Source organism: Oryx dammah, unplaced genomic scaffold, assembly GCF_014754425.2.
Source record: "Oryx dammah isolate SB20612 unplaced genomic scaffold, SCBI_Odam_1.1 HiC_scaffold_17, whole genome shotgun sequence".
Lineage (NCBI taxonomy): Eukaryota > Metazoa > Chordata > Mammalia > Artiodactyla > Bovidae > Oryx > Oryx dammah.
In genome coordinates this window covers 76,796,758-76,902,126 of record NW_024070201.1, presented here as the reverse complement: position 1 = coordinate 76,902,126, position 105,369 = coordinate 76,796,758, and the positions used below count along the sequence as shown (strand labels likewise).

At 37.8% G+C, this 105,369-nt stretch overlaps 6 protein-coding genes and 2 pseudogenes across 6 annotated transcripts; 7 read left to right on the top strand and 1 right to left on the bottom strand.

The window, feature by feature from the left end:
• The first annotated feature begins 7,133 nt into the window (after positions 1 to 7,133).
• Positions 7,134 to 8,072, top strand: LOC120877048 (olfactory receptor 1052-like). The gene has a single exon (XM_040259349.1). The coding sequence runs from the start codon at positions 7,134 to 7,136 to the stop codon at positions 8,070 to 8,072; it is 939 nt and encodes a 312-aa protein (XP_040115283.1).
• Positions 8,073 to 20,263: 12,191 nt separating this feature from the next.
• LOC120877047 (olfactory receptor 8I2) lies at positions 20,264 to 21,193 on the top strand. Its single transcript, XM_040259348.1, has one exon. The coding sequence runs from the start codon at positions 20,264 to 20,266 to the stop codon at positions 21,191 to 21,193; it is 930 nt and encodes a 309-aa protein (XP_040115282.1).
• Positions 21,194 to 26,885: 5,692 nt separating this feature from the next.
• Positions 26,886 to 27,833, top strand: LOC120876000 (olfactory receptor 8H3-like). Its single transcript, XM_040257727.1, has one exon. The coding sequence runs from the start codon at positions 26,886 to 26,888 to the stop codon at positions 27,831 to 27,833; it is 948 nt and encodes a 315-aa protein (XP_040113661.1).
• Positions 27,834 to 35,342: 7,509 nt separating this feature from the next.
• On the top strand, positions 35,343 to 36,288 carry LOC120877046 (olfactory receptor 8H1-like). Its single transcript, XM_040259347.1, is given in 2 exon segments — positions 35,343 to 35,737; positions 35,739 to 36,288. Coding segments are annotated over 2 exon segments (945 nt in total).
• A 17,092-nt stretch (positions 36,289 to 53,380) lies between these two features.
• On the top strand, positions 53,381 to 54,309 carry LOC120875999 (olfactory receptor 8H1-like). Its single transcript, XM_040257725.1, is given in 2 exon segments — positions 53,381 to 53,702; positions 53,705 to 54,309. Coding segments are annotated over 2 exon segments (927 nt in total).
• An 8,801-nt stretch (positions 54,310 to 63,110) lies between these two features.
• On the bottom strand, positions 63,111 to 65,260 carry LOC120875998 (annotated as a pseudogene).
• Positions 65,261 to 68,279: 3,019 nt separating this feature from the next.
• LOC120875997 lies at positions 68,280 to 81,739 on the top strand (annotated as a pseudogene).
• Positions 81,740 to 97,076: 15,337 nt separating this feature from the next.
• Positions 97,077 to 98,042, top strand: LOC120877045 (olfactory receptor 5T2-like). Its single transcript, XM_040259346.1, has one exon. The coding sequence runs from the start codon at positions 97,122 to 97,124 to the stop codon at positions 98,040 to 98,042; it is 921 nt and encodes a 306-aa protein (XP_040115280.1). The 5' UTR covers positions 97,077 to 97,121.
• The last annotated feature ends 7,327 nt before the right edge of the window (positions 98,043 to 105,369 follow it).

The window sequence follows — 105,369 nt, the reverse complement described above, 5'->3', positions numbered from 1 at the left end:
TTTGGAGAAATGCCTGTTTAGGTCTGCCACCCATATTTTGATTGCATTTTTTTTTTCATGCTGAGCTATATGAATTATTTTTACATTTTGGAGATGAATTCTTTGTCAGTTGCTTGATTTGCAAATATTTTCTCCCATTTTGAGGGAGGCTTCTGGATTGCTGGTAATGCTGTGTTTCTTGATCTGAGTGGTAGTTACATGGCTATATTCATTCTATTAAAATCTGTTCACTTACAATTTATTGGCTTCTCTCTGTGTATGTGTATGTTAATTCTTGGAGAAGGAAATGGCAACCCACTCCAGTGTTCTTGCCTGGAGCATCCCCATGGACAGAGGAGCCTGGCAGGCTATAGTCCATGAAGTCGCAGAATCAGACACGACTGAGCAAGTGAGCACAGCACATGTAAAATCTCAGTTAAAAACTTTACAAAATAAGAAAAAAAAAAACCCCAAATTTTGTGTACAGATGCATAATGATAAAATCAGGCCTGTAAATACTGATTGTCCCACTGTGATCTTCTTTCCCTAAATTGCTATAAATTGGAGTATCTGCAAAACAGAAACAGTTTTCTAAAGAATACTTTCATTTATAAATAAAATCACATTTAATTTTGTAAATACTGAAATAACTAGTGGCAAGTAGGCTAACAGTTAAGTGAGAAAGCTGAAGGCTCAATAAATATTGTCATGTTTTTAATTTTTTTTTCTCAGTTTCAATTAAAATAATATGTAAATGTTTCCACTACCTGAGAATTGAAATACTTATTATATTAGCCATTCATGCAAAGAAATTCATTTGAAAGTTTACTTTTTAGAATGAGATAACACCACGACTACTATCAAAGAGAGCATATAACATTTGTATGAAGGTGAAGTCGTTCAGTTGTGTCCGACTCTTTGTGACCCCATGGACTGTACCTACCAGGCTCTTCCATTCATGGGATTTTCCAGGTTGCCATTTCCTGCTCCAGGAGATCTTGCTGACACAGGGATTGAACCCAGGTCTCCCAAATTGTAGGCAGACACTTTACCATCTGAACCACCAGGGAAGTCCATTTGTACAGACCTTGACAATTTTCCAAAACCATTTAATATATTATTTGATATTGATTCCTATATAGCTACATTAAAAAAAAATTTTTTTTGGTATGAAATATCATGTAAATGCATTTGTAAGAAAGTAATTTTCAGAATAAAATAACATAATGATAATATTTAAGCCTAATTTTATATTATTCTTCACAATTTCTCAAGAACATTCAAAATCTTGTATCCTAGAGTATGGAACACAGGAATGATTAGATTATTAAACTCAAAAACAATTTTTTTTATTTTTTAAATCCTGTTATAGTATGTTCTGTGTGCTGTGCTAATTTGCTTCAGTTGTGCCTGACTCTTTGCGACGCTATGGACTACAGCCCACCAGGCTCCTCTGCCCATGGATTCTCCAGGCAAGAATCCTGGAGCGGATTGCAATTACCTCCTCCAGATGATCTTCCTGACTTACACTGAATCTGCCTTCTTGCATCTCCTGCATTGGCAGGTGATTCTTTACCACCTGGGTAGTCCAAGAGCTCCTATCAGTTCAGTTCAGTCGCTCAGTCATGTCCGACTCTTTACAACCCCACGGACTGAAGCATGCCAGGCCTCCCTGTCCATCACCAACACCCGGAGTCTCATCAAACTCATGTCCATTGAGTCAGTGATGCCATCTAGCCATCTCATCCTCTGTCGTCCCCTTCTCCTTCCACCTTCACCCTTTCTTTCTGAAAAGCATCAGGGTCTTTTCAAATGAGTCAGCCCTTCGCATCTGGTGGCTAAATATTGGAATTTCAGCTTCAGCATCAGTCCTTCCAGTGAATATTTAGGACTGATTTCCTTTAGGATGGACTGGTTGGATCTCCTTGCAGTCCAAGGGACTCTCAAGAGTCTTCTCCAACAACACAGTTCAAAAGCATCAATTCTTCAGCACTCAGCTTTCTTCACAGTCCAACTCTCACATCCATACATGACGACTGAAAAAACCATAACCTTTACTAGACAGACCTTTGTTGGCAAAGTAAAGCCTCTGCTTTTTAATATGCTGTCTAGGTTGGTCATAGCTTTTCTTCCAAGGAATAAGCGTCTTTTAATTTCATGGCTGCAGTCACCGTCTGCAGTAGTTCACTCTTGCCATCTCCTGTTTGACCACTTCCATTTTGCCTTGATTCATGGACCTGACATTCCAGGTTCCTATGCCATATTGCTCTTTACAGCATCTGACCTTGCTTCTATCACCAGTCACATCCACACCTGGGTGTTGTTTTTGCTTTGGCTCCATCCCTTCATTTTTTCTGTAGTTATTTCCCCACTGATCTCCAGTAGCATATTGGACACCTGCCAACCTGGGGAGCTCCTCTTTTTGCCTTTTCATACTGTTCATGGGATTTTCAAAGCAAGAATATTGAAGTGGTTTGCCATTCCCTTCTCCAATGAAGAGCTACCATATTATACTATAAAAAGAAACTGGCTGCTTCAGTGAGGAAAATAAATCTCTGTCTTGAAATTCTCAGACAAATGGAGAGTCTTTTGCAGATTTGTAGTTCATATTATTAGATTGAAAAATTAGGAATATAACAAAAATTAGTAACAAACTAAATATATATGTTAGTATATATCCTGAAAGTAAATAAACGGAGTTAAGCACATTCTAAATGTCTTTAAATGACAAATACAATTAGTCAATGGGAAATCAATGAGGACTTCACCAATGAAATATCTGTTAGTACTCTATCAACTGTCATGTAAAATATCAGGAAAAAAATTGAGAATGAGTACTTGTAGCTCTAAGCCCTGCACTTCATACATAAAACTGGTTACTGTTTAATATCCATATTGAGAGAAATCATGGCTCAACTGATGTTTATATCACATAATTTTCTTTCAGTGCTCAGAGAACCTCTACCAAATATGTGCTAATTTTATTTCATATGTGTAAACCTAGAGTCTACAATTTGGAAATGGTCCAAATCTTTACAAAAATAAGTTACTGGCAGCATCTGGACTAGCCATGGCAAACTGGCATTGTGGTCATCTTTGATACTTATTAGGAGACTCTCAAGTCAATGCAGTCAATTCATGTTTCTAAGATCTGAGGTTTCTTTGGGCTCCCCAGGTGGTGCTAGTGCAAAGAACTCATCTGCCGATGCAGGAGACGTAAGAGACACGGATTCAATTCCTAGGTCATGAGGATCCCCTGGGAGAGGATCATGGCCACCCACTCTCATATGCCTGGAGAATCCCACGAACAGAGGAGGCTGCAAGGCTACAGTCCATAGGGCTTCGAAGAGCTGGACACGGCGGAAGCGGCTTGGCCAGCACACAAGCCAGGGCCATTGTGGCTCCTGTCCTGGTGGCTCAGAGGCCAAGAATCCACCTGCAATGCAGGAGACATGTGTTCACTGGCTCAGCAAGATCCCTCAGAAAAGGCAATGGCAATCTGCTGCAGCACTCTTGCCTAGGAAATCCCATGGAGGGCTACAGTCCATGGGGCCACAAAGAGTTGAACATGGCTAGCGGCTGAACATCAACTACCACAACAGAGACACGTGGTCATCAAAAAATGGAACTTAGCATCTTTAATACACACATGCACACACAAATAGATATGATCAGGCCACGTAAATCATCATTATAAACACCATGAGGTTCATTTTTGATAATGTGGTTTTCCCTCCTTGTTGCTGTTTAGTTATTAAGTCCTGTCCAACTCTTTTGTGACCCCAAGGACTGTAGCCCACCAGGCTCCTCTGTCTGTGGGATTTCCCAGGCAAGAATACTGGAGTGGGCTGCCATTTCCTTCCCTAGAAGATCTTCCTGACTCAAGGATCAGACCCACGTCTCCTTTATTGCAGGCAGATTTTTCCCCACTGAACCACCAGGGAAGCACTTTCCCATGTAGAGCCTCCTATTAGTTAGACAAGAACATAGACAACAATTTTCCCTAAGACTGAGAAAAAGCTGAATCCATGAACTGTGGTAATTTGGAAAGATAGTGCTGGGATCTTACTTTCCCCATGCCTCTTGTTAGCCGTTTTGATGAAACTCAGTGTTCACAGAATCCCCGGTGATCACATCTTCCAAAGGCCCAGAGCCAAATATAAACACAGGTCAGGAAACTAAGAGAAAGGAACAGACTTCCTTTTGGCACCAGGTAGGTGTTGCATTTATGGGTTCTAACAAAGGAATTATAAATGCCTTCTCCACTTCTCAAAAACAGCAACTCTCGGTACACGCTGTGAATGGAAGAGGAAGAAAAATCACCTGCCTCAAATCTATTCTGATCACTGGAAATAGAACTGTCTCACAGTACAAGTCAACTAACTCTCTTGAAAGAATCAGTGGGCTTAGTCCATATTTCCTCAAGTAGCTGTGCTTAAAATTTCATATAACTACATAAATTAAAAGAAATAATATATTCAAAGAAATTTTTTAAGAACTAAAACTAATTATTGCAAACTGTTGAATTTTGTTAATGCTGAGGGAAAGAACAGTCATTTATTTGGTCCTATTACCAAAGCTAATCTTGAGACTTGAAGATTAATTTATTTTATATACCTGAATTTATAGCAAAAGAAAAGTGCTGTTATAAGCCAGCATAGAGGAAAATTACCATTTATTAAGTGATCCTTGGTGACTCGGATAGTAAAGAATTTGCCTGTAATGTGGGAGACTTGTGTTTGATCCATGGGTCAGAAAGATTACCTGCAGAAGGGGATTCTACTCCAGTATTGTTGTCTGGAGAATTTCATGGACAGAAGAACCTGGCGGGCTATAGTCCATGGGGTTGCAAAGAGTCAGACATGACTGAGAAATTGACACTCAAGTGAAAAATAAATATGAAATCAATGAAATAAGAAACTCATCATTAAAGAAACACATTGATTTTTTAAGAAACAAAGTTAGTCAAGGCAAAGCTAACAAAATGAAACCCCAAACAGCAAAGATCCAAAAAGTGACTTTAGCCAAAAGCTGTTTGTCCTGTATGTCAACAGATAGTCTTATCTCTATTTTCCCTATTAGTTTTACTTTGAATATAAAGCAACCTTTCAGAGAGTACCTATGGTATAGTCTTATCTCTATTTTCCCTATTAGTTTTACTTTGAATATAAAGCAACCTTTCAGAGAGTATCTATGGTATACAACATGGCTTTCACATGTTTTCTCATTTAATTCTTATAACTACATCTGAGGAAGGGCTATAAATGAAGCTAAGAGATATGGAACCACAGCTTAATGTAATAAAAAGTGTCTAGTCATTCTTTTTTACATCTTGTGCTTTGGTAACATGGACATAATCAAAGGTATTTTGTAGCATGGTTTGCAGTATTTGAATTGTTATTAATAACTTACATCACACTAATGTTATTAAATAGCTTACTTTACACCACATTGATAATAAGGCATAGAGATCCAAACTCATTCATTCTTCATTCAATACCAGGAAGTATTATTTCCAAAGCATGGATTTTTGGAACATCATATTCATTAATTTTTAGTGAAAATATATTCAACTGTTAATTGGATGTGAAACATGTTCTATATTTATTTCTTTGTTGATTTATTTGTTGGATCTCACAAAGCATAGTTATATGCTATGCACTATTAAAAGTTCTGCAGTAAAGAAAACCTTCCTTAAAAATTGTTTAATCAAGTATTTCCCCAGTATATTAAATACAAAACCTTGCTTTTTAAAATTTATTTATTTTTAATTGAAGGATAATTGCTTTATAAGAACCTTGACTTTTATGTACTTTGAGTTATATGATAAAACCTAAAAGAAAATAATGATATAACTATTCCTGGATAATTATACCTGAGTAAAAATTCACTCCAGTGTTCTTGCCTGGAGAATCCCAGGGACGGCGGAGCCTGGTGGACTGCCGTCTATGGGGTCACACAGAGTCGGACATGACTGAAGTGACTTAGCAGCAGCAGCAAAAATTCAGATATGGGATGAAATATGCCAAAAGCATATGCATTATACTTGAAATTAGATTTGAGGCTTTTTGACTGCCAGGGTTAAAAAATATTGAAAGTTTTCTATCTTAATTTTAAAAATCTGATATGGACTAATTCAAGCCATTTTGGATAATAAAATGGGAAATCAGGATGAAATAATATATATCTATTGGAGGAGCAAAGAATGACTTCCTGCAGTGAGTGAGTTTTAACAAGTAAGGTATGTTAGGATAGACAACTTTTAAATTTGTTTCTTTCTATATTCTAGATGCCCATGATTGCCATTTTTCATTTTTATGGATAATCATTAATTTTATTAGGTGATATTATATACTTGCATATGTATACACATATATATATATTCTATTCATTTGTTGTTTTTATTGCTTAACATATGCTTTTGTCTAGGTGAAAAAGTTGTTATAGAGAATAATTTTGCTAGATGTCTCAAAAATTTACCTGTTAAATACTGAATTTTCTTTTTTTTTTTTTGCTCTTTGTTAACAGATGTACTTTCTTAAAATATGAGATTCTTGTCTATGTCTGGAATTTGGACTATACTGTTATCCAGGATCTATCTCCTGAATTTCCTTTGTTAAAGACTCCTCTTGGGGCTCTTCACGAGGACTTTAATTTCTCTAGAGCTTCTTTTATGGTGCTTATTGCCAGGTTACATGCACTGGTGACACTTTGTACCAAATAAAGTTTTATATCCGGTAAACTTTTCATACTTAAAAGAATTGGATTATTATGGATTACTATTATTATTATTGTTGAGGCTTCCCTGGTTGCTCAGACAGTAAATAATCTGCCTACAATACAGGAGACCCGGGTTCCATCCCTGGGTCAGGAGGATCCTCTGGAGAAAGCAGTGTCAACACAGTCCAGTATTCCTGCTTGCAGAACTCCATGAACAGAGGAGCCTGGTAGGTTTGAAGTTCATAGGTCCACAAAGAGCTGAACAAGACTGAGTGCCTAACACTTCACTTTCACTTTCAGGTTGTTATTATTAACTAAAACCATGCAGTTTTCTAAAGCTACTAGCAAATGGAATTCATATATTCAAGTTGCTCCTTGGTTTATTTTCTTTCTTCTCTTACTCTCTGCAGATAAGTCTTAGAGCAGTCACATAAATGGCTGACAGCAATGTCAGTGGGATAACTGAATTCATCCTCCTGGGGCTGACCGATAACCCTGAACTGAATACAATCCTATTTGTGCTGTTTCTCTTGATCTATCTCATCACTGTCCTGGGTAATGTCTGGATTATCACCATCATCCTGGCTAGTGATCAGCTCCACTCTCCCAAGTACTTTTTCCTTAGCCAGTTGGCTTTCCTGGATTTCTGCTATTCCTCAGTCTTCATTCCTAAGCTGTTGGTGAACTACGTCGCAGGATGGAAAGTTATTTCCTACCGTGGTTGCCTTCTTCAGTGCTGCTTTCTCAGCTTGTTCCTGACCACGGAATGCTTCCTCTTGGCCTCCATGGCCTGTGATCAGTACCTTGCCATCCGCCGTCCTCTCCACTATAAAGGTCTCATGACGCCCACCTTCTGCATCCACCTCGTCACTGCCTCCTATCTCCTGGGTTGTGCCAACTCATTCACCCACCTGTCTGGTTTGCTCAATCTGTCCTTCTGTGGGCACAAGGTCATTAACCACTATTTCTGTGATATCCCTCTGCTTTTCCAACTTGCCTGTTCTGACACTCATTACAGTGAAGCTTTATTTACTGTCTTCTCCGGAACCACATCCGTGGCTACCTTTCTGATGGTGGTTAGTTCCTATCTGGGAATCCTTCTCACAGTGCTGAAGACACGGTCTTTAAGAGGCAGATACAAAGCCTTCTCCACATGTGCCTCCCACCTAACCGTAGTGAGTCTCTTCTATGGAACAGTGATTTTTACTTATTTGGGGACCAGCTCTAGCTACCCAGACAAGAGAGCCAAAATCTTGTCTGTGTTCTATACTCTTTTGCTGCCAGTACTAAATCTTCTCATATACAGCGTAAGGAACACAGAAGCCAAAGAAGCAATGAAAAGAATTATCATGAGAAAAATACTTGCTCAGTGACTATGATTTTCAAGCAGAAACTTTTAAGAATACTAGTTGATGCTACATATGGGTACATTATTAAATATGTGTGAGAATTTTGGAGAAAAGAAGGATGATATTTTAAATTAACATATGAACAAAGATACTTTTCATTGGCATTTGGAAACAGATGCTCATACATTATATTACATTTTATGTGTATGGGTATACATACATACATATGCAATGCTTTCTGTCGCGAAGGAGGAAACTTTTTCTTTTACTTTCTTAGGTTTATTAATTAAAGGACTGTGGATTAAATTGACAAAAGGTAGATTAATGGGAGAGTAGATAAAGTTTATTCATATGTACATAAAAGCATACAAAAGATTCACTTTTCAATAATTTGACATAGAGGAAAGGGAGAGAGAGAAATGGCTTCTGTGAGAAAAGCAAATGGGCTTCTAAGGGAAGATGGGAGATAAGAAATCCTGGGGCATCATTTATTTATGATAGAGGCAGGGGGCCTTCTCTGTCTTTTCCTGGCAGACAAAGCAGCCCCAAGGAGAGGGGGTTTATGGCAGCCTCACTCTCAGAACTTCTGCCTTCAGTCAGATAAAGGAAGCTCTGAGAAGTATCTCTACATTGAATCCAAAGTATCTCCAGTTCAGTTCAGTTCAGTCGATCAGTCCTGTCCAACTCTTTGCAACCCCATGAATCACAGCACGCTAGGCCTCCCTGTCCATCACCAACTCCCGGAGTTCACTCAGACTCATGTCCATCAAGTCCGTAATGCCATCCAGCCATCTCATCCTCTGTCATCCCCTTCTCCTCCTGCCCCCAATCCCTCCCAGCATCAAAGTCTTTTCCAATGAGTCAACTCTTCACATGAGGTGGCCAAAGTACTGGAGTTTCAGCTTTAGCATCATTCCTTCCAAAGAAATCCCAGGGCTGATCTCCTTCAGAATGGCCTGGTTGGATCTCCTTGCAGTCCAAGGGACTCTCAAGAGTCTTCTCCAACACCACAGTTCAAAAGCATCAATTCTTCGGTGCTCAGCTTTCTTCACAGTCCAACTCTCACATCCATACATGACCACAGGAAAAACCATAGCCTTGACTAGACGGACCTTAGTTGGCAAAGTAATGTCTCTGCTTTTGAATATGCTATCTAGATTGGTCATAACTTTTCTTCCAAGGAGTAAGCGTCTTTAGTTTCATAGCTGCAATCACCATCTGCAGTGATTTTGGAGCCCAAAAAATAAAGTCTGACACTGTTTCCACTGTTTCCCCGTCTATTTCCCATGAAGTGATGGGACCGGATGCCATGATCTTCATTTTCTGAATGTTGAGCTTTCAGCCAACTTTTTCACTCTCCTCTTTCACTTTCATCAAGAGGCTTTTTAGCTCCTCTTCACTTTCTACCATAAGGGTGGTGTCATCTGTATATCTGAGGTTATTGATATTTCTCCCAGCAATCTTGATTCCAGCTTGTGTTTCTTCCAGTCCAGTGTTTCTCATGATGCACTCTGCATAGAAGTTAAATAAGCAGAGTGACAATATACAGCCTTGATGTACTCCTTTTCCTATTTGGAACCATTCTGTTGTTCCATGTCCAGTTCTAACTGTTCCTTCCTGACCTGCATACAGGTTTCTCAAGAGGCAGGTCAGGTGGTCTGATATTCCCAACTCTCTCAGAATTTTCCACAGTTTATTGTGATCCACACAGTCAAGGCTTCGGCATAGTCAATAAAACAGAAATAGATGTGTTTCTGGAACTCTCTTGCTTTTTCCATGATCCAGCAGATGTTTGCAATTTGATCTCTCATTCCTCTGACTTTTCTAAAACCAGCTTGAACATCAGGGAGTTCACGGTTCACATATTGTTGAAGCCTGGCTTGGAGAATTTTGAGCATTACTTTACTAGCATGTGAGATGAGTGCAATTGTGCAGTAGTTTGAGCATTCTTTGGCATTGCCTTTCTTTGAGATTGGAATGAAAACTGACCTTTTCCAGTCCTGTGGCCACTGCTGAGTTTTCCAAATTTGCTGGCATATTGAGTGCAGCACGTTCACAGCATCATCTTTCAGGATTTGAAATAGCTCCACTGGAATTTCATCACCTCCACTAGCTTTGTTCATAGTGATGCTTTCTAAGGCCCACTTGACTTCGCATTCCAGGATATCTGGCTCTAGATTAGTGATCACATCATCATGATTATCTGGGTCGTGAAGATCTTTTTTGTACAGTTCTTCTGTTGATTCTTGCCACCTCTTCTTAATATCTTCTGCTTCTGTCAGGTCCATACATTTTCTGTCCTTTATCGAGCCCATCTTTGCATGAAATGTTCCCTTGGTATCTCTAATTTTCTTGAAGAGATCTCTAGTCTTTCCCATTCTGTTGTTTTCCTGTATTTCTTTGCATTGATCACTGAAGAAGGCTTTCTTATCTCTTTCTTGCTATTCTTTGGAACTCTGCATTCAGATGTTTATATCTTTCCTTTTCTCCTTTGCTTTTCACTTCTCTTCTTTTCATAGCTATTTGTAAGACCTCCTCATACAGCCATTTTGCTTTTTTGCATTTCTTTTCCACGGGGATGGTCTTGATCCCTGTCTCCTGTACAATGTCACGAACCTCATTTCATAGTTCATCAGGCACTCTATCTATCAGATTTAGGCCCTTAAATCTATTTCTCACTTCCACTGTATAATCATAAGGGATTTGATTTAGGTCATACCTAAATGGTCTAGCAGTTTTCCCTACTTTCTTCAATTTCAGTCTGAATTTGGCAATAAGGAGTTCATGATCTGAGCCACAGTCAGCTCCTGGTCTTGTTTTTGTTGACTGTATAGAGCTTCTCCATCTTTGGCTGCAAAGAATATAATCAATCTGATTTCGTTGTTGACCATCTGGTGATGTCCATGTGTAGAGTCTTCTCTTGTGTTATTGGAAGAGGGTGTTTGCTATGACCAGTGCATTTTCTTGGCAAAACTCTATTAGTCTTTGTCCTGCTTCATTCCTCATTCCAAGGCCAAATTTGCCTGTTACTCCAGGTGTTTCTTGACTTCCTATTTTTGCATTCCAGTCCCCTAAAATGAAAAGGATATCTTTTTGGGTGTTATTTCTAAAACATCTTGTAGGTCTTCATAGAACCATTCAACTTCAGCTTCTTCAGCATTACTGGTTGGGGCATAGACTTGGATTACAGTGATATTGAATGGTTTGCCTTGGAAACGAACAGAGATCATTCTGTCCTTTTGGAGACTGCATCCAAGTACTGCATTTCGGACTCTTTTGTTGACCATGATGGCTACTCCATTTCTTCTGAGGGATTCCTGCCCATAGTAGTAGATATAATGGTCATCTCAGTTAAATTCACCCATTCCAGTCCATTTTAGTTCACTGATTGCTAGAATGTGGACGTTCACTCTTGCCATCTCCTGTTTGACCACTTCCAATTTGCCTTGATTCATGGACCTGACATTCCAGGTTCCTATGCAATATTGCTCTTACAGCATCGGACCTTGCTTCTATCACCAGTCACATCCACAGCTGGGTATTGTTTTTGCTTTGGCTCCATCCCTTCATTCTTTCTGGAGTTATTTCTCCACTGATCTCCAGTAGCATATTGGGCACCTAATGACCTGGGGAGTTTCTCATTCAGTATCCTATTATTTCCCTTTTCATACTGATCATGGGGTTCTCAAGGCAAGAATACTGAAGTGGTTTGCCATTCCCTTCTCCAGTGGACCACATTCTGTCAGACCTCTCCACCGTGACCTGCCCAGTATACAATAATTTTATACCACTATACACTTTGGATTCCTTCAATTCCCAAATTATTATTTTGAATCTCTTCTAACTTCTTATATAAGAAACTGACACCATCTTCTACAGGTTGTTTAGTTATAAAATATGATTTGCAGTTTTGGTTGAATAATAATGACCCAGTAGATGATAATCACACAAACACCCACACATACATGCTTCTATACAAAGCACCCCCTAAAAAATCAGTTGCAGAGAGTGGTCTCAATTTTCCTTCTTTTTTAAACTCTAGAAGAACTAATGCCTTTTATAGTTGAGGAAACAAAGGATCAATGGAGTTAAAAACTTGATCAAGATAAAAAAACATCAAGATTTCAGAAGTAGAATTCAAGCACACATATGTTCATATATTAGTATATAGTCCTCCTACCATTTTACATAAACAAATAGAATTTCCTATATGTATTTTGTAATTCCATATCGACCGACAGATGAAACTAACACAACATTGTACACCAATTATACTCCAATAAAATTTTTAAAAAATGAATAAAAATAAACAACAAAAGATCATGATTAGTGTAAGTTAAACGGTAGAGGAAACAGTTCAATAAATGTGGATGTATGGTTGTAATAGATTATTATAAGCATTTATACTAAGGACACAAGACAGATACTGATTGAATGTGTGCTTAGTCATTCAGTCATATCTGATTCTTCACGACCCAATGGACTGTAGACTGCCATACTCCTCTGTCCTTGGGGATTCTCCAGGCAAGAATACTGGAGTAGGCTGCCATGTCTTCCTCCAGGGGATCTTCGCAATGCAGGGATGAAACTCAAGTCATCCACATTGCAAGCAGATTCTTTACCATCTGAGCCACCAGGGAACTGATTGAATATATCAATAGCCACTCAGGTATTGATTGACTACCTGGTAAAATGTCAATATCATGCAGAATATTTTATAATTTAATTTAAATTCACAAACATGTAAGGTGGGTACTACTATTGTCACTTTGCAGACAAGGACACTGTGAATCAAAGTGATAAGAAATGCTTACATGGCCATAAAGCTAGCAAATGGTTTTTCTGAACACAAACTCAGAATTATGTTTCCCAGTTCTAAACATCTTCAACTAAAGCATAGAGTCTTCATTTATAAAATTATGATTAGAAAGACTTGAAACTTAAAAACATTAAAAATGTTAAAAAAAAACTTGTTATATATTCTTAAGGGAACAATACAAATGTGCACATGAAAATGAAATGCAAGTGAAAATAAAATATCCTGGATTCCAAACACCCTACTCTCGTAAAAGAGAACAGGCGTCCCTTGGAAAAGTGGTCGTTTCCTCAGGAAAATAGAAAATAAACCTGCAGTCCCTTGCGCCTCCAGGGTGTAAGAAGTAGAAATGAAGCAAATAAAAATGACGAGCATGCACTAACAACAATGTGCAGAGGAGCAATGAGGTTCCCACTAACAAAGCTAGAACAATTTGAACAACAAAATAAGTGATGACAGTGTTGGATAACAACCTCAAAGGACAAAACACTTATAAACAAGTGCATACTGGTATAAATAAATACATAAGAGCAACTCTCCCTTAGAGGATATTTTCAATTAAAATACGTTGAAAGAATCTGGGAAATGGAAATGTACTATGAAAGCAGCACCGGGATAATCATCAGATGTAGCTTATTGATGGATTCCAAAAAGTATGAATGAAATAACTAACATAGTCTGTTTTCTTACATATATGTGAATTTATATAAAAGACATAGTAAATGATATTAATTTAAGTAAGAATGTTAATATTGCATATATATAATTACATATAAATATTAATTTATGTAAATTACAGAGTAAGGAATCGTATTTTTACAGTAGAGAATTTGGGCAGACACTACCTAAACTAAGTGACCAAGTTTAATATTACTAGAAATAGTTATCCATGTAATGTATCCTCTGATAATGTGAACAAGGCATATATATGAGCCTTTGGTACTTTTTCCCATAATGAATAATCTCAAGTTAGTCATGAGAAGAAACCAGGCTAACTTAAATTGAGAAATATTCTTCAAATTATTTGACCAATTTCTTTAAAATGCATCAAGGTCATGAAGGAAAAAGAAAGAAAAGGAGGCAATTACTGATAACAGAAAACTAAAGAGATAAGACATTAACTGTGTTGCCAAAAAAACGGCCTCTCTTTGCTAATATCGAAAAGAAATATGGAGACAGAGCTTTGGAGGAGTAGAAAGGAGTAACTATATTACTTTGCCAGTCAAAGGGGAACCACAGCAAACTAATACTTCCAAGACTGTGCCCCCTTCCTCAGAAGTTGGAAGAGGTCTTATAGTTTCAGAATGCGAAGTGGGGCTGAAAATAAAGATCAGGGTTGATGTGGTCTTGTATTCTTCTCCTTCTCCTGGAGGCATTGAGATCTTTAGGGTGATTCCAGGACCTCAGGTGATTCTAGGACAGGTTCTGATGTTTCTTGAGGTCATCATCCTGTGATACTCTTTCCGGAATTAAGAATGCCTCCAGAGGAAAGAACTGTTAGAGAGTGTTGTCTTGGAGGGGTGTAGCTAGAGGGTAAACATTTTCAGAGTGCAATTAAGCAAGAAAGAGAGGAAACAAACATCTGTAGGTTAAATCGGTGGAGAGAACAAGAGCTGAAGAAAGGCTAACATAATGGGGTGCCTCATTAGTGTCTGCTAGAGCAACTGCAGCATGCTATTCTGACTCGGATCTTGGAAGAGGAAAAAAGAAATTAGTGTAAACACTGGTAAAATTAAGTAAACTCTTTAATTTATTTCTTCTTTATGCTAATAATTAGGCTATAATCGTGTAAGCTGTTAGCTTTCCTGAGCAAGGTAAGGTGCATCTGTAAGTCTGAAAATATCTAATAAAAAGCTAAAAATATAGCTGATTAACAACAGCCAGAACCCAAAGTGGGTTTATTTTCTTGTTATTGTTGTTTAGTGGCTAAATCATATCTGACTCTTTGCAACCCCATGGCCTGCAGCATGCCAAACTCCCGTCATTCACTATTGCTCAAATTCATGTCCGTTGAGTCAGTAATGCTATCCAACCATCTCATCCTCTGCCACCCACTTCTCCTGTTGCCTTCAATCTTTCCGAGCATGAGGGTCTTTCCTAATGAGTCTTCAGCTGTTCGCATCAGGTGGCCAAAGTTTGGAGCTTCAGCATCAGTCTTTCCAATGAATATTCAGGGTTGATTTCCTTTAGGATGGACTGGTTGGATCTCTTTGCAGTCTAAGGGACACTTAAGAGTCTTCTCTGGCATCACAATTTGAAAGCATCAATTCTTTAGCACTCAGCCTTCTTTGTGGTCTGACTCTCACATGGTGTAACTCATGGTCTAACTCTTAGTCCCTACATGACTAATGGAAAAGCCATAGCTTTGATGTTATGGATCTTTGTCAACAAAGTGACATCTCTGCTTTCTAATACACTGTCTAGGTTTGTCACAGCTTTTCTTCCAAGGAGCAAGCATTTTTCAGTTTCATAGCTGCAGTCACTGCCTGCAGTGATTTTGGAGCCCAAGAAAATAAAATCTGTCAATGCTTCCACTTTTTCCCCTTCTATTTTCCATGAAGTGATGGGGCTAGATGTCATGATCTTTGTTTGTTTGTTTGTTTTAATGTTGAATTTCAAGCCAGTTTTCTCACTCTCTTATAAATGGGCTTATAAGAAATATGAACTGAATTGAGAAAGCATTTATTACATGGTAAAGAACCCTCCTGGTAAGGCAGGATACATGAGCCGTGGGTTCCATCCTGGGTTGGGAAGATCCCCTGGAGGAGGGCACAGGAACCCACTCCAGTATTCTTGCCTGGAGAATCCCCATGGACAGAGGAGCCTGGTGAGCTGCAGTCCATAGGGTTGCAAAGGGTTAGACATAACTGAAGTGACTTAGCATGCACGCACACATTCGCTCTATAGCACTGTCAAACAAAGTCCCTAAACCAATTAAACAATGGTAACCACAATAACTTTAGCTCATCAGATGTCAGAATATTGAAGAACTGAGACAAATTTTGAAGCTTGAAGGCAGCAACTAACTCTAAGGGATGCAAAAGTAGAGATGATTTTATTCTCATCTTTGTTTTCCCACATAAAGCACAGTATCTGTTATTTAATAGTTGCTTGATAAAAGTATGTTGAAAGAAGTAAGATAATGGATGGAAATTTGATATTTACAGCCCAATTTTTTCAAAGTTTAAGTTTTTCAAGACACATAACAGAGGGGAAGATGCAGTACAATTTCTTTCTTCCTAATATCTTAATTTGCTGTCCACCTTTAGCTGATATGGCCCATGTGTAATAGATTTTATTTCCCTTTTTAAATATACAGTGCAACAAGTAGAATTAGAGATGTGTTTTTTTTTTTCTTTCCCAGTGAAAAATCTGTCATGTTTCATCATTGTAATACTAAATCCCTTCTAAAGGTAAGGGATTTAAAATAATAAAATATAATGATACCAATTGAAAAGTAACTTAATTAGACAAATCTGTGAGATTCTTCTAAGCTAGTATTTGGAAACAGTCCATGGACCTGAGACACTTAAAAAATTTCACCTTTGTGGGTCAGTCACAGATTTACTAACTTAGAATCCTAATAGAGTGTGTCCTATCAAGCTGATTAGAAAATAAAGAAACAATAATAATATAATTAAATTGTTTCAAATTACTGACCATTCTGCTGAGCATGAAACTCAGAGCACAAACTTTAATTTTACTTAAGATTTTTTGTTTATTTTTCTAGATGGTGTACTTATTTTCAACCAGTTATTTTGTGTACATACCATGGAGCAAGTCAATTAAAAATCACTGAATGCCTGCATTAAAAAAAAGCATACATGATTTATTAACATAGGTGGTAACATGATTTCAATGTTAAATCAGTAAATAGGAAGACTCACTTCTCTTTGCTGGGAGAGCTACCTGGAAAGCTTAGAAAGGGGCAGTAGTTATCTGATATTTTCTAATACCATTAATCTCATATACATTTCATATTTTAGAAAAGTTGCTATATATATTTTTATATAATATGAATAATATATATAACAATTTAATAACAGAAAATCTAAAATGTATATAATAAAAACAAATATAATAAATATAAAGTTTAATAATTTAAATGTATAATATAAAATAAATATAATTTTGAAAACTATATTAAATTGCATTTTTCAGTATGCCTATGGACATTTAAACAAATACACACAAGTAAGGGATATTTATTTCCAAACCTTTTCACTGTGGATGTATCCCATGCAGATTAAAAATAAACCTTGGGGTACAATTAAAATACAAATCTCAAGGGATGCAAGGTGATAATTGACCAGTTCCTTTATGATATATATTTGTGAGTTTAAACAAAGATTTTGGTACAAAAAGACAGTTTAAGACTAGATTCCTGAAGATAATTCTTTGTCATGAGACTGCTTCATAAAAACACTGAGCACAAAAATAATTCTGAATACAAATCTAAATTTGAACTAAAATGTAGATTTGAATTCTTGAGAAGGTACATGCAAATAATAAACCACTTTGCTAATTTGGCTCATATTTTATCCTGTCATTGGAAAGTGAGATACATATTTTCCATAATTGTCATCAAAACCACCACCATTTTCCCCATCAACTTCCTGATATCATTAGGGGTCCGTTATGTTAGAAATAGAGCTCTGTGATAAACACAGCAGCAGCAAAAACAGCAACAGATCCAAGTCATCTAACTGGGAATTCACAGAGTTCAGACTTATAGGTGAGAAAAATATAGTTATGTGCCAAAAATTATGATGAATTTTGCAAGTATTAAGCAATGTTTTCTCTTCCTATTGTCTGATCATAAACCTGAAAAAAGGTGGAAGAGTCTTGAATGAAAAGAGAGTTTCCTTTTGATGACTAAATCCCAGGTAAGTCTAATTTTATCCCCTTCTTCTTTTAATTATTGTGTAGTTATGTATGTTTCTCGCATTGACACAGTTTTTTTTTTTTTAATACACCTGCACCTTGCAGTATGCTTTAAGAAAAGTGCCTTTAATAACAGCCAAGACCAAATGTCTTCATTGGCTAAATGTTAAATAAAGGAATGAATGGATAAGTAAATAGGAACACTGTGAACATAAGAGATACTAAGGGATTAAGTATACTTTATATAACATAAGATTCCTTTGGGCTACTCAAGCACAGTGCCACATGTCTGAAATAAACAGCATTAATATCACACGTTTCAGTTTTACTTATTTAGCACATGCTTATGTCAATATAACTAGGAAAATAAGTTCTTTAATTTTTAGTGAAATCACTTTGTTTTAATTTTCTGTTTTAAATATAACAGATCATATTCATTTTACCATTTGTAGGCTTCTTCACATCATATTATTAAGATGAATCTTGCTATTGGCAGTGAATTAGTTATTGCTTGATCTTGTAGATAACCAAGGGTTTCATTCTGGCAATAAACCTTATTGTAACCACAGAAACAAAACAATTTGGCTGCATCATAGACTATGTTCCCCATTTAGAAGGGTTCACCAATAGAAAGAAAGGGTGTGTGATAGAAAAAAAAGTAGACAGGATTTTAGCATTAACATATAGAATAAACAAGATGTTTCTTTCCTTTTATATTAACATATAAATCCCGTACATATGAATGAGTTCTGTTCCTAGAGCACATTGGTAAGTCCAGTTTCTTCTTTAAGTCCAATAAAGTTAAGTTAGGTACCCATCTAACACAGTCAGCTATACAGTTTTGTCCTGTGGTAGGTTTATAATAATTTTTGCACAAATACTGCATAAAAAGCAAACACAAAAGAGAAAGAACATTTTAAATCTTACAGAACAGTACCTTGAAAAGTGCGGTACTACAGAACAGTAGCTGGCATACAGGGGCTGGCACTGAGTGAGCAGGCAAGAAGTTACCGACTGAAGGGCAGAGAGGAGCTGGGAGGTGGCAGAGCTGAAGACCCTCAGCGATGGTAGCAGGTCACGCTGCAGGTCACTCAGGCCTGAGGCTGATGCACAGGCTCTCGCTCCTTGCCGGATTCAGTCCTGCTGATGAATACCCTCTTGAAGAATCGATGCAGAGATGTCTGAGGAGTAGCTGTTTTATTCTTGTCAGATGACAGGCTAGCAATGGATTGCATTCTGAACGGCTGCTGCAGCTTCCACGTACCATTCTTGTACATTTGGGTCCTGTGCCTCCAAACGCTAGCAGTGTCTCCTCCAATAAATAAAATCCCCTTACCATTTCCTGAATCTCTTCTGAGCAGTACCAGCTACATCACTGCTGCTTTTATGCTTGAAATAAAGACCCTGCACTACTGTACTCCACATAGCAATGTACAGTAAAATACAGGAAAGCACAGCCAATCGTAGAGGATGGGCAACACACGTCAGACACTGACATGTGTCTGAACATGTGAACTGACATGTGTCTGAACATGTGAACTGACATGTGACTGAACATGTAAACTGACATGTGTCTGAACATGTGAATTGACATGTGTCTGAACATGTGAACTGACGTGTCTGAACATGTGAACGCACATTCGCATCTTTGAAAGGTCACAACTTGGGGGTTCGTATTAGGGGACTCGCATATATATACATAAAGTGTGTGTGTGTGTGTGTGTGAATCACTCAGTCGTGTCCAAATCTTTGTGACCCCATGGACTCTAGCTCACCAGGGTCCTCTGTCCATGGGATTCTCCAGGCAAGAATGCTGGAGAAGGGGTTGCCATCCCCTTCTCCATTTTATCTATATAATATCTCACTTACTATATGTAAATATATGCATATGTTTATATGTAACATTTTGTAAAATATACACTTTATATATTTATATACATATATATATTTGCAAAATGTAGCAAGCTTTATTGAGTCCAAGGAACTATTAGATATGCCCACTGAAGATCTGATTAAGCACCTAAAACAACCCTGTAAAGTAGTTATTGGCTGCTGAAATTTTATGACTGCCACACAAGGTGTCAATACATACCAAAATTTAAATTTCCAGCTGAGCTCCATGATTTCTAAGAATAATACATAGTCAGTTACAGTATGTAAGTTTCTAAGTATATGAATTGGGTCCCAGTGATAGATAAGGGAAGGGGATGGTTTATCTCTACAGAAATTTCTTTAAAAAGCAATCCAGATAGATTCAGTTTTTTTAGAGGGCAGCCAATTCCAGTGAATATGCACTTGGAATTTTTGATTACTGTTTGTTAGTTCTTTTTTTTTAAATTAAAATTATATATAAATTCTCAATTAACTTGAAGTCATTTAATATTTGCTTCCCATCTGTTACTCTCTCATTATGGGAGTCTAGGTCAGTGCTGGTTATCATGCCTTTGGATTTGGATTTTCTCTAACTTTTCTTATCATTTTTCAGCAGAGAAGTCAAGGGTCTGAGTTGACAGAAATGGCTGGGAAAAATTTCACGGAGGTGACGTTCTTCATCCTCTCTGGATTTGCAAATCACCCTGAGCTACAAGTCAGCCTCTTCATGATGTTCCTCTTTATTTATCTCATCACTGTTTTGGGGAACCTTGGACTAATTCTGATAATCAGATTCGACTCTCAGCTCCACACACCTATGTACTTTTTCCTTAGCAATTTAGCATTCATTGATATATTTTATTCTTCTACTGTAACACCCAAGGCGCTGGTAAATCTCCAGTCAATTCATAAAACCATCTCCTTCGTTGGCTGCTTTGTTCAGATGTACTTTTTTGTGGGTTTAGTGTGTAGCGAGTGTTTTCTGCTGGGGTCCATGGCCTATGACCGCTATGTGGCTGTCTGCAATCCCTTACTGTACTCCGTGGTCATGTCCCAGAAGGTGTGCAGGTGGTTGGGAGTCACCCCTTATATGATCGGCTTCGCCAATTCTCTGGTCTCCATCTGTGTGATCAGCAGGTTGGCATTCTGTGATGCCAGCATCAATCACTTTTTCTGTGACACCACAGCGCTTCTGGCTCTGTCCTGCATGGATGCATTCAGCACAGAAATGGTGATCTTTGTTTTAGCTGGCTTCACCCTTCTTAGCTCTCTCTTCATCATCACGGTCACCTACATTGCCATCATCTCAGCCATCCTGCAGATCCGGTCTGCAGCAGGGAGACAGAAAGCCTTCTCCACCTGTGTGTCCCACATCGTGGGGGTGACCGTCTTCTATGGGTCCCTGATTTTCACGTATTTGCAGCCTGATAACACATCTTCCTTGACCCAGGCACAGGTGGCATCTGTATTCTATACCATTGTCATTCCCATGCTGAATCCGCTTATCTATAGTTTGAGGAACAAAGATGTAAAAAGTGCTCTCCTGAAAGCATTTCAAAAACTGTTTCCGTGATAAATCTGTGCATGTTGCAACTAAAGCAAACCTGGAGTGTTCAGGCATTCAGTGGCTCAAAAATTTGGGAACTAGTAGAAAGAATAAGAGAAAATAAATGATAACAGAGTCATGAAATGCAGGAGATGAATTACCATTTTATTTGTTGATGTGGATACTGGATCACTATGGAAGGTGTTCATTTCAGTACTAAAATTATTCAGACATAGACATGCACAGATATGTAAAGCATCTGAATGGGGGCTAAACCCCACCTATGATTATGCCATCACACTGCAAAATGTTGAACTACTATTAAATTGATTTTTTTGTAAGTTTTGACATGGTGGTTTCTCCACTATCAACAAATTGAGAGTAGAAAATTGGTAGATTAAGAAATGAAGACTCAAATACTGTTAACAAGAAATGATTGCTGATTAGCCTAAAGGAAGTGAAAGCATAGAGAAATAATAAAAGTGATTATAAATCTGTGGCCAGAAAGGAATGGTGAGGGTTTAGAGTTATTAATTTTCATGAGGTGTAAACACAAGTGATAAGAGGACATTGGGTAATACAGAGAAATCTCTTGGTAATGCCCATTCATTTTGCTGTGAGAGTTAAAATTCTTACCATTTATCTATGAAACCTCACTTTATGAAGTAGAGAATATTTCAAAACCCACAGAGTTCCATTTCTTAACAAATACAACGTGCCCCTCTAAGTTCAAAGACTGAATAAACTCTGTGTGTGTGTGTGTGTGTGTGTGTGTGTGTGTAGATTAATAAAGCTCTAGCTATGGCACAATTCCTGAGGCATTTTGGACTTACCTATAGGGTATCTATAGGTATCCATAGGATCTATAGAGATGGTGGCTCAGACGCTAAAGAGTCTGCCTGCAATGCAGGGGACTGGGGTTTGATCCCTAGGGCGGGAAGATCCCCTGGAAAAAAAGAATGGCCACCCACTCCAGTATGCTTGCTGGAGAATTCCATGGACAGAGGAGCCTGGCAGGCTACAGTCGGTGGTAACCCAAAGAATTGGACATGACTTAGCAATTGAGTACACGTGCACATTAGCACTCAAAAACTATTAGTTTTGTTGAAAGTTCTATTTAAAAAATCATTTCAAAGACATTTGTCAGGGTCTGGGCGTGGGTTGGAAATGAATTTCTAGACATGAGACAGAAGGAGAGGGAAATAAAGTTGATTAGAGTGGGAGATGCTGTTAGAACAGCGGGCCAGCTCAAGGGAGAACCAATGCTGAACAGGGTCCTCAGGCCACTTTTACACCCACAGAACAAGGGGTGGGACAGGGGTCTGGCGGGTCATTTGCTGATTGGATGAGGCAGGTAGACTGAGCGGGGGGCAGAGTCAGGCAAATGCTTTCTCCCTATCGAGTAGGAGGGGAGACAGGCTATACTTATACTGCTCAGGAGGACCTGAAATCCATTAATAGTTACAACACGGGGGAGGGAAGGACAAGAAGGGTCTGGTGTTTCTGTTCCTGCATTCCAGGACCCTCCTTGGTTTTATCTGCTCTTTCGTCCTTGGTTCACCACAACATTTTTTATTTATAAATATCTTTTCAAATCATGTTTTCCTTAGTGTTAGGACATTGAAATGAATGTATACAGAATTATACATTGTATAGGTGATTATAAGTAATTGAATTCAACTGGTTAGGTATTGTTGAGAAATGTTGCTATTTGGAGCAAAGAGAGCTTTATTCCAAGGTTAAGCAAGGAGGATGTGGTGTTCATGTTCAAAGGGCTTCCCAGGTGGCTAGTGGTAAAGGACTCGCCTGTTAATGCAGGAAACATAAGAGATGAGAATTCAATTTCTAGGTGGGGAAGATCTCCTAAAGGAGGGCATGGGAACCCATTGCAGCATTCTTGTCTGGAGAATCCGATGGGCAGAGGAGCCGGCAGACTATATTTCATTGCATTGCACAGTCAGACACGACTGAAATGAGTTAGCACACACCCACACATGTTCAAAAGACCCAAACTTCCAGATGCTTTTCAAGGAAAAGTTTTATAGGCAAAATTTGCAAGGAGTTCTGCAGGCTAGGTGACCTTCCTCTGATTGGTGGGTGGTGAGGTCACAGGGTGGTGTTCCAGGATCTACCTTCTGGTACCAGCCAGTCTGGGGTCCCCGTTCTGGTACCATGCTCCGTCTGGGTGGGGCCTTGGTTCCTATAGCAGATCGCAGGGACGTGCAGTGTTACGTGCCTCCCTTGTGGAGGAAGCAGCACGCTGGCCCATTACTACACTACTGTTGCTTTCCACGTGTGCTCACAGACCTAAACAGTTACTGTTTGAATACGTCCTCGGAACTCAGGGAAGGTCAGGGAGGGTGAAAACCTTCTTTCTACAAATGGGGACCTGGGGACTAGAAATGACATTTGTACCGGGGAGGGCCCCACAAGATGCTGCTGGGTTTCAAGTCCTCTTTTCTTTGATAATCCTCAACTTTGTGGGGAACAGGTGTTGGACAAGGAAGGGAATAACATTTTGGATAAAGATGTTAATCATAAACTCAGCAGAGGAGCTCGGTTTTATGAGGACTTCGTATCAGCTTGACAAAATAAATGGTCATGGTCAAACAAATAAATGTTCTGAAAGCATAATCCTAAATTTAACAAAATGAGTTTCAACATTTGGATATTACTGAGCAAGAACTTGCTTCTGACAATTTTGCAATCACTATGGTTATTGAGGTGACTTTAGACTGAAAATAACTGATTCTTTCTCAGTTGGTTTAACTCCCAAAGTTGTCTGTTGTCAAATAAGTTTACACTGGCATTTTAATTTCTAAAGATTCCTGTTTTAGCAGCACTGTCTTTTGATGAATAGAATTGCCCTGCATCAAATGTATAACACATAAAAATGTAGCTTCTTTATCAACACCAATAAATTATTACCTGAAATTCTGAATGTATAGGAAAACTTACTTGTAAGATTCACTTTTAAATCTACGTAAACATTGATTTCGTTATCATGAATCAGCAGAAAATATATAATATTGTAATCTGATATTTAGTCTACCCCCTTTTGGAGTCTTCTTCTTCTCGGGCAAATAATCTTCAATGAAATATTTAATATTTGATGAACTTTTCTGGAGGGGCAGAAATTACTTTGTTGACAAAGGATCATATAGTCAAAGCTATTATGGTTTTTCCAGTGGTCATGCATGAATGTGAGAGTTGGACCATAGAGAAGGCTGAAAACTAAATAATTGATGCTTTTGAACTTGGTGTTGAAGAAGACTCTTAAGAGTCCCTTGGACTGCAGGGAGATCAAACCAGTCAATCCTAAAGGAAATAATTCCTAAATATTCTTGGAAGGACTGATGCTGAAGCTGAAGCTCCAATACTTTGGCCACCTAATGTGAAGAGCCTACTCATTAGAAAAGACCCTGATGCTGGGAAACATTGAAGGCAGAAGGAGAAGGGGATGACAGAGGATGAGATGGTTGGATGGCGTCATCAACTCATTGGACATGAGTCTGAGCAAACTCTAGATGATGGTGAAGGACAGGGAAGCCTGGCTTGTTACAGACCTTGAGGTCACAAAGAGTCAGTACAACTCAGTGACCGAACTGAACTCTGGAGGAAAGTTGGTCAAGGGGTATCAGTCAATGCATAAGGCATTTATGAAAGCTAGTATAAAATTGGTCACATTATATTGTGAAATTTTAGTTATAAAATGCAGATGGATACTGACTATATAGTATGATAAGTATGCAAATATAGAAGAATACTATTAATCATTCAATGAACAAAAATAGCTCAGGCATTCACCAAAATTTGAGTTTGATTATTTTCATATCATTTTTGAACTTTGTTATATATTTATTTTATTTTTGTACATGCTATATTTTAGTATGTGGTGGTTATCTTTAGAAATCATTTTTTACCACAAAACACACACATGCATAGAAGAACACAAGGGAATTTTTGGAGATGATGGTTAGATTTAGAACCTTGAATGTGGTGATGGCATTTGGATATATGCAGATGTCTAAATTCATTAATAAGTATATAGTAAATGTGTATAAATCTTCCTGTATCAATGATGCTTCAGTAAAGCTTAAAAAATCAGTTTTGATCACCTCTAGGAGAATTATTCTTTTCATATTTGGAGATTTTATTTTGTATCTAATGGACATATTTACTCTTAGCATAGTGTCACACATATATTTAAATATAAAATATAAAATTTCATTGTAAAAAATATATCTTTCCATCCCTGATGATTACAATCATAGATTAATCATTTCTCTAGAAATAATTACTCTAGCACCACAGGAATAAATTTAGAACATTACAAAGGAAAACTAAAGCATTGGACTCTTCATTGTGTGGCTCCTAAGGGAAAATACAACCAACTTTTCAAAGCTTAGCACAGCTGCATTTAGTCCTTGAACTCTTGTCCTTGGAGACATGCAAAGCAATCTCTGATGGAAATTGGTCCATAGGGATGACCAGATGCTGCATAATCACCAGTTCCCAGTATATGAGGTTCCCTGGAGTTACCAGGATGAGAGGCAAGGCATACTCTACTCTGCGTTCATGCACAGTTAGATCCCTGGTATTCTTCTTAGACACAGCTTCCTGACAAATTTTACATTTGAACAGCAGTTGAACAAAATTTCTACATTGATCTACTTTTCCCACAGAATAAAACAAAAGAACTAAGATTTAATAAGAACTTATCAAAAAATATCATGTTACAGAAAATTCCAGCTGAAATAGCCTTTATATTTTATTTGTGAGGGAAACTTTGTCATACTGCTAGTCAGATAATATTGGAAATAGTTGTTTTTCCACCAACTCTGGCTGCTGGTAAGTATTATTCTGAAAATCGGAAAGTTTTAGTTAGGTTCAAACAAAACAAGGACATCAGAGAAGCATGCATGCAGATATCATTTAACCTTACCCTAGGTACTCCCAGGACTTGTGAAAAATAACACTGATATAATCAGGGTCTGCAAGGAATGTGTGTGTTTTAGAAATATAAGTTTTTGTAGAAATTTGATTTTGAATATCAAGTTATTTTTTGGAAATTAATGCAAAAATATGTGGTCTATCATTTTAATACACCTACTGAATTCCAAAGGTTGAAGTTATTTCATTAGTATTAAATAATATTGGAAAAAAAGAATTGTGCATGATGGGTTGAAACAATTCTTTCATCATTATTTTATATCTAGCATTTGTTTTTCAGGGTTGCTGAAATTAATTATGAATAGGAATTAGTATTATGAGTATGCACTCTGTGATCAATCTATCTTCATAGAATTACTGAGACAACATGTACTAGCTCTGACTCTGGATAAATTACCTAAATTCTCTATGTACTTTTTTCATCTAAAAAACGTGACTAATATTAATATCTATGGTATAATTTTCTCAATGGAATTAAATGCTTTAATAAAGTGAAACGTTTAAAACACTACAAGGCTATTTCTAATTTTCCAATACAGTGGCTTTTAATATATTACATCTAAATGTCAATGTATGCACATTTCTCTATTTAGAAATCAAGTAAAGATTTTTCTCTTTATACTTGAGACACCCCTCTATAGTATCCTTTTTCAGAAAAAGCTAATATAAATATGCCATGCTGTTCATAGAAACATAAATCTTTTTTGCAGTGATCCCTGCTAAGAATCAACTTTGATTTCTCAACAGGTTGGAGCATTTTAAAACTATGGGCAGATGGAATATCACACAGGTGTCTGACTTCATCCTCATGGGACTTACAGACTCTGGAGAGATCCGGCTGGCCCTCTTCACCCTCTTTCTCCTGATGTACCTGATCACTGTGCTGGGCAATGCAGGAATGATGTTGATAATCTGCCTGGATCTCCAGCTTCACACCCCCATGTATTTTTTCCTCATTCACCTCTCATTTCTTGACCTCAGTTTCTCAACCGCCGTTACCCCTAAAGCTTTAGACACCTTACTGACTTCCAACAGGTGTATTTCCTACCTGAACTGTTTCCTCCAGATGAATTGTTTTGTCTTCGTGGGGGTCACTGAATGTGTTCTTCTCTCCTCCATGGCCTATGACCACTGTGCAGCCATCTGCAAGCCTCTGCATTACCCAGCTATCATGTCCACCAGACGCTGCTGCTCTCTCGTCTTTGGATCCTTCTTGATTGGCCTCATGGACACCTTTGTCAATATGCTTTGCATGAGTAAATTGCATTTCTGTGACTCTACTGTAACCTATCACTTTTTCTGTGATGCACCCCCAGTTTTAGCCCTGTCCTGCACTGACACGCACGGTATCGAAATCATAATATCCATTTGTGCTGGTTCCACCCTAGTGGTGTCTCTGATCACAATATCTGTGTCCTATGTGTCCATCCTGTCCACAATCCTGAAAATCACTTCCACTTCAGGGAAGCAGAAAGCCTTCTCAACTTGTGCCTCCCCTCTCCTGTCAGTCACCATCTTCTATGGCACTATGATTTTTACTTATGTAAAACCAAGTAAGTTCTACTCTTTGGGAAAGGATCAAGTGGTTTCTGTTTTTTATAGTATTGTCATCCCCATGCTGAATCCACTTATATACAGTCTTCGAAATAAAGAAGTGAAAAACGCTCTCAGCAGAGTCTTACAGAAGAGAAAGAGCTCCAAACAATTAAACTAACACTGATCCTGAACTTTTAAGCTCCTCTGTTTGTCTGTGTGTGTTTTTATTTTTGTCCCTATAGTGTATTTCCTTGCTCTTTCTCCAAAAACACATAGAACTATTTATTTATTTATTCTATTGATCCATCCTTTGCTTGAATAAATACAATCTCAGGCCTTTCTAAGAATATGACTTTAGAAATCTACACTGTAATTGGAAACCATGAAACACGTTTAAACCATGGTCTCAATAGGTATGTTTTTAAGGGCAAATGATTTTCAAAATGAAAAGTATAGTTGTCAGTTTTTAAAGGGTGCTGTACAAATCCCCATGCATAATCAAACTTCAGAGAATTTTATAATTGAAGAGAGTCCTATATTGGGGAAAATGATACCAGTTTCAGAAATCAATTCCTTTACTTGGAGGAGAAGCAAGAGAGCAGAGTGATTATGAGTACTTGGTTGAGAACCAAATGTTCAAGGATTTAGATTCCAAACCTTCTATTCAATTACCTGTAGAATGCTTTTAAAAAAATCACTGAAACTTTAAGTTTCAAGTTCCTAAACTGCACAGATAAATAACGATTCCAGGTCCAAAGAGTTACTGTAAGGATTAAATCGCTTAATTGATGTTAACTTTTTAAGGCTGGATCATTGATAAAGCAAGAGAGTGCCAGAAAAATATCTATTTCTGCTTTATTGACTATGCTAAAGTCTTTGACTGTGTGGATCACAATAAACTGTGGAAAATTATGAAAGAGATGGGAATACAAGACCACCTGACCTGCCTCTTGAGAAACCTGTATGCAGGTCAGGAAGCAACAATTAGAACTGGACATGGAACAACAGACTGGTTCCAAATAGGAAAAGGGGTATGGTCAAGGCTATATATTGTCACCCTGCTTATTTAACTTATATGCAGAATACATCATGAAAAACGCTGGGCTGGAGGAAGCACAAGCTGGAATCAAGATTGCTGGGAGAAATATCAATAACCTCAGATATGCAGATGACCCCACTCTATGGCAGAAAGTGAAGAACTAAAGAGCTTCTTGATGAAAGTGAAAGAGGAGAGTGAAAAAGTTGGCTTAAAGCTCAACATTCAGGAAACTACGATCATGGCATCCGGTCCCATCCCTTTATGGGAAATAGATGGGAAAACGGTGGAAACAATGGCTGACTATTTTTCTTGGCTCCAAAATCACTGCAGATGGTGATTGCAGCCATGAAATTAAAAGATGCTTACTCCTTGGAAGAAAAGTTATGACCAACCTAGAGAGCATATTGAAAAGCAGAGACATTACTTTGCCAACAATGGTCTGTCTAGTAAAGGCTATGGTTTTTCCTGTGGTCATGTATAGATGTGAGAGTTGGACTATGAAGACAGCTGAGCACTGAAGAATTGATGCTTTTGAACTGTGGTGTTGGAGAAGACTCTCGAGAGTCCCTTGGACTGCAAGGAGATCCAACCAGTCCATCCTAAAGAAGATCACCCTGGGTGTTCATTGGAAGGACTGTTGTTAAAGCTGAAACTCCAATATTTGGCCACCTGATGCCAAGAGTTGACTCATTTGAAAAGACCCTGATGCTGGGAGGGATTGGGGGCAGGAGGAGAAGGGGACGACAGAGGATGAGATGGCTGGATGGCATCACCGACTTGATGGACATGAGTCTGGGTAAACTCTGGGAGTTGGTGATGGACAGGGAGGCCTGGTGTGCTGTGATTCATGGGGTTGAAAAGAGTCAGACACGACTGAGCAGCTGAACTGAACTGAACTGAACTGAAGGCTGTCTTAACAACTCATCACTCATTCCCTTGCTTAAACCTACATATATTTTTCATTCTAAGCACAATATCTGATTCAAATGATTGCTTTCATTATATTTGACCATCATCATGGAAAATTACTAAACTGATATTTCCTTTTTTTTCTCTATCAAAGCTTTTCATTTCTGCACTATAACTATAATGCTTAAATTTTTATAATTGTGTGAAAAATGTCAGCTGTTGAAATTTATTTATATTTACCTATATTTTCCTTGGTTCCAATTGTATGTATTATTTGCACTGCACCGTGTATGTGTTCTGTAGATAATTTCAGGCCTTTATATTTATTTAGTATTAATAAAATTATATATCAAATTGCTATTTTTTATGTTTTAATGTTTCCTAGTTAATCTGTCTCTAAGAGCAGAAACATACTACACTTTTCCAGTTAATCATAAAATGTAGAAATATATTTTACTTGTTGAATTATGATTAAATGTCCATATGTATACATATTTTGATATACACCTCAAACTTATCCTTCGGGACCTCTCATCATTCTCTCTTTGAACTGCTCTATCTATACCATTCCTGAAAACCTCTAATTCATATCTTTCCATAGTGGGTTAAGCAAGTATTACTAGGTCCTAGGAAAAAAACAGTAAATTCAAACTGAAAGAGAACAGAATTTTCAATGCCAATAAATGCTTCCTATGCTCAAGGATTATCTAGTTATTTAAAAAATAAAATAAAATAAACCAGTAGACACAGAAGATGTTCGGGAAATTGAGTAGAAGTTATCCTTTTGTAGGAGGCGTTTGCGTTTAAAGGGGAAATGTCTGTGTAGCTCAGATGGTAAAGAATCTACCTGAAATGCAGGAGACCTGGGTTCAGTCCCTGGGTGGGGAAGATCCCTTGGAGAAGGAAATGGCCCACTCCAGTATTCTTGCCTGGAGAATCCCCATGAACAGAGGAGCTTGGTGGACTACAATCCAATCCATGGAGTCTCGAAGAGTTGGGTACAACTGAGGGACTAACACTATCCTCTCCATTTGGAAGGATGTCTCCCTCTTTGTGGTCTTCCCTGCTGGCTCAGTGAGTAAAGAATCTGCCCTCAGTGCAGGAGACCTGGTTTTGATCCCTGGGTTGGGAAGATCGCCTGGAGGGGGAATGGCTACCCACTCCAGGATTCTTCCCTGGAGAACTCCAAGACAGAAGAGCCTGGAGGGCTACAGTCCGTGATGTCACAAAGATTCACAAAGAGTCCAACATGACTGAGTGCTATCACTTTCACGTTGCCTCCCTTTCTATACCAGGAGGAGAAAGATGACTAAATCTCTATTCAGTGAAGAAAGAATGAAGCTGAGTCTGCATTAACAACCGCACTCTCGGTTACTGTTCTTTCCCTGACTTCCACCCTCCCACATCTTCTTTTACCTTTAGCTGGAGATGGTATTTAAGGTAGTGGCTTGGACCCTTTTTGGAGTGTTATTTAGTTTTCTTGGGTGTCTCCCATGTATAAAGGGGATATACATATTACTAGATTTCTCTTTGTTTTTATACTGGTCATCTGCCTTTCATTACAAGAAGGTGGGTTTCAGCCAAAAATCTGAAAGGACAGAGTGAAAATTATTTTTTGTTCCCCACAAATCTCATAAAGTAGGTGAAAAGTGATACAAATTAGATAACAATTAATGAATTAGAAAACAAAAAAAGAAATAATTTAATAGCATTTATCAAAAAAGACAGAGGAGCTTGGCGAGCTATGGTCCATAGAGTTGCAAAGAGTTTGACATGAATAAAGTGACTAAGCAGCAGAAACAGCAGCATCCAAAGAAAATAAAAGAAAGATTCTTTCATTCATTAAAGAGGAAAGAAAAAAAATTAACCAGTATAGTCCAAGAGAGAAAGGAATGTGTGTGGATGGCATAGTTAAAACTAGCAAATTAAAGGATGAAACTATATCATATTAAATCAAGAGAGATTTTTTAAAAAAATCTCTGAGCAGACTTTTGTTTCTGCCATGATACAATAAAAGGTACAATAACAGCCCCAAATCATAAACAACCCAAATATTGAACATAATCAAGATAAATTTCAAGGATGGGAAAATATTAAGCAAGTGACTTGCTCCTGGTAATTTTGCAGTCACCAAATTATAGTCACAAATATAAAGTCAAAATTATAGTCACCAAAAGCTACAGGGAAGCTCCTGTAGCTCAGATGGTAAAGAATCTGCCTGAAATCCCCAAGACCTGGGTTCAATCCCTGGGTTGGGAAGATTCCCTGGAGAAGGGAATGAATACCCACTCCAGTATTCTCGCCTGAGGCATTACAAGCACATAGAAACCTGGTAGCTCTAGTCCGCGGGGTTGCAAAGAGTTGGACACAACTAAGTGACTAATGCTAATGCTATGGTTGTTGAGGTGGTTTTTACATTGAAAATTACTGTTAGCCTCTTATTTCACTTAACTCCCAGTTACCTATCATCAAATAAGTTTACTCTGGCTTTCTAATCTCCAAATAAGACGGGATTCCCTGGTGGCTCAGAGGGTACAGAGTCTGCCTGCAATGCGGGAGCCCTGAGATTGATCCCTGGGTCAGGAAGATCCGGGGAGAAGAAAATGGCAACCACTCCAGGAATCTTGCCTAAAAAAATCACACAGATGGAGGAGCCTGGTGAGCTATAATCCATAGGGTGGCAAAGAGACAGACTTTCAGTGAAAAATTAATTGATCACTCGAAGATGAAATGGAAACTTTTATTCAAGTCAAATTGAGGATTATAACCTGAGGACAACTCAGAAATCCACAAGAACTTTCTGCCGTTAGAAGTCAAAGGACAGTTACATAAGTTTTTGAGACAGAGATGTGTACATTAAATGATGTATATTTGACAGTGGATACAATCTAGATCTAAGCAAGTAATAGGTCATGGTTCATGTGAAAGTGTTAGAGTCTCAGTCGTGTCTGACTCTCTATGACCCCATGGACTGCATCCCGCCAGGCTCCTCTGTCCAGGGGGTTTCCCAGGCAAGAATACTGGAGTGGGTTGCCATTTCCTTCTCCAGGGAATCTTCCCGACCCAGGCATCAAACCCAGATCTCCCACATTGCAGGCAGATTCTTTACCATCTGAGCCACCAGGGAAGTCGTGGGTCATAGCGGTATCATATGAGATTAAGAAGGAATATCGTAAGGAGTTGCTTTGTTGATGCTGGAAGAATGTTGCTTTTTATGGCTGAGCAGGTTTCTGTTGATAGTGGAGTTTGGGCCAATGCATAAAGCAGATACACAATGCACGGTAGAGGGGAGAGAGGAGGTGAAGGGACAGAAGGACACTTTTGTTTATAATTTTTCTTATCATAAAATATGAATTTTATTTCACACCTATTCTAGCAGAACAAACTTTGGGTGAGTATAAATGCCCTTCCAGAATTCATTAAAATTACAATAAATGCACAATTGTTTCCTTTTTTCCAAACAATAAATTATCTCCTGAAATTTGGGAGGATGACCAGAGTTTCCTATAAGAGTCACTTTTAAATCGATATGAAAATTGGTTTAATTTTCATGAATTAATGAAAGATTCATAAGAGTATTTTAACCTGAATCTCAGTGTATCCCTTTTTATAGTCTTTCCTTGTTATCTCACCTTGGATAAACAATATTCAATAACATTCTTAACATCTGAAGAAGACTTTACTAGAATAAAGTTGGTTATAGGGTGTCAGCCAATAAATAAAACGTGAAGTTATTGGTTTTATGAGAGACTAGGATAACATTGGTTATAGTATGTTATGAAATTTAAATTATAAAATAAGGATGGGTACTGAATATCCAGTATGATAATAATTATGAAGTTCTATAGGTATGCAAACAAGCATTATATTAAAAAATCATCTGGAGAAATTTATCAAAATGTTACAAAATTTATCAAAATGTTACATGGTGTTGAAATTTTTCATATCATTCTTTCAATTTTGTTAAATTCTCAATTTATTTCTAATGAAAATGTCTACTCTTCCCATAATAGTGTCACACAATTAAATATAAAAGACTCATTGTGAAAAATGCATCTCTCCTCAGGAATGAAGGGATGAAAAAATCATTCCTTCCCTGACAGTTTCAGGCATAGAGTAATTGCTCTAGAAATAGTTTCTCTACCACCCAGGCAAAAATTTAGAGCATTACACAGGAAGAGCAAGCCGTTAGGCCCCTCACTGTGGGTCTTGGAAAGGAAGACATCTAGCTTCTCCTGACCTAGCATACCTGCATTTAGCCCTGAAGACATGCCAAGTCCTTTTTGTCCTTGGAGATATGCCAAGAATTATTCATTGGAAATTGGTCCACAGGGATGACCGAATGTTGCAATCATCAACCCCCAGTATGTGAGGTGCCCTGGAATTATTAGGATAAGAGGGAAGGCATACTCTGCTCTGCTTCTCATATTCATTTTAGACATACATTCCTGGCAGATGTTACATTTGATCAGGAACTGAACAAACTTTCTAGGCTGACTAATTTTTCCTTCAGAATAAAACAAAATGACTGCACTAAAATTTAAAAAGAATTTATCTCAAAGAAACAAATATTATATGACAGAAAGACAGATAATATTAGAGGAAGGTGTTTTTCAGTCAATCCTGCTTCCCAGTAAGTACTGTTCTCAAAAATGGAAGATTTTAGTCAAAATCAAATAAAGCAGGAATAATATCAGAAGAGTATGCATGCAATATCATTTAGATATCTTTGCCTTCAGTAGTGCCAGGATTGGTGGACCCAGAAATATAGAGTTGTTATAATCATGGTCTTTTAGCCATTTAGAAATATAATTTTGGAAGAAATTTGATGTTTTTTTTAATATAAATTTATTCATTTTAATTGATTTTGAATGGCCAGGTTATGATAAGTTTGTGTCTTTTGGAAATTAATACTAAGTATGTGGTCAGTCTACTGAAGTCCAAAGATTGATAGTTATTTTTCATTAGTATTAAATAATATTGGAGGAAATAGCAGAGCATAGTATATTAAAAGTATTCTAATATGATTGTTTATGATATATATAGCATTTTAATAGGCATGTTTGAAATTAACTATGAGAAATATAATGGACATGCTCTCTGGAGTCAGTCTATCTTGGTAGAAATACAGAGCCAACATTTAATAGTTCTAACTATGGACACATTACCCAAATTCTGTTCCCTTTTTCTCATATGAAAAATGTGGGTAATAATACTATGGTATAATAAACTCATGGGCATTAAATGCATTAATAATGGGAAGCATTTAGGAGGCTTCCGTGGTGTCTCAGAGGTTAAAGCCTCTGCCTCCAATGCGGGATACCCAGGTTCAATCCCTGGGTTGGGAAGATCCCCTGGAGAAGGAAATGGCACCCCACTCCAGTATTCTTGCCTGGAGAATCCCATGGATGGAGGAGCCTGGTGGGCTACAGTCCTCGGGGTAGCAAAGAGTTGGACACGACTGAGTGACTTCACTTTCTTTTACATTCAGGCTTATACAATTTATTCAATATACTACTTTTTGTTGTATTTAAATGTCAATTTACATCTATTTATGTATTTGGGAATCAATATTTTTTTCTTCATACACAGTCCATACCTCATTATCATCAGTTCTTAGAAACATTAAGCAAATATAAATATGTCAGGTCATATATAGCAACACAAACCCAACACAATATAGTAATTTCTGATAAGTTTCAACTTTGATTTCTCAACAGTTTGGAGCGTTTGAACACTATGGGCAGAAGGAATATCACACAGGTGTCTGACTTCATCCTCATGGGACTGACAGACTCTGAAGAGATCCGGCTGGTCCTCTTCACCCTCTTCCTCCTGATGTACCTGATCACTGTGCTGGGGAATGGGGGGATGATCCTGATAATCCGCCTGGACCCCCAGCTTCACACCCTCATGTACTTTTTCCTCAGTCACTTGTCATTTCTTGACCTCACTTACTCAAGTGTCATCACCCCTAAAACCTTAGGCAACTTACTGACTTCCATCAAAAATATTTCGTACCTGAACTGCTTCACTCAGATGTCTTTCTTTGTCTTCTTGGGCGCCACTGAGTGTGTCCTTCTCTCCTCCATGGCCTGCGATCGCTGTGCAGCCATCTGCAGCCCTCTGCGTTACCGTGGTTATGTCCACCAGGCGCTGCTGCTCTCTCGTCTTCGGATCCTATTTGATTGGCTTTACAGATTCCTTTGTCAATGTGCTTTGCATGAACAGATTGCATTTCTGCAACTCCAACGTAATCTACCACTTTTTCTGTGACACATCACCAATTCTATCCCTGTCCTGCACTGACACACACAACATTGAGATCATGATATCCATTGTCGCTGGCTGTACCCTAGTGGTGTCTCTTATCACAATATTTGTGTCCTATGTGTTCATACTGTTCACCATCCTGAAAATCACTTCCACTTCAGGGAAGCAGAAAGCCTTCTCTACCTGTGCCTCCCACCTCCTGGGAGTAACCATCTTTTACGGCACTATGATTTTCACTTACTTAAAACCAAGTAAGTCCTACTCCTTGGGAAAGGATCAGGTGGCTTCTGTTTTTTATACTATTGTCATCCCCATGCTGAATCCCCTTATATACAGTCTTAGAAACAAGGAAGTGAAAAATGCTATCAGTAGAGTAATTCAGAAAAGAAGGGTTTCCAAGCAATTAAAATAACAGTGATGCTGAACTTCTAAGCTATTATTTTTCTCTTCTTCCCTTTATGGCATTTCCTTCCTCTTTCTCCAGAAATGAATTGAAAACTTTACTTGTTCTTTATTTATTCATTTATTCAGTAGAATTACCCTTTGCTTCACCAAATATTTTCTTGGAAATTATTAGAATATGCCTTTAGAAATCCACATTGTAATTGGAAACACTGACACATGTTAAATCCATGGTGCAAATCTATCTGTTTTTAAGGGTAAAAACTGATTAGCAAAATAAAAATTTTATTTACCGCATTTTAAAGTATTTCATGCAGATTCAGAGAATTTTATGACAGAAAAGAGCTTCATTTTGGGAACAATGATAACAGTTTTAGAAATTATTTCATTTACATTGTGGAAAAGCAGTATAGCAGAGTGCTCTTGTTATTGAACTAAACACTCCAGACTTTTGATTCCAGACCTGCAACTCTTTCAGCTGTGCAACTCTTAAATAAAACATTTTCTCAATTGAACATAATAAATTATGATTCCAGGTCCATAGAGTTTTTCTAAAGATTAAATCATATAACTGATGTAAGTGTTTAAGGGAGTACTATTAAAGGCAGACCATTATCATTAGAAGAAGAAGAAGGCAGAAGGCGAAGGCACCCCACTCCAGTACTCTTCCCTGGAGAATCCCATGGATGGAGGAGCCTGGTAGGCTGCAGTCCATGGGTCGCTAGGAGTCGGACACGACTGCCGACTTCACTTTCACTTTTCACTTTCATGCACTAGAGAAGAAAATGGCAACCCACGCCAGTATTCTTGCCTGGAAAATCCCGGGGACAGGGGAGCCTGGTGGGCTGCCATCTATGGGGTCACATAGAATCAGACATGACTGAAGCGACTTAGCAGCAGCAGCATTATCATTAGAACACTCTTATTTGTTCAGTATTTTTAATGCACAGTGTCTTATTCTTACAGAATATTCTCTTTATAGTATAAAATTACTTTTGGTACATTTAAAGGACAAACACACAAACAGCTAAGAGAAAACTCAGCACCTCACAGGTTTGGATTTAAAATGGTACATGTCAATATTGCAGAAAACTTAAAAATGTTGAAAATTTAAGGAAATAGAAATGCCCTAAAAATTAATAAATTTGTATGTCTTCTTCCGGATTGATAGTTATGTGTGTGTGTGTGTGTGTGTATATATATATATATATAATGTGCTAGAACAATACTTCTCTCATTTCATATGTACCTTTTTGCAGTTTAATGTGTACATTAACAAGATTAACCTTTAACTATTTCTTTGTCAATGAATTCTAAGATGAATGTGTTTTTGATACATGGGAAAGATTGACTTTGATTTTGCACTTCTTTGAACGTGAAGTGTTTGTAAATTCATCAAGTTAAAAATCTGCAGAGAGTTCTGTCTCTTTGGTTACTATCTGAAAATATTTAAAAAAATCCTTCCTTTCTATGATGTGTCAACAAGCTTTAGTAAATTGCTTTTTAGTTGAAATTCTGTGTATTTTATAGCATAACTGCCTTTCTCTAGATTTCTAGAGATTTGTTATGGTCATTAAAAAATTAAATTAATTAAATTAAATGCTTAACTCATTTGTTTTAAATTACTTAACAGAGATAAGTAGTTCAGTTCAGTTCAGTTGCTCAGTTGTGTCCGACTCTTTGCAACCCCATGAACCACAGCACACCAGGGCTGGAGTTTACCCAAACCCATGTCCATTGAGTCAGTGATGCCATCCAACCATCTCACCCTCTGTTGCCCCCTTTTCCTCCTGCCCTCAATCTTTCCCAGCATCAGTGTCTTTTCCAATGAGTCAGCTCTTCACATCAATCAGTTGGCCAAAATATTCGAGTTTCACCTTCAACATCAGCCCTTCCAATGAACACCCAGGACTGATCTCCTTTAGAATGGACTGGTAGGATCGCCTTGCAGTCCAAGGGCCTCTCAAGAGTCTTCTCCAACACCACAGTTTAAAGGCATCAATTCTTTGGCGCTCAGCCTTTTTATAGTCGAACTCTCATATCCATACATGACCACTGGAAAAACCATAGCCTTGACTAGACGGACCTTTGTTGGCAAAGTAATATCTATGCTTTTAAATATGCTACCTAGGTTGGTCATAACTTTCCTTCCAAGGAGTAAGCATCTTTTAATTTCATGACTGAAGTCACCATCTGCAGTTATTTTGGAGCCCCCCCAAATAAAGTCTGACTCTGTTTCCACTGTTTCCCCATCTATTTCCCATGAAGTGATCAAACCAGATGCCATGATCTTAGTTTTCTGAATGTTGAGCTAGAAGCCAACTTTTCCACTCTCGAGACTCTCTCTTTCATCAAGAGGCTTTTTAGTTCCTCTTCACTTTCTGCCATAAGGGTGGTGCCATCTGCATGTCTGAGGTTATTAATTTCTCTCAGCAATCTTGATTCCAGCTTGTGCCTCATCCAGCTCAGGATTTCTCATTGACTATGCCAAACCCTTTGACTGTGTGGATCATAGCAAGCTGTGGAAAATTCTGAAGGAGACATGAATACCAGACCACCTGACCTGCCTCTGAGAAACCTGTATGCAGATCAGGAAGCAACAGTTAGAGATAAGAAGTAAAACTACAAATTTACAATGAATTCAGTCTTTGTGTTAGCTCATTAATTTTAGTCTGGTAGAGTGCTAAAAATTTCCCTTATTTTAAAATTTTTCTTGTACATAATATTGAATTTCAATTTTAATCTACTCTAGAAGCTGAAGTTGAACGGTTTTATGAAGACCTACAAGACCTTTTAGAACTAACACCCAAAAAAGATATCCTTTTCATTATAGGGGACTGGAATGTAAAAGAGGGAAGCCAAGAAACACCTGGAGTAACAGGCAAATTTGGCCTTGGAATGCGGAATGAAGCAGGGCAAAGACTAATAGAGTTTTGCCAAGAAAATGCACTGGTCATAGCAAACACCCTCTTCCAACAACACAAGAGAAGACTCTACACATGGACATCACCAGATGGTCAACACCGAAATCAGATTGATGATATTCTTTGCAGCCAAAGATGGAGAAGCTTTATAAAGTCAACAAAAATAAGACCAGAAGCTGACTGTGGCTCAAATCATGAACTCCTTATTACCAAATTCAGACTCAAATTGAAGAAAGTAGGCAAAACCACTAGACCATTCAGGTATGACCTAAATCAAATCCCTTATGATTATACAGTGGAAGTGAGAAATAGATTTAAGGGCCTAGATCTGACATACAGACTGCCTAGTGAACTATGGACTGAGGTTGGTGACATTGTACAGGAGACAGGGATCAAGACCATCCCCATGGAAAAGAAATGCAAAAAAGCAAAATGGCTGTCTAGGGAGGCCTTGCAATTAGCTGTGAAAAGAAGAGAGGCAATAAGCAAAGGAGAAAAGGAAAGATATAAGCATCTGAATGCAGAGTTCCAAAGAATAGCAAGAAAGAGATAAGAAAGCCTTCTTCAGTGATCAATGCAAAAAAATAGAATGAGAAAGACTAGAAAGCTCTTCAAGAAAATTAGAGATACCAAGGGAACATTTCATGCAAAGATAGGCTCGATAAAGGACAGAAATGGTATGGACCTAACAGAAGCAGAAGATATTAAGAAGAGGTGGCAAGAATACATGGAAAAACTGTACAGAAAAGAGCTTCACGACCCAGATAATTATGATGATGTGATCACTAATCTAGAGCCAGACATCTTGGAAAGTGAAGTCTAGTGGGCCTTAGAAAGCATCACTACAAACAAAGCTACTGGAGGTGATGGAATTCCAGTAGAGCTATTTCAAATCCTGAAAGATGATGCTGTGAAAGTGCTGCACTCAGTATGTCAGCAAATTTGGAAAACTCAGCAGTGGCCACAGGACTGGAAACGGTCAGTTTTCATTCCAATCCCAAAGAAAGGCAATGCCAAAGAATGCTCAAACTACTGCACAATTGCACTCATCTCACATGCTAGTAAAGTAATGCTCAAACTTCTCCAAGCCAGGCTTCAGCAATACGTGAACCGTGAACTCCCTGATGTTCAAGTTGGTTTTAGAAAAGGCAGATGAACCAGAGATCAAATTGCCAACATCCGCTGGATCATGGAAAAAGCAAGAGAGTTCCAGAAAAACATCTATTTCTGCTTTATTGACTATGCCAAAGCCTTTGACTGTGTGGATCACAATAAACTGTGGAAAATTCTGAAAGAGATGGGAATACCAGACCACCTGACCTGCCTCTTGAGAAATCTGTATGCAGGTCAGGAAGCAACAGTTAGAACTGGACATGGAACAACAGACTGGTTCCAAATAGGAAAAGGAGTACGTTAAGTCTGTATATTGTCACCCTGCTTCTTTAACTTATATGCAGAGTACATCATGAGAAATGCTGGACTGGAAGAAACACAAGCTGGAATCAAGATTGCCAGGAGAAATATCAATAACCTCAGATATGCAGATGACACCACCCTTATGGTAGAAAGTGAAGAGGAGCTGAAAAGCCTCTTGATGAAAGTGAAAGAGGAGAGCAGAAAAGTTGGCTGAAAGCTCAACATTCAGAAAATGAAGATCATAGCATCCGGTCCCATGACTTCATGGGAAATAGATGGGGAAACAGTGGAAACAGTGTCAGACTTTATTTTTTTGGGTTCCAAATCACTGCAGGTGGTGATTGCAGCCATGAAATTATAAGACGCTTACTCTTGGAAGAAAAGTTATGACCAACCTAGATAGTATATTCAAACGCAGAGACATTACTTTGCCGACTAAGGTCCATCTAGTCAAGGCTATGGTTTTCCCAGTGGTCATGTATGGATGTGAGAGTTGGACTGTGAAGAAGGCTGAGTGCCGAAGAATTGATGCTTTTGAACTGTGGTGTTGGAAAAGACTCTTGAAAGTCCCTTGGACTGCAAGCAGATCCAACCAGTCCGTTCTGTAGGAGATCAACCCTGGGATTTCTTTGGAAGGAATGATGCTAAAGCTGAAACTCCGGTACTTTGGCCACCTCATGCGAAGAGTTGACTCATTGGAAAAGACTCTGATGCTGGGAGGGATTGGAGGCAGGAGGAGAAGGGGACGACCAAAGATGAGATGGCTGGATGGCATCACCCACTCAATGGACGTGAGTCTGAGTAAACTCCAGGATATGGTGATGGACAGGGAGGCCTGGTGTGCTGCGATTCATGGGGTCGCAAAGAGTCGGACACAACTGAGCGACTGAACTGAAATGAACTGCTATTTAAAGGTTAAGATCATATTTTTCATTTCAGTTCAGTCATTCAGTCGTGTCTGACTCTTTGCGACCCCATGAATCACAGCACGCCAGGCCTCCCTGTCCATCACCAAATCCCAGAGTTCACACAGACTCACGTCCATCCAGTCGGTGATGCCATCCATCCATCTCATCCTCTGTTGTCCCCTTCTCCTCCTGCCCCCAATCCCTCCCAGCATCATAGTTGTTTCCCATGAGTCAACTCTTCTCATGAGGTGGCCAAAGTACTGGAGTTTTATTTATCATCATTCCTTCCAAAGAACGCCCAGGGCTGATCTCCTTTAGAATGGACTGGTTCGATCTCCTTGCAGTCCAAGGGGCTCTCAAGAGTCTTCTCCTACACCACTGTTCAAAAGTATCAATTCTTCAGTGCTCAGCTTTCTTCACAGTCCAACTCTCACATCCATACATGACCACTGGAAAAACCATAGCCTTGACTAGACGGACCTTTGTTGGCAAAGTAATATCTCTGCTTTTCAACATGCTATCTAAGTTGGTCATAACTTTCCTTCCAAGGAGTAATTGTCTTTTAATTTCATGGCTGCAATCACCATCTGCTGTGATTTTGGAGCCCCGAAAAATTAAGTCTGACTCTGTCTTTAGTGTTTCCCCATCTATTTCCCATGGGTAAGTGATGAGACCAGATGCCATGATCTTCATTTTCTGAATGTTGAGCTTTAAGCCAACTTTATCACTTCCTCTTTCATTCATTAACCAAGCATTTAATATTTTTTGTTTATATTTTTGTAACTAGATAGATCGTTTTATTTACACTATAATCATTATAAACTTTCATTTTTTTAAATTAATTTTTTTCTCTAGAAAATTATATTTGATTATTTTAATAATAATTAGATGCAAAAGTGCAATTCTATTTTAGGAGTTAAAAGTTTACTTTGCTTTTACTAGTTCAAACTGTTAACAAATTTAAGTGTTTTAAATGTGTATTATTTTCTGATAATTTGTTTAAAAAGTTACTTATCTTTTTTCTAGGCCATTTGAAGTTGTAATGACTGCTTTTCTCTGATTTCAGTGTTTTCTAGATTCTTTACTTAGAGCAATTGCTACTTGTTTTTGCTTCCATTATTTTAACAATGTACTTTTTGTCTTCTTTGTTATCATTCATAAGCATAATGTACTTTCATATATTTATGGGCCCTTTTCAGTTTTCTAGCCTCTTTTATAAATTATGCTTTTACTATGCTTTCCTTTCTATTTCTATGATTAGGAAATGTATCCTCTTATTTTCTGCAAACAAATATGATGAACAGATTCTATGATGTGGACAATTCTTAAATTAGGTAAATTTTAAAGCAACCTAAACTCTATAAATTGACTATACTATTCTCATAATAATGTAGTTTAGAATACTTTTATATGATAACAGAAACATAAGTAATATTATTACACATGTGCATTGTGTTTTATCATCTATAGGCCATATGAAATATTTCAAATATTTTCATTTTCCTAAATGTTCCTTGTTATATTAGTGCATACCACATTTTAGGTAAAATGGAGTCTGAAGTAATTTAAAATATAATATGCTTTTTTATGTTGCCATGCCAAAATGCTATTTAATAAAAGTATGATACAGAGAAAAATGCAAAAACATAATCAGCTGCATTTATTGTCAAATAATTGATAAATAGAATGATCATAATACATTTTGCTAAGTATTTCCCATCTACCAGCCAAATCCCCAATATCTAAAGGGATTTAGATATAGAGTGAAAAGAGTTTATCTTCACAAGAGAACTTACAGGTAAGTACCAGAAACATCTACATGTTAATTTCAGGTGATGGAAGGCCATCCTCCTACTTATTCAGTCAATGACTGAAAAGGACTCCTCACATCCAATCTATCAAGATAATATATAGATTCAAAACACATGGTATATTTGAAGTCTGACTACTTCTCAACATCTTTTCTGCTACCCACACTGGTTCAAAGAACCATCATAGTTAGAATCATTGCTGCAGTCTCTGGGCTTGTCTCTGCTTGGCCTTGTCCCTCTTGAATTTAAATGTCAATGTAAGAGCCAGAGCGATCATACTGTTAAAGAATAAGTTGGAATATATTACTTTATTCAATAATCCTACAGGTCTTATCTCACTAAGAGTAAAAACGAAAATCTTCATAAAATCCCACTGGTCCATAATAACCTTGCCTCTACTACTAACCTCCATGAACTCATTCCTTACTATTGTATCAATTATATTCACTTTGATTTAACCACATGACATCCTAACTCTTCTGTGTATACTAGTCCTGATACTACCTGAGATTTTTCCATTTTTCCTTCATTCAGAAATTCCTGTTCATAGACAACTACATGGTTTTTTTTTTTTTTTTTGTCTTATTCTATTGAATAAAAACATCCTTGCCACTTTATTTAAAATTGTACCTGTTCTCTATTCTTTTTCACATTTTGTTTGTTTCCCATACCAAGTGTCTACATCCAACCATTAATAATATTTTGCTAGTGCATTTTTGCATTTTTTTTCTTGTCTGCTCCTCTCCCCCCTCCACACACACACTATCATATAAACTTAACAAGTTCGGGATTCTTGCTTAATTTGTTCAACATTGTATCCTTAGCACTAGATCTATGCCTCAACATATATCTGAAGGTTGCAATTTACAGATGAGGAATCTGCAGAGCAGAAAGAGTAAATAGTGGTCCATGGTCAGTCCACTAGTTAAAGAACAAGCTGGCTCACATTTGAACCCAGATACCCTTACTCTAGCGTTCCTATGCTTTATCACCACTATCTGATTGGATATTTTTTCAACATAATTGTACTACAATTATCAACGTTGAAAAGTAGAATTCATAGCTATATTAAAGAAAACATTAAAGAAAATGCCAGGGGCTGTTGAAAGGTGTATGTAGCTGGCAGACATTCTCTGGAAAAGCTGATTGAAGACAGTGTAGTTTTGGTATTACTAGATAGGCCTTTGCAAACATACAGTCACAGTCCTATTCACAGAAGGAAAATTAAAGAACAGTTTATCCCTCAGTAGTATTATTCTAAAAAAAAATCTGTAATAGTCAGGGAACAGGCTATGTTGGTGTAAGAGTGGGATTCAAAAACAGAGTGTCTCAATAAAGAAAACAATATCCTCAGTTGCAAATTCCTAGATGTTAACTGTTTAGAGTGTGTGGATGACTCTTTTTCACAGAATAATCCTGGAAATTACATTTCTTTTATGTTTTTGATTGGTTAGCCCCCAGATGTTGTCCTCTTCTGCATTGTTGAAAGTATCAATGATTTTTCTTAAGTACTGGTAGAATTTACCAGTAAAACCATCTGTGCCTGGACCTACTTTTCAGTATCTATTCAAGTTAATTGAAAGCATGAATCCCACTTAAGCAAATGTGTGAAAATGTTCATAAGCAGTATGAATGACAGCTATAGAATAGAAACAACTCAAATGGCCATCAGATGATGATGAATGAATAAAGTGTGATATAAGCATTCAATAGAGCAAAGTATGACAATAAAGAAAAAAATACAGTGAGTATGCATGTTACATTCTAGGTGAACTTTGAAACCTTTATTTTAAGGAAATACTTTAGTCACAAGATACAACATACTGTATGAAGCAATTCACATGAAATATTTAGAATAGGCAAATGAAAAGATATTTGAAACTTCCTATGAGTGAATATAATGTGTTCTGTGTAAGTCAATAAAGAATGATCAGATTAAAGTATTGGTTAAACTCAAAATGTCTTTATTATGTTAAAATTTTTTATACAATTTAAAGCAAAAATTAAAAATTTATGTTTAGTTTTATCTTATCTTTCCATAAACCTGATTTTTATTTCACACTTGTTTTAGTAGAACTAACTTTTGGTGACTAAATTTGCCCTTCTAAAGTTCAAAGTGAAGTGAAGTGAAGTCACTCAGTTGTGTCCTACTGTGACTCCATGGATGGTAGCCTACCAGGCTCGCTCCCGATCCATGGGGTTTTCCAGGCAAGAATACTGGAGTGGGCTGCCATTTCCTTGTCCATCTAAAGTTCAAAAATGATACAATAAATGCAAAAGTAACTCCTTTATCCAAACCAACAAATTATCTCCTGAAATTCTAAAGTACGAGCAGAGATTCCTGTAAGAGTCACTTTTAAATCTATATAAAATAGGTTTAATTATCTTGAGTTGATGTAGGGGGAGATGGGAGGGGGGTTCGGGATTGGGAACACGTGTACACCCGTGGTGGATTCATGTTGATGTATGGCAAAACCAATACAATATTGTAAAGTAAATAATAATAATAATTTGAAAAAAAGGAAAAAAATAAAAAACTCAGATAAAAAAAAAAAGCTTCACAAGAATATTTTAATCTGATACTCTGTTATTACTTCTAAGTCTTTCTTTGTTTCCTCATGTTGGACAAATAATATTTAAGAAAGTTCTTAACATTTGAGGAAGACTTCACTAGAACAAAGTTGGTTGTGAGCTATCAGTCAATGCATAGAACATGAAATTATGGGTTTTTCAAAAGGCTAATATAGCATTGGTCATAATATGTTATGAAATTTTAGCATAAATTGAGACTGGGTATTGAACAAGCATTCTGATAGTAATTATGAAAAGCTGCTGCTGCTGCTGCTAAGTTGCTTCAGTCGTGTCCAACTCTGTGCGACCCCATAGACGGCAGCCCACCAGGCTCCACCGTCCCTGGGATTCTCCAGGCAAGAACACTGGAGTGGGCTGCCATTTCCTTCTCCAGTGCATGAAAGTGAAAAGTGAAAGTGAAGTCACTGAGTTGTGTCCAACTCTGTGTGACCCCATGGACTGCAGCCCACCAGGCTCCTGCGTCCATGGGATTTTTCAGGCAAGAATACTGGAGTGAGGTGCCATTGCCTTCTCTGTATGAAAATCTAGAGGTATACAAATAAGCATTCTATGAACAAACCATAATTGGGAGAAACTTTTCAAAATGTGACAAAATTTTGATAATTTTGATATTATTCTTTGAATTTTGTTGTAGTGTCGTTTCTAATGAACATATTAACTCCTATAACAGTATCACATGTTTAAATATAAAAGTTTCACTGTAAAAAATATGTCATTTCACCCTTGGTGGCTTTAATGATAGATTAAGAATTTCTCTAGAACTAGTTTCTCTACCATCCAGGGGTAAATTTAGCAAATCAAAAAAGGCAACCAAACCATTGAGCTATTCATTGTATGGCTCCTAAGGAAGAGACAATCAGCTTCTCAAAACACAGCACAGCTGCACTTAGTCCTTGAACTTTTGTACTTAGAGACATTCTGATAAATCTTCCTTGGTAATTGGGATGACCAAACGTTGCATTATTATCTATTTCCAGTCCATTGAAAGTGAAAGTCACTCAGTCGTGTCCTGCTCTTTGAGACCCCATGGACTATCAGTTCAGTTCAGTTGCTCAGTCGTGTCCGACTCTTTGCAACCCCATGAACCACAGCACGCCAGGCCTCCCTGTCCATCATCAACTCCCAGATTCACCCAAACTCATGTCCATCGAGTCAGTGATGCCATCCGGCCATCTCATCCTCTGCCATCCCCTTCTCCTCCTGACCCCAATCCTTCCCAGCATCAGAGTCTTTTCCAATGAGTCAACTCTTCACATGAGGTGGCCAAAGTATGCGAGTTTCAGCTTCGGCATCATTCCTTCCAATGAACATCCAGGACTGATCTCCTTTAGAATGGACTGATTGGATCTCCTTGCTGTCCAAGGGACTCTCTAGAGTCTTCTCCAACACCACAGTTCAAAGGCATCGATTCTTCGGTGCTCAGCCTTTTTATAGTCTAACTCTCACATCCATACATGACCACTGGAAAAACCATAGCCTTTACTAGATGGACCTTTGTTGGCAAAGTAATGTCTCGGCTTTTTAATATGCTATCTAGGTTGGTCTTAACTTTCCTTCCAAGGACTAAGCGTCTTTTAATTTCATGGCTGCAATCACCATCTGCAGTGATTTTGGAACTCAGAAAAAAAAAAGTCAGCCACTTTTTCCACTGTTTCCCCGTCTATTTGTCATGAAGTGATGGGACCAGATGCCATGATCTTAGTTTTCTGAATGCTGAGCTTTAAGCTAACTTTTTCACTCTCCTCTTTCACTTTCATCAAGAGGCTCTTTAGTTTTTTCTTTGCTTTCTGCCATAAGGGTGGTGTCATCTGCATATCTAAGGTCATTGATATTTCTCCTGGCAATCTTGAGTCCAGCTTGTGTTTCATCCAGCTCAGCATTTCTCATGATGTACTCTGTATATTAGTTAAATAAGCAGGGTGACAGTATAACAGCCTTGACCTTCTCCTTTCCCAATTTGGAACCAGTCTGTTTTTGCACGTTCAATTCTAACTGTTGCTTCTTCACCTGAATACAGATTTCACAGGAGGTAGGTCAGGTGGTCTGATATTCCCATCTCTTTCATAATTTTTCACAGTTTATTGTTATCCACATAGTCAAAGGCTTTGGTGTTGTACAAAATGTGAAATTTATGTTATACAACTTTAAGAAAATGACTATGGTTTGTGTTTCTCTAAATATTATTTATGTTAGATAATGGAAAACTAGTCCTGACAAATAATTTCAAAGTGAATACATCTCATAAAAATATAGTCAATGATGAACACTGGGATAAATGTATGTGTCTTTTTCAATTATGGTTTTCTCAGGAGGTATATATATGGAATCTGGAAAGATGGTAATGATGAACCTATCGGCAGGGCAGCAATGGAGATGCAGACACAGGGAACAGACTTTGGACACAAAAGGGGATAGAGCAGGGGACAAATTGAGAGAGTAGCGTTGAAACCTATACTTTACCATATGCAACATTAGATAGCCAGTGGAAATTTGCTATATGATACGGAGCTCAAATCTTGTACTCTGTGATAAGCTAGAGGGGTGGGATGGGTTGGGAGGTGGGAAGAGGGTTCAAGGAGAGGACGTATGTATACCTATGGCTGGTTCGTGTTTATGTATGACAGAAGCCAACACAATTTGTAAAGCAAGTATCCTCTAATTATAAATAAATAAATTAGAAAGAATATAGTGAGGAAGACAGTAGGACAACATAGATCAAGAATGCAGAATATGCATATATTTTGATCCTCCAAAAATGAAAACTAAGTCAAAGAAAGAAAAGAGATATCACAAGCTATACCAAGATTTATCTTTTCCCAAAATATAAAAAGATTAAAAATTACCTATTGAATACATATAATGTGTTATGAGTAAATCAACAAAGAATAACCAGTATTAAAGTATGTATTAAAGGTGAAAGTGAAAGTTGCTTAGTCGTGTCTGACTCTTTGTGACCCCATGAACCGCAGCACACCAGGCCTCCCTGTCTATTACCAATTCCCACGGTTTACCCAAACTCATGTCCATTGAGTTGGTGATGCCATCAAACAATCTCATCCTCTGTCTTTCCCTTCTCCTCTCACCATCAAACTTTCCCAGCACCAGGGTCTTTTCAAATGAGTCAGCTCTTCCCATCAGGTGGCCAAAGTATTGGAGTTTCAGCTTCAACATCAGTCCTTCCAATGGACACCCAGGATTGATCTTCTTTAGGATGGACTGGTTGGCTCTCCTTGCAGTCCAAGGGGCTCTCAAGAGTCTTCTCCAACATCACATTTCAAAAGCATCAATTCTTCTGCACTCAGCTTTTTTTATAGTCCCACTCTCACATCCATACATGACTACTGTAAAAACCATAGCCCTGACTAGACAGACCTTTGTTGACAAAGTAATGTCTCTGCTTTTTAATATGCTGTTTAGGTTGGTCTTAAGTTTCTTTCCAAGGAGTAAGCATCTTTTAATTTCATGGCTGAAGTCACCATCTGCAGTGATTTTGGAGTACCCCAAATAAAGTCTGTCTCTGTTTCCACTGTTTCCCCATCTGTTTCCCATGAAGTGATGGAACCAGATGCCATGATCTTCGTTTTCTCAATGTTGAGCTTTAGGCCAACTTTTTCACTCTCCTCTTTCACTTTCATCAAAAGGCTCTTTAGTTCCTCTTCACTTTCTGCCTAAGGGTGGTGTCATCTGCATATCTGAGGTTATTGATATTTCCCCCAGCAATCTTGATTTCAGCTTGTGCTTCCTCCAGCCCAGCGTTTCTTATGATGTACTCTGCATATAAGTTAAATAAGCAGGGTGACAATACACAGCCTTGACGTACTACTTTTCCTATTTGGAAACAATCTGTTGTTCCATGTTCAGTTCTAACTGTTGTTTCCTGACCTGCTTATAGGTTTCTCAAGAGGCTGGTCAGTTGGTCTGGTATTCCCATCTTTTTCAGAATTTTCCACAGTTTATTGTGGTCGACACAGTCAGAGACTTTAGCATGCTCAATGAAACAGAAATTGATGTTTTTCTGGAACTCTCTTGCTTTTTCAATGATCCAGCAGATGTTGGCAATTTGATCTCTGATTCCTCTGCCTTTTCTAAAACCAGCTTTAACATCTGGAAGTTCACAGTTCATGTATTACTGAAGCCTGGCTTGGAGAATTTTCAGCATTACTTTACTAGCATGTGAGATGAGTGCAATTGTGTGGTAGTTTGAACAATCTTTGGCATTGCCTTTCTTTAGGATTGGAATGAAAACGGGCCTTTTCCATTCCTGTGGCAATTGCTGAATTTTCCAGATTTGCTGGCATATTGAGTGCGGCACTTTCACAGCATCATCTTCAGGGATTTGAAATAGGCCAACTGGAATGCGATCTCACGTCCACTAGCTTTGTTCATAGTGATGGTTCCTAAGGCCTACTTGACCCACATTCCAGGATGTCTGGCTCTAAGTGAGGGACCACACCATCGTGATTATCTGGGTCATGAAGATCTTTTTTGTCCAGTTCTTCTGTGTACTCTTGCCATCTCTTCTTAATGTCTTCTGCTTCTGTTAGGTCCATACCATTTTTGTCCTTTATTGCAAATCTAGAGGTCTACAAATAAGCATTTTATGAAGAAAAAGATAACTGAGAAACTTTAATCAAAATGTTGAATTAGCTCTGTTTATTTCACATTGTCCTTTGAATTTTGTCATATTTACTTTTCCCCCAATGCACATATTTCCTGCTGTAATGCGTGCTAAAGTCGCTTCTACCGCGTCCGGCTCTTTTCGACACTAAGGACTGTAGCCCGCTAGGCTCTTCTGTCCGTGGGATTCAATAGGCCAGGATCCTAGAGTGGGCTGCCTTTTCCTCCTCCAGGGCATCCTCCCAGGCCAGGAATTGAACCCGTGTCTCTTGTGTCTCCTGCATTGGCAAGCACATTCTTTACCACGAGTGGCACCTGGGAAGTCCTCTCCTATTATATTGTCACAATTTAAATATAAACGTTTCATTGTAAAAAATGCATCCTTCCGTCCCTGACAGCTTCAGTCACAGAATAAGGAAGTATTCCTCTAAAAGTTGTTTCTCTGCCACAGTAGGCATAGATTCAGAACATCGCGTTGGACGGCCACAGCGTTAGGCTCTTCACTGTGTGGCTTTTTTTTTTTTTTCCTACTTGGATTTTTACTTTGAATGTGGTATCATCAGCTTCCTTCTGCTTTGAATCATTGCATAAAAGGGAAGGCATATACCAAAGAGAAAAATTGTACTTTGAGTCAGAAAGCATCTAAAGGGATCATTTTTGTATAATCTTTCATTTAGTTTTCCTCTGGCTAAATTTAAGAAAAGGGTGGGGGGGGGGGGAGTTTGATTTATCAAAAGTCTAGAGAATCAAGACCCAAGTATTTATTTAGAAACTTCTTTTTTATATTTATAATTTCCTTTAAAAGATGTTTCAGGCAGATAAAATAGGAGCAGAGCTGGAATATACGTTTTGAAGGCCAAGGGAAATTCGGGCATGTTAAGTATACTAAACACACTTGTTTCTCCTTAGGATGTTCTTGGAGCTGGTTGATTGCACTACATGCTGCTGCTGCTGCTAAGTCGCTTCAGTCGTGTCTGACTCTGTGCGACCCCAGACGGCAGCCCGCCAGGCTCCCCCGTCCCTGGGATTCTCCAGGCAAGAGCACTGGAGTGGGTTGCCATTTCCTTCTCCATTACACTACATAATAGGCCTAAAAAAATCCATCTTGAGAAATTACCTGACCTAAGCCAAAAACTGCTCATTTATTTGTTTCTTTTTTAAATTTTACTTTATTTTACCTTACAATACTGTATTGGTTTTGCCATACATCAACTTTTAAGGAAAAAAATTAGTTTCTCAGAACTTAGCATAGCAGCATCTACTACTTGAAATTTTGTCCTTGGAGACATGCCAAGTAATCTTGCTTGGAAATTGGTCCACAGAGATGACCAAAGTTTGCATTATCATCAGTCTCCAGAATATGAGGTACCCTGGAGTTATCAGGATGAGAGGCAAGAGATATGGTGCTCCACTTACATATATGTACACAGTTGATCCCTGATACTCATTTTAGACATAACTTCCTGGCAAATTTTATGCATGATCAGGAGTTGAACAAAATTTCATTTGATTTCTTTTTGCCTCAGAATAAAACAAAATGAATGCGCTAAAATTTAAAAAGAACTTATCTCAAAGAAAACAAATATCGCCTCATAGAAATTTTCAACTGAAATGGTCTTCCTGTGTTATTTGTGAGAAAAATTGGAGTTTGACATACTGCTAGAGAGAAAATACTGGAAGAAAGTGTTTTTTCACTGACTTGGCTGAAAGTAAGTATCATTCTCAAATTTAGAAGGTTTTAGGCAGGATCCAATAAAATAGGAACTTTATCAGCAGAATATGCATGCAGTTATCTTTTAGACCTTATTAAAAAGTATCAGGATTTGTGGAAGGAGAAGTACAGAGTTGATATAATCAGGGTCTACAAGTCATTAGCATTTTTTAGAAATATAATTTTGGAAGAAATTTGATTTTCAGTGGTCAAGTTAGAAAAATATCATATTTTTTGGAAATTAGTACTAACATATGGTCTATCATTTTAATACTCCCTATTAAAGTCCACTAAAAAAAAAAAGTCCGCTAAATTTGGATAGTTGTCATTAACATTAAATAGTATTTGAAATGAAAGAACAGAACATGGTACATTAAAACTATTCTTTTATCATTCTTTATCATATAGCTAGCAGTTTACCCTTGGTTTTGTTGAAATTAATTATAAATAGGAGTATGGTATTATGGTGCAGTGTAGTGGTAAAGAATCTGCCTGCTATGCAGGAGACATGGGTTTGATCTCTGAGTGGGGAAGATATACTGGAGGAGGATACGGCAACCCACTCCAGTATTCTTGCCTGGAAAATTCCATGGACAGAAGAGCCTGGAGGGCTGCAGTGCGTAGGGTTTGCAAAGAGTCAGACATGACTGAGCGCACACACATGGTATTATGGACATACTCTCTGGAGTCAATCTATTGAGGCAGAATTGCAGATTCAAACGTTAGTTAATTAAATTATCTGTGCACTTTGTCTCATCAGAAAAATATGGCTAAAAGTACTAATTATGATATAAAAATCTCATGAAATGCATTAATTAAATGCCTTAACAGGAGCATTTAGGGCCATATCAGGCTTATTCTAATTCTTCAGTGAATTAGGTTTTGTTATAATATATCCAAATGTCAACTCACACCTATTTTTATATTTGGAAATCAAGATAAGTTTTTGTCTCTGCATACACTATACACACCTCCTTATCATCACTTCATGGAAACACTAAATTAATATAAATAGGTGATGTCATTCATACATACACAAAGTAATTTTTTTTTAATTTTTGAAGTAATTCCTGCTGAGTATCATCAACTTTGATTTCTCAACAGTTTGGAGCGTTTGAACACTATGGACAGAAGGAATATCACACCGGTGTCTGACTTCATCCTCATGGGACTGACAGACTCTGGAGAGATCCGGCTGGTCCTCTTCACCCTCTTCCTCCTGATGTACCTGATCACTGTGCTGGGGAATGGGGGGATGATCCTGATAACCCGCCTGGACCCCCAGCTTCACACCCCCATGTACTTTTTCCTCAGTCACTTGTCATTTCTTGACCTCAGTTACTCAAGTGTCATCACCCCTAAAACCTTAGACAACTTACTGACTTCCAGCAAGAACAGTTCGTACCTGAGCTGCTTCACCCAGATGAGTTGCTTTGTCTTCTTGGGGGGACTGAGTGTGTCCTTCTCTCCTCCATGGCCTGCGATCGCTGCGCAGCCCTCTGCAGCCCTCTGCGCTACCCGATTGTCATGTACACCAGACGCTGCTGCTGCTTAGTCTGTGGATGTTATTTGATGGGTTTTATGGACTCTTTTGTTAATGGGATTTGCATGAGCAGATTGCATTTCTGCAAATCCAGCATAATCTTTCACTTTTCCTGTGATCTGCCCCCGATTCTATCCCTGTCCTGCACTGACACGCGTGACATAGAAACCGTCATATCCACTTCTGCTGGCTCCAGCCTAGAGCTGTCTCTTCTCACAATAGCAGTGTCCTATGTCTCCATCGTGTCTGCCATCCTGAAAATTCCTTCCACTTCTCGTAAGCAAAAAGCTTTCTCTACCTGTGCATCACATCTTCTGGGGGTCACCATCTTTTATGGCACTATGATTTTTACTTACTTAAAACCAAGTAAATCCTACTCCTTGGGAAAGGATCAGGTGGCTTCTGTGTTTTATACCATTGTCATCCCCATGCTGAATCCCCTCATATATAGTCTTCGAAACAAGGAAGTGAAAAATGCTCTCAGTAGAGTCATGCAGAAGATGAAGTGAAAGTCGCTCGGCCGTGTCCAATTCTTTGTGACCCCATGGACTATACAGTCCATGCAGTTCTCCAGGCCAGAATACTGGAGTGGGGAGCCTTTCCCTTCTCCAGGGAATCTTCCTAATCCAGAGATCGAATTTAGGTCCCCTGCATTTCAGGCAGATTCTTTACCAGCTAAGCCACAAGGGAAGCCCAAGAATACCGGAGTGGGTAACCTGTCCCTTCTCTAGGGGATCTTCCAGACTCCAGAATCAAACTGGGGTCTTCTACATTGCAGGCCGATTCTTTACCAATTGAGCTATGAGAGAAGCCCAGGTAAAGTGTTCTGAACAATTAAAATAGCATTGAAGATAAGTGTTCACGCTTCACCAGTTTATTTTTTTTTCGTTATCTGTATTTTATTCCCTTTCTTTCTCTTTCGAGAAAAGAATTGAACTATTTTTTTTTTTTTGAACGATTCTTTGCTTGATCTAATATGATCTTGGGCATTTCCTGGCACTGTGGTCATGCTCAGTCATGTTCGACTCTTGGTGGCCCCACGGACTGTAGCCCACCAGACTCCTCTGTCCACAGAATATTCCAGGCAAGAATACGGAAATGGGTTGTTATTTCCTCTCCAAGGGATCTTCCCAACCCAGGGATTGAACCATGCGTCCTCTACATCTCCTGCATGGGCAACAAATTTTGACCTTGAGCCACGGGAAGCCCTTTTCCTGGAATATGCCTTAAGAAAATAATTTGAAATGTTGAAACATGCTAAATTCATGGCGTTCTTTTAAGGACAACTGATTTGCAGAATGATGACGTATAGTTATTACCTTTTAAACAGTATCATACAAATTTAGAGAATTTTATTATGAAAAGAGGTCCATTTTAGGAACAGTAATAACAGTTTTAGAAATTATTTCATGTACTTTGTGGAGAAGCAATATAACAGAATGATTAGTAGCACTTGTTTGGAACTATCCGTTACAGGATTTCTGTTCTTGATTTGCAAACTTGTAGCTCTGTAACATTTGAAAAAATCATTGAAACTTTTGGACTCAAGTTTCCTCAACCTCACCAAGTAAGTAATAATCCAGATATTAAGTGTTATTGTAGATATTATATCACACAATTGATGTAAAGCATTTAAGGCCTTACAAAGAAATGCTAACTATTAGAATGTTCACATTCTCGCTTATTTTTAACTTATAATGTTTTATTTTTTCTTAAAGAATATTATTCTAATTTATAAATTACCTTTAGTTTACTTAAAAGACAAATACACAAACAAGTAAGTAAATGCTCAACACTTCAAGATTTCTTCAAAACACTTGGAAAATATAAAATTGGAAAAAGAAAAGTTTTTAATATATGTCCTTCTGGGCATTCCTGTTGGCTTAGTGGTAAAAAATTGGCCTGCTAATGAAGGAGATACAGGCTCGATCCCTGATTTAGGGAGATCCTCCAGAGAAGGAAATGGTAACCCACTCCAGTATTCTTGCCTGGCAGTCCCCACAGACAGAGGAGGCTGATGGGCGACAGTCCACGTTGTCACACACATGTGTCAGACACAACCGAGAAGCTGAACAGCAGCAATAACATATTCTTCTGGGGGGCTTCCCTGGTGGCTCAGTGGAAAAGAATCCACCTGTCCATGCAGGAGCTACCAGTTTGAGCCCTGGTCCCAGAAGATTCCCTGGAGAAGGAAATCACACTAGCTCCAGTATTCTTGCTTGGAAATGCCCACGGACAGAAGAACCTGGCGGGCTAGAGTCCATGTGGTCACAAAGAGTCGGACACCAGTTAGGGACTAACAACAACAGCATATGCCCTAGATCGATAGTTAGTATTTACATGGTATTACATTAGATAAGTCGTATTTCTCTCATTTCCTATGAAGTTTTCAGCAGCTTTCTTTGTACTCTTACAAGTTTACCATTAGTTATTCTTCTGTCATTGAAATCTAGGGTGAATGTGTTTTTGGCAAGTGGGAAAAATCTAGACTCATTTTGCAATGCTTTGGACATGAAATGTGTGCAAATTCATCAAGTTAAAAATCTGCATGCAGTGATATTTCTTCAGTAGCTATCTGAAAACACTTAAAACCCCTAAATGTGTGTGATGTGTCAAAAGCTTCAGAAAACTGCTTTTTTGGTTGAAATTCTGTGCATTTTAAAATAGCATTGGCTTTCTCATAATTCCTATAAGTTTGTTATGATTATTAAAAATAAATTCTTGAATTAAAGTTTCACTCTGTTAATGGACATATAGCTTATTTTTATGTTCTGGCCTTTGTAAATAGAGTTGCAATGAACATTTGAGTGTATGCATTTTATGAATTATAGTTTTTTCCAGGTATATGCTTAGGAGTGGGGTTTCTTTGTCATACAGTTGTTCTTTTTGTGTTATAATCTTCATGATAGCCCACTGCTCCACAGTGACCTTGTCCCACTCCTTATCTGCATTAACTCATTCTTTGTTATTCTATCAATTACACTCATTTTCATTTGACGACTGACACCCTAACTCTTCTGTCCACACTAATACTGATAGTTCTTGGAATTTTTCCATTTTCCCCTTTCATTCAGAAACTGCCTATTTGCAGAGAAATGCATGCTTTCCTTCCTATTTTATTCTTAATAAGAACATTCAAAAGTGTGCCTATTCCCTTCCCCCTTGTGAGTTTCATTTATTTTCCATAGCAGTTATCTACATTTAAGCTTTTATCATATTTTACTAGTGTATTTGGGTTCTTGTCTGTTGCACCTCACACTCTCCTGAAAGTTTAATGAATGAGGATTCTTGTTTAGTTTGTTCAGCATCATCTCCCCAGCACCTAGCTCTAAACCTCAATGAATGTCCCTGAAGGTTGCAATTTATAGAGGATGAAACTAAAGAACACAGTAAACCACTGGTCCATGATCACTCACTAGTAAAAGAACAAGCTCACGTTTGAACACTGATAGTCTAACTCCACTGTTAATATTTCTCATCACCACTGATTGGACATTTTCAACAAAATTGTACTATGATTACCAGAACTGAGAAAATAAAATTCATTACTATATTAAAGAAAGTATTACATAAAATACCAGGGGCTGTTGAAAGGCTTATACTGTTGGCAGACATTTTCTAAAACATGCTAATACCAGCCAGCATGATTTGGACAATAGTAGCTAAGTCTTTCAAACGTCCAGGCCCAGCCCTATTCACAGAAGGAAAATTCCATTAAGCAAAGAACAGTCTTCCCAAAGATGATATTGTTCTAGAAAGAGAATCTGTAATAGTCAGGGTACAGGCTAGCTTGATGTAAAAATGGGATTCAGAAAGACTGGCTCAGCAAAGAAAAAAGTATCCTTGGTTATAAACTTTCAGATTTTGGCTAACTAGGATATGTGGATGAGTCTTTTTCACAACATAATTCTCAAAACTGGGCTTCCTTAGTGAATCAGTGGTAAAGAATTCTGCTGCTAATGCCAGAGCAGCAGATATGGGCCCTGGTCAGTAAGATCCCCTGGAGAAGGCCCAGGCTAGCATTCCTGCCTGGAAGATCCCATGGACAAGGGAAACTGGTGGGCTATAGTACCTGTAACCAAAAAGAGTCTGACACGATTTAGCGAATAAATGAAAACAGTCCTGCAAACTAAGTTTCTTCTATGTTGCTGATCATTGATCTCCCAAATGCTGTCCTCTTCTGCACTGTTGAATGATTGATTTAAAAAATAATAATATTTGGTACATTTCATCACAAAGCCATCTGGTTTTGGTCTAATCTTCAGTATCTAAAGTTATTTGAAAGCATAAATTCACTTAAGTGCATGCATGAAAATGTTCATAAGCACTATGAATGAAAGCCAAAGAATAGAAACAACTCAAATGACCATCAAGTGATTCTTTGGAAGTTCAGATGCTGAAGTGTTGCAGCTGAAGCTCTATTACTTTGGCCACCTAATGGGAAGAGCTGACACATTGGAAAAGACTCTGATGCTGGCAAAGAGTGAAGGCAGGGGAAGGGGACGACAGAGGATGAGGTGGTTGGATGGCATCACAGCCTCAATGGACATGATATTCAGTAAATTCCAGAAGTCAATGGAGGACAGAAAAGCCTGGCATGCTGCAGTCCATGGTGTCACAAAGAGTTGAACATGATTTTGTGACTGAGCAACAACAAAATATTATTTACACAAGATGAAGGAAAAGAGATCATGGGAATTAAAAAAAAAGAATAAATTCCATTAAATTAAAGTCAGGAAAATAGAACAAAGGAAAAATACATAGACAAAGAAAGCAAGACATACTTCAAAGATGTTCAAAGATGAATACCAAGCCAAAATAACAGAAACCATATCACAAGATACAAATAAGGTTTTTTTTTCCCCTGAAAAGAAAAAAAAAAATTTAAACTTCCTATAGAATGGATATAATGTATTCTAAGTCAATGAAAAATGATCAGTACTAAAGTACTTATTAAAGTCATATTTTATTTATTAAATTAATTTTTATATAATTTTAGGAAATAAATTTCTTTAAAATTTCTTTACATTTTTCTTATCTAGCCATAAATATGATTTTTATTTCACACTTGTCTTAGTAAGACAAACATTTCATGATTAAAATTGGTCTTCCTAACTTCATCAAATTTACAATAATTTATTACAACTGTTTTATACAAACCTACAAATCTGCTTCTGAAATTCTGGTGTATAAGCAGAGTTTCCCATAAGAATTCCTTTCAAGTCTACTTGACAACTGGTTTAATTATCATGAATTAATGAAACGCTGGGCTGGAAGAAGCACAAGCTGGAGTCAAGATTGCTGGGAGAAATATCAATAACCTCAGATATGCAGATGACACCACCCTTATGGCAGAAAGTGAAGAGGAGCTAAAAAGCCTCTTGATGAAAGTGAAAGAGGAGAGTGAAGAAGTTGGCTTAAAGCTCAACATTCAGAAAACGAAGATCATGGCATCTGGTGCCATCACGTCATGGGAAATAGATGGGGAAACAGTGGAAACAGTGTCAGACTTTATTTTTCTGGGCTCCAAAATCACTGCAGATGGTGACTTCAGCCATGAAATTAAAAGATGCTTACTCCTTGGAAGGAAAATTATGACCAACTTAGACAGCATATTGAAAAGCAGAGACATTACTTTGCCAACAAAGGTCCGTCTAGTCAAGGCTATGGTTTTTCCAATAGTCATGTATGTATGTGAGAGTTGGACTATTAAGAAAGCTGAGCGTTGAAGAATTGATGCCTTTGAACTGTGGTGTTGGAGAAGACTCTTGAGAGTCCCTTGGACTGAAAGGAGATCCAACCAGTCCATCCTAGAGGAGATCAGTCCTGGATGTTCATTGAAAGGACTGATGTTGAAGCTGAAACTCCAATACTTTCACCACCTGATGGAAAGAGCTGATTCATTTGAAAAGACCCTAATGCTGGGAAAGATTGAGGGCAGGAGGAGAAGGGGATGACAGGATGAGATGGTTGGATGGCATCACCAACTCAGTGGACATGGGTTTGGGTAAACACCAGAAGTTGGTAATGGACAGGGAGGCCTGGCTTGCTGTGGTTCATGGGGTCACAAAGAGTCGGACACAACTGAGCAACTGAACTGAAATGACTTAACCTTAAGCATACTCAATAAATATTACTTCTACCTTCAGTATAATTTTTGGAGTTTCAAAATGGACTAATTTATTTCTATGATTTGACAGTAATAAGAAAATACTTTGATAATGGAAGAAAGATATATGATGTTGAGCCAAAGTGAAAAAGTCATGCCCATATACCTGCATGGAACATATTGTGTGAGCTCACTTGGAGGTTCTTCATAGGGGCTCCGGAATGGAGAAGTAATTCATGATGTGTGCTGAAGACTTCCTATAATTAATGTGAGCTAACATCAATCTACGGAATCCCAGGATTATAGCTATAACAATAGGGTGTGAAACAAATCACAGAATGAATGACACCTGCAATACACTTACATCAGTGAATATTTAAAATGGATCAGTTTAAATGTAATAATCAGCATATTTGTTACATTGATGGACTCAGTTCAGTTCAGTTCAATCACTCAGTCATGTCTGACTCTCTGCAACCCCATGAACTGCAGCACACCAGGCCTTCCTGTCCATCACCAACTCCCAGAGTTTATTCAAACCTATGTCCACTGAGTCGATGATACCATCCAACCATCTCATCCTCTGTCGTCCCCTTCTCCTCCTGCCCTCAATCTTTCCCAGCATCAGGGTCTTTTCCAATGAGTCAGCTCTTCCCACCAGGTGGCCTAAGTATTGAAGTTTCAGCTTCAGGATCAGTCCTTTCAATGAATATCCAGGACTGATCTCCTTTGGATGGACTGGTTGGATCTCCTTGCAGTCCAAGGGACTCTCAAGAGTCTTCTCCAACACCACAGTTCAAAAGCATCAATTCTTTGGCGCTCAGCTTTCTTCATAGTCCAACTCTCACATACATGCATGACTACTGGGAAAACCATAGCCTTGACTAGATGGACCTTTATCGGCAAATAATGTCTCTTCTTTTTAATATGCTATGTAGCTTGCTCATAACTTTCCTTTCAAGGAGTAAGCATCTTTTAATTTCATGGCTGCAAGCACCATCTGCAGTGATTTTGGAGCCCAGAAAAATAAAATCAGCCACTGTTTCCACTGTTTCCCCATCTATTTCCCATGAAGTGATGATGGGACCAATTGCCATGATCTTAGTTTTCTGAATGTTGAGCTTTAAGCCAACTTTTTTGCTCTCCCCTTTCACTTTCATCAAGAGGCTCTTTAGTTCTTCACTTTCTGCCATAAGGGTGGTGTCATCTGCATATCTGAGGTTATTCATATTTCTCCCAGCAATCTTGATTCCAGCTTGTGCTTCTTCCAGCCCGGCGTTTCTCATGATGTACTCTGCATATAAGTTAAATTAGCAGGGTGACAATATACAGCCTCGATGTACTCCTTTTCCTACTTGGAACCAGTCTGTTCCATGTTCAGTCCTAACTGTTGCTTCTTAACCTGCATAAATGCGGGTCAGTTGGTCTGGTATTCCCATCTCTTTCAGAATTTTCCACACTTTATTGTGATCCACACAGTCAAAGGCTTTGGCATAGTCAATAAAGCAGAAATAGATGTTTTGTTGGAACTCTCTTGCTTTGTCGATGATGCAGCCAATGTTTGCAATTTGATCTCTGGTTCCTCTGCCTTTCCTAAAACCAGCTTGAACATCTGGAAGTTCACGGTTCATGTATTGCTGAAGCCTGGCTTGGAGAATTTTGGGTATTACTTTACTAGTGTCTGAGATGAATGCAATTGTGTGGTAGTTTGAGCATTCTCTGGCATTGCCTTTCTTTGGGATTGGAATGAAAATGGACCTTTTCCAGTCCTGTGGCCACTGCTGAGTTTTCCAAATTTGCTGGCATATTGAGTGTGGCACTTTCACAGCATCATTTTTCAGGATTTGAAATAGCTCTACTGGAATTCCATCACCTCCACTAGCTTTGTTTGTAGTGATGCTTCCTAAGGCCCACTTGACTTCACATTCCAGGATGTCTGGCTCTAGATTAGTGATCACACCATCATGATTATCTGGGTCGTGAAGATCTTTTTGTACAGTTCTTCTGTGTATTCTTGCTACTTCTTCTCAATACCTTCTGCTTTTGTTATGTCCATACTATTTCTGTCCTTTATTGAGCCCATCTTTGCATGAAATATTCCCTTGGTATATTTAATTTTCTTGAAGAGATCTCTAGTCTTTCCCATTCTATTGTTTTCCTCTATCTCTTTACATTGATCGCTGAGGAAGGCTTTGTTATCTCTCTTGCTATTATTTGGAACTCTGCATTCAAATGGGTATATCTTTCCTTTTCTCCTTTGCTTTTTGCTTCTCTTCTTTTCACAGCTATTTTTAAGGCCTCCTTCAACAGCCATTTTGCCTTTTCGGATTTCTTTTTTTGGGGATGGTCTTAATCCCTGTCTCCTGTACAATGTCATGAACTTCGGTTCATAGTTCATCAAGCATTCTGTCTATCAGATCTAGTCCCTTAAATCTATTTCTCACTTCCACTGTACAGTCATAAGGGATTTGATTTAGGTAATACCTGACAAAGGTCCGTATAGTCAAGGCTATGGTTTTTCCTGTGGTCATGTATAGATGTGAGAGTTGCAGTGTGAAGAAAGCTGAGGGATGAAGAATTGATGCTTTTGAACTGTGGTGTTGGAGAAGACTCTTGAGAGTCCCTTGGACTGCAAGGAGATCCAACCAGTCCATTCTGAAGGAGATCAGCCCTTTGGATTTCTTTGGAGGGAATGATGCTGAAGCTGAAACTTAAATACTTTGGCCACCTCATGGGAAGAGTTGACTCATTGGAAAAGACTCTGATGCTGGGAGGGATTGGGGGCAGGAGGAGAAGGGGATGACAGAGAATGAGATGGCTGGATGGCATCGCTGATTCAATGGACGTGAGTCTTAGTGAACTCCAGGAGTTGGTGAGGATAGGGAGGCCTGGTGTGCTGCGATTCATGGTGTCGCAAAGAGTCAGACATGACTGAGCAACTGAACTGAACTGAACTGAACTGAATGGTCTAGTGGTTTTCCCCACTTTCTTCAATTTAAATCTGAATTTGGCAATAAGGAATTTATGATCTGAGCCACAGTCATATCTCAGTCTTATTTTTAATGGACTAGTAATGTTTTATTCTAGGATACACAAACGTTAGTAACTGAAATGGAGCATTTTCTTCTCTAGTTGCTTAGCATCAAGATATCAACATTTAAGTTCTTTGCAGTTTTATTCAGTTCTAAAAATACACTGTGGTTATAAACCGACTTCTCTCAACAATTTTTTCATTGCCTCTTTGACATTTTTATTCCTTAAACTGTAGATGATAGGATTCAGCATGGGAATGATAATGGTGTAAAATGTTGACATGATCATGTCGTGCTTTGAGTCATAGCTGGAAGTTGGTCTCAAGTACATGAAGAGGATGGTCCCATGGTAAATGGACACCCCAGTTAGGTGAGAGCCACATGTAGAAAAGACTTTCCTTCTCCCTTCAGCGGAACACATCCTCAGAATGGCCAGCAGGATGAAGCCATAGGACATCAGGACAATCAGGACAGTGACCATCTCAATAGAGCCCACAAGGCAGAAGAGCGGGAGCTGGTTCGTGTGAGTGTCAGAGCAAGAAATAGCGAGGAGAGGAGGGATGTCACAGAACACATGTCTGATTTCACTGGAGGCACAGAAGGAGAGGCTGAAAGTGGCCACCGTGTGTACAGAAACATGCCAGACACCACCCACATAGGAAGCAATGATGAGTGGCATGTAGACTCTGGGAGCCATGCTGACTGAACACAGGAGGGGGTTGTAGATGCTGCAGAGAAATTATATGCCATTGCAGCCAAGAGAAAACATTCTGTGGTCCCAGAAGTAACAAAGAGAAGCATTTGTGCTGCACATCCAGGATAATAAATGGTTTTATTCTCTGACAGGAAATTAATCAACATTTTTGGAGTGACCACTGAAAAAGCAAGAGAGTTCCAGAAAAACATCTATTTCTGCTTTATTGACTATGCCAAAGCCTTTGACTGTGTGGATCACAATAAACTGTGGAAAATTCTGAAAGAGATGGGAATACCAGTCCCCCTAACCTGCCTCTTGAGAAATCTGTATGCAGGTCAGGAAGCAACAGTTAGAACTGGACATGGAACAACAGACTGGTTCCAAATTGGAAAAGGAGTATGTCAAGGCTGTATATTGTCACTCTGCTTGTTTAACTTATATGCAGAATACATCATGAGAAACGCTGGACTGGAAGAAACACAAGCTGGAATCAAGATTGCCAGGAGAAATATCAATAACCTTAGATATGCAGATGACACCATCCTTATGGCAGAAAGTGAAGAGGAGCTAAAAAGCCTCCTGGTGAAAGTGAAAGAGGAGAGCGAAAAAGTTGGCTTAAAGCTCAACATTCAGAAAACGAAGATCATGGCATCTGGTCCCATCACTTCATGGGAAATAGATGGGGAAACATTGGAAACAGTGTCAGACTTTATCTTTTTGGGCTCCAAAATCACTGCAGATGGTGATTGCAGCCATGAAATTAAAAGACGATTACTCCTTGAAAAAAAAAGTTATGACCAACCTAGATAGTATATTCAAAAGCAGAGATATTACTTTGCCGACTAAGGTCCGTCTCATCAAGGCTATGGTTTTTCCTGTGGTCATGTATGGATGTGAGAGTTGGACTGTGAAGAAGGCTAAGCGCTGAAGAATTGATGCTTTTGAACTGTGGTGTTAGAGAAGACTCTTGAGAGTCCCTTGGACTGCAAGGAGATCCAAACAGTCCATTCTGAAGGAGATCAACCCTGGGATTTCCTTGGAAGGAATGGTGCTAAAGCTGAAGCTCAAGTACTTTGGCCACCTCATGCAAAGAGTTGACTCACTGGAAAAGACTCTGATGCTGGGAGGGATTGGAGGCAGGAGGAGAAGGGGATGACCAAGGATGAGATGGCTGGATGGCATCACTGACTCAATGGACATGAGTCTGTGTGAACTCCAGGGGATGGTGATGGACAGGGAGGCCTGGCGTGCTATGATTCATGGGGTTGCAACGAGTCGGACATGACTGAGCGACTGAACTGAACTGAAGTGAACTGAAGAATAGCAGGCATCCAGGAATTATAAGACACTCAGAAATAGTACATTGGGTTTTGGATCCGAGAATCCACAATGACCCACATAACCAGTCCCAAATTTCCTACCAGTATAAAAAGATAGTTTGCCAGAAAAAGTAAAAATAGGTACACTTGCACCTCTAAATCATCCGTAAAGCCCATCAGTATAAACATGTTTAATTTAGTCACGTTTTTCATCTGGATCCGGTATGAATCTAAATCTGATGAGAGCTGCACCATTTTAATTTTTCTCTATAGGTTGTAAAGGCAGTATTTTGTGAAAATAGAATCCACCCAAGTATATCTTCCTATTTGTTTCTTAGCAGGATCTAATGATTTCCTTTGTAGTCATGGAATGGTCAGTGATGAAGATGTTGGATTCAAATGGATGCATTTTGCTGTTAATAAAAGAAGATATTACACTTAATTGTTGACTAGATTCATCATGTTAAAATATCATGTCAATAAGTGATTTATTTTCCAGTTTCTTTTTTATTATATTCTTTACCATCTGTTTTCATACTACATAGCTTTAAAATCAACAAATATGAATAACCATAGGACTATTACAACCATGAAATATTAGTGGAAAGTACACAATTAAATACTAGCTTTGCTATAAGGCGCATGAAGTGTCTTTTTATGTTCACAACTGTAAAAATGGAAGTAATCCACATCACACGATTGGGTTTGATTTAAATAAGAAAACAATATAAAATTATTTAATATTAAATGTTTCCAGATAAGTAAGAAATGACATAAATGAAACCTATATTTCAACTTTTTGTGCAGAGCTGTTTGTTTAAACAAAATCATTTTATATCCATTTTTCTGACAATTATACTGTCCCATTAATTTCCGTTCAAGAACGGTGATACACTGAACAGCAGACAGTGTTTTGGAGATTATGTGCCCATTTTGCAAAGAATAACAATGTGAATGTTAATTTTTTCTAAAAATAGGTGTCATTAAGGTGTTCGTGTTGGCCTTTGCAGCTTACCATACTGTTGCTGAATTTCAAATTTTATTTAATAGCAATGTGAGGTGTTTCTATAGTCATATACTATTGTCTCTGCAAAGTTCTTGGATATATTTTTGAGATATATTTCTGTCAAAAACAAATCTTTTAATATATCATAGTTCTTTATGAGGTTTCTAAAATATTTGTGAAATTAATGTCACCTGATCATAGACAAAAAATAATTTTTACAAGTTTTTTGCTAAGAAAATAAAGTCACTCTATTTGTCACAAAATTGTGTTTGATTTATTTTTTTCCTCTATATTATCACAGTTTCTCATTTGGTGGTATACGAATAAAGGAAAGTACACACACATATATATATATATACACATTTTTTCTAAAGTTAAAGAGTCAATTGCATCTGAACTGAAATCTCAGCTAATTGCTGAAACACAATTAATTACTGGATTCATCACATTCAGTCAGTTCAATTCAGTTGCTCAGTCGTGTCTGACTCTGCGACCACATGGACTGCCGCATGCTAGGCCTCCCTGTCCATCACATTAAAGGGCGGGTTTGGCACGTTAACTTTTATTTTTCCTTCAGCATGTCATAATTAAGAGGCATTAAAAAGTGATGAAAAATCTGCCATATACAGGGCTAGGCTGAATTCAACAACTTATAAGTAATTTATATTTATGATGTGAAACAGACTACATTTTTATTGCATGTAGATGCCACACATTAAGAAGAGAATAAATAAAAATCTTCAACTTGATGTTAGAAGAAAGCCACGTCTTTATTTTCCTAGAAACGTTCCCATAGGTCCATTTAGAGGCTATTTCTAATGAATAAATAGATTGATAAGTGTAAGTTTAAGGACTTCCCTGGCGGCTCAGTGATAAATAATCTGCCAACCAATGCAGGAGACACAGGTTCAATCCCTGGGTCTGGAAGATCCCCTGGAGAAGGAAATGGCAACCCACTTTCACATTCTTTCCTACGATACTCCATGGACAGAAGCCTGGCAGGCTACAGTCCATGGGGTTGCAAAAGAGCCAGACACGAATTAAGAACTCAACAACAAAGACAAGTGTGAGTTTACAACACCAAAAAATGCTCATTTGATTCTTAGAAAAGTCTAGAGAGAAAAAAAAAAAAAGGTTCTGATTTTTGTATGAAAGTGAAGTCGCTCAGTCGTGTCCAACTCTTTGCCACCCTGAGGACTGTAGCCCTCCAGGCTCCTCCGTCCATGGGATTCTCCAGGCAAGAATACTGGAGTGGGTTGCCATTTCCTTCTCCAGGGGATCTTCCCGACCCAGGGATCGAACTCAGGTCTCCCGAGTTGCAGGCAGATGCTTTAACCTCTGAGCCACCAGGGAATAAATCCATACAACTTACATAATAATTATAAGAACACAAAGAGACAAAAATAGTAAAGTATAATTAAGTTTGAATTGGTATATTAAGAAAATTGTTTTTGTTCAGTCACTAAGTGGTATCTGACTCTACTACCCCATGGACTACAGCATGCCAGGCTTCCCTGCCACAGTTCAAAAGCATCAATTCTTCAACACTCAGGGTTTCCCTTGTAGCTCAGATGGTAAAGAATCTGCATGCAATGCAGGAGACCTGGGTTGGATCCCTGGGTCGGGAAAATCTCCTGCAGAAGAATATGGCAACCCACTCCACTATCTCTGCCTGGAAAATCCCATGGACAGAGGAGCCTGGTGGGCTGCAGTTAATGGGGTTGCAAAGAGTCAGGCATGACTGAGCAACTAACTAACAGTAACAGCCTTCTTTCTGGACTAAACCTCACATCTGTACATGACTACTGGGAAGACCGCAGCTTTGACTCTATGAAGATTTCTTGGCAAAGTGATGTCTCTGCTTTTTAATACGCTGTCTGAGTTTGTCATTGCCTTTGTTCCAAGAAGCGGACGTCTTCTCATTTCATGGCTGCAGTCAGCATCCACAATGATTTTGCAGCCCAAGAAGAGAAAATCTGTCGCTGCTTCCAGTTTTTCCCCTTCTATTTGCCATGAAGTGATGGGACTGGATGCCATGATCTAATTTTTTTTTCTTTTTAATGTTGAGTTTTAGGCCATCATAATAAAATTGTTTATAGAACATCAATTAATATAAAAATATGTATTAATAAATTTGGGGCATCATCAAAATTACATTACTTTTTAAAATTTTGTGTTCCCTTTTTCACTCCAAACATATCTCCTTCTTTATTTCTTTTCCTATTTCTTTCTCTCTCAAATTCATGAACTATATATAGAAATATTTACTATAGAGAGTAAGATAAAAAAACAGGAATTAAGCAGGTAGAAATAAGCATGGAGAAAACAGATACAGATATGCAAGGTGATTTTGAAGACTGCACCAGCATGTGGTCCTCTAAGGAAGCCATCACAAAATATGTGTTCATGGATATGTACAGGAGAAATTTCAGTGACATTGCAATTGAAGGTTTGCTTAACTGATATAATAAGACAACTATGAGAAATTATGAACTTTATTGGGAGCTAAAACCCTGTATTAAAATCTCAGATTTAGTGCTTACTGACAGCATATGCTTGGGAAAGTTATTTCTGAACCACCAAAAAAAAAAAGAGAAAAACTAATTGACCATAATTTTCAGGCATATCTTATTCTTCTACCTGAATATGATGTCATAGGAGGGAACAGTTTTTAATCAGCTGCATTAAAATATGTTTTATTAGGTTAAAGTATTAAACATTTGTGAATGATGCATATACATGAAATATAACTTCCAAACTTTATTTAACTCCAATAAAGTGAAAAATTTTTAATCACATTGAAAAATAACAGCATTTAGCTAGGTTCGAGCAGGATACAGGATGCTTGGGGCTGGTGCACTGGGATGACCCACAGAGATAGTATGGGCAGGGAGGTGGGAGGGGGGTTCAGGATTGGGAACACGTGTACACCCGTGGCAGATTCATGTTGATGTGTGGAAAAACCAATACAATATTGTAAAGTAAAATTAAGTAAAAAAAAAAACAAAAACACATATTTGTTATATGGCACAAGGTATCAAAATACTATTCTATTGAAATTAAACCCAGTAAATACTAATATTTTATGTTATAAGAAACCACATTAAATGCATTAAAATGCATTTCACTAACTGAAATCTGTCTGTTCTGAAATTAGAATGGTGAAACATCTCCTCTAAAAATTAGCCCTCCCATAAATGTCCTTTGAAAATTACTGGTATGCTTAAAATTATAATTTATAAATGGCATTCTGTGATCCAGTCTAAAAAACAAAAGCATATAAAAAGCTTGGCTTATGGACTTTTTAAGCTCAGAAAAGGAAAAGATAAGAATTAGTATCATTTTTCAAAATAAAAGATATAGAATGTTAAAAAGAAAATGTGGCTTGTCAATTTAAAATAATAATGTATTTATTTAAATTCTCCTGTTCCTCTGGCCAGTATGAATTTACAATAATCTTTGATGTCTCTGTTTTTACGTGCAGAGCTAAAAGATGAGTTTATTAAAGAAGGTATGCTTTATTCAAAATTATGTCCAATTAGAGAATTTATTTCATTATAGGGCACTGGAGTTGTGACAGAGAAAAAGTATGATGTTTAGCTACTGTGTCCCATTTTTCAAATAGGCTTTTTTGTTAAGTGATATTTGAAAAAATTAGAACTGGCTGTGTTAATGTCTTACTATTTCACTTTAGTGGATGGGAACTAGAAATCATAATTTTTTAGCAAAATATAATGAATCTAAAAGATGAAAACAAAATATTTCCCAACACTCATGATAAAAAGTTTAAAGTACCAGGTGTCATTGGAAGCAGTATTACAGATAGTAACCTCAATAAGAAGGAAAGTTAGGAGGGCAGCTATTATGTATTATTGAGTGGCTACTAGGGGGGTTAGGAATTTTATGCATATTACCTAATGTAATCTACATAGCAACCTGCAAGCTGTATAATTCAGTATCAGTTCAGTTCAGTTCAGTCGCTCAGTCGTGTCCGACTCTTTGCGACCCCATGAATCGCAGCACTCCAGGCCTTCCTGTCCATCACCAATTCCTGGAGTTCAGCATAATTTTATATTAATAGATGAGAAAACCAAGGCTCAACTAGACATAAAACCAGAGTCATGCAGTTCCTAGGAGAACCGGGACTGAAGCCTAGATTTCCCTGACTTCAGACTGTGTGCTATTTCTACATGATTGCATTAAAATTTCATTATGACTTGGCATAATTCAGGAAATTTTACAACCTAGAAACTGTATGAGACAGAAACTTTGAATAGTTTCTCTTTTTTTAAGCAATTAAGTTTATTAAGCCAAGAAGTTAAAACACACATACACACATACAAGTGGCTTCTAGATCAATTAACTGGCAATAAATACATTTAAAATTAGTTTGTATTCTTCTGTCAAAAATTTGTGATCGCAACGTGTAATATACCCAATGGTTTGTTAATAGTTAATTCTTCTCCATTTAATAATTTTCTTAAAATTTAAATGTAACCCCTTAATTGTTCTGCCCCCATACAGAACATTATCTTTCATCAAGGAAATTAATGGAAATTTCTAATTTACAATTCTATTGACCAAAATATATATGGAATCCTTCTTATTTTCTTTGCTATGTTTCCTAAAAGGAGTATAAAACTTTGATTTAACTCAAATCTTCTCTCTTGAATACAAATATTAAGACACTTATTCCAGTTTCAAATTCAAAGGTAAATTTTCTAAAATATATTGCAAGCTATGAAAACACTTTCCTCTTACCTGTGGAAATGAACTCTTCACTCAAGATACTCTGTGAATATTATGTATTTATATTCTTACACTCCACCATCTTCTCAAGTTCTTCTTAAAGTCTACAGTGACGTCTCTAGAGGACAGCACTCTACTTTCTGGGACAGAAAAGTTTCAAGATGAACTTTTTTCGTTGTAAACAAGTGGATGCTTCTGGATAATGAACTACCTGCTGAGAATGATTACATCAACATACTTTAATTTAAAACAATCCCTCAGAGGGAAAAAAATCTACTATTATAGGACTATTCTAAATTCTGGTCCTAAATAGCTGTATGCTATTAGGTTGATCCCCTGGAGAAGGAAATGGTAACCCACTCCAGGATTCTTGCCTGGGAAATCCCGTGGACAGAGGAGCCTGGGGGCTACAGTCCATAGAGTCGCAAAAGAATCAGAAAACACTTAGGACTAAATGACAAAACCACGTGAGGTTGATAACCACAATTCTGCAAAATCCAGTTGTCTCTTTCTGGAAGTAAAGCCTTTCTAATTCTCTTCTCTAAAACATGAAGATATTGAAATCATAACATATGACAAAATTTATAATTCTTTGTTGTTGTTCAGTGGCCAGGTCATGTCAGAGGTTCTTTGTGATTGTGTGGACTGCAGCACATCAGGCCTCCCTGTCCCCCAACATCTCCCACAGTTTGCCCAAGTTCATGTACATTGCATCGGTGATGCCATCCAAACATTCCATCCTCTGATGCTCTTTTCTCCTTCTGCCCTCAATCTTTCCCACATCAGGGACTTTTCCAGTGAGTTGGCTGTTTCCATCAGATAACCAAAATACTGGCGCACCAGCTTCAGTATCAGTCCTCCAATGAGTATTCAGGGTTGATTTCCCTTAAGATTGACTGGTTTGATCTCCCTCAGGAGAATTCTCAGCACCACAGATTGAAGGCGTAAATTCTTTGGCATTCTGCCTTTTTTAAGACCCAAGTCTCAGGTATACATATGTTCCCCATCCTGAACCCCGCTCCCTTCCCATACCATCCCTCTGGGTCATCCCAGTGCACCAGCCCCAAGCATCCAGTATCATGCATTGAACCTGGACTGGCGACTAGTTTATATATGATAATATACATGTTTCAATGCCATTCTCCCAAATTATCCCACCCTCTCCCTCTCCCACAGAGTCCAAAAGACTGTTCTATACATCTGTGTCTCTTTTGCTGTCCCGCATATAGGGTTATTGTAACCATCTTTCTAAATTCCATAAATATGTGTTAGTATACTGTACTGGTGTTTTTCTTTCTGGCTTATGTTGATGTATGGCAAAACCAATACAATATTGTAAAGTAAAAAAAAATAATAAAATAAAATTGACATTAAAAAAGACATAAAAAAGACACTAAAGACAGTAAATATGTGACTAGGTATAAAGGCCATTTTTAAATTAAATTTTTAAAAGCTAATGACTATGTAAAGTAAAATAACACCATTGAAACACATGCAACAGTCACATATGCAAAATCAATAGTACAAAGATGTTAGGGATGGTAAATAAAATAGGTGAGTAATGTAATTGCTAGAGTAACCACTAAAACAGTAAGAATACAAAAGTTGTAATGAAAAATCCAATAAAGGGGATATAATACAATTTAAAAAAATAAGACCCAAGTCTCACAACTGTATGTGACCACTAGGAAGATAACACCCTTGACCCTTGACTATACAGACCTTTGTCAACAGAATAGTGTCTCTTCTTAAATAAGGATAATTATATATATATATATATTTGTAAATTTTAAAATACTATACTTCTAAGTGATATGAGATAGAGTTCATTAACAGTTTAATAAGAGTAGACTTCCCTGGTGCCTCAGTGGTAAAGAATCCTCCTGCCAATGCAGGGGACACGGGCTTGATCCCTGATCTGGGAAGATTCCACTTGCCTCAGAGAAGCTAAGCCCATGTCCGTGTCCCACAACTACTGAGCCTGTGCTCTGCTCCACAACCTAGGTTCAGCCCCTGGGTTGGGAAAATCCCCTGGAGAAGGGAACAGCTACCCACTCCAGTATTCTAGCCTGGAGAACTCCATGGACAGAGGAGGCTGGCAAGCTACAGTCTATGGGGTCCCAAAGAGCTGAACACGACAGAGCAACTTACACATTCACTTTCTGCTCCACAACAAGAGAAGCCCACTCGAGGCAGCTGGAGGGGAGCCGCCATCACCTAAACTAGAGCAGGGCCCCTGCAGCAACGGAGATCCAGCACAGCCCAAATAAACAATACAGTCATGTAAAAAAGCTTAACAAGAATGATAAGATGTGAATACATAGACAGGAAGGACTGAAGGAGAGACGTGACGGCACACAGGCAACTACAATATTCTGTGTGATAGAGCGTTAGAATGTGAGAGAAAGGGAAGAGAGAAAGGCCAGATATTTTGAGTGTATAGGGTTTTATATCTGTGGACTGTAAAGATTCCACTTCCTAAAATCGATTAGTGACACTTTGTACATAAGTATTTGTGGCAAATACACAGACACCAAAGTTCTAAATTAAGAGATTACAAGCTAGTAAAAAGGAGTGTTGGTTTCAAAATCAATCATTTATTTTGAATGTAAACAAACAGAAGAAGGAAAAAAAAAAAAAAGATAATACTGACAGGTAGCCCAACTGTGAAGAGAGGATCCATCAATTAACTGCAACGCTAAATTGACCTATATACAGATTTAATACAACTCCCAAGTATAATTAAACAAGTCTTTTGTAGAAATAGATCTTCAGATCTTTGCTTCTGAAAAGCAAAGAATTCTGAGAAAGATAGTAAAGTATAAATAGTGAGATGTCAGTCATTAAAAAAACCTGGAAAATTGGAACAAAATATTTCTTTTTATTCATATATAAGTTATATACTATTATATTGATTAGGTTGATCCTTAATTAGTAATTAATAGTTAGAAAAAGTATATTATTATATATACTACTAATATAATATACACTTTTCCAGCTACTCCTCCCTCTATGTTTAAATGAGTTGGACATTTTGAGTATCATAAGGAAATATATATATTTCCACTCAGTCACTCAGTCATGTCCAACTCTTGGTGACTCTATGGACTGTAGTCCACCAGGTCCGTGGGACTTTCTAGGCAAGAATACTGGAGTAGGTTTCCATTTTCTCCTCTGGGAATCTTCCCAGCTTTGATTTCAAACTCACATCTCCCGCATCTCCTGCATTGCAGATTATTTACCACTGAGCCACTGTATATATATAAACACACACACACATTTATGTTGAATTGGTGAAGTTAGCATTTTAAATTTCATGCTCAAATGATGTCTCATATGTTTTTATAATCTTAAAATACTGTCATTTTCTAACTATTTTAACTTTCAGTGGGGGTCTCAAAGTGTCAGACACGACTGAGCAGCTAAACTGAAGCCTAATTCATTATAGCTTCTACCTAGAGTTTCTCGGTCCCCATAGCTAGATAGATCTTACCTTCCAAACTGGTGTCTACACGTTTGACATTGTATGTTGCAATGATAGTACTTTCTGAGACCTACTTCTTACAGAAACTCCTCCCTTATTTCAAGCTTTCCTCCCCAATGTCTTGGCCTACTCATTGACATTCATTTCTCAGCTTCCTAAAGGTGAAGCTCAGTCCTTTTGGAAGAGAGTATCTTCTGTGAATTTCTGATATATGCAGTGACCTAGAGCATACTGATGCTAAAGCTGAAACTCCAGTACTTTGGCCACCTCATGCGAAGAGTTGACTCATTGGAAAATACTCTGATGCTGAAACGGATTGGGGGCAGGAGGAGAAGGGGACAACAGAGGATGAGATGGCTGGATGGCATCACCGACTTGATGGACATGAGTCTGAGTGAACTCCAGGAGATGGTGATGGACAGGGAGGCCTGGCGTGCTGCAATTCATGGGGTCACAAAGAGTCGGACACGACTGAGTGACAGGAACTGAACTGAACTGAACATTCACTTTGTGACCCAATGATTGAATCTACATGGGGCTTGAGGAATTTATCCATCTGCAACTTGAAATATGTAAAGACTTTTCCATCAAGCTAGCTTATTTTTTCTGCAATACCCACATAGTAAATTGTTCACTTCTTTTAGTAGTTTGTAAATTGCTGGGTTTCAGTGTCATAGTTCATGTTAATACTTTCCTTTTCATGTGAATCCTGTGCTAGTAGGAAAAGTGTTGATTCCAATAATATGTTGATTTTAAAGTGACATCTCAGAAATCCTTATTGTGGGAACTAATAGAGAAATTTTTGATATTATTTTTTCAAAGTTGTCATCTACCTTTCTTTCACTATTTTCTTTATATTTAACTTGTTTATTTGTTAAACAAGTTGCTTGTATGCTTTGTTTTTAGGAAGTATTTTGGTGGATATTCTGGGCTTATTAATGATAATCTTCTTCTGCTTGACATATCATTTTCATTCAATTTTTTATGACGTTATAAAGAGAAGTTATAGGTTCATAGCAAAATTAAGAGGGAGGTACAGATATTTTACATATATGCCCATTATAAATATTCTCCATCAAGGTGGTAATTTTTTACATTTGATAAGCTCACACTGACACATCATAACCACTCAAAGTCCATTACTTACCTTTGGATTCACTCTTGGTGGTGTATGTTCAATGAGTTAAAAATATATATATAATGACATGAATCCATCATTAGAGTTTTATATAGAATTGTTTTCAATGCCCTAAAATTCCTCTGTGCTCTATCTCTTTATCATCCTGCTTCCAAACTTCTGGCAACCATTAATCATTTTATTCCTTGTGCTCTCTGGTTGTCATTGTTCTAGGTTTCGATTAATGTACCCTCAAGTTCACAGATTCTTTCTTCTGGCATATCTAGTTTAATGGTAAATTCATTAAAGGCATTCTTCATCTTGAGCATAGCATTTTTGACTTCTACCATTTCATTTTGTTTCTTTATTGAGTTATCTAATGTTAAAAGATTTTAGATAGAAATATAATCGAAATACAATCAACTTCTTGAAATATAGTTCTTGTGTTCAGTCATGCCTGAGCATGACTTTGTGATCCCAAGAACTGTGGCACACCAGACTCCTTGGTCCATGGAATTTTCATGAGAAGAATCCTGGAGTGAGCTGCATTTTCCTCCCCCAGGGGATCTTCCTGACCCAGGAATTAAACTGGCCTCTCCTGAACCTCCTGTATTTCAGGTGGATTTGTTACCGCTAAGCCGCTGGAGAAGACCACTTTTGGGGACTAACTGAAGTATAAAATTATATATATATTTAATATACTTCACTTAAAGTGTTTGGGGATGAGTACACGCATGAAATACCAGACCACCTGACCTGCCTCTTGAGAAACCTATATGCAGGTCAGGAAGCAACAGTTAGAACTGGACATGGAAGAATAGACTGGTTCCAAATAGGAAAAGGAGTACGTCAAGGCTATATATTGCCTCCATGCTTATTTAACTTATATGCAGAGTACATCATGAGATACGCTGGGCTGGAAGAAGAACAACATGGAATCAAGATTGCCGGGAGAAATATCAATAACCTCAGATATGCAGATGACACCACCCTTATGGCAGAAAGTGAAGAGGAGCTAAAAAGCCTCTTGATGAAAGTGAAAGAGGAGAGTGAAAAAGTTGGCGTAAAGCTCAACATTCAGAAAATGAAGATCATGACATCCGGTCCCATCACTTCATGGGAAATAGACGGGGAAACAGTGGAAACAGTGTCAGACTTTATTTTGGGGGGCTCCAAAATCACTGCAGATGGTGATTGCAGCCATGAAATTAAAAGAGGTTACTCCTTGGAAGGAAAGTTATGACAACCTAGACAGCATATTCAAAAGCAGAGATATTGCTTTGCCAACAAAGGTCCGTCTAGTCAAGGCTATGGTTTATCCAGTGGTTATGTATGGATGTGAGAGTTGGACTGTGAAGAAAGCTGAGCGCCAAAGAATTGATGCTTTTGAACTGTGGTGTTGGAGAAGACTCTTGAGAGTCCCTTGGACTGCAAGGAGATCCAACCAGTCCATTCTGAAGGAGATCAGTCCTGGATGTTCATTGGAAGGATTGATGCTGAAGCTGAAACTCCAGTACTTCGACCACCTCATGCTAAGAGTTGACTTACTGGAAAAACTCTGATGCTGGAAGGGATTGGAGGCAGGAGGAGAAGGGGACGACAGAGGATGAGATGGCTGGATGGCATCACCAACTCGATGGACATGAGTTTGGGTGAACTCCGGGAGTTGGTGATGGACAGGGAGGCCTGGCGTGCTGCAGTCCATGGGGTTGCAGAGTCGGACATGACTGAGCGACTGAACTAAACTGAACTGAACTGACACCCATGGAAACATCACCACTATCAAAGCCATAAGCAAATCCTTACCTCCTAAAGTTTCTTTTGTTTCTTTTATTGCTGTTATAATTTTAATGTAAGATCTACCTTTTTAGCAATTTTGAGTATAAAAAACAGTTTTGTTAATTATAGGTACTACACTAATTAATAGATTTTCTGAACTTATTTAATTCAAACAGTTCAAACTTTTTATGTTTGACCATCAACTTCCAAATTCCACCTTCCGCCAGTCCCTGGAAACCACCATTCTACTCTCTGCTTCTGTGAGATTGTCTATTTTAGATAATTCATACAAATGAGATCACCCAGTGTTTGTCTTTCTGTGTCTGATTTATTTCAATTAGCAAAAGTCCTCCACATCCATCCATATTATTACAATGACAGTATTTTCTCACTTATTAAGACTGAATAACATTTCATTGTATACATTGGCACCAGATTTTTAAAATACATTTAAAATACATTTTTCTTAGAGATATTTAAATGGTTCTCATATCTTGCCAGTTGGGATTGATACTGCAAAGAACATGGGAGTGCAATATCTCACCAAGATTCTAATATCAATTAATGTGTGCAAATACCCAGAGATAATTGGTAGCTTACATGGTAGCTTTATTTTTAATGTTTTAAGGAACCTCTATACTTCTACAATGGCTATACCAATTTGCATTTGTATCATCAGTCTCTGGGGGGTTCTTTTTTCATATCTTTGTCAACAATTGTTTTTTTTTTTTCCTTCTTTTAATAATAGCCTAACAAATATGAGGTGATATGCAATTGCACTTTAAATTTTCATTTGATAAAATTTATTTACTACCCAGGGCAATAAAAGATCCAATGCAATGTTTATCAAATAACTTTGGTATTTTTTGAAGTAGAAAAAGCATAAACTTTGTGTGACACCACAGACAATTTAAATATCCAAAGAAACTGTGCAAAAGTGCAAAGCTGGAGTCATCACACATCCTGGTTTCAAAAATATATTGCAAAGCTATAGTACTTGAACCAAACAGTATCGGTATAAAGACAGACATATGGACCAATGGAGCAGAATAAGGAGCTCACAAATCAATTCACACATATTTAATCAACTGATCTTCAACAAGGGTGTTAGGCAGTACACAGTGGGAGAAGGATAGTTGGTGTTGGAAAAGCCAGATATTCACATGCAAAAGGATGAAAATCAACCCTCATCTTAAACCAGGAATAAAAGTCAACTTAGGCTTAATCATAATACATGAAACTATAATACTCTCAGAAGAAATATAAGTGAAAATCCTCATGACACTAAGTCTAGTGATAATTTCATAGATATGACACCATAAGGACAGGCAACAAAAGCAGAATCAGATAAAGGTGCATGCTAAGTCACTTCAGTTGTGTCCAACTCTGTGCGACCCCATAGATGGCAGCCCACCAGGCTCCCCCATCCCTGAGACTCTCCAGGCAAGAACACTGGAGTGGGTTGCCATTTCCTTCTCCAATGCATGAAAGTGAAAAGTGAAGTGAAGTTGCTCAGTTGTGTCCGACTCAGTGACCCCATGGAGTGTAGCCCACCAGGCTCCTCCATCCATGGGATTTTCCAATAAAGGTGCATACATCACACTAAAATTATATACAGCAAAGGAAAGAACCCATAGAGTAAGAAGGCCTCCTACAGAGTAGGAAAAAATGTTTGCAGGTCACTTGAAGAGACTTTTCCCCAAAGAAGACATACAAATGAACAACAGGTTAGTTGAAAAAGTACTTAATACCACTAGCTATAAGGGAAATACAAATATAAAACATTGTTATAAATCTGAGGCTGAATGACTTTATTTATTTAACAAATATTAGTGGGTCATGAATTATTCCAGGACCATTTTCTTTTTTATCGAGTGAGTCACTATGTTGCTATTTTGAACTAGATGATAATTGGAGTGTATTCCCCCTTGGGGACTCTCCTGTGGTTTCATCAACAGTTGAGTAGGTAGATATAAGCAGCTTATGTTAATTGTGTTCATAGGACATCAAAACCTGCTTTGGCTGAGGTAAGAGAGAACTTCAGGGAATTTGCTGAATATTTTAGGAATTTGGACCTAACAAGATCAGATATGCTGTGTAATCCTTTTATTAATAGTTGTTTCCTATCACATAGGTGAATAAATACAGCAAAGAAAATACAAAGGATTAAATTTATGTTTATATTTGTTTATTATTGTCATAATTTAGTTACAATTTTTATAAGTGAGTTTAATTGTGACTTGGATTGTCTAGTTGATAATTCACTGGAACCACAGTAAACAATGTCTCGACAAGTATAATAATTTAAAAAATTGATTTTGTTTTCAGAAAAATGCACCTTTTCACCACAAGTTTTTAGACCATTGACAGTCAAAGACTTTAGATATCTGAAAATAATAATGACTGATTATTTAGTAAGAAAAAAGACAATATAATGCTAAATATCCCAGAAATACATTTAAATGAACTATAAGTTGCAATATAATTGTTTAATTCAATAGTGGCCCATCATCTTGAAAATCTTGATTATTTCCTTTGGATACGCCTAATAAGGGCTAATAGAGTTAGAAAGAGTTTAGGAAAAGCACAGAAAATGTTCCAGTCTGAGAGGCTGCTACTCTGCAAGACCAGCCTAATTCAGCATTATCTGTTTAACAATATTTTGAAGATTCAGCTGTATTAATGTATTTTATAGTACCGTATTTGCTCCACCTTGTAAAATCAATATTAATGTTTCATTCTATGGATGAGCAAATTATAAGAAAACATTTTACACAGTTACTGAATGTAACGATTGCTGATGTTCTATTCAAGTTATCTGCACACTGATAACTGTCATGTTATTGTATGTAAGAAGGAAATTGATTTTAGCTAATGATTTGGTGTTTTAAGCTAATTTATTTTTATTTTTATTTTTTTTGTTTTATTTTATTTTATTATTATTATTTTTTATTTGTTCTTTTTTCTTTTTATTATTATTTTTTAAAATTTATTTTCTATTTTACTTTACAGTTCTGTATTGGTTTTGGCATACATTGACATGAATCCACCACGGGTGTACATGCGTTCCCAAACATGAACCCGCCTCCCACCCCCCTCCCCACAACATCTCTCTGGGTCACCCCCGTGTATCAGCCCCAAGAGTGCCATATCCTGCATCGGACATAGACTGGCAATTCGATTCCTACATGATATTATACATGTTTCAATGCTATTCTCCCAAATATCTCACCCTCTCCCTCTCCCACTGAGTCCAAAAGTCCGCTATACACATCTGTGTCTTTTTTGCTGTCCTGCATACAGGGTCATCATTGCCATCTTTCTAAATTCCATATATATGTGTTAGTATACTGTATTGGTGTTTTTCTTTCTGGCTTACTTCACTCTGTATAATCGGCTCCAGTTAATGTGGAAACAACTGATAGAATTCAGTGGTAAATTAACTGGTTTATCTAATGGATTTAGATAGCATGAATTCAGCCCGTGAGTGAATGAATACACATATTTTCCCATTTGAGTCTTCAGTGAATGGCATGAACGCTTGACCCACTGTTCTGAACTACACTTGGAAAATTATACTCTGGCAAAAATAAATATGAGGACACAAATCACATTCCATTGAGTCATTCCTTTGGTAGGAAATGAATTGCAATTTTATGAAAATATTTGAGTTTGTTCCATGAGGTATCAAGATGAAGAATATCACCGAAGTAACATCCTTTTTACTGAAAGGCTTCACAGACAATCTTGAACTGCAAATCATCTTTTTCTTCTTGTTTCTAGCAATTTACCTCTTCACGCTGATTGGAAATTTGGGCCTGGTTGTATTGGTCATTGGGGATTGCCAGCTCCACAACCCCATGTACTATTTTCTGAGTGTGCTTTCATCTGTGGATGCCTGCTATTCCTCAGTAATTACCCCCAAAATGTTAGTAGATTTTATGTCAAAGAACAAAGCCATTTCCTTCCTTGAATGTGCAACACAAATGTTTCTTGCTGTTACTTTTGGGACCACAGAACTCTCTTCTGGCCACAATGGCCTATGATCGCTATGTGGCCATCTACGACCCCCTCCTGTATTCAGTCAGCGTGGCTCCCAGAGTCTACGTGCCACTCATCATTGCTTCCTATGTCGGTGGTGTCTTGCATGCTTCTGTACACACGGTGGCCACTTTCAGCCTCTCCTTCTGTGCCTCCAGTGAAATCAGACATGTGTTCTGTGACATCCCTCCCCTCCTCGCTATTTCTTGCTCTGACACTCACACGAACCAGCTTCTGCTCTTCTGCCTTGTGGGCTCTATTGAGATGCTCACTGTCCTGATTGTCCTGGTCTCCTATGGCCTCATCCTACTGGCCATTCTGAGGATGCCATCTGCTATAGGGAGAAGGAAAGTCTTTTCTACATGTGGCCCTCACCTAACTGGGGTGTCCATTTTTCATGGTACTGTTCTCTTCATGTATGTGAGGCCAAGTTCCAGCTATGCTTCAGATCATGATATGATTGTGTCTATAATTTATAGCATTGTGATTCCCATGCTGAATCCCATCATCCATAGTTTAAGGAACAAAGACATAAAAGAGGCGATGAAGAGAGTGTTTGCCAAAAAATGCTTTATCAGTAAAGTATATTTTCACAGTAAAAATTAATCTAAAAATATTGAGAGTGATGTTATGTACCATAATACCAAGAAGATATGATGAAATTCTTTTGTTTAAACTTATTTTAATATAAACATCATAGCTAACCTTCTATCTATGTTATTTTTATAAGCAGAAAAATTGTATCATCCATTTGTGCCTTAATATTATTCCATTGATAGAGGTGTCCACACACACACTCACACACACATGCACACACACCTATACACGTTTGTATGTAAAAATATGCTGATTGATATAACACAAATACACACAGGCATATGTGTATGTAACTTTTCTTTAGCATATTATATATTCTTTTTGTCTTTCATCTTGATATAACTTGAATGTATAGTCTCCAATATTCACAACTGTAATTAACATTATATCTGACTAGCTTGATCAAATCCCAACTAATCAATAGAAAACCCACAGTTCATATGACAGCATACCATGGAGTCATTGGTATCTGAATTCATTTCAAAGCATTCTGCTGTATCCTTAGATTTATTCATTGGCAGCTATCTAATCCCGCTCTGTGGTTTGGGGACCATAGATAGCATGCTCCAATTCCTGGTGTTAACTCCTGTGCTGATTGGTAAGGGTGCATTTCTTCCATTTTTGTTATTTCATTCAGAGTTTGAGTGCTAAACAAATCTTTAATTTCTCACAGAAAATAAAGTCCAGGCATTGACATCTATCAAGATCACACATTAAAAAAGACAAACACAGTTCAGAGAGTAGTGTATAACTGGCCTGCATATTCAGTTCTTTCTACAGCTGAGCCCCAATCCACCTTTATGGATTAGATTACAGGTCTGGCGCTGACTCAGATTTTAGCTCTCTGTTCCTTGGACCCTTTCAACTCTGATATGCCCCTGCAGAAACCCCCACTCCTCATGCTCAGGCCCAAGAACCTCATTACAGAAGGGTCTCTCCTACATGCATGTTTAAGCCTTGTTTCCAACAGACCTCATTTTCATTGCAAGGACATGTGTCCTTCAGAGATAACTTTAAGATGTAGTGTTCTCCTTTCCTGCTTTCGCTCATTTGTATTTATTAACATTTAATTACAATTTTTCAAAAACTCATTGTCTTCTTAAAGGAGCATCCTTATTTTTAAATCCAAGACAATCTTCTGAGATTTAGGGTCCAACCTAATGATACTTTTCTGAATTGGGATTAAGTTTAAATTATAATTCAATAGTTCTTGTGTAGAACCCTCTCACCTATATTACCTGTATGTGAAAGTGCTAGTAGCTCAGTGTCTCGATCTCTTTGTGACCCCTGGACTATAGCCCGCCAGGCTCCTCTGTCCATGCAATTCTCCAGGCCAGAATACTGGAGTGGGCTGCCATTTCCTACCTCAGGGGGTCTTCCTGACCCAGGGGTCGAACCTGGGTCTCCTGCATTGCAGGCAGGTTCTTCTTCACTGCTTGAGCCATCAGGGAAGCCCTTATTGTGTTTATCCCTATGCCTATCTCTGCTCTAATTTCTCCTGTTTGGGATACTCTCTTCGCTGCTATTCATGTGGTTCCTTCTACTAAACATCAAAACTAAACCATGTTCACTGATATTAGTTATAGTTGCAAATCCAAACTATGCAAGTGTTTTGTTGAATAGTGTGTGTGTATGCGTGTGTGTGTGTATCATTCAGCATTGAAGAGATTCTTAAACGTAATTCAATATCACAAGAATATATTTTATGCTTTAAATAAAAATAAACACAAATATAGGAAAAAAACTAGCCATAAACAAGAGAAAATAGATACAGTTATGCTTCTGTTAAATTTATAAATAATAAACTACATACAGAAGTATGTACATAGTATGTACATGCAGAAGTACATAGAATTATGGTTTCTCAGATGGTGCTGTGGTAAAGAATTAGCCTGCCAATGCAGGAGACACTAGAGATGTGGGTTCAATCCCTGGGTCAAGAAAATTCCCTAGAGAAAGAAATGGCAACACACTCCAGTATTCTTGCTTGGGAAAGCCCATGGACAGAGAAGTCTGGTGGGCTACAGTCAATGGGGTCCATCAAGCTCCTCTGTTCATGGGGTTGCAACAGAGTCAGAAGTGATTTAGTGAATTTAGCAAGATCAACTAAAGTGATTTAGTGATTTAGCAACAACAACTAAAGACTTGAAGTTAATTATCTCCATGAAAATCCTTTTGCTATAATAGTTACATTCTGAACTACAGAGGGTTAGGATTTCAATGTATGTATATTGGTATATATTCTATGTATATTTACATACACACAGTCCCATGGGCATGAAATGTTTACCTTAAAATATGTAGCATCAACTTTCTTCTCATATAATCCAAAATGGCTATGTTACTGTAGTTGCAATTACTAGTAATTTGATAATTATATATTGGACTAGCTTAAGCAAACAATCTAATCAATAGGAAAACCACAGCTGATTTACTCCCATATCATGTTCCATGGAATCATTGATTTGGACTCCAGTTCTAATCACTCTGCTCCAACCTCAGATCTCTGCATTGGCAGCAGTCTATTCCCAGTCTGTGGTTCACACATGCGTGTTACAACGCCTGTTGCTGTTTTTATGCTCTTCGTGTCAGTGCATTTCTCTCCCTCTTATCATTTCATCCAGAGTATGGGAGAAGAGGGGGAGACAGAGTAGGAGATGGTTGGATGGCATCACTGTCTCAATGGACGTGAGTTTGGGTAAACTCTGGGATTGGTGAAGGACAGGGAAGCCTGGTGTGCTGCCGTCCATGGGGTCACAAAGAGTTGGACACGACTGAGTGACTGAACTGAACTGAATTTATGGACAGTAAATTCATTCAATAATTCATCACAGAATACAGAGACTAGGCATTAGCATTTACCAAGATTACACTTAATTCTCAAGGATGACAAAGGACAAGCACAAGTCAGAGTTAGGTAGGACTGATTGGCATATGGAGCTTGTCCCAAGCTAAGCTCCACCACATCTTCCTGGCTTTCCCTGCAGGCCTGGTCCTGACTCAGCTTTGCCTGTTTTCTTTTGACTCTTTCCACTCTGTGAGCCCTGGTAGATGCCACCATTCCTCGGTATTGGGGACAATGAACAAGGTACAAAAATCATCCCTACTGTGCTCATATTAAACCCTGCTTCCAACAAATTTCCTTTTCATTGCAAGGGCATGTCTTTCAAAGTTAATTGCATCAATATTATATGTATTTTTCCTTCCTTCTATCAATCCTTCCATTATCATTAATATTTTTGGGGTGTAAAATCATTTTAGTTTTAATAGGGCTACCTCCTTAAATAGAGACTCTAAGCTGAAAATTTTTCCCTAACATGGGATTACATTACAAGTTATTACATTTAGTTGTTGACTAAATTAACCATGTTAAAATACCATGTCAATTAAAGTGGTTTATTTTACAGTTTATTCTTTGTTACATTCTTTATCATCTATTTTCATATTTTAAAGTCCACAAATATGAATAAATGTAATTCTTTCAATATTGAAATGTTATTGTGGAAAGTATACAATTACATACTAGCTTTGCTACGAGGTACTTGAAGTGCCTTTTTCCATTCACAGTTGTAAAAATGGAAGTAAGTAAGTAAGGACACATAGCAAGGTTTGGATTTGTTTTAAATAAGAAAATAATATAAAAATTATTTAAGTGCTTCCAGATAAGTAGAAAATGGCATAAATTAAACATTTCAAGTTATTGTGCAGAGCTGCCTATTTAAGTAAAATCATTTAATATCATTGTCTTATTCCATTAGCTTCCAGTGTTTAATTGAAGAACATACAGTATTTTGGAGATGTACTGTTTTTGCAAAAAATAACAATATGATTTTACTTCTTTTTTTCTAAAAATACATTACTAAATTGTTCATTTTGACCTCTGCAGCTTATCATATGGGTACTGATTTTCTTTCTTTTTTTAAAATTTATTTATTTATTTTAAAATATAAATGTATTTATTTTAATTGGAGGTTAATTACTTTACAATGTTGTATTAGTTTTGCCATACATCAGCATGAATCTGCCACGGGTTTCAAAGTTTATCTCAGTTGCATGTGAGGTGCTTCTCAATTCATGGTCTTATTATCTTTGCAAAGTCCTTGGAAATATTTTTGAAATATATTTAAGTCAAAAACAAATTGTGGATGTTCTTTTATTATATTATAGTCGCTTTTGGAGTTTCTATTTTTTCCCCCAATGTCATTACACTATTTCTTAATTGGTGGTATAGGAACAAAGGGAAGTGTATGGCATTTTTTTTTAAAGATAAAGACATTCTTGTATCTCAACTAAAATCTTAGTTATTGAAACAAAATTAATTATTAGGTTCATCACATTAAGGGGCAGACTTGGCGTGTTAACTTTTGTTTTTCCTTCAGCTTGCCATAATTAAAAAAGTATTTAAAAGTAGTGAGAAATTAGCCATATACAGGGTCAGGTTGAATTTAATAATTTATATTTATGATGTTAAACATGCTACATTTTTATTGAATTTAATTGTCCATACCTCAAGAAGAATAAAGCTTCTGCTTGCTATTAGAAGAAAGTCACGTCTTTATTTCCCCAGAAATGTCTCCATAAATCCATGTAGAAGACCTTTCTAATGCATAAAATAAATAGATTGATAATATGAGTTTAAAGGCTTCCCTGGTTGGTCAGTGGTAAAGAATCTGCCTGCCAATGCAGGAGACCTGGGTTCGATTCCTGGGTTGGGAAGATTCCCCTGGAGAAGGAAATGGCAACTCTCTCCAGTAATATTGCCTAGGAAATCCCAAGGACAGAGGAGCCTGGCAGGCTACAGTCCATGGAGTCCCAAAGAGTCGGATACAGCTTAGGGATTAAAAAAACCAACAATACAGGAATGAGTTTACCACACCAAAAAATGTTGATTTAATTCTCACAAAAGTCTAGTGTAAAAAAAATACAATTAAATTTTGATTTCTGTATAAATCCATACAGCTTACATAATAATCATGCGAACACACAGAGAAAAAAGTAATAATGTATCATTAGGTTTGAATTGTTATATTAATAAAATAGTCTATAAACCATCAATTAATACTACTAATATGCATTAATAAATTTGGAGCATCATAAAAATTACCTTAATCTTTAAAAATTCTACTTTCTTTTTCTCTCCAACCTCTCTCCTACCTTCCTTCTCTTCCTGTTGCTTTCTCTTTCTCTTTCAAATCCATGGAACATACACAAAGATATTTACTATAGAGAGTAAGATGAAAAACAAGAATTAGGTAGAGAAAATAAATACAAATACGCAAATGAATTTTGAAAAATGGACCAGTAGGTAGTCTAGCAAGGATTCCATCACAAAATATAAATTAACTGATAAATACAGGAGACATTTCAGTGACATTACAATTCTAACCTTTCCTTAACTAATGTGCTTAAAATAAAATAACTGTGGGAAATTAAGAGCTTTATTTGGAGTTAAAAAAACTGTATTGAAATCTCAGATTTAGCACTTACTGACAGCATTAACTTGGAAAAATTATTTCTGAACTACACACACACAGAAAAAAACTGATTGACCCAAATTTTCAGGTATATTTTGTTCAACTACATGGATATGGTGTAATAACAGAGCATTTTTTAATCAGTTGATTAAAATATGTTTCATAAGTTAAAATATCAAGCATCTGTGAAGGTTGCCTATATGTGAACTATAACTTCTAAATTTTACTTAAATCAATGAAACTAATAGAGAATTTAAAATCAAAGTGTAAAACAAAAGGCAATTAATGGGCCCCAAAAAGAAACAAAAAATTTCTTTTTTAAGCTATGCAAACACTTGCATGAGATAAAATATATAATAAACTCTATTTTATTGATATTAAACTGGGTGAGTCCCGATAGTCTATGCTATAAGAAACTTTAAAAAGCCTTTCTGTCACTGCATTATGCCTTTCCCCAGATTAGAATGGTGAATCATCTTTTCTGAAAATTAGCCCAGTCATGAACATCCTTTCAAATATAAAAGTGTCTTTAAAATTAGAATTTATAAGTTGTATTCTGTGATTCAGTACACCAAAACCAAAAAATCTTGACTGGTCAACTTTTTAAGCTTCAGAAAGGAAAATTTTAAGAATTAGTACAGATTTTTAAAATAAAAATATAGAATGATAAATAAAAATTTGTGGACACATCAATAAAATAAAATACTAGTATATTTATTTAAGTTCTCCTGATACTCTTGTAGGTATAAATTTCTAGTAAGCTTTTATGTCTCTCTTCTTGTCTGTAGAGCAAGGAGAAGAGTTTATGAATGAAAGTGTGTTTGATTCCAATTTATGTCCCGTTAGAAAATTTATCTATTTCACTACACAGCACTGGGTTCATGATAGAGAAAAGTATGGGTTTCAGCTACTGTACAACCCCACTGACTCTAGCCAACAAGGCATCTCTGTCCATGGAACTCTCCAGGCAAAAATACCAGAGTGAGTAACCACTCCTTTCTCCAGGGGATCTTCCTGACCCAAGGATACTAACCTGCATATCCTACATTGCAGACAGATTCATTACCACTGGGCCACCAGGGAAGCCTGCCATTGAAGTGTAACATATGTAAACTTATATGCATATTTAATGTACTCCTCCTGAAGATCTGGGGAAAGAGTACATCCATGAAAGCAAGACCACTATCAAGGCCATAAAGATATCCTTCTTTCTCAAAGTTTCCTCTGCCTCTTTTTTTAATTATAATTTTATAATAAAAACACAACATAGCATCTACCTTATTAGCAGCTTTGAGTATACAAAAGAGAATTATTAACTATAGGGACTACATTGTATAGAAAGTCTCCTGAACTTAATTTAACTTGAATAACCGAAACTTTGTATGCTCTGATGATCACTTTTCTATTTCTCCCTTCAGTCCCTAGAAACCACCATTCTTCTCTCTTTGCTTCTATGAATTTGACTGTTACAGATAACTCACATAAATAAGATCATTCAGTATTTACTTTTGTGTGTCTGAATTATTTCACTTAAAAAATGACCTTCAAATTCTTTTATATTATTGCAATGTCAGGATTTCCTCCTTTATTAAAGTTGGGTAATGTTTCACTGTTTGTATATGTCAGTTTTTTTTAACCCATATTTCCAGAAATAGACATTTAAGTGGTTTTTATATCTTAGTTATTGTAAATAATGCTGCAGTGAACATAGGAATGCAATATCTCTCCAAGTTTCTAATTTCAATATCTTTGTATAAATATCCGGAAATGACTGGCAAATGACATAGAAGGTTTAATTTTTTGACAAACCTCTATAACATTTTCCACAGTGGCTGGACCAATTTCCTTTATATCATCAATGCCCAAGGGGTTCTTTCTCCATATCTTTGCCAACACTTGTTGATTTTTCCTTCTTCAATAATAGCTATCCTAACAGCTCTAGGTTATATGCAATTATACTTTTGATTTGAATTTGATAAAATATACATACTACCCAGGTCAATGACAGATTCAATGCAGTGCTTATCAGAAAACATTGGAGCAATCATGCATCCTGGTTTCAAAATATGTTACAAAGTTACATTATTTGAACAATATATACTATTGGTATAAAGACAGACGCATAGACCAACAGAACAGAATAAAAAGCTTGCATATTAATTTATATATATTTAGTCATTCGATATTTGACAAGAGTGTCAACAATGCACCAAGGGAAAAGGATAGTCACTTTAGCAAATTGTGTTGGGAAAACTGGGTATTTACATAAAAAACAATGAAGGTCAACTGTCATCTTTCACTGTGAATGAAAATCAAATGACCTAAACTTAAGACCTAAACTTAAAAAATTCACAGAATATATAAGGGTAAAACTTCATGACACTGTTCAGTTCAGTTCAGTTCAGTCGCTCAGTCGTGTCCAACTCTTTGCAACTCCATGAATCGCAGCATGCCAGGCCTCCCTTTTCATCACCATCTCCCAGAGTTCACTCAGACTCACGTCCGTCGAGTCAGTGATGCCATCCAGCCATCTCATCCTCAGTCGTCCCCGTCTCCTCCTGCCCCCAATCCCTCCTGGCATCAGAGTTTTTTCCAATGAGTCAACTCTTCGCATGACGTGGCCAAAGTACTGGAGCTTCAGCTTTAGCATCATTCCTTCCAAAGAAATCCCAGGGCTGATCTCCTTCAGAATGGACTGGTTGGATCTCCTTGCAGTCCAAGGGACTCTCAAGAGTCTTCTCCAACACCACAGTTCAAAAGCATCAATTCTTCGGTGCTCAGCCTTCTTCACAGTCCAACTCTCACATCCATACATGACCACAGGAAAAACCATAGCCTTGACTAGACGGAACTTATTTGGCAAAGTAATGTCTCTGCTTTTCAATATGCTCTCTAGGTTGGTCATAACTTTTCTTCCAAGGAGTAAGCATCTGTTAATTTCATGGCTGCAATCACCATCTGCAGTGATTTTGGAGCCCCAAAAAATAAAGTCTGACACTGTTTCTACTGTTTCCCCATCTATTTCCCATGAAGTGATGGGACTGGATGCCATGATCTTTGTTTTCTGAATGTTGAGCTTTAGGCCAACTTTTTCGCTCTCCTCTTTCACTTTCATAAAGAGGCTTTTTAGCTCCTCTTCACTTTCTGCCATAAGGGTGGTGTCATCTGCATATCTGAAGTTATTGATATTTCTCCCAGCAATCTTGATTCCAGCTTGTGCTTCTTCCAGCCCAGCGTTTCTCATGATGTACTCTGCATAGAAGTTAAATAAGCAGAGTGACAATATACAGCCTTGACGTACTCCTTTTCCTATTTGGAACCAGTCTGTTGTTCCATGTCCAGTTCTAACTGTTGCTTCCTGACCTGCATACAGATTTCTCAAGAGGCAGGTCAGGTGGTCTGGTATTCCCATCTCTTTCAGAATTTTCCACAGTTTATTGTGATCTTAATGAATATTACCATCTACCTTCAGTATAATTTTTGGAGTTTCAGAATGGATCTAATCTATTTCTATGATTGACAGTAATAAGAAAATACTTTGATAATGGAATAAAGTTATATGATGTTGAGCCAAACTGGAAAAGTTATGCCCATATACCTGGATTGAACACATTGTGTGAGCTCACATGGAGGTTCTTCATAGGGGCTCCAGAATGGAGAAGTAACTTCATGATGTGTGCTGAAGACTTCCTATAATTAATGTGAGCTAATATCAATCTACAGAATCCCAAGATTATAGCTATAACAATATGGAGAGAAACAAATCACAGAATGAATTACACCAGCAATATACTTACATCAGTGAATATTTAATATGGATCAGTTTGAATGTAATAATCAGCATATTTTAAAATTGTAAAAATTGATGGACTCAGTTCAGTTCAGTTCAGTCACTCAGTCGTGTCTGACTCTTTGCAACCCATGAACTGTAGCACGCCAGGCCTCCCTGTCCATCACCAACTAGCGGAGTTTATTCAAACCTACGTCCATTGAGTCGGTGATGCCATCCAACCATTTCATCCTCTGTCATTCCCTTCTCCTCCTGCCCTCAATCTTTCCCAGCATCAGGGTCTTTTCAAATGAGTCAGCTCTTCCCATCAGGTGGCGAAAGTATTGGAGTTTCAGCTTCAACATCAGTCCTTCCAATGAACATCGAGAACTGATCTCCTTTAGGATGGACTGGTTGGATCTCCTTTCAGTCCAAGGGACTCTCAGCAGTCTTCTCCAACACCACAGTTCAAAAGCATCAATTCTTCTTAGTTCAGCTTTCTTCACAGTCCAACTTTCACATACATACATGACTACTGGAAAAACCATAGCCTTGATTAGATGGACCTTTATTGGCAAAGTAATGTCTCTGTTTTTAAATATGCTGTCTAAGTTGGTCTTAACTTTCCTTCCAAGGACTAAGCATCTGTTAATTTCATGGCTGCAATCACCATCTACAGTGATTTTGGAGCTCAGAAAAATAAAATCAGCCACTGTTTCCACTGTTTCCCCATCTATTTGCCATGATGTGATGCTGGGACTGGTTGCTATCTTAGTTTTCTGAATGTTGATCTTTAAGCCAACTTTTTCACTCTCCTCTTTCACTTTCATCAAGAGGCTCTTTAGTTCTTCACTTTCTGCCATAAGGGTGGTGTCATCTGCATATCTGAGGTTATTGATATTTCTCCTGGCAATCTTGATTCCAGCTTGTGCTTCTTTCAGCCCAGCGTTTCTCATGATGTTCTCTGCATATAAGTTAAATAAGCAGGGTGACAATATACAGCCTTGATGTACTCCTCTTCCTATTTGGAACCAGTCTCTTCCATGTTCAGTTCTAACAGTTGCTTCTTAACCTGCATACAGGTTTCTCAAGAGGCTGGTCAGTTGGTCTGGTATTCCCATCTCTTTCAGAATTTTCCACAGTTTATTTTGATCCACACAGTTAAAGGCTTTGGCATAGTCAATAAGGCAAAAATAGATGTTTCTCTGTAACTCTCTTGCTTTTTCCATGATCCAGCAGATGTTGGCAATTTGATCTCTGGTTCCTCTGCCTTTTCTAAAACCAGCTTGAACATCAGGAAGTTCTCGGTTCACGTGTTGCTGAATCCTGGCTTGGATAATTTGGGGCATTACTTTACTAGTGTCTGAGATGAACGCAATTGTGTGGTAGTTTGAGCATTCTTTTGCATTGCCTTTCTTTGGGTTTGGAATGAAAACTGATCTTTTCCAGTCCTGTGGATACTGCTGAGTTTTCCAAATTTGTTGTCATATTTAGTGCAGCACTTTCACAGTATCATTTTTCAGAATTTGCAATAGCTCAGCTGGAATTCCATCACCTCCATTGGCTTTGTTTGTAGTGATGCTTCCTAAGGCCCACTTGATTTCACATTCTAGGATGTCTGACTCTAGGTGAGTGATCACACCATCATGATTATCTTGGTCGTGAAGATCTTTTTTTGTACAGTTCTTCTGTGTATTCTTGCCACTTCTTCTTAATATCTTCTGCTTCTGTTAAGTCCATACTATTTCTGTCCTTTATCAAGCCCATCTTTACATGAAATGTTCCCTTGATATCTCTAATTTTCTTGAAGAGATCTCTAGTCTTTCCCATTCTGTTGTTTTCCTCTATTTCTTTGCATTGACCAATGAGGAAGGCTTTCTTATCTCTTCTTGCTATTCTTTGGAACTCTGCATTCAGATGCTTATATCTTTCCTTTTCTCCTTTGCTTTTCTCTTCTCTTCTTTTCACAGCTATTTGTAATGCCTCCCCAGACAGCCATTTTGCTTTTTTTGCATTTCTTTTCCATGGGGATGGTCTTGATCCCTGTCTCCTGTACAATGTCATGAACCTCATTCCATAGTTCACCAGTCACTCTATCTATCAGATCTAGGCCCATAAATCTATTTCTCACTTTCACTGTATAATCATAAGGGATTTGATTTAGGTCATACCTGAATGGTCTAGCGGTTTTCCCTACTTTCTTCAATTTCAGTCTGAATTTGGTAATAAGGAGTTCATGATCTGAGCCACAGTCAGCTCCTGGTCTTGTTTTTGTTGATTGTATAGAGCTTCTCCATCTTTGGTTGCAAAGAATATAATCAACCTGATTTCAGTGTTGACATTCAAGTAATGTCCATGTGTAGGGTCTTCTCCTGTGTTGTTGGAAGAGGGTGTTTGCTATGACCAGTGCATTTTCTTGGCAAAATTCTATTAGTCTTTGCCCTGCTTCATTCCACATTCATGACACCGTACTGATTAATAATTTCGTGGATATGACAGGATAAGCACAGGCAACAAAAGCAAAATTAGATAATACATCAAACTAAAAATATATGCAGCAAAGGAAAGAGTCAAACAGAGTAAGAAGGCAGCTTTCAGAATGGGAGAATATATTTGCAAGCCCTTGAACAGATGTTTTCTTCAAAGTAGATACACAAACAACAGGTTAGTATGATAAAATAATTAACATCGATAATTATCATGGAAATGTAAATCTAAAATTTTGTTATAAATCAGGGACCAAAGGACTCTATTTATTCAACAAATATTAGCATGCATCCAATCATTCCAGGACTGTTTTCTTTTTTATTGAGTAAATTGTCATGTTGCTATTTTGATCCAGGAGGTAATTAGGACATATTCCCCTTGGAGAATCTCCTGTGGTTTCATCAATAATTGAGTAAGTGGATATAAGCATTTTGAGCTACTTTTATTCACACTGTACCTAAACCTGCCTTTGCTGATCCACAGGTAAGAGGAAACTTCAGGTCATCTGCAGAATAATTTAATATTTGCAGAATAATAATAAGACATAATATCAGTATCAGATATGACATGTGATCCTGTTAGTTGTTGCCTATCCCATAGGTGAATAAATGCAACAGAGAAAATAGACGACATTATATGGTTTTAGTTAAATGAGGATGTGTGTATTTGTGCTCAGTTGTGTCCAGCTCTTTGCAGCTCCATGGACTGTAATCCACCAGGCTCCTCCGTCCACGGAATTTCCTAGGCAAGAGTACTGGAGTGGGTTGCCGTTTCCTCCTCCAAGGGATCTTCCCAACGAGGGATCAAACTTGCATCTCTGGCAACTCCTGCATTGGCAGTCAGGGTTTTTGCCGCTGCACCACCTAAGTGTATTCTTTTATTTACTTGATAGATGACAAATCAGTTTAAGCCAGAAACAACCATGAAAATGTCTTATTCCACACCCGTGGTGGATTCATGTCAATGTATGGCAAAACCAATACAGAATTGTAAAGTAAAATAAAAAATAAATAAATAAATAAATTTTAAAAAAATAAAAAAATAAACAAACAAACAAACAAACAAAAAAAGCATTTGTCCTATCAAACTATCTGAGGGATTATTTTTTGCTATAATGAGGAAAACAATTATCCTTTTATTTTTGCCTTTGTGATGTACAAGCTACATCAGATTACTACTGCTTCAGAATGTTTCTCTAGACTTAACATTTAGAAAAATCTTTGAAAAATGCATATCAAAAAGCATGTTTTATTTGCTGGAGGGGTGAAAAATGAGGGGAAAGGACAGATAGGGAATTTAGAATGGACATGTATACACACCAATATATAAAATGGATAATCAACAAGGACCTACTGTGGAGCACATGGAATTCAGCTCAATGTTATGTGGCTGCCTGGATGGGAGGGCAGTTTGTAGGAGAACAGATACATGTATGTGTATGGCCAAATCCCTTTGCTGTCCACTTGAAACTATCACAGCAATGTTAATCAGCTATATGCTTATAAAAATAAAAAGTTAAATAATAAAATAAATAAAAAGTCTCAAAAATGGAATGTTTTATTTCACTGAGAGGAGCAAGTGGGAGGTCAGTTTCTGAATAAAGCCATGGTATTATAGGAGGCGGTGAAAAGTGATGAAAAGCGGATGCATCATGGGGGGTCCTTGGGATTGGATCTTGGCTCTGACAGTTATGAGAGCTTCTATAAAGGGGAGATAAAGTAAAATGTACAAAAGCCCATTACTGTTGCATTTTTCCTCTTTTTGCAAGCTTTGTGTTTCAAGATTGGATCAATATATTGGAATATTTGCCTTCTATTAGCACTGTATTTTTTAGAAGAAGCTTTACATTGTTTTAGAAGTTGATCCTATATTATTAAAACCTTTGAGAATCATAGTCATTTCCTCTTTAAAATTCTGAGTCCTCTCAATATATTCTAATATGGACACAGTTACACCCAGTAAGATTTTCATTTTGGCATCCAGTAGAAAGCCTATTTGCAGAGAAATTTAGAAATGGAAATGGCAACCCACTCCAGTATTCTTGCCTGGAAAATTCCATGAAGAGAGAAGCTTGGGAGGCTACAGTCCATCGGGTCCCAAAAAGTTGGACATGACTGAGCACGCGCACACACACACATTTAACATGTAAGTATTTCACTATCTAAACTTAAACTCACTGTAACATAGAAAATGGAGAAGGCAATGGCACTCCACCCCAGTACTCTTGCCTGGAAAATCCTATGGACGGAGGAGCCTGGAAGGCGGCAGTCCATGGGGTCGCTAAGAGTCGGACACAACTGAGCGACTTCACTTTCACTTTTCACTTTCATGCATTGGAGAAGGAAATGGCAACCCACTCCAGTGTTCTTGCCTGGAGAATCCCAGGGACGAGGGAGCCTGGTGGGCTGCCGTCTATGCGGTCGCACAGAGTCAGACACGACTGAAGCAGCAGCAACATGGAAAACAGAATTATGTGATGTGTGTGTGTGTGTGTGTGTTGGTATTACCAGAATATAAAATTTACAAAGCTTCCTTACTCTCTAAAGAAGAAACCAGAGGCATGAAGAGTGAATAGGGGAATAAAAATCAAAATCAAATTATGTACATTGCATTTCTTCCTAGCAGAATATTGTTTTGGTGTGTATTAAAAATCACAAAACAAATACATGACAAGTAGATAAGGGACAAAATATCTGGATCAAGGATCTGATGACATATAGTGTAAAATTATTAGTTATAGTATTAATTTTGTAATCCAGCATTTGCTAATGTTGTAAAAATATATACATCTGGTGATTAAAGTTCAATTATATGGTCATCCTAAATGTGTAACCAAACAAGACATATTTAAAGGAAATTGTTTTACACGTTTATATTTGTTGCTTTGCATATTTAATTAGCCTGTGTGGCTGTGTATTATTTTATCTGCTTGAGCATGTACATGTATTAGTACTTTGAAGAGGGAAAACTTTAAAGAGCAATATTAACATTGCCCATGGCTTTTAATCATGAGCCTGGCCTGTGAACAAATATTTTCAGTTTCTAAATACTGTGTTATTTGTCTTGAACGAACTATATCATTGAAATGATGTTATGAATCATAATGGGGCTAATCATCTTGTGAATCAAACTCCCATTTAAAAATAACCATTCTAATATTATCAGAAATACTAATGTTCTGATTCTACAGTTGACTAGATAGTCATTGCAAGCCATTTTACACAATAACTGAAAGTTCTGGAATGCTGCTATTCTGTTCCAGTGATCTGTACACTGAGATGCCATCTTATGTGTTTGGATATCAGGGGGACATTATTTTTTATTTAGTCACTTGGTGTGTTTTAATGTAATTTAGTATGAGAACAGATAATAGGATGCAGTGACACATTGACCAGTTAACCTGCTGGTTTTATAAATTACATGGATTCATGAAGTAAGTGAACACACAGGTATTGGCATCGGATTGTCCAGTGAGCGGCACGGACACTTTGCTCACTGCTTTGTCTCCTGATCAGCAACTCAGAAATTAAACATCCCCCAAAACAAATTGAGAGCATATGTCACAATCCTTTAAGCCACATTACTGAGTCACAATGTTTTTATTATTTTGTAGTAAATGAATTGTAATTTTATGTTTAAATTTGTTCCATGAGGAGTCACTATGAAGAATACTACTGAAGTTACGATATTTGTACTGAAAGGCCTCACAGATAATTCTGAAATACAATTTATCTTATTTTTCCTGTTTCTAGCAATTTATCTCTTTACTTTGATTGGAAATTTAGGACTGATTGTATTGGTCATTGGGGATTCCCGGCTCCACAACCCCATGTACTATTTTCTGAGTGTGCTTTCATCTGTGGATGCCTGCTATTCTTCAGTAATTACACCAAAAATGTTAGTAGACTTTATGTCAAAAAACAAAACCATTTTGTTGCCTGAGTGTGCAGCACAGATGTTTCTCTTCACTACTTTTGGGACCACAGAGTGCTTTCTTCTGGCCGCAATGGCCTATGATCGCTATGTGGCCGTCTACGACCCCCTCCTGTATTCAGTCAGCATGGCTCCCAGAGTCTACGTGCCACTCATCATTGCTTCCCATGTGGGTGGTGTCTTGCATGCTTCTGTACACACGGTGGCCACTTTCAGCCTCTCCTTCTGTGCCTCCAGTGAAATCAGACATGTGTTCTGTGACATCCCTCCCCTCCTCGCTATTTCTTGCTCTGACACTCACACGAACCAGCTTCTGCTCTTCTCCTTTGTGGGCTCTATTGAGATGGTCACTGTCCTGATTGTCCTGATGTCCTATGGCTTCATTCTGCTGGCCCTTCTGAGGATGCGTTCCGCTGAAGGGAGAAGGAAAGTCTTTTCAACATGTGGCTCTCACCTAACTGGAGTGTCCATTTTTCATGGGACCATCCTCTTCATGTACGTGAGGCCAAGTTCCAGCTGTGCCATGGACCATGACATGATAGTGTCCCTCTTTTACAGCGTTGTGATTCCCATGCTGAATCCCATCATCTATAGTTTAAGGAATAAAGATGTCAAAGAGGCAATGAAGAGAATGTTCTGGAAAATTTGATTTAGCTGTAAAGCATATTTTCACAGTAAAAATTAAAAGTTAACAAAATTGAGGGTAAGGTTCTTCTATGCGTCAATATCAAGAAGATATGCTGAAAATATTTTTACATATGAATGCATTTCTTTTCTCCCTGGGTGTTTTAAAGCAAAGATCAACTCTCTACCTAAACTATATTTATATGCAGAAAAACCCATTTGCTATCATCCATGTGCTTCTCAGTATGTTCCTACCAACATGTGTATATGTGTATATATGCGTATATGTGTACATGTGTGCATGTATACATGTGTATATGTGTACATGTGTGCATGTGTGCATGTGTACACATGTATATGTGTACACGTGTACCTGTGTATGTGTGTATATGTGTACGCAGAAGCTGTACTGACTGACAGAACACTAGCACAGTCAAGGACATATGTACATATCATCTTTATTTTATAATGTTGTTTATTAGTTTATCCTCATATAACTTGGATATATAGACTCCAATTTGCATTTATAAATAGTATTATAATTATAAATGACTATTTTATCAAGTACTAATTAATCAATACCAAAACAGTAGTTGAAATGACTACATAACCTGGAGTCACTGGTACCTGACTTGGCCTCCATTCTTAGATTTATACATTGTCAATCATCTAATCCCAGTCTTTGGTTTGGGGACCAGAGATAATGTGTCCAAATTCCTGGTGTTACTACCGTTCTGATTTGAGGAAGCAGTTTCTCCTTATTTTAAATTCTTTCAAAGCACAGGCATTATATCCACCTTTGATTTCTCACAGATAATAAAGTCCATGCATTAACACTTACAGAGATCATGCTTACATTCAAAAATGAAAAAAGAAAACACATGGGTTAGAATGTAAGAGGTTGATTCAAAGGAAATTTAGCTTATACGTTGTTAAATTTTACTTTAAATTCGTGCATCCTATAAGATAAATCCACTGTTTAACATGGGTAATGGAAATGTAGTGTCTTTCATGCCATTTTTCTGTACATTTGTATCTGTGTGTGTGCTTCTTACAAATATTTTTGAAAGGAGAGCTTTGTGATCCTGGCACTGTCTTACAGTTTTGTCTGACCAAGATACGTTTATTATGTAACATACAGAAGATTTAGGAAATTAAAAAAACCCTCATACAATAAATAATAAGCTTCAAATGAGAGATCAAGGTGTAAAATAACACATCAATAAGAAGGAAATTGTAAAAAGGGAATCTTAACAATGTTATGTGTGTGTGTGTGGTCAGTTGTTTCTGACTCTGTGACAACGGGGACTCCAGCCAGTCAGACTCCTCTGTCCATGGGATTTCCCAGCAAGAATTCTGGAGTGGATTGCCATTCCTACTCTTGGGAATCTTCCAGATTCAGGGATGAAACCCACATTTCCTCTGTCTCCTGCATTGGCAGACATATTCTTTACCACTGAACCACCTGAAAGCCCAACATTGTTGTAAGAATGCTGAATCAATGGAGAGGTTGGCAGAGCCATGAACAAATGAAGGTATTGTTAACTCTGCCTGGTGCAGACAGTGTCATTGGTTACATGGCAGACAAGACTCAAAGGACAGCAGAGGAAGCAACAGCACAACATTCAAGAATTTATATCATTGTAAAAAGTGACTTCATGGTAAACAGTCTTTGGAACTTCCTTTCTATGGTCCATGATTTATCTGTTATTTTGTTAACTTTAGAGCTAAGAATATACCATAACTTTACTAATTTTAGGACTAAGTCAATGAAGAAAGAACAGTTGTGCCCTGCACTAAAGTAGTGAATATTCTAGAAAATGATATGTAGGTTGTCTCTGTTTCTTTATCAAAGTCAAAGTCATTTAAATAATCATATTACCATAAAACTGTGGACCTTGGAACAAAACTCTCATGCTTTATTTCGGAATTTCAGGACTGATATTGTAGACATTCACTCCTTCACTTATTCACCATTCATCTCTTTCAGTCAGTCAGTTAGCAAGTAACTTTTGAACATCTTCTGCTCAAAAGTAGATTTGGGGTTTATTTTAGAAGCTGTTAATACAAAGGCAATTTATTTACACATACTCTATATCCCACAATACTTATAGACCAGAAACTTGCAAAAGGAGAAAAGGAAAAGGATAAAAGGGAAAAATATACCCAACTGAATGCAGATTTCAGAGAATAGCAAGGTAAGAAAGCCTTCTTAAGAGAGCAATATAAAGAAATAGAGGAAAATAATAGAATGGGAAAGACTTCAGATCTCTTCAAGAAAATTGGAGATATTAATGGAATATTTCATGCAAAGATGGACTGCAAAGAACAGAAACGTCAAGGGCCTAACAGCAGTAGAAGAGATCAAGAAGAGGTGGCAAGAATACACAGAACATTATACAAGGAAGTTCTTAACGAGCCAGATAACCACAACAGTGTGCTCATTCACCTAGAGCTAGATACTGGAGTATGAAGTCAAGCGGGCCTTAGGTAGCATTACTACAAACAAAGCTAGTGGAGGTGATAGAATTCCAGTTGAGCTAATTCAAACCTTAAAAACTGATGTTGTTAAAGTGCTGCACTCAATATGCCTGCAAATTTGGAAAACTTGGCAGTGGCCACAGGGCTGGAAAAGGTCAGTTTTCATTCCAATATCAAAGAAAGGCAATGCCAAAAAAATGTTCAAGCTACAAAACAATTGCTTTCATTTCACATGCTGCCAAGGTAATGCTCAAAATCCTTCAAGTTAGGCCTCAACAGTGTATGAACCGAAAACTTCCAGATGTACAAGCTGGATATAGAAAAGGCAGAGGAACCAGAGGTCAACTTGTCAAACATCTGTTGGATTATAGAAAAAGAAGAGAATTTTAAAAAAAAATCTACTTCTGCTTCATTGACTTTGCTGAAGACTTTGTTTGGATTGCAACAAACTGTGGAAAATTCTTAAAAAAAGTGAAGTTGCTCAGTTGTGTCTGACTCTTTGCACCCTATGGACTGTACCCTGCAAGACTCCTCTGTCCATGGAATTTTCCAGGTTAGAATACTGGAAAGGGTTGCTATTTCCTTCTCCAGGGAATCTTCCTGACCAAGGGATCAAATCCAGGTCTCCCACACTGCAAGCAGACTCTTTATCCTCTGAGCCATCAGGAAAATTCTTAAAGAGATGGGAATACCATACCATCCTACCTGCCACCTGAGAAATCTGTATGCAGCCAAGAAATGTTTAGAAACGGACATGGAACACTGAACTGGTTCAAATATGAGAAAGGAGTATTAAGGTTGTATATTGTCACCCTGCATATTTAACTTATTTGTAGAGTACATCATGCTAAATACAGGGCTGGATAACTCACAAGCTGGAGTCAAGATGGCAGGGAGTAATATCAACAACCTCAGATATGCAGATGATACCATTCTAATGAAAAAAACCAGCAGGAACTAAAGAGGTTGAAAGAAGAGAGTGAAAATCAGGCTTAAAATGCAACATTCAAAAAACTAAGTTGATGGCATCTGCTCCCATCAGTTCAGTCACTCAGTCGTGTCTGACTCTGTGACACCATGGACTGCAGCACGCTAGGCCTCCCTGTCCATCACGAACGCCCGGAGTTTACACAAACTCATATCCATTGAGTCAGTGATGCCATCCAACCATCTCATCCTCTGTCAACCCCTTCTCCTCCCACCTTCAATCTTTCCCAGCATCAGGGTCTTTTCAAAAGAGTCAGTTCTTAGCATCAGGTGGCCAAAGTATGGGGGCTTCAGCTTCAGCATCAGTACTTCCAGTGAATATTCTGGACTGATTTCCTTTAGGATGGACTGGTTGGATCTCCTTGCAGTCCAAGGGCCTCTCAAGAGTCTTCAACACCACAGTTCAAAAGCATCAATTCTTTGGCACTCAGCCTTTTTTTTTTCTCCCCAAAATTACTTTTTCTTTCTTTCTTAATTTGTTTAATATAAATTTATTTACTTTAATTGGAGGTTAATTACTTTACAATATTGTATTGGTTTTGCCATACATCAATATAGTCCAACTTTCATATCCATACATGACCACTGGAAAAACCATAGCCTTGACTAGACCGACCTTTGTTGACAAAGTAATGTCTCTGTTTTTTAAAATTCTGTGTAGGTCGGTCATAACTTTTCTTCCAAGGAATCTTTTAATTTCATGGCTGAAGTCACCATCTGGAGCCCCCCAAAATAAAGTCTGTCACTGTTTCCATGGTTTTCCCATCTGTTTGCCATGAAGGGATGAGACTAGGTGCCATGATCTTAGTTTTCTGAATATTGAGTTTTAAGCCAACTTTTTCACTCTCCTCTTTCACTCTCATCAAGAGGCTCTTTAGTTCTTTTTCACTTCCTGACATAAGGGTGGTGTCATCTGCATATCTGAAGTTATTGATATTTCTCCCGGCAATCTTGATTCCAGCTTGTGCTTCTTCCAGTCCAGCATATCTCATGATGTACTGTGCATATAAGTTAAATAAGCAGGGTGACAATATACAGACTTGGGGTGTTCCTTTCTTGATTTGGAACCAGTCTGTTTTTCCATGTCCAGTTCTAACTGTTGCTTCCTGACCTGCATACAGATTTCTCAGGAGGCAGGTCAAGTAGTCTGATATTCCCATCTCATTATGAAATTTCCACAGTTTGATGCTATCCACACAGTCAAAGGCTTTGGCATGTTCAATAAAGGAGAAGTAGATATTTTTTCTGGAGCTCTCTTGCATTTTTCCCTCATTAAGAATAAATCTGCAATATAGATAGCTCCAGAGAACTGCACTCAAGTGATTTAATTCATTCTAAAGAGGATCTCAGACCGTCCAGAGCTCTAGATTCCTCTTTTCTGGGTGTTTCTGGTCATCTATGGACTGACCCTGGCAGGGAACCTGGGAATCGTCATCCTCACCAGCATGGACTCTCAGCTTCAAACCCCCATGTACTTTTTCCTCAAGCACTTGGCTATCATCAATTTGGGCAATTCTTCTGTCATTGCCCCTAAAATGTTGGTTAACTTCTTGGTTACAAAGAAAACCATATCTTCCTATGCATGTGCAGCCCAGCTAAGTGGATTCATAGCTTTTTTTTTTTTTTTTTACTTTTTGACCAGCCTAGTTTTGTTTTTTGCTCCATTCTTTTTATTATTTTATTTTTCTATTATTTTTAAAGATATAATTCACATGCCTTAAATTCACCCTTTATTTTTTATTTATTTATTTAAATTTATTTATTTTTTATTTTACTTTACAATTCTGTATTGGTTTTGCCATACATTGACATAAATCCACCACGGATGTACATGCGTTCCCAAACCTGAACCCCCCTCCCACTCCCCTCCCCATAACATCTCTCTGGGTCATCCGATTCATAGCTTTTGTTGTGGCTGAGATTTTCATGCTGGCTGCTGTGGCCTATGACCGCTATGTGGGTATTTGCAGCCCCCTGCTCTACTGGGTGGTGGTTTCTCCAGGGATCTGCCTTCTCCTGGTGGCCCTTATACATGTCTGCAGTCTGACCACAGCACTGACGATTTTTCCTGTGTGTTTACTGTGTCATACTGTTCATCCAATGTGATCAACCATTTTTATTGTGATTATGTCCCTTTGTTGCTGCTGCTGCTGCTAAGTCGCTTCAGTCATGTCCAACTCTGTGCGACCCCATAGATGGCAGCCCACCAGGCTCCTCTGTCCCTGGGATTCTCCAGGCAAGAACACTGGAGTGGGTTGCCGTTCCCTTCTCCAATGCATGAAAGTGAAAAGTGAAAGTGAAGTCGCTCAGTCGTGTCCGACTCTTTGAGACCCCATGGACTGCAGCCTACCAGGCTCCTCCGTTCATGGGCGTTTCCAGGCAAGAGTACTGGAGTGGGGTGCCATTGCCTTCTCTAGGGGATCTTCCTGATCCAGGGATCGAACCCACATTTCTAGTGTCTCCTGCATTGACAGGCTAATTCTTTACCATAGCACCATGTGGGAAACCATAATTCTATGTACTTTTAGTCTATTATTTATAAATTTAACAGATGCATAACTGTATCTATTTTCTCGGTTTATGGTTAGTTTTTTTTTTCCTATATTAGTGGTTATTTTTCTTTAAAACTAAAATTTTAAAGCATAAAATTTATTTTTGTGATATTGAATTATGTTTAAGAATCTCTTCAATGCTGAATGATACACACACACGCATGCTCACACACTATTCAACAAAACACTTGCATAGTTTGGATTTGCAACTATAACTAATATCAGTGAACATGGTTTAGTTTTGATGTTTAGTAGAAGGAACCACATGAATAGCAGCGAGGAGAGTATCCCAAACAGGAGAAATTAGAGCAGAGATAGGCATAGGGATAAACACAATAAGGGCTTCCCTGATGGCTCAAGCAGTGAAGAAGAACCTGCCTGCAATGCAGGAGACCCAGGTTCGACCCCTGGGTCAGGAAGACCCCCTGAGGTAGGAAATGGCAGCCCACTCCAGTATTCTGGCCTGGAGAATTGCATGGACAGAGGAGCCTGGCGGGCTATAGTCCAGGGGTCACAAAGAGATCGAGACACTGAGCTACTAGCACTTTCACATACAGGTAATATAGGTAAGAGAAGTCTGCACAAGAACTATTGAATTATAATTTAAACTTAATCCCAATTCAGAAAAGTATCATTAGGTTGGACTCTAAATCTCAGAAGGTTGTCTTGGATTTAAAAATAAGGATGCTCCTTTAAGAAGACAATGAGTTTTTGCAAAATTTGTGATTAAAATTAATAAATACAAATGAGCGAAAGCAGGAAAGGAGAACACTACATCTTAAAGTTATCTCTGAAGGACACATGTCCTTGCAATGAAAATGAGGTCTGTTGGAAACAAGGCTTAAACATGCATGTAGAAGAGACCCTTCTGTAATGAGGTTCTTGGGCCTGAGCATGAAGAGTGGGGGTTTCTGCAGGGGCATATCAGAGTTGAAAGGGTCCAAGGAACAGAGAGCTAAAATCTGAGTCAGCGCCAGACCTGTAATCAAATCCATAAAAGTGGATTGGGGCTCAGCTGTGGAAAGAACCGAATACACAGGCCAGTTATACACTACTCTCTGAACTGTGTTTGTATTTTTTAATGTGTGATCGTGATAGATGTCAATGCTTGGACTTTATTTTCTGTGAGAAATTAAAGATTTGTTTAGGACTCAAACTCTGAATGAAATAACAAAAATGGAAGAAATGCACCCTTACCAATCAGCACGGTAGTTAACACCAGGAATTGGAGCATGTTATCTATGGTCCCCAAACCACAGACTGGGATTAGATAGCTGCCAATGAATAAATCTAAGGATACAGCAGAATGCTTTGAAATGAATTCAGATACCA

Coding starts and splice junctions, on each gene's coding strand:
- LOC120876000 (XM_040257727.1), top strand. CDS start 26,886: ATGGGCAGATGGAATATCACACAGGTGTCTGACTTCATCCTCATGGGA.
- LOC120877047 (XM_040259348.1), top strand. CDS start 20,264: ATGGCTGGGAAAAATTTCACGGAGGTGACGTTCTTCATCCTCTCTGGA.
- LOC120877048 (XM_040259349.1), top strand. CDS start 7,134: ATGGCTGACAGCAATGTCAGTGGGATAACTGAATTCATCCTCCTGGGG.
- LOC120877045 (XM_040259346.1), top strand. CDS start 97,122: ATGAAGAATACTACTGAAGTTACGATATTTGTACTGAAAGGCCTCACA.